The sequence below is a fragment of the Scyliorhinus torazame genome, chromosome 28, assembly GCF_047496885.1.
Source record: "Scyliorhinus torazame isolate Kashiwa2021f chromosome 28, sScyTor2.1, whole genome shotgun sequence".
Taxonomy (NCBI): Eukaryota; Metazoa; Chordata; class Chondrichthyes; order Carcharhiniformes; family Scyliorhinidae; genus Scyliorhinus; species Scyliorhinus torazame.
In genome coordinates this window covers 6,814,602-6,958,780 of record NC_092734.1, presented here as the reverse complement: position 1 = coordinate 6,958,780, position 144,179 = coordinate 6,814,602, and the positions used below count along the sequence as shown (strand labels likewise).

Sequence of the window (144,179 nt, the reverse complement as noted above, 5' to 3'; positions counted from 1 at the left end):
GAATCCCGCTGCCGGGAATGGACAGAAAATCCCGCTGCCGGGAACGGACAGAGAATCCCGCTGCGAGGAACGGACGGAGAATCCCGCTGCCGGGAACGGACAGAGAATCCCGCTGCCGGGAACGGACAGAGAATCCCGCTGCCGAGAACGGACGGAGAATCCCTCTGCCGGGAACGGACAGAGAATCCCGCTGCCGGGAACGGACAGAGAATCCCGCTGCCGGGAACGGGTGGCGAATCCCGCTGCCGGGAACGGACAGAGAATCCCTCTGCCGGGAACGGACGGAGAATCCCGATGCCGGGAATGGACAGAAAATCCCGCTGCCGGGAACGGACGGAGCATCCCGCTGCAGGAAATGGACGGAGAATCCCGCTTCCGGGAATGGACAGAGAATCCCGCTTCTGGGAACAGACAGAGAATCCCGCTGCCGTGAACGGACAGAGGTTCCCGCTGCCGGGAACGGACAGAGAATCCCGCTGCCGGGAACAGACGGAGAATCCCGCTGCCAGGAATGGACGGAGAATCCCGATGCTAGGAACAGACGGAGAATCCCGCTGCAGGGAACAGACGGAGAATCCCGCTGCCAGGAATGGACGGAGAATCCCGATGCTAGGAACAGACGGAGAATCCCGCTGCTCTGAACGGTCAGAGAATCCCGCTGCCGGGAACGGACAGAGAATCCCGCTGCCGAGAACGGACGGAGACTCCCGATGCCGGAAAGGGACAGGAAATCACGCTGCCGGGAACGGACGGAGCATCCCGCTGCCGGGAATGGACAGAGAATCCAGAGAATCCAGAGAATTATGGGCAACACGGTAGCATAGTGGTTAGCACAATTGCTTCACAGCTCCAGGGTCCCAGGTTCGATTCCAGCTTGGGTCACTGTCTGTGCGGAGTCTGCACATCCTCCCCGTGTGTGCGTGGGTTTCCTCCGGGTGCTCCGGTTTCCTCCCACAGTCCAAAGATGTGCAGGTTAGGTGGCTTGGCCATGATAAATTGCCCTTAGTGTCCAAAATTGCCCTTAGTGTTGGGTGGGGTTGCTGGGATAGGGTGGAGGTGTTGACCTTGGGTAGGGTTCTCTTTCCAAGAGCCGGTGCAGACTCGATGGGCCGAATGGCCTCCTTCTGCACTGTAAATTCTATGATAATCTATGAGAATCCCGCTGCTGGGAAAGGACGGAGAATCCCGATGCCGGGAATGGACAGAAAATCCCGCTGCGGGAAACGGACGGAGAATCCCTCTGCCGGGAACGGACAGAGAATCCCGCTGCCGAGAACGGACGGAGACTCCCGATGCCGGAAATGGACAGGAAATCACGCTGCCGGGAACGGACGGAGCATCCCGCTGCCGGGAATGGACAGAGAATCCCGCTGCTGGGAAAGGACGGAGAATCCCGATGCCGGGAATGGACAGAAAATCCCGCTGCGGGAAACGGACGGAGAATCCCGCTGCCGGGAATGGACAGAGCATCCCGCTGCTGGGAACAGACAGAGAATCCCGCTGCCTTGAACGGACAGAGAATCCCGCTGCCGGGAATGGACAGAGAATCCCACTGCCGGGAACGGATGGAGAATCCCGATGCCAGGAACGGACAGAGAATCCCACTGCCGGGAACGGATGGAGAATCCCGCTGCCGGGAACGGACAGAGAATCCCGCTGCCGGGAATGGATGTAGAATCCCGCTGCTGGGAACGGACAGAGAATCCCGCTGCCGGGAACGGACAGAAAATCCCGCTGCCGGGAATGGACGGAGAATTCCACTGCTGGGAATGACGCAGAATTCCGCTGCCGGGAACGGACTGAGAAATCGCTTCCGGGAATGGACAGAGAATCCCACTGCTGGGAATGATGGAGAATCCCGCTGCCAGAATGATGGAGAATCCCACTGCCGGGAATGGATGGAGAATCCCACTGCCGGAATGATGGAGAATCCCGCTTCCGGGAATGATGGAGAATCCCACTGCCGGGAATGATGGTAAATCCCACTGCCGGGAATGATAGAGAATCCCGCTGGTGTGAACAGATGGAGAATCCCGCTGCCGGGAATGATGGAGAATCCCACTGCCGGGAACGGATGGAGAATCCCACTGCCGGGAACGGATGGAGAACCCCACTGCCGGGAATGATTGAGAATCCCACTGCCGGGAATGATGGAGAATCCCGCTGCCGGGAATGGATGGAGAATCCCGCTGCCGGGAACGGATGGAGAATCCCACTGCCGGGAACGGATGGAGAACCCCACTGCCGGGAATGATTGAGAATCCCACTGCCGGGAATGATGGAGGATCCCGCTGCCGGGAACGGATGGAGAATCCCAATGCCGGGAATGATTGAGAATCCCACTGCCGGGAATGATGGAGAATCCCGCTGCCGGGAATGATGGAGAATCCCGCTGCCGGGAATGATGGAGAATCCCGCTGCCGGGAATGGACAGAGAATCCCGCTGCCGGGAACGGATGGAGAATCCCTCTGCCGGAATGGACAGTGAATCCCGCTGCCGGGAACGGACGGAGAATCCCTCTGCCGGGAACGGACAGAGAATCCCACTGCCGGGAACGGACAGAAAATCCCGCTGCCGGGAACGGACAGAGAATCCCGCTGCTGGGAATGGACAGAGAATCCCGCTGCTGGGAACACACGGAGAATCCCGCTGCCGGGAATGGACGGAGAATCCCACTGCTGGGAATGACGCAGAATTCCGCTGCCGGGAACGGACAGAGAAATCGCTTCCGGGAACGGACAGAGAATCCCACTGCCGGGAATGATGGAGAATCCCGCTGCCAGAATGATGGAGAATCCCACTGCCGGGAATGGATGGAGAATCCCACTGCTGGAATGATGGAGAATCCCACTGCCGGGAATGGATGGAGAATCCCACTGCCGGAATGATGGAGAATCCCGCTGCCGGGAATGATGGAGAACCCCACTGCCGGGAATGGATGGAGAATCCCACTGCCGGAATGATGGAGAATCTCGCTGCCAGAATGATGGAGAATCCCGCTGCCGGGAATGGATGGAGAATCCCACTGCCGGAATGATGGAGAATCCCACTGCCGGGAATGATGGTAAATCCCACTGCCGGGAATGATAGAGAATCCCGCTGGTGTGAACAGATGGAGAATCCCGCTGCCGGGAATGATGGAGAATCCCACTGCCGGGAATGATGGAGAATCCCGCTGCCGGGAACGGATGGAGAATCCCACTGCCGGGAATGGATGGAGAACCCCACTGCCGGGAATGATTGAGAATCCCACTGCCGGGAATGATGGAGAATCCCGCTGCCGGGAACGGATGGAGAATCCCACTGCCGGGAATGATTGAGAATCCCACTGCCGGGAATGAAGGAGAATCCCGCTGGTGTGAACAGATGGAGAATCCCGCTGCCGGGAATGATGGAGAATCCCGCTGCCGGGAATGGACGGAGAATCCCGCTGCCGGGAATGATGGAGAATCCCGCCCGTTGTGTTTTTGGCTGCAGCATTTCTTGGAATGTATCTCTCCTATTAATCCTGGTCTGGTCGGATGACACAGCGATTGGAATATAAAGTCACACAGGTGACTGTAAATCACATGAGCCTGGCTGTGAACAATATTACAATTGTGTTAAAGTGAGCCACCTGATCCTCCCCAGTGGCTGAGTGGGGAAGAAATTGAACCTCATTGTGCTCATTCTGGGGAGAAGAACAAGCAACCCCCCGGGGCTTTGTATGTCCCATGCCCCAAGGCAGCCTGAACGGCATCCACCCTGTATGGAGCAGGAGATTAAATCCGTCCTGCTGTTGGGCCTCTCCAATAAATTGCTGAGAGGGTTAAATCAGTTTCTAGGCCCCATCCCATGGCCTCAACACTTATTTGGGATTGCTGCTGGTGAAACTCAGACCCTGTCCAATCCATTCCACTCACAGCCCCCACTTCACACTGCCTTCCTGTGGCCATGGCTGACCTTTGCCCCCCCCATGCTTCCCCCTCCCCTCCACCTCCCCGGGTAGACAGTCCAAATTGGCTCAAGCAACAGGGATTGTTGGCAATAATGCCTCAATTATTCAGATCAGGCCTCAATCCAGCCTCTTTGTGTGCCAGGATTGATCCCGACACTCACTGATGCAGCAAAAAGAGGGCCATTCAAAAGAGTCAGAGGGACAGAGAATTCAGGGAGGAGAGCGGCGGCTGGATAGGAAGACAGGATAGGATGATATCCTGAAGAGCTTTCAACACAACAATGAGAATTTTGCATCTGAGGCACTGGGGAGTCAGGAGCCAATGTACAGCAGCAGAGACGGGTCACCTGGACATTGCGGAGGATAAGCGGGTGACCTGGACATGGCGGAGGATAGGCGGGTGACCTGGACATGGCGGAGGATAAGTGGGTAACCTGGACATGGCGGAGGATAAGCGGGTGACCTGGACATGGCGGAGGATAAGCGGGTAACCTGGACATGGCGGAGGATAAGCGGGTGACCTGGACATGGCAGAGGATAAGCGGGTGACCTGGACATGGCGGAGGATAAGCGGGTAACCTGGACATGGCGGAGGATAGGCGGGTAACCTGGACATGGCGGAGGATAGGCGGGTGACCTGGACATGGCAGAGGATAAGCGGGTGACCTGGACATGGCGGAGGATAAGCGGGTAACCTGGACATGGCGGAGGATAGGTGGGTAACCTGGACATGGCGGAGGATAGGCGGGTAACCTGGACATGGCGGAGGATAAGCGGGTGACCTGGACATGGCGGAGGATAAGCGGGTGACCTGGACATTGCGGAGGATAAGCGGGTGACCTGGACATTGCGGAGGATAGGCGGGTGACCTGGACATGGCGGAGGATAGGCGGGTAACCTGGACATGGTGGAGGATAAGCGGGTGACCTGGACATGGCGGAGGATATGCGGGTAACCTGGACATGGCGGAGGATAGGCGGGTGACCTGGACATGGCGGAGGATAGGCGGGTGACCTGGACATGGCGGAGGATAGGCGGGTGACCTGGACATGGCGGAGGATAGGCGGGTGACCTGGACATGGCGGAGGATAAGCGGGTGACCTGGACATGGCGGAGGATAAGCGGGTGACCTGGACATGGCGGAGGATAAGCGGGTGACCTGGACATGGTGGAGGATAAGCGGGTGACCTGGACAGGGCGGAGGATATGCGGGTAACCTGGACATTGCGGAGGATAGGCGGGTGACCTGGACATGGCGGAGGATAAGCGGGTGACCTGGACATGGCGGAGGATAAGCGGGTGACCTGGACATGGTGGAGGATAAGCGGGTCACCTGGACATGGCGGAGGATAAGCGGGTGACCTGGACATGGCGGAGGATAAGCGGGTGACCTGGACATGGCGGAGGATAAGCGGGTGACCTGGACATGGCGGAGGATAGGCGGGTGACCTGGACATGGTGGAGGATAAGCGGGTGACCTGGACATGGTGGAGGATAGGCGGGTGACCTGGACATGGCGGAGGATAGGCGGGTGACCTGGACATGGCGGAGGATAGGCGGGTGACCTGGACATGGCGGAGGATAGGCGGGTGACCTGGACATGGCGGAGGATAGGCGGGTGACCTGGACATGGCGGAGGATAAGCGGGTGACCTGGACATGGTGGAGGATAAGCGGGTCACCTGGACATGGCGGTGGATAAGCGGGTGACCTGGACATGGCGGAGGATAAGCGGGTGACCTGGACATGGCGGAGGATAAGCGGGTGACCTGGACATGGTGGAGGATAAGCGGGTGACCTGGACATGGTGGAGGATAAGCGGGTGACCTGGACATGGCGGAGGATAGGCGGGTGACCTGGACATGGCGGAGGATAGGCGGGTGACCTGGACATGGTGGAGGATAAGCGGGTCACCTGGACATGGCGGAGGATAAGCGGGTGACCTGGACATGGCGGAGGATAGGCGGGTGACCTGGACATGGCGGAGGATAGGCGGGTAACCTGGACATGGCGGAGGATAAGCGGGTGACCTGGACATGGTGGAGGATAAGCGGGTCACCTGGACATGGCGGAGGATAGGCGGGTGACCTGGACAGGGCGGAGGATATGCGGGTAACCTGGACATGGCGGCGGATAGGCGGGTGACCTGGACAGGGCGGAGGATATGCGGGTAACCTGGACATGGCGGAGGATATGCGGGTAACCTGGACATGGCGGAGGATAGGCGGGTGACCTGGACATGGCGGAGGATAGGCGGGTGACCTGGACAGGGCGGAGGATATGCGGGTGACCTGGACATGGCGGAGGATAGGCGGGTGACCTGGACATGGCGGAGGATAAGCGGGTGACCTGGACATGGCGGAGGATCGGCGGGTGACCTGGACAGGGCGGAGGATATGCGGGTGACCTGGACATGGCGGAGGATAGGCGGGTGACCTGGACAGGGCGGAGGATATGCGGGTGACCTGGACATGGTGGAGGATATGCGGGTAACCTGGACATGGCGGAGGATAAGCGGGTGACCTGGACATGGTGGAGGATAAGCGGGTGACCTGGACATGGCGGAGGATAAGCGGGTGACCTGGACATGGCGGAGGATAGGCGGGTGACCTGGACAGGGCGGAGGATATGCGGGTGACCTGGACATGGCGGAGGATAGGCGGGTGACCTGGACAGGGCGGAGGATAGGCGGGTGACCTGGACATGGCGGAGGATAGGCGGGTGACCTGGACATGGTGGAGGATAAGCGGGTGACCTGGACATGGTGGAGGATAAGCGGGTGACCTGGACATGGCGGAGGATAGGCGGGTGACCTGGACATGGCGGAGGATAGGCGGGTGACCTGGACATGGTGGAGGATAAGCGGGTCACCTGGACATGGCGGAGGATAAGCGGGTGACCTGGACATGGCGGAGGATAGGCGGGTGACCTGGACATGGCGGAGGATAGGCGGGTAACCTGGACATGGCGGAGGATAAGCGGGTGACCTGGACATGGTGGAGGATAAGCGGGTCACCTGGACATGGCGGAGGATAGGCGGGTGACCTGGACAGGGCGGAGGATATGCGGGTAACCTGGACATGGCGGCGGATAGGCGGGTGACCTGGACAGGGCGGAGGATATGCGGGTAACCTGGACATGGCGGAGGATATGCGGGTAACCTGGACATGGCGGAGGATAGGCGGGTGACCTGGACATGGCGGAGGATAGGCGGGTGACCTGGACAGGGCGGAGGATATGCGGGTGACCTGGACATGGCGGAGGATAGGCGGGTGACCTGGACATGGCGGAGGATAAGCGGGTGACCTGGACATGGCGGAGGATAGGCGGGTGACCTGGACAGGGCGGAGGATATGCGGGTGACCTGGACATGGCGGAGGATAGGCGGGTGACCTGGACAGGGCGGAGGATATGCGGGTGACCTGGACATGGTGGAGGATATGCGGGTAACCTGGACATGGCGGAGGATAAGCGGGTGACCTGGACATGGTGGAGGATAAGCGGGTGACCTGGACATGGCGGAGGATAAGCGGGTGACCTGGACATGGCGGAGGATAGGCGGGTGACCTGGACAGGGCGGAGGATATGCGGGTGACCTGGACATGGCGGAGGATAGGCGGGTGACCTGGACAGGGCGGAGGATAGGCGGGTGACCTGGACATGGCGGAGGATAGGCGGGTGACCTGGACATGGTGGAGGATAAGCGGGTGACCTGGACATGGCGGAGGATAAGCGGGTGACCTGGACATGGCGGAGGATATGCGGGTGACCTGGACAGGGCGGAGGATATGCGGGTAACCTGGACATGACGGAGGATAAGCGGGTGACCTGGACATGGCGGAGGATAGGCGGGTGACCTGGACATGGCGGAGGATAGGCGGGTGACCTGGACAGGGCGGAGGATAAGCGGGTGACCTGGACATGGCGGAGGATAGGCGGGTGACCTGGACAGGGCGGAGGATAAGCGGGTGATCTGGACATGGCGGAGGATATGCGGGTAACCTGGACATGGCGGAGGATAAGCGGGTGACCTGGACATGGCGGAGGATAGGCGGGTGACCTGGACAGGGCGGAGGATAAGCGGGTGACCTGGACATGGCAGAGGATATGCGGGTGACCTGGACATGGCGGAGGATATGCGGGTAACCTGGACATGGCGGAGGATAGGCGGGTGACCTGGACATGGCGGAGGATAGGCGGGTGACCTGGACATGGCGGGTGACCTGGACATGGTGGAGGATATGCGGGTAACCTGGACATGGCGGAGGATAGGCGGGTGACCTGGACATGGCGGAGGATAGGCGGGTGACCTGGACATGGCGGAGGATATGCGGGTAACCTGGACATGGCGGAGGATAGGCGGGTGACCTGGACATGGCGGAGGATATGCGGGTAACCTGGACATGGCGGAGGATATGCGGGTAACCTGGACATGGCGGAGGATAGGCGGGTGACCTGGACATGGCGGAGGATAGGCGGGTGACCTGGACATGGTGGAGGATAAGCGGGTGACCTGGACATGGCGGAGGATAGGCGGGTGACCTGGACATGGCGGAGGATAGGCGGGTGACCTGGACATGGCGGAGGATAGGCGGGTGACCTGGACATGGCGGAGGATAGGATTCAGGAAACAGAGTTTTAGATGACTTAAGTTTTACGTGGGTGGAGAATGGGAGGACAGCCAAGATTGAAGTTGATAAATGCAAGGATAAGGGTTTCAGCAGCACAGACAGCAGCTGAATGTTGGGGAGCTGTAAGTAAGTTGTGTTTCTAATGGAGAGTTTATCGGTGGGAAGGAAGCTCAGTGTTAGTTGAATGGCTGATACTAGACAACCCTACTTGATCACTCCCACTTTATCACGGTCAGATAAAAACTGGATGTTTTCATTATGAATCAATTAATTTAAATAATTGCTGAGGTGCCTTTGTCTATCAAATGGAAATGAAGGAAGGGCTGAAGGCTACTCCCACAGGACATAAAGCTGCTCAGTGTTATTTCAATCAGCAGTGAAGAATTCTTGCACAAACCAGCACTAAAGGCACATTTAGCAGAATAATGTACAAGCCAAAACAGAAGCATACAGGAAGGACCCACTAATATCTGTAGCAGATACTGGCAAGAAAAGCAGACCTGAACGTTACTGATGGAAAAGCGTGATGGGAAGCACTCGGAATATTCAGACTCTATTCACTCTCACCCACCCACAGCACTGCTCACACATCCTGCAAAATAACAAGAGCTGAGTCACTGCTGGATGGTTAGTAGTGGACTGTTGAAATTGTTACAGAACAACCAACCTGTGTGTTTTACCAAACTGTCACAATAGCTGCACAAAAACGACAAGGAAATGAATGACTGCGAATGATGTGGGATTCATTCAGAACTGTTCACAACCAACATGTCCTGGCTTCTTATCACAGGTCTCCATCTCCCCCTTTTGTGTAAAGACAGAGGTTGATTCAGAAATGTTTACAGAAACTAAATCCAAGAACCTATCTCTAGTAGCAATAAGGCACCCACCATTACTTTGTCAATGAGGGAGGCTCACTGTACATATCCTCAGTTCATCAGTTGCACCATGCCAGTACGATGTGGGCAAGTATTTAGGAAATTAATTTCACTGGCAGTGTTACATTTTGACTGGAAGCAGTCCTTAGCTTCCCCTTTCAAACCAGTTTCCCAGAAACAGGAGTATTCACGTGAGATCCATTAGTGACCGTTCGCAAAACATGTGCTTAAAATAATTCCGTTGGTTAGTGGAGGGTACATTCAGTAATCCTGCCGTCCCAGCAGCAAGGCTTCTCCTGGAGGAAGCATGGGTCAGGAGTACGGCAACAACATTGTTGGCCTGTGCTTTCTTCAGCAATCCCCTGTGCATCCCATTGGAATACCTGCAGGGAATGTGCCTGTAATGTGCTAGTCTCATCAAGGCCCCGGAAACAATGGCAATGTAGTCCTGAGTTATAACACAGCGAGTGTCTGAGCAATGGTCCAGCTGCTGCCAGCGAAGGGGCCTTAGAGACCATGTTGGTTCCTCTCTCTTAAAGTGGACTCCTATTTTTTGCTGCTGTTTCCTGTGTCTGCCCGATTTTCAGTGTTTCTGTTCTGTACTGCCAGATCTGAACTTCAGATCAGGGTGAATGTTTCCCGAGAATAGTCATTGTGTGCTGCATTGGAGCTTGAGGCTTGATTAACTCCCCACGGTGGGGGGGGGGGGGGGGTGGGGGGGGGGGGGGGGGGGGGGGATGTTAAGCTGGGATAGTGAGTGGGTTTGCAAGTGGGAAGCTGGACAAAAGGGTTGAAATTAACAGCATATTGGGAAGCTGACAGAAACTCGGCAACTTACATCTTTAACTTTGACGCATTGAGATGTGGGAGGGAGAACCTTGTGGGGGAGGTGAGCTGCCAATTATAATATAGAGTGCTCATTAACAGCTGTTGTGACCATGGATTTGCTTTAACTGGATGTATGGCTTTCCTGAGCACTGTAGTACCTGCCAGTAAAATTAGGTGAAACGATTGCAGGATTTGAGACTGCTGAACAAATGCCGGGCAAAACATATTCAGACATTACAATTACTCCCCTGTGTAAGTGGAAGTATTTTCCTCACTGTCATAAAATGCACCCATGCACATCATGAGGTAAAAGCAGGCAGTGACAGGCACCCAGGTGAGTCAATCAACATACAGAACAGAACACAACCAATCACCAGATAGAACACCAGAGGGGGCTTCCAACTATGAAACACACGAGGCATCAGCTCTCTGCCTCTTTCCACTGGTGACAACTGTAGTGACAGTCAGTGTGTACAAATCATTCAACACCTTCTACACGTGGATCACAGCTAGCCTGGTCTAGATAGTTAGAGTTAGTTTACTTAGAGTAGTAGAGAGTCAACCCACAGGCAGCTGTGTGCTTTGTTACTGAAGTTCAATAAATCTTATTGAACCAACGCCTACGTTTGGTGTATGATTTATCAGCTATCTGCATCGTGTCGCAGTCTGTGTTACCCCAGGGTGAATAATGCTACACTCACAGGTCCTGAGAGAATGCTTTCACTGCTTTGGAGGTGATTTCCAATACTTTCAAGATCATTTCAGTACATCAGATCTACACTTCCCACGTGTCACAGTCAGTGTAAATGGGTGCCACAAAGGCAGTTTTACCTTGAACCGCAGCTGGAGGTGCATCAGGGACAACAGGAGCAACAGCCCGCTTCTCATCCTCCTGCCACTCCTTGAGAGGGGGGTGGGGGGGGGAGATCCATGAGAGGGGGGGGGGAGATAATGCTCCAGCTCACAAGGGTTTATAAGCAGAAGTTCAGCCACATGAACATGTCCAAACATCAGTGCCTCAGGGGGTTGCTGACTTTGTAGCCTCTTGGAACAAGACCTCCTGCCAAGTGGATTAGCTGTTAATGCATTGGCAATGGTCATCAAAGTCACCATGGCCCTTATTTTCTTCACCTCTGCCTCTTCCCGGGGATATTTTTGCAGCGTTTTTATGATCCGCTGCCCACAAATGCATCTCTCAGGTAATTGGTGCCATGCTTGTCAGGGCTGGACTGATGTGCACATTCAACCTATTGAGACCAGTCAGAATGAGCAAGTGCTTGGACTTTGGGTTCTGGCTGACTTCCTACAGATCCAGGGAGGCATCGACTGCACACATGCGGCACTCAGGGCACCCCCAGATCACCCTGGAGTCTTCATCAATCACAAAGGTTTCCAATCCATCAATTTGCAGCTTGCGTGCAAACATAAAATGATTATGTTTGTGCAAGATTCCCAGCAGCTGCCATGATGCATTCTAATCATGCGCTAGTCCAACCTCCCTGAATTCCAAACAACTCAAAGCAGATTTAACGGATGGCTCCTTGGAAAAGTGATGACACCAACTCAGAGCTCCAACCATGAAGCCCGAGAGAGAGAGACATAATCAAGGTCACCTGAGCTGTCATAGAGCAAGCGTTTAGGATGCTGAAGATGCTCCTTAGGTTCCTGGACGGATCTGGGGACCATTCAGTGGACACCTGGAAAATCTTTCAAGTTTCATCCAGGCAGAAATCCTTTGGATATTTCTGCTGAAATTGTCTCAATGGCCCTCCCACTACTTTCAGCTCATTGATTGATTGAAAAACCAGGAAGACAAATGCAAATGCAGCAACTGCATTAATAAACCAATGACTGCTGTGACTCTGAAATTTACCGGTTACCCGTGTACACACCGCCTCCTCTGTCACTGCTCCTGCTGCTGCATCATTCGTCTTTTCTCTTCTTTAATTTTCTCTTGCTATCGTACTGTTTGTTTCTTTTTTCTCCCCATGAATGTGCAACTTCTCAATGATCAGATGCAGATTTGAGTGCGTGAGTACCCTCTGCACTGACCAGGTTAACTTTGGGCAGGGTGACCCTGGCACTGCTGGTGCTGCAGGGGCATCCTGGCACTGCCAGCTGGCATCCAGGTGCCCAGGTGCAACTTCTGTGGTGAAATCTCACAAACCTGAAAACCAGAGAAACTTTCAAGTTTTAATTTAGCTAATTTGTTTGCAGTGTGAGGGAGAAGGCAGCTCCCGCAGCTCTGCTAGAAGCAGCTGGTTCGGAAGATTAGAGAGGGAACGTGTGTCTTAGACTTGCTAGAAGAAAAGCCATACCACGGAGTAAAGGTTAAGAAAACAACTGTAGAGATCTGAAGAGCGGCTAGTTAAGGAAACTAGTGAAATGAAGAGAAGTTTCAAGACGTCTGCGGTCAAAGGAGCTAGAATAGAGAACTGCGCAGTAAAGATTTACCAAGTTGATAAGAAGGCTGAAAGACGAGAAATATGTGGTTTTCAGGTTTGTGAGATTTTACTGCAGCCTGTGGAACATCAGTTGAAATAACTATGGAAATTGGTGGTTGGATCTCGGAGTTGTATAAAAGCAGCTAAGGCAAAGCTAACCTGAAAGGGGGTGGTGCAACATCCTGGGCTGAATTGGCTGTTAAAAGTGGAGCAGCGGGTTAAAAGAGTTATTCGTAAAACTTGGACTGGATTTCAGAAGGCAAACTACTAATGGAAAGCAGTGTTACGAGAGGAGGTTTCAAAACGTGCTTTTGCGCGTGGAGTTTGGAAACTCTCACGTGACAATCATCTACGGGAATCCGAGGAAACATCCACAAACATTCACTTGGGGTTCAGATTGGAGAGTGTATATGCCCACAATCATCTTGTGTGCTTACGAGGGACTTTGTGTCGATGACACCATTGTAGATTAAGATGCTCTTTGAAATCCGTATTAATCCAAAAACCTGTGCTAAGGGGGGAGTAAAGACATATTATAATCCAATATTTTCATGTTTAATAAATGTTTTTTGTTATTTTAAAACTAATGAACAATCCTGGCTCTCTGGTTCTCAATGTTTAATACAAAGAAAGTAAACGTTACGCTGTGGAATTCTCCATCGGCGGGATCATTTGCTTCTCCGGCAGCCCACCTACGCCCATGGATTTCCTGATGGCGTGGGATGGCCACAATAGGAAACCCTGTTGGCCGGCTGCCAGAACGGAGGATCCTGTTGCCAGCAGGGGCGCACCACACCGGAAAACGGGGCTGGCGGGACGGAGAATGTCGCCCACGGTCTTTTGAACCAGGGTTCCATTCTGGGATCTTCCCGCCCAGTTGTAACACCAACTGGGATCATAGCATGTAAAAGAGCCAGAATAGGAGAAATATAGAAATCAAAAAAGAGTCGTAGAGATGGAGTTGGTTATAGACGTTGGGAAGGGGGAGGTTTTGCAGGGATTTGATAGGGAGTTTAAAATGGAGGCATTGTTGAACCAGGAACCAGTGGAGGTCAGTGTTTTAGGGGATTTGGTGTAAATTAAAATATGAGAACTACAGTTTTGTGTCATTCTTGGATAATGCTGCAACTCTGCAGGATGTGGAAGGCAGTCATACTCTACAAAGGAGAGGGGTAATGGTGGGTCTAAGCTATTTTTATGCACTGAATTGGTCACTTTGGCAAAAGGTCATTAAGGAAGTGTAATCTCGGCCTTTTGGCGAAGATCAAACATAGGATCAAACATGAGGTCAGATGTGAGGCCTGTTCTTGTCAACTTGGATCTAGTTTCTCTTATGTTGGGGGCATGAATCGGGTTTAATTTGGGCTGGAATTTGATTCTGGAGCAAGCAAGATGGATCAAGGGCCTGCCCTATCTACTCTGCACATTGGCTTTGTAACTCTGGAAAAGGAATAAGAACATTTTAATATTCTAAATAAGGAAAAAGGTGAAAAATATGCTGAGGTAAATAAATCGATCAGGTTTGAGTGGAAGCATTTTCTGCTGAGATCTGTTTCTAAAAACCTGTAACATCCATAAATCCAATCAGCTGAGTTATTCATTCATCAGCAAAGCCTTCACACTGTCAAATATAGTCATGGAAAATCCTCTTGTCATCACTATAATCTGCCATCTTTAGATACACCGGCGTGCGTGAGAAGTTGTCACACTCTGTATCGCAATGATAAAATTGTCTGTAGTCTGCGGAAGGATTTCCGCTGTTTCCTCAGATAGAGCAGCTATCAGACTTTCATTTACACACGTCAGCGCCCATTTAGTGCGATGATGTACAAACTCTCTCAAGACCTGCAGAATGTCGAACATTACCCCGTGTATCCCACTAATGAATTAACACTTTTGATGCTCTGAGATGACAGTTTTATGTTTGGAACCAATGTTCAATGTGAGTGAGCAACGTTCAACAGAAATTATTCTTTTCCCACGACTAATTAATTTTGCACGTTCTCAGAAGGTCTGGATACTGCGGTTCCCCAGCCGTGTTTTTCTTGGAGGCGCGCCGTTCGGCTGGTGGTGAGATTCTCTCTTCCCGCTGCTCGTCAATTGGATTTCCCATTGGAGAAACCGGAGAAACCGGGCAGGGGTGTGCTGCCAATGGGATAAGATAATCCCAACGGCCGGAGAACCCCGGCCAAAATATTTCAAATCCTCCCCAACTTATATCTCTAATACTTTTAACATAATCGTACAGCCCAGTCCTTACAGGAGGAAAGCAAGGTAGAGAGGTGCAAAGGTGTCAGGATGGAAATCCAGAGCTTGAGGTCTTGGTAACTGAAGGTGAGTCACCAATGGCAGAGTGATTAAACTTGGGGGGGGCAGGGCACTAGCAAGAGCACAACTAAATGAGCACAGATATCGCAGAGGATTGTGGGCTAAGAGATGACAGAGATAGGGAGGAGTGAGGTTAGGAGGTACTTGAAAAGAGGAATGAGTTTTCAAATCAAGACCTGGCTTTGACCAGGAGCCAATGTAAGTCAGTGAGCATAGGGGCGATAAGCGAACGGGGCGTGTTGCGAATTGGGTTACAAGCAAAAGGATTTTGGATGGCCTCAGAGTGTCGGCAAGGTAATATTCAGCGTACATCTGAAAACGAATTCAGTGCTTTTGGATGATGTTGGCAAAGGATGGAGTGAAAATGAAAATCGGAGGAAGATCCTTGGGTGACATCAGTGATAACGGTATGGGAGCAGGAATTTGATTTGATTTATTATTGTCACATGTATTAGTACACAGTGAAAAGTATTGTTTCTTGCATGCTATACAAACAATGCATACCGTACATAGGGAAGGAAGGAGAGTCTGCAGAATATAATGTTACAGTTATAACAAGGTGTAGAGAAAAGATCAACTTAATACGAGGTAGGTCCATTCAAAAGTCTGATGGCAGTAGGGAAGAAGCTGTTCTTGAGTCGGTTGGTACGTGACCTCAAACTTTGGTATCTTTTTCCTGACGGAAGAAGGTGAAAGAGAGTATGTCCGGGGTGCGTGGGGTCCTTAATTATGCTGGCTGCCTTCCCGAGGCAGCGGGAATTATCGATAGAGTCAATGGATGGGAGGCTGGTTTGTGTGATGGACTGGGCTACATTCACGACCTGTTGTAGTTTCCTGCGGTCTTGGGCAGAGCAGGCTCCATACCAGGCTGTGATACAACCCGAAAGAATGCTTTCTATGGTGCATCTGTAGAAGTTGGTGAGGGTCGTAGATGACCTGCCAAATTTCCTTAGTCTTCTGAGAAAGTAGAGTCGTTGGTGGACTTTCTTAACGATAGTGTCAGCATGGGGGGACCAGGACAGGCTGTTGGTGATCTGTACACCTAAAAACTTGAAGCTCTCGACCCTTTCTACTTTGTTCCCATTGACGTAGACAGGGGCATGTTCTCCACTACGCTTCCTGAAGTCGATGACAATCTACTTCGTTTTGTTGACATTGAGGGAGAGATTATTGTCGTCGCACCAGTTCACCAGATTCTCTATCTCATTCCTGTACTCTGTCTCGTCATTGTTTGAAATCCGACCCACTGCGGTGGTGTCATCAGCAAATTTGAAAATCGAGTTGGAGGGGAATTTGGCCACATAGTCATAGGTGTATAAGGAGTATAGTAGGGGGCTGAGGACACAGCCTTGTGGGGCACCGGTGTTGAGGATGATCGTGGAGGAGGTGTTGTTGTCTATCTTTATTGATTGTGGCCTGTGGGTTAGAAAGTTCAGAATCCAGTCGCAGAGGGAGGAGCCGAGGCCAAGGCCACGGAGTTTGGAGATGAGTTTCGTAGGAGCTGTAGTCGATAAATAGGAGTCTGACATAGGTGTCTTTGTTATCTCGGTGTTCCAGGGTAGAGTGCAGGGCCATGGAGATGGTGTCTGCTGTGGACCTGTTGCAGCGGTAGGCGAACTGTAGTGGATCAAGGCAATCCGGGAGGCTGGAGTTGATTCGTGCCATGACTAACCTTTCGAAGCACTTCATGATGATGGATGTCAGAGCCACTGGACGGTAGTCATTAAGGCACGCTGCTTGACTTTTATTTGGTACAGGGATGATGGTCGTCTTCTTGAAGCAGATAGGGTCCTCAGATTGTTGTAAAGAGAGGTTGAAGATGTCTGCGAATACCCCCGCCAGCTGATCCGCGCAAGACCTGAGTGCCCGTCCGGGTACCCTATCCGGGCCAGTGGCTTTCCGAGGGTTGACCTTCCAGAAGGCTGCTCTGACGTCTGCAGTGGTGATCTCAGGTACAAGTTCATCCGAGGCTTCTGGGGTGGAGGGCTCGCTCTCGCTGACCTCTAGCTCAAAGCGGGCATCGAATGTGTTGAGCTCATCAGGGAGTGGTGTATTGGAGCTGGCGATTTTACATGCTTTCATCTTGTAGCCCGTTATCTCTTGCAGACCTTGCCATAGACGGCGGGGATCGTGTGGCTAGCCTGGGACTCGAGCTTGGTCCGGTACTGACTTTTGGCAGCTTTGATGGATTTATTTAGATCATATCTGGCTTTCTTGTCACGGTCAGGGTCGCCCGACTTGAATGCCTCAGACCTAGACTTCAGCGAGCAGTGGATATCCCTGTTCATCCAGGGTTTCCGGTTGGGGAACACGCGGATTTGCTTATTTGGCACACAGTCTTCTGCACACTTACTAATGAAGTCAGTTACTGGAGTGGCGTACTCGTTCAGGCTGATCACAGAGTTTTTAAATACTGACCAGTCCACTGACTCTAAGCAGTCCCGTAGGAGATCGTCCGATTCCTCAGACCAACAATGCACGACTTTCTTTGACGGATTCTCCCGCTTCAGTTTTTGCTTCTAAGCCGGGAGCAGGAGAACGGCCTTGTGGTCAGATTTGCCAAAGTGTGGGCGGGCGATAGAGCGGTCGGCATGTTTGATATTTGTGTAGCAGTGCCCAGGATGTTTGGGCCTCTGGTGGAACAGGTGTCGTGTTGGTGGTAACTTGGTATTTCGCTCTTGAGCTTGGTCTGATTGAAGTCCCCAGCTACAATGAACAAGGCCTCGGGATGTTTCGTTTCAAGGCTATTTGTGATGGTGAATATTTCGTCCGGTGCGATTTTTATGTTCGCATGGGGTGGGATGTAAACTGCCGTCAGGATAAAGACGCTGAACTCCCGCGGAAGGTAGGAGGGGCGGCATTTTAGCGTCAGTATTCTAGGTCCGGGGAGCAGAAACTCACCAGTGTTGCTACATCTAGGCACCAGGAGGTGTTGATTAGGAGGCAGACCCCACCTCCCCTAGCCTTGCCTGAGGCCGCCGTACGGTCCAGTCGGTGGATTGAGAAGCCCTCTGGTTGTAGGGCACAGTCCGGTGAAGCAGGAATGAGCCATGTCTCCGTGAAACAGAGCACACAGCAGTCCCTTAGATCTCTTTGAAAAGTGAGTCTAGCAGTAAGTTTGTCCAGCTTGTTTTCTGGAGATTGGACATTAGCTGGGAGTAAGCTGGGCAGAGGGGCTTTGGGGCCGCGTTGTTTCACTCCCACCTGCAGACCTGCACGCTGTCCACGCTTCCTGGAGTGACGCTTCTTTTCGAGCCTGGGAGACGGTGAGATTATGCAGTGTTAAGGGAATAGTTGTGTCCACTGAGGTTATTCGCTCTGGTCGGTGTGTGGATGGAGGATTTGTTGCCTTGCTTACGGTTCCTGCGTCGGTAGCTGGGTCTGCGCGGTCGAGCGTCCGGGTCGCTGTCGGGCTGCGGCTTGTCTTCACAGGTTGGTGGATGTCCAGACCACGCTCCGGCGTGGATGGGGTGAATGCTGGTAAGTGGATGACGTCTCTGGGATCGTGGTTGCGGATGAGGCGATGGCCGGGTCCGTGTGTTGGGGTCCGCAGGGTCCTTTCCAGATCGCGATCTTCCTTCAGAGGACGAAGGATCTCTAGACCTGCAAGTAAATTTACAAGAGCAGTGTTAGTGATTGTTAGGCTGTGGGAGTTGATTTTTAGGAGTGTGGGGCGACTGAAGAGGGGGGGGAGTGGAAGGAGTGCTTGGGGCCTGCGGGGGGGTCGCAGCACTCCGGGTCAGTGGGGTTGGAAGCTGGGGGGTGGAGGAGTCCAACTGCTGCGATGCTGGTCTGGTCGTTGGAGAGCAGCAGAGTGGAGGTCCCGGCTTCTGAGGTGTTTTCCAAGTCTCTGGGAGCCTGTAGAGTGAAGGCCCTGGCTTCTAGGGCGTTTTCCTGAGGCCTTGAGGCCTTTGCCAGTGATATTCTGGCTATGGTTAGACAGTTAAGAATGGCACCACACCAGAGCAGTCCCACTCAGCTGGATGACTGGAGAGGTTAATTTATGATGCTTTTGTATATGTTACTGTTTTTTCATATCTCAATCACAAAATAGCTATCAGGAAATGGATACCTTACAATCATATTAAACTGTGTACTGATATCAATTGCAGGTGAATGTAAAGCACTTCAATCTTTATTACAATACCAAGTTTCAGAATATTGAGTGAAAACTCCTCCACATCTTCCTTTTGTTCCATTCTTCAAATGTGGATTCTTAGTTACGACTGTTCTATTGGTTTCCAGTTCACGTGTCCAAATGGTTATTCTTTATGTATCAGTTAAAACACTGGATGTTGATATTTTGGTCAATCATTAACGGCATCATAATTATTGAATTTAATTCCCTCACTCTCACATTGGGCGAAATGCTCAACCTCCTGACGCTACAAATGCGAACCGCGATCGGGCGGAGAATCGGGCGTCCGGCCAAAATCGAGCTCCGTGCCTGGCACCGATTCGAGCCCCATGCTGTGGTCCCTCGCTGGAGGTAATATCGAGTTTTGGGCCACACACCGGCGGCAGATTACTAAACCGGTATTTGCAAGCATTTAAATTTGATTAGCGAGTTGGACATAGTACGCTCCGCCCATCCTCGATTCTCCGCTCCTCTCAGGCGGAAGCCTCGCGGGCGTGAATTACGGCAAGTATTTACAAATGGGGACTGGGCGCCATGGCTGCGAAGGGGGAGCGGGAAGCTAAAAGAACACTGAAAAATCATGAAAAACTGCAGGGCTTGCTGGGAGCTGGCTGCCTGGGCCAGGGACAGCAGTGGGTAGTGACTTAGTGCCAGGTTCGTCGACTTGTGGTGTCCCTCTCAGGATCGGGGGTGGCCTGGCTCAGACCCCCATTGCTGCAGTCTGTCTATTAAACTCACCCCTTTGGTGCTACCTACAGGCTCCTGGCTGCTCACTCTGCTGAGTGCTGCCTGTGTCCTTTAAATGCTCAGAAGGCCTCTGGTCATCTGGGAGTCCACCCAGGCCACCCTGTCAGGATCCCACCATGTGTTGGCTCTCCTCAGAAGCTCTGGCCCATTGCAGAGGAAGCAGGGGGTCAGCAGAGCTCACCCCAACCAGAGGACACCTGCATTGTGGCCTTAGGAACGCCCCCTGGTTCTCTGCCCCTCTCAGGGTAGAGGACTCAACAGTGACCCCCACATCTCTGGGTCACCAGCTGCCTTCTCCTGGTGAGACTGGCAGTGCTGACTGCCTCTGCACCACCTCCCAGGCAGTGTTCAGGAGGGCAGGCTTGAGCCTACAGCCTACTCTAGGGAAGAGTATGTCCCTCCGCTCGTCACTGGCCTGGAGCTGTGGGTCCATCTCAGAGTCCCGACCTCAGGGGGGCAGTTCTTCTCTGAGCCATCAGGCTGCAGTGAGTGTACGGTAAGTGGAGCACTTAAAACAGCTCCAGCCGCCAGGCTCTTTGACACCAACTCCAGCCCCAGCAGTTAGAACGCCCGCTAGGCCGGGAATTGCTCTGAATTCGGGCCAGCAGAGTGTCCTGAATTGCTCCACAAAAAGTGCCCCCAACAGGAATGCGAACTGCACGCAATTCCGTCTCGACATCAACTTAGTCTCCCAAACGGTGAATCCCAGCCATTATCTTTATAAAGTCTCTCACAGCAAGAGCCTTGTTTCTCAATCAGCAACTGTCTGTTATTAGGAATACATAAGCAATTAGTATTATATTACAACTCAAGTGTGGAATGTCCTGTAAAGAACTAGTGTACCAAAATGAAGAGATATTACTATTAAAAATATTGTTTTACACTTCCAAATGACCCAACTATTCAAATACTTTGTAACCTCTAGAGATCCTTTGTTTCATTGTCTAAAGTTAATATTAGTCTATACTGATACTACTGGTGAAATAAATGACGTCAGCAATTTTATCTAAAATCTTTTCTGTTTCCTTCCTCGTAAAAGTATGTAATTCTATAAACTGTCAAATTCATGTTCTCTTTTCTGAATGTTAAGATATGGTAATACAGTCAAAAGCTTTACCCTTTGCTTCATTCATGTCTGCATTAGTACATATTTTAATTGTTAATCAGTGTTGTTTAGACTTGGAGATCCAATAAGCCCTTTTGTTCAATTGTAAATGTTGATATTTGCACCGATATTTGGAAGAATGAGAGGTGTTCTCATTGCAATGTATACAAGTTAGTAACAGTATGTTAATACTACACTCCTGTCTGCTTCACCTGATGCACCTTGTGTTGCCCCATTATGTATACAAGTAAGTAACAGTCTATGATCATCTGGCTGGAGTCAAAGTCTCATTTTAAGGGGTGGACCATTTAGGACTTGGATCAGAAGAAATTTCATTATTCAGTGGGTTTTGAATCCATGGAATTCTCTACCAGAGAAGGCTGCAGATGTTTCATCTTTGAGGATGTTGAGGACTGAGATAGATATTATTTTGGACACTAAGGAAATCAAAGGATACGGGTTATGAGAGAAAAGTGGGGTAGAAAATCCTATTGAAAGAACAGGTTTGAGTAGCTGCCTAGCCCACTGCTATTTTTAGGTTTTGTGTTCTTATGTAGCCCGCACAACTCCAAAAAACTTTGTGTATGTCTGAACAGATCCAGTAATAACTTGAACATTGCGATGCATTAATCTAAACTTTATAAAGGGGCCGCAAACTGAATCTTTACATTGAAAACCTTGAGCATATTTGTGATAACTTGACCACTAAAAGGCAGTTAAAAGGCATTATTAATAAAGTTAATAAATAAAGTTAATCTTCTTTAATATATAAAAATAATGACATTTAAAATACAGATTGGACTCAAAAACGGGAGCATCTAGCTAAACATCAGAATAAAAGTAACAATAGAGTTAGAACTAATGATAGTTAAGTACAAATATACACAGGGAACAACAACTAATGATGTCATAGCATTTACCGATGACATCAGCAATAGATTTAAATAAGAAGATGCATAATAATAACACTATGCCATGTGCAAAAATGTTGAACCCACATTTCCAGATAATGAGATATAAAAGCAGCCAAACAAAATATCAACAAGCAAACAACAAGATGCTGTGTATAACTGAAAGGGAGGAAGTCGAAACTTGTTAGAGATGAAGCGTGGATATATTGCAGGATAGTTGCTTTCTGTTGTATTTTCTTTCAAAGACAAGTCAGAGTTCTTGTCCAGCAGCAGGGCTGCACTGCAATTATCCCCAATAAATGTTCTCCTATCCTTCAACTTACCACGTTGAAGACATTCACGACTTCGCAAGGACTAGTGTGTTCTTCAACGGCCAAAGCAAAAGTAAATCAAAACATATAATCAGCCATTCTCACCACTGCCCAGCAGTTAAATAAATCTACTGACTGTTTCAGTAAAAACTCAAAGCAATCATTGCAATAAGCTTGGCTACAGGTTTACAGTTGTAAAGCAATACCATGTGTATATAGTGATCATAAGCAATGTCCATGAAGGCTAAACATAACACAGTTAATGATGAACACTACTTTTAGTGTCAACCTGTTAATTAAATTCTGTTTACAGCAGTCTACGTGTGCGATCATAAACTACACTATAATTGGAAACCTTCTGGGTTTTTTTTATTCGTCCTTCTGGGTTTTTTTTATTCGTTCATGGGAAGTGGGCGTTGATTGCCCATCCCTAATTGACCCTTGAGGGGGAGATTAAGAGTCCACCACATTGCTGTGGGTCTGGAGGCACATGTCGGCCAGACCAGGTAAGGACGGCAGATTTCCTTCCCGAAAGGACATTAGTGAACAAGGGTTTTTATGACAATCGGCAATGGTTTCATGGTCATCATAAGACTTTTAATTCCAGATTTTTGTTGTATGTTGTGGATGGAGGGATCATGGAAAATTATTTCTAACTCATTTTGATCCAAGGTTATATGATTTTCTGGTTAGCTGCACACACCGATTATGTGAATTAGTTTGATTGTGTTGTTTGACACTTGAATTGACCTTTGCTTAGAAGGTTTAATTTGTTTTAGATTTTCCACTCTTCTCCGCGCAGTAGGTTTCGTAGATGCCGCCTGCCATTGCCCAGCGGCGGGTCCCACCGCTGTCAAAGGGGTTTCCCGTTGTTCACACCCTCGCCTGCCAGGGAAGCTGCGATGGGGAGCCACCGTCAGCAGGACAGGAAAATCCCGCTGGCAGGAATGCTGGGAAATCCTGCTCACAATGTATTAACATATTAGCACAACCAACATTTCAGTAAAGAGGAGGGAATATACACAATACCTTAGGTATTGTTTCTTTATGAATTACAGTTTTTAGTATTTTCATTTGGCACCAGGATGTTTTATGGCACAGGTAATGATATAGAAATAACACTAGGCTGAAGAAAAATACATGGGTAACATTTTCCTCACAGACTTAAATGCAACTGCATAATAATTCTTACCACTTCGAGCATTCCGCTCAGACGTATCTCGCTGAAAGGCAAATAACAAAAAGAGGGAAAGGGAAACAAAATTCTCATTAAGGGCTTGTTAACAGCTGTTGAAGTCAAATGGAGGGAAACGTGTTCAACAACCCTCAGGGGAGAATTAGACCAAAAAGATTAATATATGTTTCTAGTTGGATCTGGCATTCATTTCCAAATGGAGACCAAACAGACTAAGTATCAGTACTGCAGCGATAGAAACACTGTTGTCCATGTGGATGTGGTGTGCGTACAAACTGAGATTCTGCTCTCACTGTAACACCTTTCGCACCCACATCAGGTTAGCCTTGAATTTATGTAAATAATTTGACATAGTTAATTTGGACTTGAATTTAAGTCGGAATACTTGACGCAGGTATCATTTGAGTGAGAATGTCATTGATTACATGAACAAATTGATCCATTTTAGCCCAGTGGGCTGGTTTAGCTCACTGGGCTAAATTGCTGGCTTTTAAAGCAGACCAAGGCAGACCAGCAGCACGGTTCAATTCCTGAACCAGCCGCCCCGAACAGGCGCCAGAATGTGGCGACTAGGGGCTTTTCACAGTGACTTCATTGAAGCCTACTCGTGACAATAAGCGATTTTCATTTCATTTTAATTGAGCTTATCCTCAATAAGGTGACATTATTACAGTATACAACTTTGTTCCATGAAACAGAGGGAACAACTCTTCCAGTGACAATATTACATTGCTTTTAAAATTGAAAACGTTAGGATGTCAGAAATCTCATGAACATGATTGAAGAGAATTTTCTGTACTTAATGCGTTAATAGCAATACACTGGCTCAGCTAGGAAAATGATTACTAAGAGGACAATATTCTCACCAGATATGTTCTTGTGAAAGGTCTTCAAACTGTTTATTGTTTAATCACAGCTCTGCTACATGTTACCCTTTCCATGCACAGGAATACCTACACCTCAAGGACTGCAACGGTTCAAAAATGCAACGCACCACCACCTTCGGAAGAGGTGGGCAATAAATGTTGGCCTAACCATTGATGTCCACATCCTGTACATGAATAAAAAAAAGAATAGAAATAATGAATGAGCAGTTCAATGCTACAGGGAGTTAGATATTTGTATCATCCTGGTTGTTATGCAAGTAGCTATCAACAGAATCAATATAAGATATAATCGTGAAGCAGAATATGAAAAATTAATTTCTGTGCATTTCAGTGAAATTAGTTACTTACAAATAGCTGTTGAATTGACCGTTTCTGTGTGAAGATAGTCTGGAAGACTATCTCAGGCCTTTTGCTAATTGAATGGTATAATGGAAGATGAAATGCACAGTGCTGGGAAAAGAAACAATTGTGGTCCAACTATCCAGTCCCATTACCATGAAATGATCTTATCCCATACCACCTTTCATATCCATCCACCAAACGTTCTTCAATAATGTATCCAACTCCTTGAATGTGTAAATACAATCAGCTCTCATTGTCTCCCTTGATAACTCATTCTGATTGAACTCTCTGCATAGATCTAAATCCAAGCTATCTGTTCACCCTCCCCTTGTTAAAATTGGAGGCTTCGCCCTCGTGTTTTGGAACCTGTAACTTTTGAAACATTGGCTTTACGATCTTGAATAATTACCAGTTAAGTTGTTTCTTTTGGGTCTGAAAATCAAATCTTTCTGCGGGGATTTGCATAACCTGTACAATCTTTCAAATTGCACCTTGTTGTCAAATGGAAGCAGAGTATTCATTCACAGTTTCTTTCACCATGCTCTTGTGAGGCCAATCACAAAGCACAGTTGTTGGTAAATCAACAGAACCTTGGATCCAGTGCCCACCCTTACTTCATGGCCAAGAGTTGCCCTTCAGGGGAAAATCAGAATGGAATAAACTTACGAATGTTGAAGATTTTAACATAATATATTCATGTGTATTGTAATCGAGTTTCAGGAGTTAAATTACAACCAGACATCATCATGCTTTGAATCACATGTGACAGTAAAACCTGATCATACAAGCTTGTTCCTCGCCATGGTGCTGAGAGCCTGTTCTCAATCTTCCACAATCCCTGTCGCCCAATGAAAAGCACCATAAATCCAAGAATTCCATCCTATTTGGAATCCACATCAGCTGCGTCTTGTTGCCATTGTGTCCTGAGACAAAGTCTACGATGCTGCGATGCTACTGCACGATTGTAAGTAAGGATCAAAAATGTGTTAACTGCTGCCGAGTATCAATTTTGTCTGTACTGGTATGGAGCAACATAATTCAGAAACTTTGCAGTGATGGAGTGAAACGTTCATGATCTATTTGTGAGACTCCAAATAGAATTAGGGCCATTGACTGTGGCATGAATGTTAATTGGGAAAGGGAGCACAAGTCTGAATGATGTTGTACTAATGTATTTTTATCAACAGTACTCTTTCCCATATCATATTAAGATAAGAATGGTTTGCTCCCAGTCACAGACTTTAATGGAAGCTGTGAACAAGATGAAAGATACCTCTGAAATGTTCAAGCATTGTTATATCACAGGTACTGACCTCACACAGGTATGTGTATAGATCAATGTGACCCAGGTTATCCAGTCAACTCCGATATTATTTTCCTTTCAGGATGGACAGAACTCTGCACATTTTCTTCTACACGTGCAGAGTCTTAATAATAATAATCTTTATTAGTGCCACAAGTAGGCTTCAATTAACACTACAATGAAGTTACTGTGAAAATCCTCAAGTCGCCACATTCCGACGTCTGTTCGGGAACACGGAGGGAGAATTCAGAATGTCCAATTCACCTAATAAGCACGTCTTTCGGGGCTTGTGGGAGGAAACTGGAGCACCCGGAGGAAACCCACGCAGACACGGGGAGAACGTGCAGACTCTGCACAGACAGTGACCTAAGCCAGGAATCGAACCTGGGACCCTTGTGCTGTGAAGCAACAGTGCTAACCATAGTGTTACTGTGTCTTCCACTTGCCAAGAAGAAAACGGTATCAGAAGACTACAAAGTGAGGAATGGGACACCCATTCTCAACAAGGGATAAATCAGAAAGTCTGCGGTCTTTTGGCGTTCCATTCTTGTTTTAACAACCCGGAGTCCAGGATAAAATTGGACTTGGACAAAGGTAAGTTGATCAGGGCCAATCAGCATGGACTTCTGAAAGTTGTGCTTCAACAAACTTTCAGAATTGTTTCAAGAACTAACATGGATAAAGTAACCTTGGTAAATATGATTTATGTCGATCTTCAAAAAATCATTTGATAAGGTACCACATAGAACCTTTGGACAAAGGTGGTGCCACATGAAACTAAAGTGAATGTGCCATTTTGACAGAGGAATTTAATTGAAGGAAAGGTTGGAATAAGACAAAGCTGTATAGGTTGAAAAGATGTCCCAAGAGGCATATCAGAGAGTTATGTGCTGAGGTCCATTATATTTATAATTTAACTCAAGGACCTGTGCTTAGAATTTCAGGGAAAAGGTTAATTGAACCATATTTGGGGAAAAGGGGTATGATGAATTTTGACTGCGGAAACTGTCGCAGAGCATAAAAGAAGACGACAGTTCAGAAATATGGGCAATAGATGGTCAACGCTCAATGCACAAAAAACTGGAAGTAAGAATATGAAAGAAAGTAAACCTGAAATGATGGGGTTTTAAATGGGATTGAACAGCAGAGGAACATTAGAGTATGAAATACAAACGTTCAACTGGTAGCACCAATATTTAAGGCCATCAAAGAATAAAACAGAGTCCTAAGTTTTGTAACTAGAGGTGTTGAATCCAAAAGCAGCAAATAGGGGCCAGAAATTTGAAATAAACACAAAAACTATTAAATGACAAGAGTACATAGAACATAGAACATACAGTACAGAAGGAGGCCATTCGGCCCATCGAGTCTGCACCGACCCACTTAAGGCCTCACTTCCACCCTATCCCCGTAACCCAATAACCCCTCCTAACCTTTTTTTTGGTCACTAAGGGCAATTTAACATGGCCAATCCACCTAACCTGCACGTCTTTGGACTGTGGGAGGAAACCGGAACACCCGGAGGAAACCAACGCAGACACGGGGAGAACGTGCAGACTCCGCACAGACAGTGACCCAACGGGGAATCGAACCTGGGACCCTGGCGCTGTGAAGCCACTTGTGCAAGAGGGGGAAATCCTCACAGTCCTGGTTTTCCACTAAAATCCATTGTTGAAACAGAGTCTGTAATTTTAACAGGGAATAAGGGAATTACTTAAAAGTGGAATATTAAAGTGCACATGGAGCAAGTAGGAAAGTGGGATTTAACAAGATGACTCAGGCAGAATAACAACGTGAACACTGGAACACTTGGGAGAAGGATGATGGGAGAGGTAAATGACAGAAACATTTGTAGTGTTCTGTGGACATGTACGTTCCCAGATGGTCCAATGGAGCAGCTGGGAGCTCGTTTGCTGATATCAGCCTCGCATTTCTTCCCTGAGGAGTTTGAGGTGACTTCCGTGCCCAAAACATTGCAGAATACACCATTGTGGTGTAACAAACTTGTTAAGGTTTATATTTCTATCGGCCAATAGAAAGCTCTCAGGAGCTGATACCTGCCAAATGTATACACAGGATACTGACAGAAAAAATGCAAATCAGGCCGGTGTTTGTTTCAGTGCTGATATCCAATCAATGCCAACTTGGCCCCCACCACTTTTATATTACCTCCCAATGTAATTACCTCCCAATGTCGAAGTGCTGTAGAAATGAGCAGCGAAAAAGGCAACTCATTCAGATAAAGTCAGAGCTGCTGATGAATTTAGAGGCAGCAGTTTATGCTTCCAATGGAACACTTTTACAGAGTGTTACAGCAACAGGCCGTTCGGCCCACATCTCCATACTAGCGTTTACACCCCACACAGATCTCCTCTCACCCAACGTCACCTCATTCTATCTGCGCTCTTCTCCCTCTTGTGCTTCTCTAGCTTATATACATCTGCACTGATTACCTCAAACGCTCCAAGTGGTGGGAGGTCTTGTGGTGCAGTGGGTTGCGTCCCTGCCTCTCAGTCAGAAGCTCCAAGTTCGAGCCCCATCCCAGGACTTGATGGTCAAGGAGGCTGCACTAATAAAACGGCCAATAGATTGTGTGTCAACCTGTAAAATCCTTCCAACACACCAATGGCTGGTGGTAGGAGCGGGAAAGACTCCTGGTCAGTCACGCCTGATGTGTCAGGCACCCTGAAACCTATGAGCCTCTGGTGACAGGCTCGCCACCTGTTTCAGGATAAACTTCACTCTGGGAACAGGTCTGCCTGGGGGAAGAGGAGTAACAGCAATGCCACGTGGTAGCGGGTTCCACATCCTAACCACTGTCTGGGTAAAAGAAGTCCCTATTGAGTTCACCGGCCACTCTCTTATCTCTGTATTCCCTAATTATGGACACCAGTCTAAGTGGGAACGTCTCTATGTCTGCCCTATCAAACCCCTTTGGGTCACCTCGCTTAGAGAAAGGCTGATAACTGAAAGCTTTGGGATTATCCATTAAGCAGGTCGGCTCCAATAAACCCTTCCGCTGATGATAGCAAGGCCAGAGAGACCGGGTTAAAAAACAAAACACTGCAAATAAATCTTGAGCTGAATAAAAGCACCAACCCAGCTGAGTGAATGTGAGCCACTTCCAGCTGAAACAATGTGGAGTATTGCAGCATTTGGAGGGCATTGGGATGGAGTGAGCAGGAGGTTTGGGTCAGTGTGTTAATTCCTCTGCCAAATGGTGCAAATTGCAGGTTTGTGTGACAGTGGGGGGGGGGGGGGGCTGCTTGCTGCTCCCTCAGTCGGGCTGTGTTTGCTGGATTGTGTGTTTGGGGTTGGGATTGTAACGGTCCGGCAGAGCACACCGCTCCACTTGAAGTTTCTTTAAAAATAAATCCTTCACAGCAGTTTAAAAATAATCGGATATGTTCAGGGGGGAGGGAGGTGGGGGGTGGTGGCGTCACCCATGATCAAAGTGGAGATTCCGACCTGAAAGCCTCCCCTTTGGCGTTGAGAAATAAATAAATTATGTTAAACAGGCGTGTGGCTGGGAATAGCATTGATAAAGCAGAGCAGTGCGGGACTGGCTGCCTTTCCCCTTCACACTGGGGATGGTGTGAGTGCTGACCTGGCTGTGTGGAGCAGGCTGCTCGCTCTCTGCATTGGGAGACCCCACACTTCAAGTTGTGTGTTTCATTTCCAGTGTGTCTCCAAGTGAACAGCCGGGGGATCTATAAAGTTAGCCACTGGTCTGGTTTGGGCTGTGTTTTGGGAGACGGAAGGGCGGCCAGTTGCCCTGGATCAGCTCTCCTGTTGCGGATTTGGGCTCTGGGCTGTATAAGGCGGTGTGCGAGGGAGAGAGAGCTGAAGGATTATGGAAGATTCTCAGGAGTGCACCCGGGAGGCGAGTGGCGCAGCTTTGCGAAGGACCTGCACTGCCCCTCTGTCCCAGCGCTGGCGACACTGTGCACACCCCCCCGGGCTGGTGTGCTCCGTCCTGCTCGCCCTGTCCCTCGGCTTCTGTCTCCTGGTGCATTACAGGACTTCAGACCTGCAAACCCGCGTCTCCCATTTGGAAGCAGAAAGGCAGCTTTTCTCAAACTGGTTACCCATGGACCAAATGGAACCGGCTGTTCTGAACCGAGTAAATCAACTCCTGGACGAGGTAGGTTCAAATCACCCCCCAAAAAAACTGCGAGTATGTCTTGCAAACTATCGTTTTATCGCATCGTTAGTGTGATTGCAATATTTAATTCCAGCTGGTAATAAAGTATCTTCACGAAGTTTAAAAAAAATAACAATCGGTTTCCACCAACTTTTTCCAAAGCACATGCCTATTTGCTGCAAATAAGCATTTAAACAATTGTCTGGGCTTTTCTTGTATTGCAATTGGCACAGCTTTAAAGAATATGGCACTTGAGTATTTCCATATTGTCTGAAACATTTTCACCCCCCGCCCCAAACAAAAACGATTTCTTAAATCTGCTGAACACTGTCGCTGGGATTTTTCAGATCTGCTTATTTCCAAATAAAATGCCAGCAGAATAATTCTAGTTTAATAACCGCTGTCTGAAATTGTTATTTGGGTTATGATGTGATGGGGTGTGGGGGTTGGGTTGTTATTTGTTGCAAAGCCCCCACTAGTATCGATCTCTGTGATTCCACATCTCCTCAGAAACTGAAGACACGATTGCCCAAGGTTCGAATGGTCCGCAGTATTCCCGGCGAATGTGTCTGCCCCCCAGGTAAGTGCTGGCCTGACACTTCTAATCTCCCCCACCCTGAATCTCCCCCCATATCAAATCTCTTTCCCCCCCCCACTTCTAATCTCTTTCCCCCCACTTCTAATCTCTTTCCCCCCCACTTCTAATCTCTTTCCCCCCACTTCTAATCTCTTTCCCCCCACTTCTAATCTCTTTCCCCCCACTTCTACTCTCTTTCCCCCACTTCTAATCTCTTTCCCCCCACTTCTAATCTCTTTCCCCCCCACTTCTAATCTCTTTCCCCCCACTTCTAATCTCTTTCCCCCCACTTCTAATCTCTTTCCCCCCACTTCTACTCTCTTTCCCCCACTTCTAATCTCTTTCCCCCCACTTCTGATGTCTTTCCCCCCCACTTCTAACCTCTTTCCCCCCCCACTTCTAACCTCTTTCCCCCACTTCTAAACTCTTCCCCCCACTTCTAATCTCTTTCCTCCCCACTTCTAATCTCTTTCCCCCACTTCTAATATCTTTCCCCCCACTTCTACTCTCTTTCCCCCCACTTCTAATCTCTTTCCCCCCACTTCTGATGTCTTTCCCCCCACTTCTAATCTCTTTCCCCCACTTCTAATCTCTTTCCCCCACTTCTAATGTCTTTCCCCCTACTTCTAACCTCTTTCCCCCCCACTTCTAATCTCTTTCCCCCCACTTCTAATCTCTTTCCCCCACTTCTAATCTCTTTCCCCCCACTTCTAATCTCCTTCCCCCCACGCCTAACCTCTTTCCCCCCACTTCTTATCTCTTTCCCCACTTCTAATCTCTTCCCCCCACTTCCAATCTCTTTTCCCCCACTTCTAATCTCTTTCCCCCCACTTCTAATCTCTTTCTCCCACTTCTAATCTCTTCCCCCACTTCTAATCTCTTCCCCCCACTTCTAATCTCTTCCCCCCACTTCTAATCTCTTCCCCCACTTCTAATCTCTTTCCCCCACTTCTAATCTCTTTCCCCCCACTTCTAATCTCTTCCCCCACTTCTAATCTCTTTCCCCCACTTCTAATCTCTTTCCCCCCACTTCCAATCTCTTTCCCCCCACTTCCAATCTCCCACACCCTGAATCTCTCTCTTACCCCCTCCACTTACTTCCAAACTCAACCCCCCCCCGCCTCCAAAACCCCTGGAGAGAGAAGCAGTGTGGCATCTCCCCAGTAGCAGGTAATCTCCTGTAAGGAGCTGGCTGGAATTGTTGAAGCAGTGTTGTATCAGTGACACATACGTTACAGTGAGTGCAGCCAGCCTCGAAGTCCCTGTTTCAAGGTTTGGTGATGAACTTTCAGGAAGGGGTGGAAACCAAGGTTTTGTCGACCTCAATAAAATATTTGCACAACTTCCCAGTTGCGTTCTCACCGTCGACATTCTGATAGGCTAGGATAGGTTAAGATAACCATTTCACCCAGCTGTAGTTGTAATACATTGGCAGAGAAGGTTAGCGTAGATCCTCAGTTGAATAATAAGCTCCACAGATATCCCCAAATACAGATACTTGCAAACTCGGGACTGAAAAAATATTTCAAACAACCGGATCAGAAAGGGTTAACATTTGATGTAGTGTCGGGTGTCTCGAGTTGGATTTAAGATTATAGTTGCGGAAAAGATTAAAGATCTGGTTGCTGGCACTGTTAAAAATGCTATTCTAGTCCTCTTGCGATAGCTATCTGTGAAATCTACCGCTGAAGCTATCTGTTACCTTACAGTAATTATCATAATTACATCAACATGATTGCCGCACACTGAAATACTGCCATTTCAGCTGCTTTTACATCATCTCTTCATCAACCCTTTTATAATATGGAACGTTTTCGAATGGTCCACATCATTGGAGCTCGAGAATAAATTGGAATAAAATGCCCCTGCATAATTGGTAAAGGAAAGTTCTTGTATTCGTTTCTCAGAGAAGATTTTGCATTATTTGCTGGGAATCCTGTATTTTTTTAAAACAAAGCATTGTCCGGGATTGCCATCGGTGGTGTGTGCTTAGAGTGTTAAGGACAGTAAGTGTTGCCTTCCTCAATCAGTTCCCCACATGTCAGGTCCTAAAGCCTGGCCCTGCTCTTACCTGGATTGGGGGGGGGGGGGGTCCCAGGTGGTCCTCCTGGTAGGCTAGCTTTTCAGAGTGCACTTGGGGCCTGTTGTGAGAGTGAGTGAGAAAGTACAGCAGGTCTGGGCCAGGGCAAGCCTTCTTCTCACTCCCCAAATAACTTTGCAACTTGTTTTGAGGTGTAGCACGTTCTAAGTAGGCAAACGTGTGGTAATAATAATAATAATCTTTATTAGTGTCACGAGTAGCCTTACATTGGATTTGGATTTTGTTTTTTTTCAACAGATCATTACGTACATGAAAAGAAAAGGAAATAAAATAAAATACATAATAGGGCAACACAAGGTATACAATGTAACTACATAACACATCGGGCACCGGGTGAAGCATACAGGGGTGTAGTGTTAATGAGGTCAGTCCATAAGAGGTCAATGACGTTACTGTGAAAATCCCCTAGTCGCCACACTCCAGCGCCTGTTCGGGTACACTGAGGGAGAATTCAGAATGTCCAATTCACCTAACAAGCACGTCTTTCGGGACTTGTGGGAGGAAACCGGCGCACCCGGAGGAAACCCACGCAGACACGGGGAGAACGTGCAGACTCAACACAGACAGTGACCCAAGCCGGGAATCAAACCCGGGTCCCTAGTGCTGTGAGGCAACAGTGCTAACCACTGTGCTACTGTGCTGCCCATGAAAGGTTTTATAGAAATGCATTCCTTTTTTTCAATACTTGTTTGAACTTTTCTATTTGAAGATATCAGATTTAGGATCCGTGAGTGTAAGCTGGTCACTAATAAATCCAGAAAATGTTTCTTTATCCGGAGAGTGGCGATAATGTGGTTGGGGTGAATGGTATGGATACATTTAAGGAAAGCTGGATAAGTACATGAGGGAGAGAGGAATTGAAGGCTATGCAGATGGGATTATATGAGGCAAAGTGGGAGGAGGACCCAGTGACCTGCACTTGCACTGTAAAAATCATTGTAATTTAAGATAAAGATGACGGATTGCGGACAGTTCGAAAAGGAAACCTCCCCTGAGGCTGTGGAGAAGTGTTTGTTTGATGATGCATTATTGAATCATTAATTCTTTCCTAGAATAGTTCCCAATCTGGTAGGGATTTAGAACATTAAAGAGTGTTCTTAAGTGGGGAAATAAAACGGCGTATTATAGGCCAGATCCATGTCAGATATAACAGGCCATGGAACCCGCTTCTCAGAGATGGACAGAGAAAGTTGCTGAGACTGTTAACTTAAGAAACAGGAGCAGCAGAAAACCACATGACTCATTGAGTCTGCTCCACCATTCAATAGCTAATATTGGCTTCAATTCCATTTTCCTATCTGTTCCCCAGATTGCTTAATTTCCCCGAGAATCCCCCGATTCTAAATGATTGTCCCCTTATCCTGAGACTGTGTCCCGGGGGGGGGGGGCGGCACGGTAGCATAGTGGTTAGCACTATTGCTTCACAGCGCCAGGGACCCGGGTTCGATTCCCGGCTTGGGTCACTGTCTGCGCGGATTTAGCATGCTCTCCCCGTGTCTGCGTGGGTTTCCTTCGGGCACTCCCGTTTCCTCCCACCAACAGCGAATGTCGAGTATCCTGGTCCAAAGCTGCTCACTGTATCGGATGTGGTCTCACCTATACAACTGCAGCAAGATGTCTTTATTCTTGGACTCCAATCCCCTTGCAATAAAGGCCTTCCTGCATCTCCATGCTAGTTTTCTGCATTCCTTGTACAAACACACCCAGGTCTCTTTGAACATCAAGACTCAGGTTTTTCACCATTTGAAAGATATTCTACTTTTTGATTCCTGTGATCAAAATGAATAACTTCACATTTTTCTATATTATACTTAATCTGCCATCTTGTTACCCACTCACTTAACCTTGTATCTCTGTGCCGCCTCTCTGTATCCTCCCCACAGCTTTTCACCTAGTTTGGTATCATCAGCAAACTTAGATGCCTTGCTCTCATCTGAGTCATTAATATTAATTGTAACGAGGCTGTAGCACTGATCCTTGTGGCTCTCCACGATTCACTACCTGCCCGCTTGAAAAAGCCCCGTTGATGCCCACTCTCCGTTTCCTAGCTGTTAGCCCAGGGTTTCCTAAACTCTTACAGCATTGGAATCCGTTTGACTTTCCAGAAGTACTGACTGGACCTCTAAGAAACATTCTTCTTAAGTTGAAGAGTTAAGCCACAAAAAATTGATTGCTTTTGCGCTATAGGCACAAACATACAAAACCAAATTTATAAAAAGTATTTTCTATTTCTTATGCGTCATCCATTTATTATAATTTAAAAGTTCTCTTATTCAACACATAGTTAAATCTTACCTTTTTGCTGTTTCTAATGGGAGGAGTGAAGTTGTTTCTTTGTTCACATATTTTGTTTAATATTAGGATTGATGTTGGAGAGCTGGATTCTCATGTTACACACACATACTCACACTCAAAAGCAGCTCGCACACACTCTCCGCTCTCACACATGCTCGCCTCCAAATGGGAAAATGCTTCGGAAATCAGAAGCGCAAAGGGACTTGGGAGTCCTTGTTCACGATTCTCTTAAGGTTAATGTGCAGGTTCAGTCAGCAGTTAAGAAGGCAATTGCAATATTAGCATTCATGTCAAGAGGGCTAGAATAAAAGACCAGGGATGTATGTCTGAGGCTTATAAGGCTCTGGTCAGACCCCATTTGGAGTATTGTGAGCAGTTTTGGGCCCCGTATCTAAGGAAGGATGTGCCGGCCTTGCAAAGGGTCCAGAGGAGGTTCACAAGGATGATCCCTGGAATGAAGAACTTGTCGTATGAGGAACGTTTGAGGACTCTGGGCCTGTACTCGTTAAGTTTAGAAGGACGAGATGGGATCTTATTGAAAGGGGATCTTTTTGAAACTTACAAGATACTGCGAGGCCTGGATAGAGTGGACGTGGAGAGGATGTTTCCACTTGTAGGAAAAACTAGAACCAGAGGTCACCATCTCAGACTAAAGGAACGATCCTTTAAAACCGAGATGAGGAGGAATTTCTTCAGACAGAGGGTGGTGAATCTGTGGAACTCTTTGCCGCAGAAGGCTGTGGAGGCCAATTCACTGGCGGAGCAGACTCGATGGGCCGAGTGGCCTAATTCTGCTCCTATGTCTTATGGTCTCACATCTCGCTCGCACACGCACTCGCCTCTCTCCTCGCACACACGCGCTCGTCTCTCTTCTCGCTCGCACGCACACTCGCTACTCTCCTCGCTCACACACGTACTCGCCTCTCTCCTCGCACACACACGCGCTCGTCTCTCTTCTCGCTCGCATGCACACTCGCTACTCTCCTCGCTCACACACGCACTCGCCTCTCCTCGCTCACACACGCACTCGCCTCTCCTCGCTCACACACGCACTTGCCTCTCTTCTCGCTCGCACGCACACTCGCTACTCTCCTCGCTCACACACGCACTCGCCTCTCCTCGCTCACACACGCACTCGCCTCTCTTCTCGCTCGCACGCACACTCGCTACTCTCCTCGCTCACACACGCGCTCGCCTCTCCGCGCGCTCACTCATGCGCTCGCCCCTCTTGCTTGCACACGCGCTTGCCCCTCTTCCCGCTCGCACACGCGCTCGTCTCTCTGCGCGCTCGCCCCTCTTGCTTGCACACGCGCTTGCCCCTCTTCGCGCTCGCACACGCGCTCGCCTCTCTGCGCGCTCGCACATGCGCTTGCCTCGCTTCTCGCTCGCACACGCGCTTGCGTCTCTTGCTTGCACACGCGCTCGCCTCTCTGCGCGCTCGCACACACGCTCGCCCCTTTTGCTTGCACACGCGCTCGCCTCTCTTCGCGCTCGCCTCTCTGCACGCTTGCACATGCGCTCGCCTCTTTGCGCGCTCGCTCACACGCTCGCCTTTCCTCGCTCGCCTCTTCTCGCTCAAACACGCGCTCACCTCTCTTCTCCTCGCCCACACGCTCGCCGCTCTGCGTGCTTGCCTTTCTGCGCGCTCGCCTCTCTGCATGCTCGCCTCTCTACTCGCCTCTCGCGCTTGCACTCACCTGTCTTTCTGTGGCCCCGACGCAGCCTCAACCATGATCCTGCCCTCGGGCTGGCCTTCCCCTCTTACCAAGTTGACCTTTTACCCCTGGTCCCTGAACCGACCTTTGCACCGGTCCCCAGTCGAGCCTCCCCCTGCCCCCATGATGCTTTCCCCTCCCTCGTGGTGACTTTGCTTCCCCCAAGTTGGCTTCCCCATGGCTGCAGCGTATCTTACTTTGCCATCCGTCTGTCTTGGCTCTTGGCCTTGCCTGTGACTTTGTTGCTATTTGGGGTGGCACAATAGCACAGTGGTTAACACTGCTGCCTTACAGTGCCAAGGCCACAGGTTCTATTCCAGCCTCAGATGACTGTGTGCAGTTTTCGCGTTCTCCCCGTGTCTGCGTGGGTTTTCTCCGGGTGCTCCACAGTTCAAAGACGTGCAGGTTAGGTGGATTGGCCAAACTAAATTTCCAGGTTAGGGTGGGGGATTAGGCCCAGGTAGGGTGCTCTTTCAGTGGGTCGGTGCAGACTCGATGGGCCTCTTTCTGCACTAGAAATTTTATAACCATATGATTTCCAGCTTGTCCAATCAGAGGCTGGTTTCTCATTGCATTTGCAGCTGACTATTAAGATTGGACAGTCTTTTTCAAATTTAAAATGTCTGAAACTCCCTCAGAGCCCCTAATGAGTCCCGTGGAACACCAGCGTTCCACGGAACCCAGTTTGGGAATCAATGTGGTAACTAATCCTCTGTCGATGTCACCTTCAACTTTATGAGCCCCTATTTTGCCTATTGGCCTTTTGTGCATCACCTTATCAAATACCTTTTGGAAATCCAGGCAAACCACAGCGACGAGATCCTCTTTATCTACCCTATTAGTCACACCCTCAAGAAGCTCTAATCAATTTGTCAACAGGATTTTCCTTTAGTAATACGATGTTCACTTGCTATAATCGTACTCTGCTTTTCTAAATGCATTTTTAAGACTTCCTTAATAATGGATTCCAGCAGTTTTCCAACAAGTGATGGCAGGTTAATTGGCCTGTAGTTCACTTCTTTCCTGAAACATTGTGTAACATTTGCCAACTTGTGAGACCTTTCCTGAATCTGAGGAATTTTGGAAAATCACAACTAACTCATCAACCATCTCTGAAGCTTTTTTGAACCTTAGGGTGTAGGCGATCAAATCTCAGGGTTGGATTTTAATCCCTTATGTTGCTACAATATTTTTATCACTGCTGATATTAATTTCCCTAATTCACTCACTGCTTTTAGCCCTTGGGTTATTGTCTATTTCTGGTATGGAATGTCTGTCTCGTACTGTGAAGACAGACAAAATATTTGTTCAATGACTCTACCATTTCCTCATTCCCCATGATAATGACCCCTGCCTCTGCTTCTAAGGGCCCAACGTTTACTTTAGCTACTCTCTTCCTTTTTATATACTTATCAACGCTCTTACAATCTGTTTTCAGATCTTTGGCTAGTTTATTCTCATTTTACTTTTCCCCTCTTATCAACTTTTTGGTGGTCCTTTGCTGGTTTTTAAAACACCTCTGTGTTCATGAACCTGAGTTCATGCAAAGGAGAACAATAAATAAAGGTTAAAAATACTCCTGTCCTCACCTCTCTCCTTTTGCGCAGCTCAGTCCCGGCTCTTTCCAGTGTTGGTGAAGAGTTTTTACCCAGTGTTTAAATCTCCTTTCCCCCTGGTGTTACCTGATGTGTTATATATTTACAGCTCTTTTGCATTTATATTCTGGCCTTATATATTTTATCTCTTCAATGGTACTTTTTTAAAAAAGACAAATAATTTGAGCAGCATAGAAACAAAGTTGATATATTGGCTGTGCATCATTCAAGAGTCGTGATTTTCTTCACTGAAAGAGTAAATTATAAATTTACCAACATTTTGCCTGAAAAACACATGTTAACTGTGCTGATAAGGACCTCAACAATAATTCTGTTTTGATGCAGTTTATACAGTCCATTAGTGGCACATCTGGATTTTATTTTGGTTTTTCCACTCACATTTGGATCTTGTGCATGTAGGTATCATTGATGTCAGAAAAAATTACTTTAAACCCAGACCACATGACCACAGCCATTGATGAATGAATGCATCTGTGACCCAAGCAGTGGTCGCCGTGTTCAACCACAAGAAGTGAACTGGGAAGCAATAACTGCATTCTAAATCTACAGTCGCAGATAGAGTAGGCTTCGTGGACAAGATAAATTGTGACGCTGGTAAAATTTGTCTTGTATTGAGATTCGCCAGCTGAAATCTGATGTGTATCTGGATTATGGTGGTTTAGCTTGTAGCTGATAGGAACTGATTTAAATATTTATACCATTTTAGAAATCTGGTCAGCCTTAAGAGGAAGAAGTTATTTTATTCCCCACCAATCTTGTCTGCAAATGATCAACTTTATAAAATTAAAATCAGTTACAAATATACCCTGTAACAATAGGATACAAGAATTTTATTATTATTATTTAAAGTCTCTTTCTAAATATTACACATTCTGACATTTAATTTTTCTAAAGTTTCACCCACTGTAAAAATCAGATTTCCTGTGATGGATTGGCCAGGCTATAAACCATTCTCCTTTCAACAGGCAACCCACTTATTTTATAGGTGTTTCGTTTATGAGATGAAGGCTGTCCTGTAACGTGGTTCTGTCAGGCAGCGAAGGCCGCTTGTTTAACATCTTGGAGGTCACAGATCTCAGCAGTGTTTTCATCAAACCAGTCCTGGTGACATTGATACTCAAACCCAATTGCCCAAATGCAGGAGTCCAGTACAGCTGACTTTGTTTGATCCCAGTGTTACGGAATTGAGCTGGATATGTGATGATTTTCAAGGTTGGATTCCTATACCTAACTGTACATAGCTTTGCTGGATTTATGGTGCTTCACACTGCAAGAACCAAGCTGGGCAGGAGCAAAGTGCTGTGCACTCTGGAATTCTGAAACAAAATAGAAACCGCAGGAAAAGTTCAGTAAGAGGAAAAGTTCTCTGCGCGGAGAAAACCAGAGTTCATTTTTTACCTTTTTATTGTCACAAGTAGGCTTACATTAGCACTGCAATGAAGTTACTGTGAAAAGCCCCTGGTCGCCACAATCCGGTGCCTGTTTGGGTACACCGAGAGGGAGAATTCAGAATTCCCAGCCGGTACGGGAATTGAACCCGCGCTGCTGGCCTTGTTCTGCATCACAAACCAGCTGTCTGCCCCACTGAGCTAAACCAGCCATCTACGGCTGCGATTCAGCGACCGCGTTGCGCCAAGCATGGATCTGGGCGCAACAGATAAATTGCGCGATGGTCCCAAATTGGGCTCCGTGCCAGGCGCTGGGCCAATCGCGGGTCTTCTGATTCGCTCCACCCAGCGCAATCTGGATCTCGCCCTCAGTGGGCAAGATCTAAATCAGCATATTTAAATGAGCCTCAGGTGGGGGGTGGGGGTGGCAGGAGCCTTGACAAGATTGAGAGGAGGGGCGGGAACGAGCAGAGCTGCCGTTGAAAATGCCGCCCGATCTGCGAGCACTGTTCCTGTTGGCGAGATCGGCAGGTAACCTCTCTGAGTGTGACCTCGGCGGGGAGGAACTCCCCCAGGCCAAAATAAAACGGCAAAGTACCGTTAAATGGCGGGGTGATTTTCAACACTGCCGCCGCCAAGATACACCCTGCCAAACAAGCCTAAAAACCCAATGTTTCAGGTCACTGGACCCAGTGTTGAGACTGTGGTAAACCACTGTTGCACCTGTATTAGGTGATGTAAGGTAGGGCCTGTACTACAGGTTCGCCGGGAGTCCCTGCCTGCTGGCTCCGCCCAGTAAGCGGAGTATAAATATGCATGTCCTCCATTCAGCAGCCATTTCGCCAGCTGCTGCGGGAGGCCACACATCTTAGAGCAATAAAGCCTCAGTTGTACCCAACTCTAGTCTTTGTTCACTTGATCGTGCCTCAAAGACAAAGGGGATCAGAAGTGTTAACTGTGGGGGTGATCAAACGGCCTCATCGCGTCTGACTCGGTGACACGACAAGGCTGTTAATCCCCCGAGATTTGGACGCTTGGAACGCCTTGTGTAATCTAACGAGATCTTGCGAGACGTCGCGATCTGGATTTCGCCCTCGCTGGACGGGATCCAGATTTACATATATGTTTGCACCGGATTCCCCCAGGATCCGGGAACCAATGCTCACGGGTAAATTGTGTCATTGGTGGGGGGGAACCGGAGGCTCCGGTGGGGGGGGGAGGGGGAGGGGGGGGGACCGGAGGCCCCGGTGGGGGGGTTGAGAGATTGGGGTGGCATATAAAAATTCTCGTCGTTACAGTGAATTGCGCTCTGATTCTCTCCCCATGATGCTGCCCGACCTGAGTGTTTCCAGCATTTCCTTTTTTAACCATGAGGTTAAAGTATTAACATCACAATCGTGTCTAAAAACTCTGCAACAAGATCATCTTTGAGAACAGCCAAGATATCATTGCCAGTCATACGTATTTGTCAGACTGTTCAGCAGGCAATGCCTTGCACAATCCTTGCCCAGCTTGAAGTTTATTTAGTTTATACTTCAACTAATGTTGGCATTATTTTATTCAAAGCCCATGGTATTGCCGCACCATATGTGTGAAACCAGAATGTGATGGCATGTGACTATTTCCAGTCCTCCTTATACTGGACAATGAGGGCACCACCCAATGAGATCTACTGTTCGTAGATCCATTGCACACTTGTCTCTACTGAGAACAACACTGTTCAGGAAGCTGCTCTCAATGTTAATTATTTGAACACTAAAGACAACCTCCTCCTTAATTTCAAATAAAACCTGCCGTAAAGCTACTTGATTCTTGGCTCATAAACAAGAATACAGGAACATGAAGAGGCCATTCAGCCCATCGAGCCACCTCCACCATTCAATACTATCATGCCTGATCAGACACGCCAGTGCCTTTCGCACAGACTGGGTGGAATTCCCCCACAAAATGGCAAAGTTCTGACTGAAAACCATCATGGCCAGGTTTTCTGACCAGATCATCTGACACTCTGTCAAAAAGAAATCAGGGGGAATGGGTTGCGCCATCGCTCTGGCAGTGTGAGGCAAGCCCGGCTACACTGAGATCGGGGCACCCATTAAAGATACAAGGAAAATGAACTCCCTCCTATCTCCTCCCACCGCCACGGAGAATCACCCCACAAACTTTGGGGGACCCCCCAACCACGGGGGCGGGGGGGGGGACCATTACTCCTCCTATCCATTCCCCACATGTTCGCCAGCATGGTTAATGGGCAGCACGGTAGCATAGTGGTTAGCACAGTTACTTCACAGCTCCAGGGTCCCAGGTTCGATTCCCGGCTTGGGTCACTGTCTGTGCGGAGTCTGCACGTTCTCCCCGTGTCTGTGTGTGTTTCCTCCGGGTGCTCCGGGTTTCCTCCCACAGTCCAAAGATGTGCAAGTTAGGTGGATTGGCCGTGATAAATTGCCCCTTAGTGACCAAAAGGTGGGCTGGGGTTACTGGGTTATGGGGATAGGGTGGAGGTGTGGGCTTGGGTAGGGTGCTCTTTCCAAGAGCCGGTGCAGACTCAGTGGGCCGAATGGCCTCCTTCTGCACTGTAAATTTTATGAAGTTCTGGCACCCACCTGCCAGGGAGCACTGCCAGTGTATACTGGGCAATGCCCACTCTCAATCCTCAATCCTGCGGCTTCCAGGCACCACTGTAGCCCGGCGTGATAATCATCACTTGTTTTCATTTTTGAAAACCAGTCATGATTTGTGCCGGTGTGGCACCATGCCATCGGGGGTGGGGGCGGGGGTGGGGGGGGGGGGGGGGGGGGTGGACATTCCGTAGGACCAGATGCTGTGGCTTTCCCTTTCCCGAGATTTAACGGCCACAACGGGATTTGCGCCAATGGCAAACGGACCTGAAAAATGGCGCCCGCTATCTCCATTTACATTATTGTTAATCAGAAATCTATCAATCTCCAGCCTAAAGATACTGATAGATTGAGCTTCACCAGCCCTCTGGGTAGAGAACCTATGGACAAACTTTACTTGCTTAATATTGAGAAGTGATAATCTACTTAATTTCTGATTGGATAATGAATGTTTTAAGGATTACGTTGTTCTGGTGGAAATTTATTCGAAACCGTGGGTTATATTTGGTTGAAAACACAGAACGAATACTCTTCTGCCTTGTTTTGTTTTCAAATTAAAATTGTGAATGTTAAATATTTCTAATTGATTATGTTGTGATTAACTTGAGGATATTTTGGAATCTGGTATTGCATAAAAATCCTGGCCTTCCAGAATCCCAGAACTCTTTTTTTTTAACATGTTTATGTATATATCGAGAAATCAATCTGGGCAGTTCTGCATCAAAATATAATCACTTCAGAAAAATCTGTATGCACAATTTCAACAGTTCAGGGATTAGGAATTTCTGGGGGCACCCCTGAGAATTACAATCATGAGTCTCTTGTAAGTTCTTGAGTTACCAGAAGCTGTTATCCAATTTTATCAGATTGTACACATGAAGCAAAGTCTTCTGCATCGGTTTCAAATACATAGAGAATTCCATAATGACTGGAGAAATGGCTAGTATGAATGGATATCACTATTAGCCCGCACAAAAAAAACCTTATGGAGGTTTGTGTTCCCTGAGCGGTGGTACTGTGTCTGTTGGATCTACAGTGACTTTAGTTGCAACTGTTTTTCTCAAGCTTTCACTATTTGTACAAAATGTCTCTTGTTATTATGTGAGTGGCATATATCTAAGAAAGCAGTGAATTATTTTGCATTTCTTGAATGATTGGTTGAGCTAACCAGCTTAGAGAAATTAACTGCAGAAGTTGTACTGTGAGTCAGATGGTATGGATTTAAAACCCACTCCAAGATCCTGAGCATAATGTCTAGTCGGGAATTTCAGTGCAATAATGAGGAAGGATGTGGGGCTAAAGCAAAGCCCCGTCTGTATTTTCGGGTAGCTGTAAAAGATTCCCCAGCACTATTCGAAGAGGAGCAAGGGAGTCCTCCTGTTCTCTGATCAACATTTATTCCTCAAGCACCATAATAACTCATTGGCTGCAAAGCACTGTGAGATGTTCAGAGACAACTATATATAAATGTGAATTTGTTATTATTAAATGCACAATGAACAAGACCTTTTAATAACTTGCCTTTCAAGGGTTTCTGACCGTAAGAATCTGGAACTGATTAACTTTGGATTGAAATGGACACAATCCAATTATGTTCTATTATTAAAATATAATAAATAACTTATTTAATTTCAATGTTCCTCTTTGACCTGGAACTGCTTTCCTCTTCGCTTCTTTTTCCAGAGTTCTTCCACATTTCTTGGGTCTGCCCAAATGTTTCTTGTCCCTCCGATGTCATTCCTTTCTGCACTCATCCCCTAACTCACTGCTTGCTGCGTCTTTCAATTTTAGCTGCAGCATCTGCATGCACCAGCTTGCCAAAGAAGAGTTTTACTTGGATGCTTGCAACTTACGGGAGGAAATAAGTTGGATGCAAAGTACAGGGAGGAGTGTTTAGCAGCTGAATAAATGATCAGATCCAGACTGGGAGAGATTAGGTACTGGTGCCCACTCAGAAACAATTGCATTGCAAGTGTTCTTGATTGTACCCTTGGACATCTGTTAGTAGTATGTTTTACCAAAACAAAAAGATGCCCAGAATTTTCCAGCCCCTCCCATCAGTGGGGTCTTCCAATCCTGCCGAAGTCACTGGACATGTGATTGGCTCGCCGTATTTGTCGCGGGGGAACCCGTCACGGTGGGTCAGAAAATCGCAGCCAACCTCATGTCCATCATCCATCTTTTGTTACTTCTTTTATTTCCTTGTCGAGTCACAGGAAGCCGAAACAACATTTGAGATACACGTCAATAGTGTGCCATATGCAGTGCTTGTCCAGCACTCCTTCAGATGCAGGAGAGGTCGTGTTTACAAAAAGATGACATTTTGGGTTTTTTCTTTGCAAAGAGCTGTCATTATTTCTTGTGCAAATCTCGCAAATTTCCTGTGCTTTAAAATGATACAATTTCACTCAATTTTTGTTCTCATGCGGCCTCCCTCCATTTGCAGTTTTGGCTGTAAATGAAATCAATACTGAACATAGAAAGTTCAGGTAACTTGAGTCTACTAGATTATAAAACTCTTGGCGCAGGCAAGTTGCACTAATGAACAATGGGGAAATACTCCCCAAAGTGTCCCTGATTGTGCTGAATTAACCTGACCAGCAATGCCGTGTGGACACAGCAGTTTGTCTCTTGTTGACTAGGAGTAATAAAATAATTAGTGAAAGTAGGGATAAATCCTCCCCCAACCACCTCTTTTTAGCCTGTATATTTTGTTGTCCACTTCACTCTGGTCTTTTCATGATTGATGGAGCAGTGGTGAGCTGTGCATGTGGCAATGTTACACAGGATCTAGCTGACTTTATCAGGAAAGTTGCTGATGGAAGTTCATCTTGAAAGTTCTAATTCCATCCTGCAACCCCCTCACTCACCCAGTTCCCGAGCTCCTCCTTCCTGGTTCTATGCTAAGACAAAGCTGTGATCTGATGGGTCTTCAGCAAAGACCCCTTGCAGCGTACATTTGATACGTCCACTTTGCACTAGGTTAAGTGTCAAAATCATTTGGGTCTGTGCCTGTCTTTTTGGTAGGTTCAAGGGATTGCTGTGCATCTGTCCCAGCTAAAGTGACAGTATGTAGGAAAACGGCAAGATATTTCCATGATTATTGATGAAGAACAATTAGAACAAACCTATTGATAAACTGACTGCAGTGAAAATGTCCAATAAAATTTTCTTTAAAAATGAGGCTACTTCAGAGATATGCACCCTTTAACCTTGTATACTTATTTCTGAATTAATGATTTTAAGATTTCGAAAATTAAAAGATTTTAGTTTTGAAATTTGTTTCAATATTACATTTGTAATTTTATTGCTGCTAGATTTAGTAATACTAAAGCTTATAACTTAAAATTTACTTGGGCAAAAAACCCAATCAAGATTTTAGTGTAGAAATTAGTTGGCATATTAACACATGGACATTCAGCTTATTAGTAAGTTCGCTGTTTTTAATGGAAGTGAACACCTCTGTTAAAATAGGAAATACAAGTCTTCCATGAACATGTTGTGCATTCATATGCTATTTATGGCAAATAGTAATTTCTAAGCTTTTAAAACACGATTGAATCAAATTTGCAAAAAGCTTGTTCTTAAAAATAATTGTATTTCTTTGCAGTAACAGTATTTTCTCAAACTGACATTTATCTCCCAACTTGGCTCGATTCTGGATACAGAAGAAAACTCAAAACATATGACCTGCAGTTTGCCTTTAAAATCCGCGGATCTAAATCCCCATGTAGTGGTGCCACGATAAATATATTCAAATCTAAATACTGAGAAAGTCGATGAACTGCCTCTAAACCTTGACTCTTATTTATCTTTCACTGTAATATTCCGGTTATTGTAGAATGATTTGTTTGCTACATAATTTAAACAGATTGCTACATGTTGGTGAAGACATTAGAATATTACATTTTCCTCTGAAAGTAGTGCTTTAGGGCTCAGTTTCAGGAACTCAATGACCCCTGCTGTTCATAGCCAGTTTTCTTGATGTGATTGACAGGGTTTCAGTGTAGGGAGCAGAGGTTACTGGTATTTGTAAATAAGCTCTCCACTTTCTAAGGTACTGGGAAGGAGGTTTTTCTTAAAACTGTGCAATCCTCTTTTCCTGCATTCTATAGAGTCGAGGAATATTTTTGAATGCAATGCCCTCTTGCGGAACATGGACAGGAGGGGAGGAATCCCGTGGGGATGGGTGAAAAGGGATTCTTTCAAATGGAAAAAGCAAAGACATCTCGACTTATTTGAGTGACTAGGGGGTGAGGAAGCAAGGAGAGTAAGTCTGATCTTATTTGTGCAACGTGGAAAAGAGATGAGATAGCACCATTAGGGAATACCCTGTTATAATAGAAGAGGTAGTGAGCTATGGGGAGTGACAAAGGAGCAGCAACAGCCTAGATATTCCTTATTGGACTGTAACAGGCTCCTAATTTTAAACAGTGTATCGTCTGGGCCACTGCAACAGAATTCCTCCTGTGCTGCAAGTTGCAAAATTATAATAAAAGCAAAATACTGCTGATGCTGCAAATCTGAAATTAAAAACGGAAAATTCTGGAAAAACTCGACAGGTCTGGCAGTGTCTGGCGAGAGAAACCGAGGGCGGAATTTTCGGGGAGAAAATCAGTGCGATTCCCAACGCCACAATTGGGACAATTTTCAGACACTTCGAAAAAACATTTTTTCGCCATGTGACAAACGCCACACCTGAGGTGCGAAGCGTTTGATTCACCCGCCCTGGGTGTCTGAGCACTTCAATGAAGGTGACGCTATGTTTAAACGGCTCCACAGCACTTGCTCTCATTCGGGCCAGGAGGTTGGCAGCGAGGAAACCAGCTCCGAGATCTACGGAAGGGGGTCACCAACCATTTGCTGGATGCCGTGGAGGAGAGGTGGGCAACAGTATCCCCTCGGGCTTGGTGTGGCCTCGGGCCCCTGAGTCTGCCCGGTGACCCCGTGGTCTCCCGTCACGCGGTCTTCCTGGGTGCTGCTGCATGGTGCTCCTCCAGTGCTGTAATGAGAAGAATAGTCACTAGCTCCATACTAATATCACTCGGTTACCTGTGAGGGATGAGAGAATCAGGTTGGTGTCGCAGCTGGATAACATCAGTGCCTCTCCTGTCTAATTGACCTCTCGGAATTGGAAGCAGCCAGCCCTACACCTTATCCAGCGACTATTGCTCACTCACAGCTCAGGTCCTCTCCCATCTCCAATGCATGACTGGCCCCGCCCTATTCCCTCGCCCAGTCAGAGTCGCCCTTGGCCTCCCGTCTGGTTCTCCCCTCCCTTATTCTCTATGTCGCCGGGGGCTCCAACGGAGGTTATTAATGGCAGGGTCAACTGGATGGTGATGTCCGCCTTGGTGCTAATGGATCCTCACTGGCAGGCGTTGGGGTCTGAGACATAAGCGAGCCCAGTGCCCACGTGTTTAGACTTGAAGCCTGAATATTCATCCTATTCCTTGACTTTGAGTCTGTGGGCAACTTACATTATTAAGTGTAAACTGTTGATGGCCAATTAGTTTGATTCATCAAATCCCATTATGGCTGCTAAATCTTGTGAAAGGGCCATAATGGGATTTGAAACCGTGATCTCGGTTTGTGATCTTTACCCCCGTCCCCACCCCTACTCCCCGACCGGTGACATGACCATGTTCACGCCCAGAAGGATTTTGTACTTGATTTCCATTAATTTGCATTGATTTAAATCTCATTAAACAGCTTTGCGCCATACCTCCATGTGATGTCCCCTCCCCTACTCGGTGGCATGATGTCACACTAATGCGAAGCACGACTGGTTTTTGAAAATGAAAATCAATTGTGATGACCACAAGGCCCCAGGCGGTGCCAGTGGACAGTGCCAAGGGGCTTATCCTTCTCCATTGGGGAGGTGGGGGGGGCTTTCCCTTCTGTGTGGTGGGGAGAAGAGGAGTGTGGACGGACACGTGTGTGGGGAGAGTACTCCCCGATACCTCCGTGCCGAGGGACCGGGTTGGCCTGAAGCCTGTGAGGGACATCTTACTAAAGCTGTGTGGTGCTGAGAAGGTTATGACTTAGCATCAATAACAGTTCCCGCAGGTTGTGGTTAAGCTGCTGCAGGACCTCCCACCATGACATATATTGCCCTTGGCAGCCACACCTCTAAAGCTGAAGGTACAGAGGGGACAGCAACATTTGTTACAGATACTCTTGGACACAATGTAAATTCTGTAATGCAAAGGGACAATAGCTTGATGATGATGATGGTTCTATTGCATTTTTGGCTTTTAATTGGAATGTGCTTTCAGCCTCACATGTATTGGTCCCCTTCCTACATTTGAGAATTTGGGGCGATACTGAACTAATTTTGTCCCACAGGGTCACTCCTGAAGCTGTTGCAGGGCGTATTTCAGATCAGAGGCATAATAAATAACCATATGGACTGACCCACCTGTTTGTAGTAATCTATCAAGTGTGCAGTGGACTCCAATCCTTTAACAAGGACCTGTCAGTGACATACCCTCAATACCATCTCGTATCAGTCATATGTATTGATGGTGATTGAATGATGATGCTATCAATATTCAGGGCACCTGTTAGTCATCACTCACCTAACAGATGCCATTAGAATTATTGTCATTCTCTTTGGTATTTTCAGAGCTTCATGGAATGCAATGGCACAGCATTAATTAAAATAGTGTGTTCGTCTTCACTAGACAAAGTAGTTCGGTTTGCCATAAAGTCTGTAAATAGATCTCCAACTTAAGGTAATAATCAACAATAACAAAAAGTGTTGCTTTGTCACTAATTTCCATTTCTTTTCTTGCATATTGGTTTGATCATTTAGTTTTGCGTTAGAAGCACTGCGATATCTTTGTCTTGACATTGCATGGAGTATGAGTCCCAGTGTAGTGTCAGGCTAAGTGGTTTAGCATTCAGTCCAGTCTCGCACTTCTTCATAAATTGAAGGATACCTTACTTTGGGGAAAGTGGTGCTCAAAGACCCCCATTTTGAGTTTCATGGGGACTGAGGTATGTGTCTGTGTAAGGACAGAGGTACACATCTCCTCCTATCTGCCCGTCAGAGTCAGATTTTCAGTCAGATATATAAATAAGATTGAGGGTTAACGTGGTAACTTCATTGCAATGTTAATGTAAGCCTACTTGTAAGCCTGGCTGGACCAGCCATGATCATCTAGATGGGCCTGGTTGCCTATCCCTGTTTCTGTTTCTTGTGTTCCTGTGTATGGGTGCGCGCCCCAATTTGCAGGGGTGGGGGGTGGGGTGAGTGTATCACTATTTACAGTGGATCCTGGGAGTGTGCCAGTCTTCATGTAGAAAAGATTCAAAAACCATTGCCTGAAGCCAAACTCTCTGTTGAGATAATGCATCCTTTTCCAAGAAAGATATATTGCTCCTTGATTTTTCTTCCAACTATCAAATGTACCTGTAGGAGGTCTGAAAGAAACAGAATTTAAATATCTTTTGTAGTTTAGTATCTGTTGTATTTTGTTTGAGAAGCAGAACATTGGGGCATCTTTGAACTTCCTGGGGATTATTGTTTTCCATTCTGGTTAATAAAGGCAGGGTGGAGTGCAATGAATGTTGTATTGCCAGAGGGCACAAGTATAAATGCAAAATAATAATCTTTATTATTGTCACAAATAGGCTTACGTTAACATTGCAATGAAGTTACTGTGAAAATCCCCTAGTCGCCACACTCCGGCGCCTGTTCGGGTACACGGAGGGAGAATTCAGAATGTCCAATTCACCTAACAAGCACGTCTTTCGGGAGTTGTGGGAGGAAACCGGAGCACCCGGAGGAAACCCACGCAGACACGGGGAGAACGTGCAGACTCGGCACAGACAGTGACCCAAGCCGGGAATCAAACCCGGGACCCTGGCGCTGTGAGGCAACAGTGCTAACCACTGTGCTTATGAGCACCCGTTCAAATATTTTGCCTAAAAAGTCTGATCAGCAAGAGGCAGCGTGACCTCTGAGGTCAAGAGGTTGGCAAACAAGGACCATTGCAAAGACGAGCATTGGCCCGACCATGATTGTATCACCGGCAGTGTTCTTATCTAGAGATGAGTGAAAGGCAATGTCAGAGGTGTCCTCCTATGTCCCAGGATTTGGCAGCTCACATCTGCTAGCTTCTCCAGTATGAGATCTGACCACAAGGACTCTGGGGGAGTAGTGCAGAGTACCTAGCCTGCAATGTGTGTCTGTCAGCAGTAGCTTTAAATGTGGCATCAGGACCTTTGACACCATAGGTAGGAGGGAAGCACCCGTCCCATCACCAGTTTAGTCAGATTCCTCACTGATGCTTAATTAATGAGCTGCAAAGGGGAAGATGGTGGGTGGTCGCCTACCCCACCACCCAGCAGGGATCACACTGACTTCCCAGTCCACTGCCGGATTTACTCTCCAGAATGGAAAGTTCCACTCCATACCCGAAATTCTGGCCATTCTCGTCGGTGTAGACAATCCCACTGCCTCTCAGTAGATTCTTCTGTTTGATTGGTTCAAGAAATGCACCATTCTTTACCTTGTCCTCTTCGTGTCCCATACCTCCCACAGAGGACACTGGGCAGTGTTGGCTCTTTAGTCACAGCTGGTTACAGTGTAAATCCCACCGTCTGCAAAGCAAGTGTAGTTGGAATCAACGGCAATTTTTGTTCCTTCATCACTGATCACAAAATCCAGGCCATTGTGTTACTGTAGCCTGAATCAGAGTGGCTGGCCTGACCCAACAGCACAGCGGTGTGGAGGAGAGAATTACGCTCCATTTTTGCTTTGGGATTAATTTGGGTTTAACATCTAATTTACACTATGTAGGTTCAGCACAGTCCTGATGTAAAAACAAAAACTGACCCTTGTCAGCATTAGATTAGTGGTGTAAATGTGCCCGTACCTCTGCTTGTGTGTCTTGCGGACATGTGTATGCACTTGTACAAAATGAATTGCTTTAATCTATCCAGAGATTTAAAATGGCATTAATATGTGTCATTGTACTTGTGTGTTGTGCCATCTAGTTGGCGATGCCACTTGAATACGTTAGCGCAAAACTTACTCGCAAAACTGATTTGAATGAAAATTCAAGTATTTCCATACTTGACAAAAAGTGGAATTCACAGCAGGGAGTTTTCAGAGAATCAGGAAAAGATTAGTGTCTCGTTCATATTACAAAATCTTGAGATTGTGGAAACTGGCGGACATGGTAAATTTCTCAGTGGACTTGTTTGTCCCGCTGTAATCTAAAGCTTTATTATCTAAAGGTCTGAGGAAGTTATGAAAACCTGTAAAATATATCATCAAACTTTTTATTTCTGTTTGTAAAAATTAATTATACAGTCAGGTTACATCGATCTTGAAATGAACAACAGGAAGGTCAGACAAAGTTCTGGAGACTTTTAGCAATTTTTAAATAACTTGCGGGTACAAACTGTACGCTGCTTAAATTCAGCTTGTTTTGAGTGTGCCTGTGGTTAGAAGCAGGAAGTCCTAATGCTTTAATGGAAGTTGGTGTCTGTACTTTTTATGAGAATTTTCCTTCTGTATAATTTTCTCAAATCTCTATTTCAGCTTTGTGCCTTAATTCTGGGTGTCTTAACTCTTTAACATTCCATTAAACTGTTCCTCAAGCATATCTGTCCATTCGGTTCCATATCCCTTACTTGTATCAACAAAATTATATGTTGAAAGAAAAAATTATAGAGTTATAGAGTACCCAATTCTTTTTTTCCAATTAAGGGGCAATTTAACATGGCTAATTCACCTACCCTTTTTGGGTTGTTGGGGGAGTGAGACCCACGCAGACACAGGGAGAATGTGCAAACTCCACACGGACAGTGACCCCAGGCCGGGATCGAACCTGGGTCCTCGGTGCCCCCTGCTTCAGCAGTGTTTTGGGGAGCGAATTCTGAATTTCCAATACCCTTTGTGTGAAAAAGTGAACCCTGGCTTTACTATTAAATGTCTGAGCTCTCATTTCCAGATTAAGCCTCCTTGTTCCCCAACCAAAAGAAATTATTTCTCTGCATCTACCCCTTTATCAAATTAAGCACTTTGATCAGATCACCCTGTCAATCATATAATCTCAAAAGAATACAAGGCAATATGCAACCAGCCTCCGGTATCTTTCTGACGTATCCACTTGAATGCTAATAAATCTTTCTGGAGGTTTGGTTCCCAGCAATGACTGCAGTGCTGCGGATGGGGTCTGACGTCGATCTGTACAGCTGAAGTATCTCTCCTTCACTTGTGAATTCCAGCCCTGTTTGAGATAACGGCTGACATTCCATCAGTCCTTTTAATGACTTATTTTCACCTGTCAACCTGCTTTTAGTGATTTCTGTACTTGAACACCATAATCCCTTTGTTCTTGGACAGTGCCTGGTTACTCGCCAGTAAGAAAATATCCTGAATTTTTCCTTCTCGGATCAACCATCTCACAATTCTCCTCCTTGAATTGCATCTGCCGTTGTTTTTCCCATTTGCTCAATTTGTTGCTGTCCCTTTGTAACTTCCTGCTCCAATAAACTGTGGGGCACCAAAAGTAAAACTATGAGGGCGATTCTCCCATTAAATTACTAAGTGTCATTCTGGGCGGGAAAATCGATGAGAATTCCATCGGCTTTTCCAGCATGACAATTCACCCACACTTTCTCATTTTGCTTAGAGCTTGGGGAGATTTTCAATGCATTCTCTGGAATTTGATCTGGAGTGGGGAACTAATGACACCAGCAAGACCGGCTCATCCGAGATCAGTACGCCATTTTTAAAGGGTGCCCCAATCTCAAAAGTTAAGTTGAAGGTCTCCCACACGCACCACCCATGGACTTTGGGACCCCCTGCGGACATGGGCAACATTCCCAACCCATGACCCCAGAGGGGCAAGCTCCCCCCAACATGAAATGTCAGTGTCGCCCCCCCCCCCCCCCCCCCCGGGCCGGGTTCAGGGCATCGCTTCTACGCCCTCGCCCAAGTGAGCGATACACCGCAATGGTGTCGCCGAGGGCCTACCCCCCTATAGGCCCCACCACTCCAGGCCCCCTCCTCAGTTCCTCCCCCTCCCCCATTTCATGGCCTCCCCCTCAACTCCCTCCCAATGGCCTCCGAGCCCCCTGGACAACAGTCTGGTTTCAGCTTTTATAAACGAGTACTCATTTACGTCGACCACACGCTGCGCCGATGGAGGTGGTGAATCCCGGGAGCTGGGAGATTTCGGCTTTCAACCAGCAGAGCATATATTTTTTTTATAGATTTAAGGTGCCCAATGCTTTTTTTCCAATTAAGGGGCAATTTAGCCTGGCCAATCCAACTACCCTGCACATCTTTGGGTTGTGGGGGTGAAACCCACGCAGACACAGGAAAAATGTGCAAACCCCACACAGACTTGATTTGATTTATTATTGTCACATGAATTGGTATACAGTGAAAAGTATTGTTCCCTGCATGCTGTACAAACAATGCACACCGAACGTAGGGAAGGAAGGAGAGGCCTGTTACAGTCATGGCTAGTGTGTAGAGAAAAGATCAACTTTATACGAGGCAGGTCCATTCAAAAGTCTGGTGGCAGTAGGGAAGAAGCTGTTCTTGAGTCGGTTGGTACGTGACCTCAAACTTTTGTATCTTTTTCCTGATGGAAGAAGGTGGAAGAGAGTATGTCCGGGGTGCGTGGGGACCTTAATTATGCTGGCTGCCTTTCTGAGGCAGCGGGAATTATAGACAGAGTCAATGGATGGGAGGCTGGTTTGCGTGATGGACTGGGCTACATTCACCACCTTTTGTAGTTTCCTGCGGTCTTGGGCAGAGCAGACTCCATACCAAGCTGTGATACAACCAGAAAGAATGCTTTCTTTTTAAAAAGTTTTTAACACAATTTTTCTCCCTTACAAACAATAACCCCCCCCCTGAGATATTGCTCCCGCCACTCCTCTCCAGAACCCCTCCAGTGCCGGGCATGACCAAAACATATGGACATGGTTCGCCGGACTTCCTGAGCACCTTCTACATCTGTCCTCTACCCCAAAGAACCTGCTCAACCTCGCCCCCGTCAAGTGAGCTCTGTGAACCACCTTAAATTGTATCAGGCTGAGCCTGGCACACAAGGAGGAGGAATTAACCCTACCCAGGGCATCAGCCCACAGACCTTCCTCGATCTCCTCCCCCAGTTCCTCCTCCCATTGACCCTTCAACTCTTCTACCAGCGCTTCCCCCTCTTTCATCTCCTGGTGTATTGCCGAAACCTTGCCCTCCCCGACCCATGCGCCCGAGATCACCCTGCCTTGAATTTCTTGTGCCGGGAGCAACGGGAATTCCCTGACCTGTCGCCTCACAAAAGCCCTCACCTGCATATATCTAAAGGCATTTCCTGGGGGTAACTCAAACTTCTCCTCCAGTGCCCCTAGGCTCGCAAACGTTCCGTCAATAAACAGGTCCCCCATTCTTCTGATCCCCGCCCGATGCCAGCTCTGGAACCCCCCGTCCATCTTCCCCGGGGCAAACCGATGGTTACCCCTGATCGGGGACCACACCGATGCTCCCATTGCACCCCTGTGCCGTCTCCACTGGCCCCAGATCCTTAGCGTTGTCACCACCACCGGGCTTGTGGTATACTCCTGCCTACTCTCTTAAAAAAGGCCTCAGTGATCACGATGGGGAGGCACTGAAACACAAACAAAAACCTCTGAAGGACCACCATTTTGTCCGACTGCACCCTACCCGCCAGCGAAAGCGGTAGCATGTCCCACCTTTTAAAATCCTCCTCCATTTGCTCCACCAACCTCGTCAGATTCAGTTTATGTAGGGACCCCCAACTCCTGGCTATCTGGATCCCCAGATACCGAAAGCTCCCCTCCGCCCTCCTCAGCGGTAGGTCCCCTATCCCTCTTTCTTGGTCCCCCGCCTGTAATACAAAGAGCTCACACTTCCCTACATTAAGCTTATAGCCCGAAAACTCCCCAAACTCCCTTAGAGTCTGCATGACCTCCACCATCCCCTCCATTGGATCCGCCACGTACAGCAATAGGTCATCCGCACATAGTGACACCCGATGCTCTTCTCCCCCTCGGACCACCCCCCTCCATTTATTAGACTCCCTCAATGACATGGCCAATGGTTCGATCGCCAATGCGAACAACAGGGGGGACAGGGGGCACCCCTGCCTCGTCCCTCGGTACAGCCGAAAGTACTCCGACCTCCGCCGGTTCGTCACTACACTCGCCACTGGAGCTCTGTAAAGGAGCTTAACCCAACTGATAAGCCCTCCCCCGAACCCAAACCTACGCAGCACCTCCCAAAGGTACTCCCACTCTACTCGGTCAAAGGCCTTCTCCGCGTCCATAGCTGCCACTATCTCCGCTTCTCCCTCCACCGATGGCATCATTATCACGTTTAAGAGCCGCCGCACATTGGTGTTTAGCTACCTACCCTTTACAAATCCTGTCTGGTCCTCGTGAATCACCCCCGGGACACAATCCTCGATCGTCGTGGCCAGCACTTTTGCCAGCAACTTTGCATCCACATTAAGGTACGAGATCGGCCTGTACGATCCACATTGCAGTGGGTCCTTGTCCCGCTTTAGGATCAAAGAAATTGTCACTTCCGACATTGTCGGGGGCAGGGTCCCCTCCTCTCTTGCCTCGTTAAAGGTCCTCACTAATAGAGGGGCCAACAGGTCTACGTACTTCCTGTAGAACTCCACCGGGAACCCGTCCGGTCCCGGGGACTTCCCCGCCTGCATGCTCCCCAAACCCTTGCTCAGCTCCTCCAACCCAATTGGTGCCCCCAGACCAGCCACTTCTTGCTCTTCCACCCTCGGGAATCTCAGCTGGTCCAGGAATCGTCTCATACCCTCTTCCCCCGTTGGGGGCTGGGATCTGTACAGCTCTTCATAGAAGGCCTTAAATACCTCGTTTATTTTCGTCGCATTCCGAACCGTGGCTCCCCTTCCATCTTGGACTCCCCCTATTTCCCTCGCTGCCATCCTCTTACGGAGCTGGTGTGCCAGCATCCGACTAGCCTTTTCCCCATACTCATTGGGCGCCCTCTGCGCTTTCCTCCACTGTGTCTCCGCCTTCCCTGTGGTCAACAGGTCAAACTCCGCCTGGAGCCGTCGTCTTTCCCCAAGTAATCTTTCCTCCGGGGCCTCTGCGTAGCTCCTGTCCACTCTCAAAATCTCCCCCACTAACCTCTCCCTTTCCATGCCCTCTGTCTTCTCCCTGTGAGCCCTAATGGAGATTAGCTCTCCCCTGATCACCGCCATCAGCGCCTCCCATACCATCCCTACCCGCACCTCCCCGTTGTCGTTGGCCTCCAAGTGAAAGAATGCTTTCTATCATGCATCTGTAAAAGTTGGTGAGAGTCGTAGTTGACATGCCAAATTATTTAGTCTTCTGAGAAAGTAGAGTCGTTGGTGGGCTTTCTTATCTATATTGTCGGCATGGGGGGACCAGGACAGGTTGTTGGTAATCTGGACACCTAAAAACTTGAAGCTCTCGACCCTTTCTTCTTCATTCCCATTAATGTAGACAGGGGCATGTTCTCCACTATGCTTCCTGACGTACAATCTCCTTTGTTTTTGTTGACATTGAGGGAGAGATGATTGTTGTCGCACCAGTTCACCAGATTCTCTATCTCATTCCTGTACTCTGTCTCATCATTGGTTGAAATCCGACCCACTAAGGGTCAGAGACAGTGAGCCGAGACTGGGTTCAAACCCGAGTCCTTGGCGCTGTGAGGCAGCAGTGCTAACCACTGCGTCACCGTGTTTCCCTAGGGCTGAGCATATTTACATGAGTTTAAATACACGAGTCTGGTTTCGCGCCCAGCGAGGGTGTCTGGCGCCGTGGGCCGGGAGCATTGTGCTCTGTTCGACATTGGGCACAAACCCATTTAGGGGCTCTCCGGGTATAGCGGGAGGGCTGGGCGCAATGGGGTATTGGAACCGTAGCAACATATTTGGAAAGCACTGTCATTGAAAATACATCAGCATTAAAAAGTTTCATAGCTTCCTTGTTTTTAAAACATTCCATCAGGACAACACTCTATTGAAACATGTAATTATATTACATATGCATACCGTTAGTGTGACAGACAATGATGACTGTCTTAGTCAGAAAGCACAAAAAAAATCTCTTTTTTAATTAGATACCAGATTTAAATTCAAAACAACAACCACATTTCTACTCTTAAGATTTAATGCAAACACTGCCTTGTCCAACAATAGCACACCATCTGACTGTGATCCTATATCAATTGAAATGCAAAAGATACAGCGAGTATCAGAGCTGAAATGTCAATTTATCTTCCACAGATGTGCATACGAAATGCAGCAACCTGAGGTTAATTGGATTTTCAGTTGTCACTCTTGTGCTGAATAACTGGGCTTATTCTTAGGCAAATGTAAAAAAACACACACGGCAGCTAGAATGGATTTCCAAATATGGTCACGGATGGGAGCGAGCTGGAGTTTCGTCATCTCCCATCCCTCAAGTTAGTTTGTGATTTTCACAAAATCAGAAATTGATAAAAAGTAAACAGGTATTTTTTGTAATTCATTTTCTAAAAATCCTTTGCCGCCATGGATTGGAATTTCTTATATATTAACAAACGTTTAATGGGAGCAAAAGCACTGATGATTTCCAAAAACAAAACTATACACCATGGGAGAAAAACTATTGCTGTATCCGGATTTAATCTTTTCTTTATTTTCCTTTATAAAACCCACAACACGGCAAAAAGCTGTCCACAATAAAAAAATACTTTCATTTCTGCAGCACCTACCACAGCCGTAGTTCTTCAGAGCCAATTAAGTACTCTTTTAGTTAGTGTGCATGTTCTTATCTATCTGGCATGAAGATGGCCCCTCTGACAGGATAGTATTCCTCCTGTACTGCGCTAAACGGTCAGCAAGATTGTGCTTATACCAGCAGAGTAGACCTTGAATCAACAACCTTCTGATTTATGAGCAAGAAGGTTACCCACTGAACATTGGAGTCAGCTGAGCTACAAACTCAAACATACGTGACCTCAAAAATGACCAATTATTGTGCTATTTGGGGAGTTGGAGCTGGATTCTCCATTCGGGAGACAATGGGCTGCATTTTCCGATTTTCTGGCTAAGTGCCGACCCGGTGTGGGAACCGTGGCGTTTTATGACGCCAAAATTGGCAGCGAACCCTCACCGATTCCGGGATCGGTGAGGAGCTAGGAGCGGCGCTGGGTAAAACTTCCAGCTCCTGAGCCACAAATGGCCAGAGAATGGTGGGGTCCGTGGCCACGCATGTGCACGGCGGCTACCTGCAGCGGTTGTACCTTACAACATGGCGCCAGCCGCAGGCAGACCCGACCTGCCAGGTAGTGCCTACCTGTAACCCCCCCCCCCCGCCCGCCCCCCGGCCAGCAGAACGGCTCCCCACCCCCCTCCCCGACTGATACGGCGCTGGACACAGTCCGCAGCCGCCACGCAAGGTTGAAGAAAACTCAAGAGCACACGTGTTCTGCGCCGTCGGGAAATCGGCCCATTGGCATCGAGGGAGGGCCTTCAGGTGACGTCCTGAGGCGGTCCCAACGGCGTGCGGCATACTCCCTGATGATGCTGTTTTGGAGGGGGTGGAGCATCCGGAAACAGGCGCCGTCCCTGATTTTAAGCGTCAAACGGGATTCTCCGCCCAATCGATATCGGAGTCAGGCAACAGCGAATCCCACACATTCTTCTCCTGCTAGGGCTGAATTGCTTCTGGTTCGCATGAAAATGCTGGGACCCACAAGCGATTTCATTCTCCCCAGCTATGCAAATGAAATGTATGTATGGCACGTACGCAAGGGATTCCATTGTGAATCACACTATCAGCCCTCCATCTAGCTATGATTGACAGGTCATCACCACATCAAAAGCAGCTAAGTGCGTTCTGCTGAGAAAAAGAGGAAGTGAAAGCACTTAACTTCTAGATGTTATGAAAATAAATAATCCAGACATCTGGCTGTCTGAAAGCTCACAAGCTGCTAAAAGCTATTTCTCTTTGAAGTGAGTAGAAGCCTTGCAGATCAAAGGACCTGAAGGGGTTTAAAGCACTTTAATGTGGATTTGGCTTCCTGTTAAGTTACAGCTACTGCTTTCTAGAAATCTGTCTGAGGCAGCAGGTGTAAGACACAGGTGAATGAAAATGAAGTGGTTCTTCCACTGTTTCTGCCTTCACTGTCACTGGGTCAAAATCCTAGAACTCGCTCCCTGTCTACCTACACCAGATGGACTGCAGCGGTTCAAGAAGGCACCGTACCACCACCGTCTCGAGGGTGGGGTGACTGATTGGGATGGGGGGGGCTCCCTGTTCTGGGCGAGAAGGGTCTCTGTTACTCTGTTATGGAGGGTTCTCTGATTTTTTTGGGGGGGGTCTCTGGTGGGGGAATCTCTGGTTGGGGCTGTGTCGGGTGGGCAGGATTTGCATTGTGGGGGGAGGGAGAGGGGGAATTACGATGGGGGCACCAACATGAAATACCTACCCGTGGCTCACCGTAAGGACTACCGCGTCAGGACCATGCTGGCTAATACTTGCACCAATCCACGCCCGCCTGAGTTACAGCCCAGAGGGCCAGCACATCACAGAGGCATTGAGAATCCGGTGCCTATCCCGTTAATAGCTGGCAAATAGGTCATTTTGATCTTCGATACCCCCGCCAGCGGGGACGGGAGTATTGCAAACGGATCGTGGATCAGCTCCTGGCGCTGATCCCATTTTGACCCCCACACTGGATGCTCTGCTGCATCGGGAACCCCACTACTAGCGTTGAACCCAGACCATGGCTGTTTTTCTCCGTTTCAGTGACTCCTGGTTTATTCACCTGTTCTTGGCTGACTGTGTTAATTGGTTATTCCAATATTGTGCTCGCATTGTTTTTAAAATTCATTCATAGGATTTGGGTATCACTGGCATCTATTACCCACCCCTAATAGCCCTCGAGACGGTGGTGGTGAGCTGCCTTCTTGAACCGCTGCAGTCCATGTGGTGTAGGTGCACCCACAGTGTTGTTAGGGAGGGAGTTCTAGGATTTTGACCCAACGACAGTGAAGGACGGCGGGCGATATATATCTGAGTCAGGATTGTGAGTGACTTGCAGGTAATTTCCAGGTGGCGGTGTTCCCAGGTATCTGCTGCCCTTCTCCTCGGTGGTAGTGTTCGTGAGTTTGGAAGGTGCTGCCGAAGGAGCCTTAGTGAGTTCCTGCAGTGCCTCTTGTAGATGGTGCACACGGCAGCTATGTGTTGGTGGTAGAAGGAGTGAATATTTGTGGAAGGGATGCCAATCAATGGGCTGATTTGTTCCAGAAGGTGTCAAGCTTCTTGAGTGTTGTTGAAGGTGCACTCATCCAGGCAAGTGGAGAGTATTCCATCACACTCCTAACTTGTGCCTTGTGGATGGTGGACGGGCTTTGGGGAGTCAGGAGGTGAGTTACTTGCCGTAGGATTGCGAGCTTCTGACCTGCTCTGGTAGCCACAGTATTAATGGGGCGAGTCTAGTTCAGTTTTTGGTCCATGGTAACCCCCAGAATGGTGCTTGTGGGGGATTCAGTGATGGTAATGCCATTGAATGTCGAGGAGCGATGGTTAGATTACCCCTTACTGGAGATGGTCATTGCCTGGCACATATGTGGTGTGAGTGCTACTTGCCACTTGTCAGCCCAAGCCTGAATATTGTCCAGGTCTTGCGGCAATTGGACATGGGCACAGGTAAACATCCGCACACACATTGATGCTTCCTGCTCTGACTTGCGAAAGTTTGATTTTATTATGCTGGTGACATGAATGAGACATGACGAGTAATCGAATGGCCACACTGCGCCCAAAAAGCAGCGCACAATGCAGCCAGGAGACCCCGCTAATGCGGTCTCGCGAGATGTTGTGATGTAAATCCCACCCACTTTGGGGTAAATCTGCATATTCGAGTCAGACTGCCAGTCTCACTGTAATATGCAGGTTCCCGAGGTTTCTGAGGTGTTGGGAACTATCTCCTTCATCTCGGAGACCTCGGGTGAGTGCCGTTCGGTTCTGGTCTCCACAAACAGGGACCAGATGGAATGGCACTCATGGGGGTCGCCCAGGGGATCAGAGGTCCTCAGCTGCATGCCCTTGGGGCAGGGTGGTATCCTGGCACTGCTGGTGCCACCTGGGCACCCTGGCACTTCCAGCCTGGCACTGTCTTGGTGCCCAGGTGGCACTGCAAGCTGGCAGGGCACTGCCAAGGTGCCAAGCTGGCATTTTTCACATGGTGGTGATTGAACCGTCGGTCCCCTGCAGGGGTGTTGGAGGGGACGCGGGGATTCCTGGGGACCCCTCATGGTGAGTTGGGTCTTTGAGGAGGGTCGGGGGCTCGAGGGCTCGAGATCAGGATGCCATTTAAGAATGGCCAGCTGATCTCTCGGTACACTGAGTTCCGGTGAGTGGAGTTCCTCAGTGCAGAAAATGGGGCTTTATGCGGCCTCAGCTGCATGCTCGCCGCTAGGGCCCCCTGGCTAACCCGAGTGCTCTTCGATGGCTTTGTGTTTCTCAGCACTGTGAGCATCGGAAACACATGGCTAAACGCACGTGGCTAAACGCACGTGGCTAAACGCACGTGGCTAAACGCACGTGGCTAAACGCACGTGGCTAAACGCACATGGCTAAACGCACATGGCTAAACGCACATGGCTAAACGCACATGGCTAAAACACATTTAGTTAAATCGCGCCCTCAATCTCATTCAAACATATACAATCCTTACAAAGCTTGAAAGGGTAGATGCAGGGAGATTAGTTCCCTTTGCTATGGGGGTTTAGAACCAAGGGACACCGTGTCAGATTAAAGGGAAGGCCATTTAGGACTGGAAATGAGGAGGAATCTCTTCACCCAAAAGTGGTGAATCTCTGGAATGCTTTAGCCGTGGGGAGGGGGGAGGGAGGAACCTGTGGACGCCCAGTCATTGAGTATATTCAAGGCTGAGATCGATAGATTTCTACATATTAAATACATCAAGGGATATGGGGATAGTGCAGGAAAATGGTGTTGAAATAGAAGATTATAACTTCATTGAAGCCTACTTGTGACAATAAGTTATTATTATTATAGCCGTGGTCTCATTAAATTGCAGAGCAGGATCGAAGAGCTGAATGACCTCCTGCTACTCTTATTTCTGATGACACATTGTGCTAAAACGGAGTGCTCCACATTTCAGCTCGCACAGTTGTTTTGCTCATTATGTTTCTTCGTCCTTGGTTTCTGTGCCGTGCCCATGTAGTAAGTAGTAGTTGAGCAACTCTGAATGGCAGCTGGGTTCTTGACACTGTAATCAATGGTGTCTGAGGAGAGGAAATACAACTTGTCAGTTTACCTGGATTCGGGCCGATGGGAACTGGCACCCATTCTCTGTAACAGGAGCCTGCCAGCCTTTCTGTGTTGCATATCTGTCATAGCAATTGCCTGGCTAGTTTATGACATCTGCATGTGGGAGACTGGGTGGAAGGGAGGGGGAAGAGAGTGTGGAATGCCTTTTAGGCAACCAATGTTAACCTTGACATCTCTGATGACAGGAAAAGAGTTGGCTTCTGTCCTTCCTTCGCGATTAGTTTTCATGGCAGGTGCCAGACGCTTGCCTTACTGAGGATGTGCTGTGCATGGTGGGGAAGCAGCCTGGAATGAAGGTGGGGATTTGCAGACCACAGCATATGCTAAAGACATCACCCTTTCATAACTAAAGGCCTTGCTCATTCCACTTGATAAGGATCACTTTTTCTGATGCATATCCAAAACTGCGTTAGCAGCCCACACTTGTTAATGTTTAGTTTACAGCCTGTTGGTAGCCAAGTTTATTCAATGCCATTGCAGCTTACAAGTTTTCAAAATCACTATGAGTTAATAAATATGTAATCGGGTCTTTAAATGGCAATGCCTGGCAAGAGATTATACACCATTTTCACTTTATATGTAAGATTCTGTGCATTGTGACAAGTGATGGGCGCATCTTAAGTTTATTTTCACTATGTAAGTTTATCATGTTTGGGAGGATAAAGTACTGGGATGAAATGAGCTGGGGTAGAGAGAGAGAGAGAACTTTTGGCACACCATCGGGTGGTGTTAGTGAAATAAACAACAGCTCAGTTACACAGCATCCTCACGCCAAAGCTTGTCCTGCGTGTAACTCTACAGTCATTGCTTTCTCAAGTGGATCAATTGAAAAATGACTTATTAAATGCACGACAAACCAAATTTATGCAACAAAGAACTGAAGGTGTAAGTTCAAGTTCGTAAATAAATGGCATTGTCATTACAAATTGTGATTTTTGTTCAGAGCTGTAGGTGATTATAAACGTGAACAAGTATCAATGCTCATTGTTCAGGGAGTGTCTCACCCTGATCTCCAGGGGAATTTGGTTGCCATCTTAAAGATTCCCCCCCCTCCTTAGAAAGGACTGAAGTGCTGCAATGGGAGGTGCTGATAATAACTTGTCAAATGGCCTTGTGAATATAAGTACCCACCTTGTAAAAATGTTTCCACTTTAGTTTGCCAATTGTTGGCATTTGCTCTAGCTGGGCAACTGAAGGAGGGATTGAGTCGCTGTTAAAAGCAAGGCCTTAATATAATTTTATATTTGACCCCAATGAGTCCAGCAGTGAAATGTGTTGAAAACCGTTGTTCGTTTGGCATTTTTCGAGACTGAGATTATTGTTATTGCAAAATGATTATAATTCCCAACATTGGACAACAAATAATAGAACTTGAAGTAATTTACATGTACTGTGGGCTTTAGGCACTTTGACTAAAGATACAACTAGGGTAATCTCGCAGTCATTTAAGAAGCAGCAATAACTTCCCGACTGTGTGGAGATATGGGGCGTCATTCTCCGACCCCCCCGCCGGTCGGAGAATGGCCGTTGGCCGCCGTGAATCCCGCCCCCGCCCCCGCCGAAGTCTCCGAAGGGAGAAAAGTCGGCGGGGCGTTAATGGCGCCGCTGCCGCGGAGAATGTCACGGGTCTGCGCAAGGCAGCCGATTTTCGGCCTGCCGATATTCTCCCTTCCGGATGGGCCGAAGTCCCGTCGACGTGATGACCGTTCACGTCGACGTCAATCAAACCTCCTTTTCATCGGCGTGACCGGTGCTCCAGGCTCACGCTGACCCAGCGAGAGAGGTGAGTGACGGCCTGGGGGGTTGGCTCTGGGCAGGAAATGGCGTGGCCGCAGACTGATTGCCTGAGGAGAGGTGTGTCTCGGCTTGTGTGTGTGTGCGGCGGGGGGGGGGGGGGGTGGTTAGAGTAGGCTGGGCTCCGGGGGAGTGCCGGGAGGGGGTCCGTGCCGGGGTGGAGTTGGGGGTTGGGGAGGGGGTCCGTGCCGGGGTGGAGGTTGGGGGTTGGGGAGGGGGTCCGTGCCGGGGTGGAGGTTGGGGGGGGGTCCGTGCCGGGGTGGAGGTTGGGGAGGGGGTCCGTGCCGGGGTGGAGGTTGGGGAGGGGGTCCGTGCCGGGGTGGAGGTTGGGGGTTGTGGAGGGGGTCCGTGCCGGGGTGGAGGTTGGGAGGGGGTCCGTGCCGGGGTGGAGGTTGGGGAGGGGGTCCGTGCCGGGGTGGAGGTGGGGGTTGTGGAGGGGGTCCGTGCCGGGGTGGAGGTTGGGGGGGGGGTCCGTGCCGGGGTGGAGGTTGGGGAGGGGGGTGCGTGCCGGGGTGGAGGTTGGGGAGGGGGTCCGTGCCGGGGTGGAGGTTGGGGGTTGTGGAGGGGGTCCGTGCGGGGTGGAGGTTGGGGAGGGGGTCCGTGCCGGGGTGGAGGTTGGGGAGGGGGTCCGTGCCGGGGTGGAGGTTGGGGGTTGTGGAGGGGGTCCGTGCCGGGGTGGAGGTTGGGGGGGGGGTCCGTGCCGGGGTGGAGGTTGGGGAGGGGTCCGTGCCGGGGTGGAGGTTGGGGGGGGGGGGGGTCCTTGCTGGGGTGGAGGTTGGGGGTTGGGGAGGGGTTCCGTGCCGGGGTGGAGGTTGGGGGGGGGTCCGCGCTGGGGTGGAGGTTGGGGGTTGGGGAGGGGGTCCGTGCCGGGGTGGAGGTTGGGGGGGGGGGTCCGTGCCGGGGTGGAGGTTGGGGAGGGGGTCCGTGCCGGGGTGGAGGTTGGGGAGGGGGTCCGTGCTGGGGTGGAGGTTGGGGGTTGGGGAGGGGTTCCGTGCCGGGGTGGAGGTTGGGGGGGGGTCCGTGCTGGGGTGGAGGTTGGGGTTGGGGAGGGGGTCCGTGCCGGGGTGGAGGTTGGTGGGGGGGGGGTCCGTGCCGGGGTGGAGGTTGGGGAGGGGGTCCGTGCGGGGTGGAGGTGGGGAGGGGGTCCGTGCCGGGGTGGAGGTTGGGGGTTGTGGAGGGGGTCCGTGCCGGGGTGGAGGTTGGGGGGGGTCCGTGCTGGGGTGGAGGTTGGGGGTTGGGGAGGGGGTCCGTGCCGGGGTGGAGGTTGGGGGTTGGGGAGGGGTCCGTGCCGGGGTGGAGGTTGGGGGGGGGGGGTCCGTGCCGGGGTGGAGGTTGGGGAGGGGGTCCGTGCCGGGGTGGAGGTTGGGGAAGGGGTCCGTGCCGGGGTGGAGGTTGGGGGTTGTGGAGGGGGTCCGTGCCGGGTGGAGGTTGGGGGGGGGGGTCCGTGCTGGGGTGGAGGTTGGGGGTTGGGGAGGGGTTCCGTGCCGGGGTGGAGGTTGGGGGGGGGTCCGTGCTGGGGTGGAGGTTGGGGGTTGGGGAGGGGGTCCGTGCCGGGGTGGAGGTTGGGGGGGGGTCCGTGCCGGGGTGGAGGTTGGGGAGGGGGTCCGTGCCGGGGTGGAGGTTGGGAGGGGCTCCGTGCCGGGGTGGAGGTTGGGGGTTGCGGAGGGGGTCCGTGCCGGGGTGGAGGTTGGGGGGGGGGGGGGGTCCATGCCGGGGTGGAGGTTGGGGGTTGGGGAGGGGTTCCGTGCCGGGGTGGAGGTTGGGGGGGGGGTCCGTGCTGGGGTGGAGGTTGGGGGTTGGGGAGGGGGTCCGTGCCGGGGTGGAGGTTGGGGGTTGGGGAGGGGGTCCGTGCCGGGGTGGGTGATGGGAGGGCAAATGAGTTGGTCCACCTGGCCAGGTGCCAGCCTCCAACAGTTGGACCCATGCGGTCCATGCCACCTGGCTGGGGGGAGGAGGGGATATGGGCAATGATGACATGTCGTCGTTCCCCTCCCCCCCACCAGGTCGTCATGTTTTCAGATCATCCAGCGATGTTGGCCGCCGTGGCGGCAGTCCGCTCATGTCTATGTTGCCCTGGATGAGGAGGAGGAGGAGGAGGAGCGTGCCAGAGAGGCGGCGCAGGCTGCCGCAGAGGGGCAGGCGGCAGCCGCCCAGGCTGGAGGGACACCTGACCGACAGGACGAGGAGGGGGAGGAGGACGTCGCGGCCCCACGGCAACGGAGGCACCCGAGGGCGCCCCGTGTGTACCGGCCCCGGCAGTCATACCAGGACCTCACGGACCGGGAATGCAGGAGGAGACTCCGGATGAGCCGGGAAACCGTGGCACACATCTGCCACCTGCTAGCACACCTGTCACCGCGTGGCACTGGCGGGGGACACCCTCTCCCCGTGTCCGTCAAGGTTACGGTGCCCTGAACTTTTATGCAACGGGGTCATTCCAGGCACCGAGTGGGGACCTGTCCGGCATATCGCAGACATCGGTGCATCGGTGCATCCGGGCAGTGACAGATGCCCTTTATGCCATGAGCGCACCGCTACAATCCGCTTCCCCGTGGACCGGGCCAGCCAAGATGCCCGGGCCGTGGGCTTCTCTGCCATTGCCGGGTTCCCATGGTCCAGGGCGCGATCGATGGGATGCACGTCGCCGTGCGGCCACCTGCAGATAACAGGGCCGTGTTCACTAATAGGAAGGGGACCTATTCGATGAACGTACAGGTGGTCTGCGACCACCGCATGATGATCCTGCACGTCTGCGCCCGTTACCCAGGCAGTGTACACGACTCATTCGTGTTGTCGCGGTCATCCATCCCCGGCATGTACGAGGGGCGCCATCCCCGGCTGAGGGGCTGGTTGCTGGGCGACAGGGGCTACCCATTGCGATCGTGGCTGATGACGCCTATACGGAGGCCACGCAATGAGGCGGAGAACCGCTACAATGATGCCCATGTAGCGACAAGGGGAGTGATCGAGAGGTGCTTTGGCGTGCTGAAGATGCGTTTCAGGTGCCTGGACCTCTCTGGGGGCGCCCTCCAGTATCGGTCAGATAGGGTCGGCCGCATCATTGTGGTGTGCTGCGTCCTGCACAACATAGCCCAGCAGAGGGGCGATGTGCCGCAGGCAGAGGAGGGCGGAGTGGAGGAGCAGCAGGAAGAGGCCCAGTCCTCCCCAGATGAGGGGGATGGGGGCAATGGTCAGGGCAGACGGGGTAGACACAGACGGGTGGCTGTCCACCGTTACCGGCTGGCCCAGCGGGCACGGGACAGACTGATAGACGCCCGCTTCACTGACTAGATGGGCGTGGGAATCGGGTAGTATGGCCACAGACCGCACACCATGACAACAGCCGACCACCCACACCCCCCACCCATCCATCCACCCAGCACCATCACCCCCCTCCCCAACCCCACACACCCCACCCGCATGCACACCACCCCCCCACTCCCAATTGCCGATCCACCGGCGGCACAACGGGCCGGGCTCACCCAGTTGCGGGTGGACGCGTGTCTATCGCAGGCCATGGAGGATGATGACAACCCGCCTCCGATGAGCTCCTGGCTCTACATCGTTGGACTATGTCTGACCCATGGCCACAGTACCACCATCCACCCGGACCATCCCTGCATGCGGCTGTGACACTGCAGCGCACGGTCCCGTCCTCTGCCCGGGGGATGTTGATGGCGGCCCAGGGGGAAGGGGGCAGACTCACCTGGGGCTGAGGTAAGACCACCCCTCACACACACACTTGCGCTCAACGTACATGACACCCCCGCACACTTTGGACAGAGCACAAAGGCAGCTTCGGTAGGTGTAACATTGACTTTAATAACCAAAGGAGTTCATGCACGTGCCCTAGCGCCTAAAACTCATCTGTGCCCTGCACCCGTGCCAACTTACTCAGTGTCTAATTGTTTGGCCTTACGGGCCCTTTGACTACGTCTACGTGGTTCCCCAGACGGTACAGCAGAACTGGAGGTGGACTCCTGTGATTCCTGCCCTCTGACACTGGATCCCTTTGGCGGCCGTTTCCTGGGGCGTCCTGGCCTAGATGGGCCAGGCTGCGGCCCGGGCGACTGGGATGGCGAGCTGCCAGCCTGTCCTGCCCGTTGCCCACCCGATGCACCTGGGACGGAAGGGGGGGAGTCCGAGGTGTCGCGGTGTACCGGGACCTCCCCTACAGAGGGAGCCGGGACGGACCACACCACCTCCTCCTCCCTCGGGGTGCCCGATGGCCCCCAGGCCTCTACATGGGTGGGGGATGCGAACGGACTGGCCATCCGACGCGCCCCCGACATCTGGCGCTGCCAGTCCTGGAGGCTCGTGCTGGTATCGACAGGGGTCTGCAGGTTTGCAGCCATGGAGCCCAGGGGGTTGTCGAACCCTGTCTGCGACAGTGCGACGCCAGCTCGCACATGGCCACTGGCGCCGATGCCCTCAGCGATGGCCTGCTGAGACTGGGCCATGGCCTGCAGAGACTGGGCCATGGCCTGCAGAGACTGGGCTATGGCCTGCTGAGACTGGGCCATGGCCTGCTGAGACTGGGCTATGGCGTTGAGCGCCTCTGCCATCTGGCGCTGGCACTGGCTCATGGCCTCCTGTGAGAGGGCAGCCATTTCCTGGGCCACAGACGCCGCCTGCACGGAAGGCCCCAGGCCTCGCAAACCGTTCCCCATGTCTGACACCGTCGCACCCATTGCCTCCACCGCGGACGCCACCCGTGCGGTGTCAGCCTGGGTGGCACGCATGACCGGGACCACTCCCAGCTCCTGGACGCGGGTGGACTCCTCCACCTGCGACCGCAGCCGCCGCAAGCCACCCGTCACCCTATTCGCTCGTCTCCGTGTCGGTGGTTGCATCGGATCTATGTGTGGGTGTGGTAACTGCAGGAACCCGGGATCCATCTGGGCGGCAGATGTTCGCTTGGCCTGGGCTGCCCTCCGACCGCCCGGTCCCTCTGCTGCTCCTACCTCCACCTGCTGTACCGGGACGGCTGTGTTGTGCGCACCAGTGAGTGTACCAGACGCCTCATCACTAAAGTGCCCAACCGTGGTGAGTGTTTCTGCGATGGTGGAGGGTGTTGGTGACAGCAGTGGCGTTGTGTCGTGCTCTTCGTCCCACTCTGAGTCCATGGCACTTTGGGGTGGGGGTTCGTCTCCACCCATCCACTCTGAGTCACTGTCCGGTATTTCGTCTTCCCGGGTAGGGGTGTCCTGGGTAGTGCTGTCCCGGGTAGTGCTGTCCCGGGTAGGGGTGTCCTGGGTAGTGGTGTCCCGGGTAGGGGTGTCCTGGATAGTGGTGTCCTGGGTAGTGGTGTCCTGGCTCGGATGTGACGGGGGCCTGTGGCTGCCCCCCTCATCGCTGGGTGGTCGCTCCCGCACGTGACGGGGGTGTCGTCTCCCTGTTGCTCCAGGTCTCTCCGTCTCCCGTGGTCTCCGAGGGGCATCCTGCGGGCGTCGCATGCTGGAGGGTTCGGGTCTCTCCGTCTCCCGTGGTCTCCGAGGGGCATCCTGCGGGCGTCGCATGCTGGAGGGTGCGGGTCTCTCCGTCTCCCGTGGTCTCCGAGGGGCATCCTGCGGGCGTCGCATGCTGGAGGGTGCGGGTCTCTCCGTCTCCCGTGGTCTCGGAGGGGCATCCTGCGGGCGTCGCATGCTGGAGGGTGCGGGTCTCTCCGTCTCCCGTGGTCTCCGAGGGGCATCCTGCGGGCGGTCTGCATCTGCGGGGATGGGTGCCTGGACGTTTGGTCCTGCGATACACAATGAAGCATGCATGGTTAGACATCAGGCAGTGATCAGGTGATACGGGAGAGGGGGATATAGGGGAGGGGGGATATGGGGACGGGCTGTTGGTGGCTCACTTGCTCGTGGGGCCCCGACCTCTGCATCAGCAACCTCCCGGTCCTCAGGTCCGCCAGCCAGTTCCAGGGCCCTTTCCTCGTGTACGGTCAGTGGCCTCTCATCAGCGGGCCCTCCTCCAGTCCTCACATGCTCCCTATTGTTGTGTGCGCGCTTCTCCTGGGGGGGGGGGGGTGGTGGCAGGGGTAAAAGGCAACAGTGTTAGGCAGGTATATGAATGCACGCCATCGGTTGCGCGTGCATTGCAGAGGTTAAGGTTAGGGCTGGATTCACTTGGGGATATGGGGGATATGGGGGAGGGGGGATATGGGGGAGGGGGAATATGGGGGATATGGGGGAGGGGGGATATGGGGGATATGGGGGAGGGGGGATATGGGGGATATGGGGGAGGGGGGGTTTGGGGGATATGGGGGAGGGGGGAATATGGGGGATATGGTGGAGGGGGGATATGGGGGAGGGGGGGATATGGGGAATATGGGGAGGGGGATATGGGGGATATGGGGGAGGGGGGATATGGGGGAGGGGGGATATGGGGGATATGGGGGAGGGGGGGATATGGGGGAGGGGGGATATGGGGGAGGGGGGATATGGGGGAGGGGGGAATATGGGGGAGGGGGGATATGGGGGATATGGGGGAGGGGGGATATGGGGGAGGGGGGAATATGGGGGAGGGGGGATATGGGGGATATGGGGGAGGGGGGATATGGGGGAGGGGGGGATATGGGGGAGGGGGGATATGGGGGATATGGGGGAGGGGGGATATGGGGGAGGGGGGATATGGGGGATATGGGGGAGGGGGGATATGGGGGAGGGGGGATATGGGGGAGGGGGGATATGGGGGATATGGGGGAGGGGGGAATATGGGGGATATGGGGGAGGGGGGTATGGGGGATATGGGGGAGGGGGGATATGGGGAGGGGGGATATGGGGAGGGGGGATATGGGGGAGGGGGGAATATGGGGGAGGGGGGATATGGGGGATATGGGGGAGGGGGGATATGGGGGATATGGGGGAGGGGGGATATGGGGGAGGGGGGATATGGGGGAGGGGGGATATGGGGGAGGGGGGGATATGGGGGAGGGGGGATATGGGGGACGCTCACCCTGCCTGCTCTGACGAGGTCGTTCACCTTCTTGTGGCACTGGGTGCCTGTCCGTGGTGTTAGGGCCACAGCGGTGACGGCCTCTGCCACCTCCCTCCACAGACGCCGGCTGTGGCGTTGGGCAACTCTGCGGCCGTGCCCGGGATACAGGGCGTCCCTCCTCTGCTCCACCGCATCCAGGAGCGCCTCCACATCGCGTGACTCGAACCTCGGGGCTGAGCGACGGCCAGCCATCAAGTCGGGTGTTGCGGTCGGCTGTTCCGGTCGGGTGGGGGGGAGCTGCGCGGCCTTATGAGCCGTCACGCCGTGCAGCGCGTCATACGCGCTGCACGGCGTGAACCACTGCGCAAGCGCGGATCCCGTTACGTCGCTGCTAGCCCATTTCGGGCCGCAGACTATCGGCCCATTTTTATGACGTGACGCAAGTGGGATTTGCGCCGTTTTTTGCGCCGATCGGCGGAGTTTCCGCCGATAACGGAGAATTTCGCCCATGAAATCCGTGAGTTAAACACCAGTCAATCCAGAGTCACTTCACCCCATTTTGACTGTGATATGTTCTTGAAGTGGTCTTACAAATGTAGCTAAAACAGTCTGACAGACAATCGACCTTCAATGACCATCGAAATGGGGCTCACTATCCAGCATCTCTCCTCATTTATACATGAGTTTGTGCTAGTGAATGCAGTTTTTAACTCCACTCTGGAGTGGCACTCGTGACGTTCTTACACCTCTCCCCTTTGCCTTCCAAATGTAGTATTTATCTACTGATCCAAAAATGTGTTCCCTATTATTGTGTCTATTATTGTATGACACAGGACTGATGGCTGCGTAGACACTGTTGTGGTCTATTTGATCTGTGCACAAGTCTTGAAGCATCCAGGGATACAATGAGTGGGATTCTCCGACGCCAAAATCACGTTACCTGAGGCCCTACCCCCGATGCTCCGCCCCTGGCGGGCCGAGATCCCGACTGCATGGGCCTCTCTTGCTATTTGTTTGTCGGGAACTCGGCATGGCCGCTGCGGTTTGAGTTCAGCGCCGCCACAGTTGGGGGGAGCCTATCCGCAGTCAGGGAGGGCTTGGCAGGGGCTGGGGGCACTGGTGTGGCGGGGGGGGTCCGGGGCTGGCGACCCTGGCCAAAGGGGGGCACTATTTGATTTGGCAGGCTGCGTCTGCGCGCAGCGAGCACCATGCCGCCGTGTGCATGCACGGCCACAGACCCGGCAATTCTCCGGCCGTATCTGCAGCTAAAGCCGGGAGGTTCGGTGGCCGTTTTTCCGGTTGGAAAAGGCCACCGTTCCCACGCCGGATCCGCACTTAGTCTCGGAATCGGAGAATCCAGCACCATATTTTAGTTTATTCCTCTTCGAGTGTGTAGACAGAGAGACTAAGATTAGGGATAAATACAACTGGCCATGTGTCGGCATGTGCAGATGTGTGTGTCTGTAACTGACACTGATCCACATTAAACCTACAAACGCAGGCACATGTTCAGCGAGTCGGTGAGATAGAGGAAATGCATTATGGGCTGGCTTTATGGCTAATTGTTGTTTTGTCAATCACTTTTCCATGAAAGGATTTTTCAAAAAGTTATATATAATCTGGAATTTCTTGCAAAGCCATAAAATCTAATACTCTTAGCCACGGAACTTGCTTGATTGTTTTGGCCCCTTTCGAACACCAGTGGCCCCTTTCGAACACCAGTGGCTATTTTAGTCCAGTTTTAATGATATGAAATTGTTGACCAGTTTTTGAGTGAATGAAGTGTCCTCAATCCCACTCGGGGCCCTTTTTGTCCTGGAGATCCCGCCAAGGTTTTCTGTGTCTCTGCTTCTAACCCCCCCCCCCCCCCCCCCCGCCCCCCTCACCTCCTGCTGTGAATAAAGAACATAAATTAAGCACACAAATAGTGAGAATTGATTGGCTGCTGTGGGGAAAGATTTCATCTGTTCACTATTTATAGCAAAAAGGCAACTGTGAAAAGAATGTGTTTATGATTTTGCTACAAATATCTATGAGGGAACCTTTCCTATTCTGTATTTTGTTGTGTTCTGATTTAATCTCTGATGTGGAGATGCCGGCGTTGGACTGGGGTGGGCACAATAAGAAGTCTTACAACACCAGGTTAAAGTGTAACGGGTTTATTTGGAATCACTAGCTTTCGGTGTACAGGTGCTTCTCATTACTGCTGATTTGACAGTGTTTGGACTTCATGTGTCAACTCTGTAATTTTATACGGCTCACTGCCTTTGAGGTGGGTAAAACCGAACCTTGCCTCCGTATTTATTCTTGCTCTTTAAACAGAGGATTGTTTGGCAGGTTTCGTCTTTCCAGCAGGTTGTCAAAGTTTGTTCCCGAAATGGAATAGATTTATCTTCGGGTGTAATGGAAGTAAATTCATATTTCAGTTCACTGCTAGTTTCATGAACTACTAACGTCTGCAGGGCAGAGTGTGCAGTCGAGACAATACATTGGGCGGGATCCTCCGGTTCGCCCCCCCGCCGTGTGTTTCTTGGTGGAGCGCCAATCGCTGGGAGCGGGATTCTATCTTCCTGCCGGCTGTTAGTGGATTCCCCGTTCAAGCCACCCCACCCCGCCGGAAAACCTGTGGGCAGGGTTATGCTGCCAGTGGTAAAAGTGAGAATTCCGGCCAATACCTCTCTTAAAGAAAAGCTGTAACAGTTGTTCCGAGCTAAACCGGCGAGGACCCTGATTGCAGCCCCCACACGGTTAGTTTTCCATGGTCGCACAGCAAAGCATCAGTTGCATTTGATTTGTGACAAATTGTGAACAAATTAAATTGTCAAGAGAAAATACTTTTGGTAACAGTCCTGAATCGTGTAGCACAGATGGATGGGTTACTGACTGATCGGCACTGAATCCCCCTGCCTCCTGCTCAATCTTAAATCGAAATAGATATTTGGTGATTTTCGGCACTGCTGTCAGCACCTTTGATCGGTAAACCTGTGAATAGGACTCATTATCTCTTGAAGCATTTGCTAATACTTGTAGAAATACTAATTCCTTCATTTGGCCAGTAATACTAATCCTGATGTGAGTGGAAATGCCTCTTCTGTTTTACTCCTGAGCAAAATGAGTTGCTGACACTGAGGTGGGACTCTCTCCTCGTTGGAAAGTTGTTGCCTTTTGACTCTGCCTGGTTTCACGTTTTGTTTGCGTTAATTAATTATTGTCTGCTCCACATGAATTTAAGGTAAACACGCCCTGCTTTCTAATCGTTCGCCTCCTTCCCAGGTTTGCTGTTGTTTAATCGCAGTCATCCTGGGAGTGCAAGTTCTAAACCGCTTTCAGTTCAAAGAGGTGTGAACAACGGGTTCTGGACAACATTCTGCTAACTTCAACCACCCACCTGCTCTTTTATTCTACTTTTATTCAAATTCAGCTAATTATTTACTCTGAGGTTTGATCAGCAAATTCCCAGAGTATCAGTGTTGTTTAGTTTGCATGAGAAGTGTTTTTTATGTGTGTTCTATTTGTTTGTGTGTGTCTTTCTAGGCATATGTGTGTATGTGTGTGTCTCTATGTACATGTTTGTGTGTGTCTTGATGTGTCTCTGTGGATGTTAGTGTGTCTCTGTAGATGTCTGTGTGTGTCTCTATGTTGATGCGCGTATGTCCGTGGCTGTGTGTCTCAGTATGTCTGTGTAGCTGTTGCTTTTAGCAGTGAAGTTGTTCAGCGTGCTGTGCAGCAAGATCCCAGTTTCAATGCTGACTTAGCTGACCTGAGGTGTTGCATTCTCCCCTCTGGGACGAAATCCCCCGGTGGGACGGGGCCATATCTTGGGGCCCAGCCTCATTATTTGTGCCTCCAGGCGCTTTAATGCTGCAGTCCGTGGCCAGGACTTGATGGCGCACATCACAGCATGGTAGCATTGTGGATAGCACAATTGCTTCACAGCTCCAGGGTCCCAGGTTCGATTCCGGCTTGGGTCACTGTCTGTGCGGAGTCTGCACATCCTCCCCGTGTGTGCGTGGGTTTCCTCCGGGTGCTCCGGTTTCCTCCCACAGTCCAAAAATGTGCAGGTTAGGTGGATTGGCCATGATAAATTGCCCATAGTGTCCAAAATTGCCCTGAGTGTTGGGTGGGGTTACTGGGTTATGGGGATAGGGTGGAGGTGTTGACCTTGGGTAGGGTGCTCTTTCCAAGAGCCGGTGCAGACTCGATGGGCCGAATGGCCTCCTTCTGCACTGTAAATTCTATGATATATCTGTGTGCCCAATATCACTGACCCACCATTGAAGAAAGAAGATGGATCTCCAGGAAGACTGAGGCTGTAGGGTGGACCTCCTCAGTGACACCGAACCTGGACGATCCAGCTGAAAGATGCTACGCGAACTCACTGCTGTGGTGCTGCAGGGTCCAGGGTTGCTTCTGCCTTCCCATATCCCTTTAACCCTCTGGAGTTCAGGATGGAACAGATGGGGGGGGGTGAATATGAGACCAGGAAGAGATCGGCCAAGATCTGATTGAATGACGGAGCAGGCTCGAAGGGCTGAATTGCCGACTTCTGCTGCTCATTCCGAAGTCCTGATTTCGGCATGCCACATTTTCCCAGAAGTATTCCGGACCTGTGCGGTCTCCTCACCATGGAACCCTCCAGAGGGGGCATTGGGAAATTCTGCCCAGTGTCTTTGCGTTGGGGATAGAAAAGTCACTCTGTTGGCCAACCATGGTCCTGGAAGAATAGATATTGGGAAAGGATTGGCATTGGGTTCCCCAATCAGCAGGAAATCATGCATTGCCCAAGATCATACTGGAAGGGTTAGCTGCTTAAGATGTGATGATTTATCCATGGAGCTTTACATATAGATAGAACATACAGTGCAGGAGGCCATTCAGCCCATCGAGTCTGCACCTACCCACTTTAAGCCCTCACTTCCACCCTAGCTCCATAACCCAATAAACCCTCCTAACCCTTTTTGGACACTAAGGGCAATTTAGTATGGCCAATCCACCTACCCTGCACATCTCTGGACTGTGGGAGGAAACCGGAACAAAAAAAAACGGAGCCCAAAAGTTTATTTCTGTGTAAGTTTATTACAATCATTAACAAACTCAGCTCCAGTCATATTGCATTGGATCCACACTTTCCACATGTTGTTTTAAGAGTAATCAGGTCAAAGGCCTACATTTCCTCCGCTATTTACCGGTGTTGAATGTAATTGCCACTTTCTATCCAAAATTGTGTGAACTTATTCATGGGTTTCTCTAACATGTGTCCCTTTTCTAATCATCTCATTCAGCCTGCCTAAACACTGGATATTGTTTGGGTTGGTATGGGATTTGGGTAAAATACACAAGGATTCTACTATTTTCAAAGTAACGCTGTGCTCTCTGAAGGCTCTGCCCTGAAAGGAGCACCCAATCATGCACCAGCGGAAATTTCAATTGCAGACCCGGCCGTCTGCAGCCCGATTTGCTGTGTTCCTTTCCTATGATCAACGTAAGAAGGTCACTGAGACATATGTTTTGTATTTGGTTGGGCAGCGGTAGCAATGTGTTCTATATGGCCTTCTTTCTGACACAGACGAGTATGAATTGCATGCCTGGTAATTGTGTTATTGAACCATCTCTGAGTTAGGTAGCTGCAGATGTTACATAGAATTATATAGAATGTACAGCGCAGGAACGAACCATTAAAACCAACTGGTCCAATACTGACGTTTATGCTCCACACATGTTTCTTCTCACTCCTTTAGGACGGCACGGTAGCACAGGGTTAGCACTATTACTTCACAGCACCAGGGACCCGGGTTCGATTCCCAGCTTGTGTCACTGTCTGTGCGGAGTCTGCACGTTCTCCCCGTGTCTGCGTGGGTTTCCTCCGGGCGCTCAGGTTTCCTCCCACAAGTCCCGAAAGACGTGCTCGTTAGGTGAATTGGACATTCTGAATTCTCCCTCAATGTACCCGAACAAGCGCCAGAATGTGGCAACAGTAATTTCATTGCAGTATTTATGTAAGCCTACTTGAGACGATAATAATCAATAATAATCTTTATTAGTGTCACAAGTAGGCTTGCACAAGTAGTATTAATGTAAGCCTACTTGAGACGATAATAATCAATAATAATCTTTATTAGTGTCACAAGTAGGCTTGCATTAACACTGCAATGAAGTTACTGTGAAAAGCCCCCAGTCGCCACATTTCGGTGCCTGTTCGGGTACACAGAGGGAGAATTCGTAATGTCCAATTCATCTAACAAGCACACCTTTCGGGACTTGTGGGAGGAAACCGGAGCACCCGGAGGAAACCCACGCAGACACGGGGAGAACGTGCAGACTCTGCACAGACAGTGACCCAATCGGGAATCGAACCTGGGACCTTGGCACTGTGGAGCAACAGTGCTAACCACTGTGCTACCGTGCCACCCAATTATAAAGATTATTATTATCTTGTATATCAGCCTATCCTTTCTCCCTCATTTTATATATCTAGCTTACCCTTAAAATAACAGCGATGCTGTTGACCTCAGCTCCTCCTTGTAGCAGTGAGGTCTATATCCTAACCACTGTCTGGATAGGCAAGTCTCTCCTGAGCTCCCTCTTGGATTTGTTACTGAGCCGGACGGGAAGGGGTGGCTGTCACATGCAGCAAGTACAGTCAATGTGATAGAAAAAGGCTTTCTTTCAGCAGAGTTAACAACAGTGATCTTCCAGGAGGAGGCCAGATTTAGATACGATGTTTGAAACAATTATTGAAATAAAAACCTGGGAACTTAGAATTTCAGTGCACCTGAAAGGATGTTCCGAGATAGGGCTGGGATTCTCCAGTCTGTTCAATCCGGTGGGATTCTCCGTCTGGGTTCCTTCGGGAGGCTCAGCACAGCATCGGTGGCACTGGGAGGGGAGAATTCTGGAATACTTATTTTAGTTTACTTTTTTGCACTCAGCTTATTTATTTATATAACATCTAATTTAATATCCAGTGGAGGCCATTTCTTTGGTCTGCATAATAAAATGGAAGTTTATTTCCTGATTGCAACACGTTGCCCAGTTTACTGCTGAATGTGCACTTTTATTTTTCAATCTATTTCAAAAATCATCCATGCAGCATTTTGGCATTGTGATCCAGGGCCAGTTCAGTATAACTTTCTCAGACCATGTGAGCTATCTGGGGTCTCGTTTTCCTGTAGCATGTTGAGCTTTGTACCTTGGGTTCCACGTCACGGCTCCTTCTCCAAATTAACATACTTTTTTTCTGATTCCAGATATGTGGGCTGCACAAATCCTGCTCCATTCATGATATAATCCATTAATTTTTGAGGAAGAACATTTGAACACACCAGCATTTGCAGACAAAGTTATATCTCACTTTGAGATGTCTACTGCAGGCAGGATCTCCTATTCCCAAAGCAAGATAGCCATAGAGTCCCTACAGTGCAGAAGGAGGCCATTCGGCCACTCGAGCCTGCACTGACCTAGGCCCACTCTTCCACCCTACCCCTGCAACTCCACCTAACCTGCACACCCTTGGACTGTGGGAGGATCCCGGAGCACCGGAGGAAACCCATGCAGACACTGGGAGAACGTGCAGACTCCGCACAGTCACCCAAAACCTGAATTGAACTAGCAGTGCTAACCACTGTGCCACCGAGCCGGCCTTTATGAGAATCTTTATCTTCTTGAAGATGTGAATAGCTCACTGACCACACAGTTGAATATTTCTTCAGAGGCAGCCCAATCATAATACGTCCTGCTTTCAGTGGTACTCCAAGCATACTTTGATAGGTTGCACTCGTATCATATCGCTATCTGACAGTGACCATTGTAAATTACCTTCAGAGGAGTGGCAGCGCTGTGCCATCTACTACTGGGTTATTCGTGAAGCCTTCTCCACCTCGCTCCTCGCCTGAGGTGTGATGACCCCTCAAAGGGGAAAGCAGCCTATGGTCACTTGGGACTACGGCGACTTTACTTACCCTTACTACTAGGTGACTGGCATTTGCCAGTCTTATCCAGCCCACGCTGTGGTGCCCAGCTGCGGCATCCCACCCACATTCACCTCTATGCTGCAATGTCAATGCACAAGGATTAAAAAAGGCTCCTCTCCCCATGACCATCACATACAGAACCACCTCCAAACCATTCATGATTCGAGCCAGTTGCCATGTGCTAGGCTGTGCTGACACCCACCAGCAGATTCATGCTCATTTATGCCATGCTCCTTCTTGTTCCTTTCCTCTTACAACCTGTGTTACTTTTTGTCAATCTAGTCTTTGGTGACAAACTCACTTCCACATAATTTTTCACCTTCCCCATTGTTGTGCTCCCTACACCTGTTCATGTCTCTACCTGATGAATTGACCGTGAAAACCTGTGTTCAGGCAACACACCTGAATCTGTGCAAAGCCCACTTTAACCATTTGGGTTTACACTGCACTCACACTGAAATCGCTGGACTACAGGCAGCCCGTTCTGACCACCTGAGTGGCTAACAACCTCAGGGTTACCAATGGAGGTCCTGACATCAATATCCGCGGAAACCAGTTGTGACATTGTGGGTTTAAAGTAATGTTTGGTACTTCAATATTGCTGTACCAATTTATATTCAACCCTTTCGCTTTATTTGCACGCCAATTTTCTTCGAGATTTTATGTCCCTCAGAGGCTTTTTTCAATTAAAACTAAATCTGTTTCAAATTCCGCTGCCCTTAAATTTAGGAGCATTTCACATCTGATGTCCAGATTTTTTGTGGGAATAAATATGCTGAGTTGTCTTTTTTCTAGTGCCAAATGCCTCCCTATTGAAAGCAAATTCACTTTTTTGTCTGTGAACTTGGGCTTAGTAAGGCGCTGGGGCCTTTATTACTTTGTTATACCACAGTGAACTAAGCGCATGTCGCCAAAGAGAGAGCAGTAGGATTCCCAACTCTGCTGGATATTTTACTGACTTCCTGCCTCCAGCTGCTTCTCCCGGTCAAACAGCTTTTTTTCCCCCCTCGCCTCCAATATTTTATAATTAATGAACAAAAGTGTTCAAAGAAAGTGAGAAAAAAAAACACCCATTTTTTAAATGAATGTCCCTGTGATGTTTCTCATGAGTTGATCGCAGCCACGGCCAGGAGATTAATCTTTAATTTTTGGAGGCTCCAGATGGATTGGCAACTCAATATTTTGGGGCTGCTCCGGGAATTCTGTACTTTCATGCGCAACATCATTTTGCTACGAAAATGCTGGATTTTGGATGGACACTGACCGGCCAGCTTGGCTAGGCTTTGTCTTTTGCAACGAGGCCAATTGCAATGTGGGAGACAGTGGCGTAGTGGTATTGCCACTGGACTAGCAATCCAGAGACCCAGGGTAACGGGGACCTGGGTTTGAATCCCACCAGGGTAGATGGTGAAATTTGAATTCGATAAAAGATCTGGAATTAAAAGCCTAATGACGACCACTGTCGATTGTTGTTAAAAACCCACCTGGTTCACTTCCTTTTTCGGGAAGGAAGTCTGTCGTCCTTACCCGGTCTGACCTCCACCTGACTCCAGACCCACTGCAATGTGGTTGACTCTTAAATGCCTCCAGGGATGGGCAACAAATGCTGGCCCAGCCAGCGAAGCCCACGTTCCATGAACGAATAAAGGATAAAAGTCACAGATGACTAATCAAGAGTGCAGCAGAATAAACATCGGCACTTGAGCTCATTCAACATTCTGCACAAACTCTTATTCACCCTCCACCCTGTTCTCATTGATGTACATTAGTCCCTGGTCTAGCTATGCCTCAATTTTACCGCAGCTGGGCACCACAGCATGGGCTGGATAAGACTGGCAAATGCCAGTCACCTAGTAGTAAGGGTAAGTAAAGTCGCCGTAGTCCCAGGTGACCATAGGCTGCTTTCCCCTTTGAGGGGTCATCACACCTCAGGCGAGGAGCGAGGTGGAGAAGGCTTCACGAATAACCCAGTAGTAGATGGCACAGCGCTGCCACTCCTCTGAAGGTAATTTACATTTTCATTCTCATTTTAACAGCCTTGCCCCAACAGATGTGCCGGCTGTGGATCAGCTGGGCGCAGTCTTGCCAGCGCAAGTCCCAGTCCAGGGCCTGAGCACGAAAATCAAAGCTGTCATTCCAGTGCGATACTGAGGGTCTGCTGCACTGTCTGAGGTGCTGCCTTTCAAATGAGACGTCAATTTAAAGTTTCAATCTGCTTGGAGTTATCCCCAGAGTCCTGGCCAATATCTATCCCTCAGCCAACATCACTGGGGGGGAAAAAAAGCAGATTATCCAGCCGTTATCACATTGCTGTCTGTGGGAGCCTGCTGTGTGCAAAATGGCGGCCAGGTTTCCTACATTACAATAGTGACTACACTTGAAAAATACTTCATTGGCTGGAAAGCACTTTGAGACGTCCAGTGATGGTGAAAAGCACCATTCTTGGGCAGCACGGTAGCATTGTGGATAGCACAATTGCTTCACAGCTCCAGGGTCCCAGGTTCGATTCCGGCTTGGGTCACTGTCTGTGCGGAGTCTGCACGTCCTCCCCGTGTCTGCGTGGGTTTCCTCCGGGTGCTCCGGTTTCCTCCCACAGTCCAAAGATGTGCAGGTTAGGTGGATTGGCCATGATAAATTGCCCTTAGTGTCCAAAATTGCCCTTAGTGTTGGGTGGGGTTACTGGGTTATGGGGATAGGGTGGAGGTGTCGACCTTGGGTAGGGTGCTCTTTCCAAGAGCCGGTGCAGACTCGATGGGCCGAATAGCCTAATTCTGCACTGTAAATTCTATGATAATTCAACTGCGTCTGATTTTTAAATGTTTCCAGCCCCAGAACTCTCTCAGAACTCTGCGTTCTTCTAGTGCTGGCATCCAGCACTTCCTCCATTTGAACCACTACACCATTGGTCTTCAGTTGCCTCTGTCCTAAACTCTTAGACATTCCTTAAAACCAACTCCTTTGACAAACCTTTGGTTTTCCAGTAATGATAATAATAATCTTTATTAGTGTCACAAGTAGGCTTACATTAACACTGCGATGAAGTTACTGTGAAAAGCCCCGATTCGCCACATTCCGGCGCCTGTTCGGGTTCACAGAGGGAGAATTCAGAATGTCCAATTCACCTAACAAGCATGTCTTTCGGAACTTGTGGATCTTCTATAACTCTGCTATGGGGCACCTTGATGTGGTTCACCATGTGAAAGGTGCTATTGTTGTTCAGAACAAAAAAAATGAGGGGGAAAAAACACCCTTTTCCCTGGAAATCCAACCAATTTGGGGTGAAATTCATGAGGGAGGAAATAGGGAGCGAATAAAAGATTCACAACATACATCATTTTACGTTATCTCACCAAGTACTTACTAGAAATAAATTTGCTAAATTTATTTCATGTGACTCTGTACAAATGCAGGACCTCCCAATGTGCTTTGGACCAATGAAGCATTTTGAAGTGAAAGTTATTGTTATAATGTAGTTTAATAGCTCCTTACGAGGCAGTTGTGATAAAAGCAAAATATGTTGTCCTGTTAGATCTGAGCTTGTTTTAAACTTGAATGTGGATTCCGTTCTCTGTGTTTTAAACTTACAATCAAACCAGTCTCCAGCAGACCGCTCACTGATAAGTGGAACATCCTTTGATATAAGTGTGAATTACACTGTGTACTTTAAATTGCTTTGGCCAGCTAATTCGATACATCCTGTCATTTGCAATTGGGTAGGTGGCATAACAGCAGGTGTTGGCATCCCTGGGTAGCAGTGACAAAGACTTTTATTCAGGTAAGAATCCTGATCGTGTGTATTCATTGACTCATAAGCACTTAATGGGGCATTTCCCCTAACAACTGGATCAAAAATGCCGGCTTTTCAAATCTATGAATAAATACATTTCTTTATGTGAAAGCAGTTTCACAGAAATATGATGTCAATTTAAGAGGTTTACGGTCACTACTGTGGGACACAGAGGTGATAATGTGGAATTGGCTCCCACTGGGAGTGATTAAATTGAATGGCATAGATGCCATTCCACATCATACTCCACATCATAGATGCATTGAAGACAGGAGTGGGAGGATATGACGATGAGGAGCTGGATTCTCCGAATTCTGCGGCTATTCGGCCGGGAAATGTGATTCTCCGACCGTTCGCCAAACGTGGTTTCGGAGGTTCGAGTGGAGCGTGAGCAGTTGGATCAAGTGGCCTATTTTTGTAAACTTTAAGCCAATTCATCAGCTGGAAATCCCATGGGATCAGGGAGAAACACTGGCTCTGTATCCCCTCCCCCGCACTATCCCTTCCCGCTGACTTCAACGGAGAGTTAACGACAGGCAGGGTATAAAAACAGCATTGCTCGTGGGGCTTAACTAAAGTTGCCTGTGTTTGGAGATGTGCCTCATAGCAGAGCAGAAATATTGCTTTGATTGCAATTGATCAACAGTTTCTCCTTCAAAGAGAATTTTGGCTTCGTAAAGTGCAACTTTATGTTGCTAGTAAAAGCCTCAGAGAGAGAGAATATGAAGAGGTCTGAAATGTTCCAAGCTTAAATGTAAGATTCCCAGGAGCTTTACGGTGTGAGTAAGTGCATTTAAGAGAAACCTATTTTGTAAGTGGCATGGGGCTGAAGACGTCCCAGGACAATCACTGGGACAGGTTCACGCTTTCGGAAGAGTGCAACAACAACTCACTCCTCAACTGGACATTGTCTGCATTTTGAAACATTGACTGGCTTTGTTGCTTTCAGAAGTTGTAAGTCTGACCTGTAACACTCCCGCATTCAAACTTATAGAAAGCATGGCCGGAGAGATGAGCAAAGTGCCGCATAACGATAGAACATAGCTGTGTTCATATATCAGATGGATAGCAGCTTCACCCAGTCCTCAGAACTGAGCACAGATAGCAATGCGGTGAAGTAACGTGGCCAGGCTGGCATCCCATATAGTTTAAATACTTGCTTTCGGAGCGCTGCTCCTTCCTCAGGTGAAGGAGCAGCGCTCCGAAAGCTAGTGACATCGAAACAAACCTGTTGGACTTTAACCTGGTGTTGTAAGACTTCGTACTGTGCTTACCCCAGTCCAACGCCGGCATCTCCACATCAGGATTAAATACTTGACCACTTTTTAAAAGTGGGATTCTGGAGAGACTCCAAGCCCTGTTTCTACAGACTACCAAGTTTGACGGTCTCTCCAGTCCCTTTACTGAGTAAGTGAGGCAGTAATAAATTTCAAATCAAATCTGGGCCAGAATTGTAAACATTTAGGACTGTGCTCCTGTAGAATTTCTTTGTCCAGTTGCCACTAATAAATCAGCAGCAAGCCAAGAGATTTGTGTGGTGTGTTCTATTAATCTCTTCAATATCATGTGCAAATATGTGATGCGACCATCAATTCACTCAAGGACACGTGTCGGAGTAAAACAGTGGTTTTAATTAACTATCACTTTGCCTGCCTGCGACTGGTACATACTGAGGGCAGTCCCATAGGCCAGCTACTCTTATACTCCTTCAATGAGGCGGAGCCATGGGCTGAGCCCGTACATGCTCCAACATCCTCCAACATCTCCCCCTGTGGGTGAAGCCATACAATGGCCCACAGATAAAACCCACAGGGTTAATAACATAGAACATAACTGGTGAATTAACTGTATTTACATTCACCACAATATGGAAGGTCAGAAACTTTCTCACTCAAACTATTCGGTGTTTACAAAATGTAGATTTGTGTATCGTGTTGAACTTGAATCAAAATCTATTCAATGTCTAGTGACCAGGTTTCATTGTGCAGTTATGCCCCGCAATTGCATCTTTGAAAAGTAGCAATATGACTCGGGGGCAATAGCTTAGGTGCTGCGCAGCCTCGAAGTCCCAATAATGGAGGGCAGGAAGCAATATCAATGGCATTTCAGTGTTTGCAAAAATAAGCCTCGTGCATAATGCAGACCTGGGGCGGGATTCTCCGCAATCGGCGCGATGTCCGCCAACCGACGCCAAAAATGGCGCGAATCAGTCCGGCATCGCGCCGCCCCAAAGGTGCGGAATCCTCCGCATCTTGAGGGGCCGAGCCCTCACCTTGAGGGGCTAGGCCCGTGCCGGACTGATTTCCGCCCCGCCAGCTGGCGGGAAAGGCCTTTGGTGCCCCGCCAGCTGGTGCAGAAATGACTTTGCCGGGCGGCGCATGCGCGGGAGCGTCAGCTCACGGCATCCCCGCGCATGCGCAGTGGGGAGGGTCTCTTCCGCCTCCGCCATAGTGGAGACCATGGCGAAGGCGGAAGGAAAAGAGTGCCCCCCACGGCACAGGCCCGCCCGCGGATCGGTGGGCCTCGATCGCGGGCCAGGCCACCATGGGGGCACCCCCCCGGGGCCAGATCGCCCCGTGCCCCCCCCAGGACCCCGGAGCCCGCCCATGCCGCCTTGTCCCGCCTGTAAGAGAGGTGGTTTGATTGTCGCCGGCGGGACAGACTTCGGCCCATCGCGGGCCGGAGAATCGCCGGGGGGGGGCCCGCCAAACGGCGCGGCGCGCTTCCCACCCCAGCCGAATATCCGGTGCCGGAGAATTCGGCAACCGGCGGGGGCGGGATTCTCGCCAGCCCCCGGCCATTCTCCGACCCGGCGGGGGTCGGAGAATCCCGCCCCTGATGTCTGATGAATCATCAGGGGCGAAATTCTCCTACCCGCCCCGCCACATTTCTGCCCCGACCGGCCGGCGGGAGTCTCCGTAACACCGGCCGGTCAATGAGGTTTCCCATTGTGGGGCAGCCCCACGCCGTCGGGAAACCCCCGGGCGCCGGCATAACGGAGACTCCCGCCGGCGGAGAATGACGCCCCTGTTTTCTAACATTTGGAATGAGCTGTTTGGTCCAATATCCAGAGCTCCCATGGACTTCCCACGGACCTGTGTATTGTGGAAAAGACAAGGCAGCATCAAAAGATGGTGTTCCTGAATTTCTGGGGGCTGTTTAGCACAGGGCTAAATCGCTGGCTTTGCAAGCAGACCAAGGCAGGCCAGCAGCACGGTTCAATTCCGGTACCATCCTCCCCGAACAGGCGACGGAATGTGGCGACTAGGGGCTTTTCACAGTAACTTCATTGAAGTCTACTTGTGACAATAAGCGATTTTTAATTTCATTTCAATTTCTGTGCTCTGTGGAATGTTTATCAGCCAGGATTGAATGGCGGAGCAGACCTAATGGGCCGAGTGGCCTAATTCTGCTCCATGTTCTAGTATTATACTCTTATACGTTCATTCTGTAAATACAGGAAGTACAATCTCTCTCAACTCCAGGTACAAATCTTCTGTGTCTTAATGATTCTGCATAAACTCCCACAGTATTTGGAAATGGTCTGATCTGATTTATTTGCAATCTCTGACTTTGTTCCACTTATTATTTAAGCAATAGTGGATCTTCAATATTGTAGGTTGCTGTGACCTAGAAAATATAATAGCAATTCATGAGTGGAAAATCTGAGTTGGATACAATTTGCATCGCTCATCCCATCCCATCCCATGTTACACTGGGACCTACTTCCCCTTACAGAAAAGGCATTGAGCATTAAAGAAGAAGGGAAGATATAAGGGAGCACTTGGAGTATGGATCCATCTTTAAGCATGGCTTTGTGCACTTGAGCAGTGCTCTGATCTTCACGCACTCCAGACCATGTGTGTAGGGATGATGCTACACCCAGCCCAAGTCATTGCTGTAGCTCAGGCATTAGTCAAAGTAACATGTGCACGACCTGGAGTTGGGATGCTTTACAGAGCTGGGTAGATAAGGTAGTTATTGATTAATTCTGTTTGGATCCTGTGCTTTTCCTTTGATGAAACCATCTTCTCAATGTGTCAGAATTCAAAAGAACCTTATTCCTTGGTGAAAAGGTGTAGTTTGATTTATATGCTGTGTACAGAATGCTTCTGTTCAACGCAGCAATGAGAAATGATCATTGCACACAGTGTGCCGGATTTCTGCTTATTTTACATTCTGCTGGTTTAATTTGGTGGCAGGAGAAGCAGAGGCTGCCAGATGAAAAGGAGAGATGGCAATGTTTACTTTTTCCTTTTCGACAATGAATAGGCTTTCTATTTTGTTGTATACACATCTGAATACTATAATTTTTCTTTTGTGTTGCTGTCACCGCCGGTGGAAGTGCATGGTCGTGTGCAGCCCCGGGGAGTGACAGCAGAACAATCAGAGGTCAGTTCAGTCAAAGCTCAGGTCATTGGGGCACGAGCTAATTTTGTAGTCACTACTGGAAACACATCCTCCAACAGTTAAATATTCTTATTTTCCAGTGTCTTTTGGTAAGCTGGTAAACATTTTGTGCAGAAGATTGAGTCAGCTGCATATTTCAGAAATGTAACAAATTAGAAAAGTTTAAAACACTTGAGTTTGCGGTGAATACGTGTGAGATTGCAGGATTGCGCAGAATAACCCAATAGGAACATTCATACATTGTATGTCTTTGGTAGTCAACAAACTAATCATTGAAACTTGTGAGTTAAAACTACTTACACCTAAGCCAATCATTTTTTTTGAAACTGTAAACTGATTTTTCTTTTTCATTTTTCCAATTAAGGGGCAATTTCATAGAATTTACAGTGCAGAAGGAGGCCATTCGGCCCGTCGAGTCTGCACCGGCTCTTGGAAAGAGCACCCCACCCAAGGTCGACACCTCCACCCTATCCCCATAACCCAGTAACCCCACCCAACACTAAGGGCAATTTTGGACACTAAGGGCAATTTATCATGGCCAATCCACCTAACCTGCACATCTTTGGCCTGTGGGAGGAAACCGGAGCACCCGGAGGAAACCCATGCACACACGGGGAGGATGTGCAGACTCCGCACAGACAGTGACCCAAGCCGGAATCGAACCTGGGACCCTGGAGCTGTGAAGCAATTGCGCTATCCACAGTGCTACCGTGCTGCCCATTAACTGCCCATTAGTGTGGCCAATCCACCTATCCTGCACATCTTTCGGGTTGTGGGAGCGAGACCCACGCAGACACGGGGAGAATGTGCAAACTCGGACAGTGACCCGGGGCTGGGATCGAACCCGGGTCCTCAGTGCCGTGAGGCAGCAGTGCTAACCACTGTGCCGGTCAGCCTTTTTCCTTTTTGAGAATCTGGCCAGCAGCGACATTTTTCTGTGTAGGTAAATCATTGCACATTTGAACAGTGGTACAAACTAGTATAAAGTTATATTATGCAGATATGATGGCTATTACTATGTACAAATCAGATTACAACTTGCATTTACAAAGCACCTTTGACATAGGTTGACGCCGTGCCAAAGAAAGAACTGGCATTTATCTGGAACTTTACGCGACCTCAGGCCAGAACAAAGAGTTGACAACCAGTGGAGTACATTTTAAAGTAATTACTGCTGTAATGTAGGACAGAATGAAACATTAGGACATGTGATCAAAAGTTTGATCAAAGAGATAGGTTTTGAGCAACATCTAAAAGAAGAAAAGAGAGGTAGAGATTTGTGAAATGAATTACAGAGGTTAGGCTCTATAACTCTCATAATTTGCCATGTGCGCTACAATACAATGTGTATAGTACAAAATGTCCTTGCTATACAATACACACTGTTACTGAATAACACATTACTGTACAAAACAACAACAAGTACTAAACCTTAGCAGACTACATATTTCTTACAAGTCAGCTGTTACTTTTGGTCAGTAAGACTTGGAAACTGGACTTAGCACTGGCTGCTTTGCAAGCATCTGGCTCCCATTTAGCTAATCCGAGACCTTTGAACCTCTGGCTCTGTGTACTGCAGTGGGAAGTGGGATTGGGGGTAGGGGTGGGGGGAATCTAACCTATTGCGCCAATGTCACTGTGACCCTTGAACTCCAGTAAACTGGCCATCCAACACGTGGTTGTTGAGCACAATGGCTGGTTTAGCACAGGGCTAAATAGCTGGCTTTGAAAGCAGACCAAGGCAGGCCAGCAGCACGGTTCAATTCCCGTACCAGCCTCCCCGAACAGGCGCCAGAATGTTGCGACTCAGGGCTTTTCACAGTAACTTCATTTGAAGCCTACAAAAAGCGATTTTCATTTTCACCTGGGAAACCCAGTCCTGTTCACATGGATGTTCCTGATTCAGTATTGTGGAAAGGGCTTACTTTCATTCTGTTGTTGGTTCTCTTCACCCTGGCTTCATGTAATGTGTAATCCAAAGACCTGATTGTACTTTAGACACCTGCAATGTGAAATCCACGCACCTCAGGAAGACATAATTAGACACCTTGCTGTACTTCAATGGTTTGGCGTTTATTAAAACATATTGGAAACTAAACTAGGACGCATCGAAATAGGAGCAAGAAGTGGCCGTTCGAGCCTGCTCCGCCATTCATTGCGATCGTGGTTGATCATGCAACTGAGTAACCTGTTCCCCCTTACGCCCCATGTCCTTTGACCCCTTCAGCCCAAGGAGTTTTATTCAACTCTTTGAAAATGTACAGGCTGGAATTCTCTGGCTGTTCGCTGGCTCCGGGATTCCCTGTATCCCTGTGACCCCTAGTTCTGGATTTCCCCACCATCGGGAACATCCTCCCTGCATCTATCCTATTTGGGTGGTTTCTATGAAATCACCTCATTCTTCTAAACTCCAGCGAATACATTCCTAACCGACTCAATCTCTCCTGCCATCCCAGGAATCAGTCAGGTAAACCTTCGCTGCACTCCCTCTATAGCAAGAACATCCTTCCTCAGAGAAGGAGACCAAACCTGCACACAACCTTCCAGGTGTGGCCTCACCAAGGCCCTGTATAATTGCAGCAAGACATCCCTGCTCCTGTACTCGAATCCTCTCGCAAAGGCCAGCACACCATTTACCTCCTTCACTGCCTGCGGAATCTGCACGCTTACTTTCAGTGATCGGTGTTCAAGGACACCCAGGTCTCATTGCACATTCCCCTCTCAATCTATAGCCATCCCGGTAATAATCTGTCTTTCTGTTTTTGCTACCAAAGTGGATAACCTCACATTTATCCATATTATACTCCATCTGCTGTGCATTTGCCCACTCCCTCAACTTGTGCAAATCACACAATTCAGAAATTCTCTGTACAATAATCTTTAGCAGATTGCGAAATGCAATATTTACCTCGAAGCTAACTGCAGACAATAGTTACTGGCGGCTGTAGAATAAATAGTCTGCTCAGAATCAGTTCATTTTTGACCAGCTGAAGGGAATCGGTTGTCTTCTGAGAAAGGGACGCAATGAGAAAGTTGTAGATGGGGAAACCCAACAGGCACAATTAGAGTATTAGGGGTGGGGAAGGAAACATTGGCTTCGAGGGTTCTCCTAAGCTCCAAAATGAAGCCGAGAAACGAATATTGGATGGCAGCCAAGCGCTTTCCTTTCAGACTGAGGAGGAAGAATGCTTTCTGAGTTGGCAGCATGAGATTGCGAGAGACAGAATCCAATACTGGAGACAATGCTCCATGATGTCTTGGCCTAGGCACACTTTCCTATAACATCAGTTTGCTTAAATAAAGTAAAAAAGGGAGGGAGTGCTTTTGGGGGAAAAAATGAATTTTGTGGCCTTTGGTTTTTCACTTCTGTTCCTGACGGCGAGCTGTGGAAACGTTCCGTTGTTGCTGTTCCAGAATTGGTTCTTTGAAAGTAGGAGAATAGAAGAGGCCAGCAGCTGTGTCGTCGCCCAGCTGCTGCCAGATGCTGTTTCCAGGGGGTGTATTTACCGCGATAGCTGTCCCAGGAGCCAGTTACGATTGGGTCTGGGATGGTTATCTTAATGCTTTTAATTCGAACTGTTCTGGTTTTAAGGTACCGTGTTTAAGAGCAATTGGAATCATTTGGCAGAAGTGTATTTGTTTCAAACTCAACAGAATATGTGGGGTTTCTGCTGCTTGGAAACAATGACTGAGAAATTTGAATTGTCCTCGTGAGTTACAAAGATGACAGGAGTGACAGTTCTGGTTTTGTGCCAATTTGTGCCAGGCTGAGGCCTAAGCTATATTCAGCTTCCGTAAAATACCACTACCAAACAGTGAGGTCCATTGGTATTGAGGATGGCCTGGGGGAAGGACTGGGGTCAGGTGACTCTCAGACCAGCTGACTGATCTGTTCTGGGGCTTGGGTGGGGTGGGGGGGATGGTGCCCCCCGCAGTGGAGGGAGTGTTTTGATTGCACCAGCGGTGCTCCATTTAAATTCTCTGGATTCAGGAAGAGTAAAGACAGCACAATGGTTAGCACTGCTGCGTGTATTGGCCAAGCCCGAGGAAGAAAAACAGGAGTCAGAATTTAGCAGAAACTGAGGAGAGCTGTCCTCGCAGTGAGTGATCATCACTCTCCTGCCTTGTTTAGTGACCTGCTGACAGTGCCGACACAGGCCCATCACCCTGAAGTGATGTTACACAGACCCTTGGAGTGGAACACAGTTAGTCTGGAGGGTCAGGGAATGGGGGTAAGGAGGGGAATGGGGGACATTATTGCCGCCTGTCCTCCATTCTCCGTCTCCTCCTGCAGGTCCTTCCTGGCCCATCCACCATTCCTCCTTGGTCCACCTCCTCAGACGAGGCTGAATGTCCCTCCTTCTCCTCCAGCATGTCCCACCGCTGCTGCGCCAGGTTGTGGAGGGTACAGCAGACTACCACAAAGCAGGAGACCCTCTGTGGGGGGTAGTGCAGGGCACCACCATAGTGTCCAGTTATCCGAACCACATGTTGAGCAGTACGATGCACCACTCAATGACTGCACGGGTGGCAGCATGGGCCTCATTACATCGGTTCTCCGGCCTTCGCACGCTCACTATCATCCAGGACCTCACCGGGTACCGCTTATCTCCCAAGAGCCAACCCATCATCCTGGGGTGGTCCTCCAAGACGCCGTCTCCCAAGTGTCCCAGGATGTAGCTGTCATGCACGCTCCCTGGTGTGCACACGCATGCTTGATCTGGAGGTGGTGGCCACACATGAGTTAAACATTCAGGGAGTGAAACCGCTTCCTGTTAATGAAGGGCAGTCCCTGGTGCCCGGTGCGCTCAAGGCGACACGTGGGCTATCTCTTACCCCTTAGACCGGGGTATCCCAGCGATGGAGGAGAATCCTACAGCCCGGGAGCGGTGTCCTCCTCCTCCACTGGTTTAGCACACAGGGCTAAATAGCTGGCTTTGAAAGCAGACCAAGGCAGGCCAGCAGCACGGTTCAATTCCCGTACCAGCCTCCCTGAACAGGCGCTGGAATGTGGCGACTAGGGGCTTTTCACAGTAACTTCATTTGAAGACTACTTGTGAAAATAAGCAATTTTCATTTCACGGGGTGCCAAGTCCATGAGGACGTGGCACAGGGGCTGCGCTGTCTCTTTGTTAAGACCGAGTCTCCTGTGGCACATGCTGTCGGCCATGTCCTCAAAAGACCAACGACGCCTGTATACCTTGGGCCATCGATGGCGTCGCCTCTGCCTGATGGGTGGTCGGATCTTCAGGGTGTGTGGTGGCCCCCTGCACTTGGGGTGCCGCCTTTGGCCTGCGTCAGTGTTGCTGCCTCCTACGGCATCTGGCCACCTGGGCTGTCACCGCACTGCGAGCGCATCCACTGTGGGACCCACAGCACCATCCATTTTGGTAACTGTAAGGAACTGGGCAAGGAGACAGACCGACAGTCAGTTCTGACTTCCTCGGGACCCTCAAAGCCCCCAAGCCTTGTGTATCCTACCTTCTCTCAGAGTGCCATCCGCGAGCCGATTGTACTGGAGAACCTCACTCTGCACACTCGCCCCGGCCACAGCAGGAGCCCCTAGATCCCAGACCCCAGGACTCTGCCGGGAACATTAGGGAGACTGTGCTCAGGTACCCTCCCCTGATCCACACACTCAGCCTCTGGTGGTGAGGATATCCCCAGTGCTGAAGCCCAGCTCTCGAGTGTTTGATTGTTGGCTGCTGCCTCTATGGTGCTGACGCCTCTAGAGGTCAGGCTTCAAAGTTTGATTGAAGTGCGATGCGGTAATCATCGTCTGAGACATGGCACCTTTACCCATGAGAATCCACTTGAGAATATTTTGTTTATTAAATGATCAACAGTTACAAAGATTTGAAAATCAATTACGTAACATCCCACATATCACACTAACCATTAAACAACAAGGAAACGTTCCACATTGCTACCTATACAAAGCTATATCAGCTCATTTTCCACCCCAAAAATATCACCCCAAGCAGGTTCCTTAACAGAAATGGAGGATAAGCCTGGGAACGTGTTATTATTCCAGAACCTTGCCGTAGAAATGATCTGTCCATCAATGTGTGACTTGTTCCCCGTATCAGAGCCATTCTCTGTCCAGGAGCCACAGCTGTGCAGGCCCCTCCCACTCGGCCCAATCTCACCGGAACCAAATCCTGGCATCCACATGTTCCACCGGCACTCAAGGTGCAGTTGAACATCTTTGACTTCTAGCGTGTTTAACCCATGGTGATGTGCCAGTTACACACCGCACTCCCCACACCAGCAACAAAAGCATCAGCAATCTGCAAAAGCATTTCTTCAACGCCATCATCAGGTGGCCCATTTGGCCAGTGTCTCGCCCCAGGTCCTGTAGCGTCTTCTTGTTCAAACCGGATTGCTTTCTGGACTCGTACGTCACTCCGGTGTCCTTTAGCTGCATGCTGGAAAATTCCCGGGAGACCGTTCGATTGGACTTCAATCTCGCTAATGAGGTGGGAATTGATGCAAATTGGGGTCAATGATATGCTCACCATATTTGGGTGAGATCCAGAACTCGCCATTGGGAACAGACCGGTTAGATAACAAGCTGATTCACACCCAGTGGCAATCTCGATTTCAGTCCTTCCCGTTATTTAACCACAGTGCGCCGATCCATGCCAGGCGCAAATGCAGTGGTTAAATCGCACCCCCGGGATTCTCCGACCCCCCGCCGGGTTGGAGAATCGCTGGGAGCTGCCGTGAATCCCGCCCCCGCCGGTTGCCGAATTCTCCGGCACCAGATATTCGGCGGGGGTGGGAATCGCGCCGCGCCGGTTGGCGGGCCCCCCCAGCGATTCTCCGGCCCGCGATGGGCCGAAGTCCCGCTGCTGGAAAGCCTGTCCTGCCGGCGAGAATCAAACCACCTCTCTTACCGGTGGGACAAGGCGGCGCGGGCGGGCTCCGGGGTCCTGGGGGGGGGCGCGGGCCGCTCTGGCCCCGGGGGGTGCCCACACGGTGGCCTGGCGTGGGCCTGTGCCGTGGGGGCACACTTTTCCTTCTGCCTTCGCCACGGTCTCCACTATGGCGGAGGCGGAAGAGACTCCCTCCACAGCGCATGCGCGGGGATACAGTGAGCGGCCGCTGACGCTCCCGCGCATGTGCCGCCCGGCAAAGACAGTTTCGCGCCAGCTGGCGGGGCACCAATGGCCTTTCCCGCCAGCTGGCGGGGCGGAAATCAGTCCGGCGCGGGCCTAGCCCCTCAAGGTTAGGGCTCGGCCCCTCAAGATGTGGAGAATTTCGTACCTTTGGGGCGGTGCGATGCTGGACTGATTCGCACCGTTTTTGGCGCCGGTCGGCGGACATCGCGCCGATTGCGGAGAATCCCGCCCCTGATCTTTGTAAATGTGCAACCTGTTCAGTGACTGATTTAAAGCTGGCTAGCTTAAATCTTTAAAACAAATACTTTACCAAAACTTCTTCAGGCACCAGCGAGTTTCAACCTACTTAAAATTGAATGTATTCCAGATTATTCAAAACCTAAAGTTTTGCCCCAGTTCAGTTTGAGTTATTTGGTCTGTTGTGTTTGAGAGCCGGCAAGTGGTTAATGGTGCTTCAAATCTCTCTGAGGAAGCCTTGGTGAAATGTTATTTGAGTGAGAATGGAAGATGTGCAGCTTTTTGAGATACTGTAGGTGGCTTTGTGCTGCTCTATAGTCATGTGTAGCGAGCTGACAGAATGGGATCTTAATTCTTCAGTGAGCACTTGGACGGAAACATGGATCACGAGGGACGTCTAACACTGAATGATAAAGCATTGATAAAATTGTGATTTATCCTCCCTTGTATCATCTTTCTGGTCACAAACGAATGAAAAGTATTTGCGAAAGGTTCCTTTATAAATTGCTCTCTCGTTCTGCAGCACCAGTAGCTTGCTACAAGTAGCAGAAATTTTCAAAGTCTTATGTAACGGAATGAAATAGAACATTTCTAAGTTATCAAGTTTAATTGGGGAGGAGTAGGTAGTCCACAGGGAAACACATTCACAGCTTCCTTAGCTATCCCCTTCATTATGGTTGGGAAAGTTTACACAAGTCCGCCCCCGCCACCACCAAAGACAGGACCTCTTAATTTGCAGAGAGGTTCCACAAGATGCATATGGGTGTTAGCTGTAGGATGTCTCATTAAGCCTTGCATTGACAAACTGATTTTGCCATTCACCATCCTCCCGACTGTCATGTTCCGATTTTGTCAACTATTTTCTAACGAAGTAGAGCTGTTTAAGAATAAACGGCAACCAATATGGTCATAGCTCTGCAAGTGGAGATAACTGAGCCCACAGCCGGCACTGTGATATTGAGCCATTTCCTCCAACTCCCAGACAGATTTCAGGCTCCTTGAGGGTGCAGAGATGCACGATTCTTGGTGCATCTCTTCTGAAATGTGGAGGTCCTTTGCTGCAGGTTTGATAGTGCGATGCTTGAGATAATAATAATAACCTTTTATTGTCACAAGTAACTGAACCCACACTGCTGGCCTTGTTCTGTATCACAAACCAGCTGTCTAGCCCACTGAGCTAAACCAGCCCCATGGCAACGTTCCAGGGTATTGTTCATGGTTGGTTAGCTATCCAGGTTCATTGATGGTTGTTGCAGAGGCTACAGGCTAGGATCGTTCCGCTTTGAAATCTCTGTAAGCCAGTGTTGTAACTGGTAAGCAGGCAGCTTACCAGCGCCCTTTGCTGGACAGATTCCTATGGTATCTACATTTTGGAGAAATTGAGGGTGTGGGGTCTTCCTGAGATGTCACGATGTCTCTTCTAGCTGGCGTCTTCCTTCCCCCTCTGTAAACTTGAGCTTATCCAAAACACTGCCCATTCACCCATCAATCCCGTTCTTCCTGACCTACATCCACTCATGTTCCAGCAACATATTGATGTTAAAATTGCCATCCTCGTTTTCAAATTCCTCCATGGTCTCAGCCTTCCTAATCACTGTAATCTCTTCTAGTCCTACAACCTTCTGAGATCCCTGCACTCCTCCAATTCTGACCTGTTGGACATCTCCCAAGTATTAACTGCTCCACCATGGCCCCCTCTGCCTTCAGCTGCCTGGACCCTCCGCTCAGGAATTCCTTCCCTCAGCCTCTGTGCCTCTCCTTGTTTAAGATACTCCTTAAACCGCATGTATTTGACCAAGCTTTTTGGCCATCTCATCATGTGTCTCAGGATTCAATTTTGTTTGAGAGGTACTCCTTCAAAGCACCAAGGTGCATTTTGCTATATTGAGGGTGCAACATAAATTAATTTGTTGTTGAATCTAATTTATTTAGGTTTAGCTCATCTCATTATTTGCACAATCTATCTGATCCCCTGAAAATATACCCCCGGTGACACAGTGCCTGCTACCCAGGGGAAAACACTTGTTGTCTTAGCCCACTGCATGTTATGTTGTGTATAATTAAGTCAACAAATACCGGAAAGTGCAGATAGGCAGAAACCCGATGGCCTTGCAAACCTCCTTGGAATCTGTTAGCAGAGTCCACAGGATTGAGGCCCCCCAGTTAGATTAGTTGAGCCCCGTGCACTGTCCACAGCAGAGAAACTGGAACTCTGATCTTTATATTGAATTCTTAATCGCTTTATCTTGGATTCTTAATCAGTGATGGGTTTCGGAATGTCAGATAACTGATTGAAAATATTCCTGAGTAGCAAGTCACCTCTATTTGTTATTATTAAAATGATACAGCTATATTTCTAACCCCCATTCTCCTGTCTTTTCCCTATAACCCTTAGTCCCCTTCTTAATCAAGCACCTATATGAAATGAAATGAAATGAAAATCGCTTATTGTCACAAGTAGGCTTCAAATGAAGTTACTGTGAAAAGCCCCTCTGTCCTTAAGACACTCCCTGACTTGGCCTGCACAGCCTTCTGTGGCAAAGAGTTCCAGAAACAACGTTGGCATGCAGTCCAACCTGATTGGTTGGCAGCCTCCATCAGTCTCCGCAGTGGCAAGAGAGCTTCAGGGCAGCTGCTGGGATTGCAGGAGAAAGGCCAGTGGGCCCCGAAGCAAGTAAGTCTGCAGTCTTGGGCACAGAAGGTTTTGGTCGGGAGGAAGAGTTGGTGGGGGAGGATGTGAGTCCAAGGCTGTTTGCAGATACATAGATACATAGCAGATAGGAGCAGGAGGAGGCCTTTTGGTCCTTCAAGCCTGCTCTGCCATTCATCACCATCATGGCTGATCATCCAACTCAATAGCCTAATCCTGCTTTCTCCCCATAGTCTTTCATCCCATTCTCCCCAAGTGCTATATCCAGCCGCCTCTTGAATATATTCAAAGTTTTAGCATCAACTACTTCCTGTGGTAATGAATTCCACAGGCTCTCCACTCTTTGTGTGAAGAATTGTCTCCTTATCTCTGTCCGAAGTGGTTTACCCTGAATCCTCAGCTGTGACCCTGGTTCTGGACACACCCATCATTGGTAACATCTTCCCTGCATCTACCCTGTCTAGTCCTGTTAGAATTTTATAAGTCTCTATGAGATCCCCCCCTCATTCTTCTGAACTCCCCAACCTCGTCAATCTCTCCTCATATGAGAGTCCCGCCATCCCTGGAATCGGTCTGGTAAACCTTCGCTGCACTCCCTCGAGAGCAAGAACATCCTTCCTCAGAGAAGGAGACCAAAACTGCACACAATACTCCAGGTCTGGCCTCACCAAGATTCCGTACAACTGGATAGGAAGGAAGAGGGGGCAGTGGTTCAATATTAGCTTTGATCTTAAATCACTCGCCAGCAAGGATTCCCAGGGTTAAAATCCAGTCCATAGTTTCAGGAAGGACATGCCAGAGAGAGAGAGAAAATCTGAGTTCTTGGATAATGTGCAGTTTTTCGGAATATCTTTTCCTCTTATCCAGTTCTTTTACCCAAATCCTACATGAAATCTGCTGAGGTTCACACACACCAAAGTTAATTTGTTGTTGGTTCTTGCTGCTGTGCTTGGGAGCGGATCTTGTGTGCTAAATGTTTCACTCAGTTTTGACCGGCTGAAATGTGTTAACCATCAGACTGGACAAAAGAGGGTCTGTAAATTTGCAAATGTCATTCTGGCCTGTACGTTCGATACCTGCAACACGTCTCTTAGCATCAACACTAAAACAGGGATTTGATTTCCAGTGATCAGGTCTCAGATTGATCTTTCCAAAAGAGTCTTGGCATCGTCAGTTGAAGTGGCCAGCAATCAACTATCAATAGACTTAATTGTGCAAATGATTGTTATGATCACTGGTTTCTCTGAGTGTAAAACCTTTGGTGCAGATTACTAGTTTGTGCTTTATTGTTAAGTACTTATGCAGACTCTCCTATAAGTCTACTGCTGATAATTGAATGTTTTTTATGCACTAAAAAACCCAAAAAGTTTCATAATTTCTATTGAATAATGTAACAGGCACTGTTTGATTGTTTGAATTAAAGCATTTTGAATTGAATGAAGAGGGCTGGATTGTAGAGTGAGGAGTATTCATAGTCTATAACCTCACTAATGCTTTTACACATTAATCGTTTAAGCAAGTAGTCAAAAAAATGGCCATTGAAATACTTTGCTCCTATCTCAGAATCACACAGCTTTGTGAATTACAATACAACTGTTACATTGCTGTGAATTGGGTATCACTTGGGAAGGTGGTAACAGTGTTAGTATAATTCAAAGTTTATAATATACAGAAGGAGAAATTGTAGTGAAGCAAGTGGATTACAGGCTGCAGTTTTCCATTGATTTACATAAGGATAATCCAGGATCTCTAAAGTAGAATCCAGCAGAGACGTAGTATAACTCCAGTCTGGTTGCCATGGAGAATTGAAGATGTTCCACTCTGTCAATGCAGCACAACCACACCCTGACTTTAAGCAAATTATAGAGATGGTCAATTTTGTAAGTTCAAAAAGCAGTCAAAGTCTTAATGAAAAACACTTATTTTGCACATCAAAAGATCAAATATTCGACTTCTCAAATCCTGGGGCGGGATTCTCCGACCCCCCCGCCGGATTCTCCGGCGCCGGTTTTCAGCGGCGGCGGGAAACACGTTGCGCCGGTCGGGGGCCGTTGGCAGTGGCCCCCCCGGCAAATCTCCGCTCCGCGATGGGCTGACTGGCCGCCCATTTTCGGTCCCGCCGGCGTAAATCAAACAAGATCCTTACCGGCGGGTCCTGGCTCTGCGGGTGGCCTGCGGAGTCCTTGGGGGAGGGGGGGGCCACGGCGGCCTGGCCCCCACAGTGGCCTGGCCCGCGATCAGGGCTCACCGATCTGCGGGTGGGTCTGTGCTGTGGGGGCACTCTTTCCCTCTGCGCCGGCCGCTGTGACGGTCCGCCATAGCCGGCGCGGAGAAGAAACCCCCTGCGCATGCGCTGGGATCACGCCAGAACACACTGGCGCATGCGCCAACTCGCACTGACTGTCGGAGGCCCTTTGGCACCGATTGGCACGGCGCCAAACCCGCTGGTGCCGGCCTAGCCCCTGAAGGTGCGGAGGATTCGGCACCTTCCGGGCGGCCCAACGGCAGAGTGGTTCACGCCACTCCTCGGCGCCGGTACTGCCTGCCCCGTCTGATAGCGGAGAATCCCGGCCCAGGTGTCTAATTAGATATCGCATTGTTTGGCTAATACTTATTCCTTAATTTGGAACAGGTGGGGTGGGGGGGGCTTACTGCAGGTAGAAGACCCACTGTCTCGGGTCAAAAGTCGATTGCGGTCAAACGGGAAGGGTAGAGTGACATTGTTTGAAATTGTCTGGGGCAGAACTTGGGACATGAGTGGCAGCAGATAAAGTGAGTGATTGTGAATCGACAGCCCGGTAATAAAGGTCCATCTCGCATCGGGCTACACACCTCTCTTAGTCTCTTAATTTAAAAGTGATAACAGCATTGTAAACTCTTGGTGTTTTGAGGAAAATGGAGCAGAATTTTCCAGGTGTTTCCCAGCAGTTCGACCTCCCACAACGCTGCTCCCTAGGTCAGCGGAGCTGTTTGAGATCATTTCATCTTCTGGCTATTTTTATTTCCCCATTATTGCCAGTTTTTTCTGGCAAAGAACGACCAATTTATTCCAGACTGTAGGTATTGACATAAAAAGGCTTCTGTCGAGGCTATGGGCGACACGGTAGCAAAGTGGTTAGCACTGTTGCTTCACAGCTCCAGGGTCGCAGGTTTGATTCCCAGCTTGGGTCACGGTCTGTGTGGAGTCTGCACGTTCTCCCCGTGCCTGCGTGGGATTCCTCCGGGTGCTCCGGTTTCCTCCCACAGTCCAAAGATGTGCAGGTTAGGTGGTTTGGCCGTGATAAATTGCCCTAGTGTCCAATAAGGTTGGGTGGGGTTACTGGGTTACGGGGATAGGGTGGAGGTGTGGGCTTAAGTAGGGTGCTCTTTCCAAGTGCTGGTTCAGATTTGATGGGCCGAATGGCACTGTGATTCAATGATAATATCAGTTAATAATGTATTTTGGTTCAATGGGAATTGCGTTAGATCAGTGATAAATTAAACAAAGTAAATTTTCTGTGTATTTAAAGTGGGCATTTTCTAAGAGTTTTATGATGGATATATAGTCTTGGATAAATATTTGCGGTCCAGATGTTTGTTTAGCTTGTCAAGCTGTAGAAGCTTTTGCAGTAAAATGCTTATCAGAATTGCATTTACAGGTTAAATATAAGGGTTGTTAACCGAGCTACCGTTTGTATTTTGAAGATTCGCTCCTCGTGATTTCAATTTACAACATTGATATATCATTTACTTAACTCTTTTTTTAAGTCACTGTGTGCATTTTTCCCATAATATTGGTTGGGAAATGGATTGAAAAAGTCCTGACAAGGGAGCCATATTTCACCCTATTGTAGCTAAAGTTAAGACCGTTTATGAGTTGCATTGAAGTTGAAATAAATGTCTGGGGATAATTAATCGGCTTGTAATAGAATGCTGGAACATACGAACATGAGAAATAGGAGCACATGTTGGCCATACAGCCGCTTAGGCAGACTCCACCATTCAATAAGATCATGGCTAATCTATGACCTCAATTCCAGCTTTACGATTTATCTCCATATCCCCTCATTCCCTTAGAACTCAAAGATTTATCAATATCAGTCTTGAATAAACTCAGCAACTGAACACCCACACTCCTCTGGGCTTCATAAACCTCCGAGTGACAAAATCCCTCCTCACCACACGTCTACCCGGTGGCTGATCCGATATTCTGATACTGTGTCCTCGAGATCTAAACTCTCCCACCAGTGAAAACAGTTTCTGTGCATCTTCAGAGAATTACAGAAAACTACAGTGCAGAAGAGGCCCATCGACCCCTCTAATCCCATTTGCCAGCACTTGGCCCCGTACCCGTTCCAAACGGTTCGACCAGTCGATGCCCAGAACAAAAGTTGTGATTGCAACAGTGAGAAACCTGTGGTTGTCGGTGTGCCTGCTGTTCATACTGAGGAGCTCGCATCACAACGTAAGCCAGCCGGTCCCAGAACACCAGCACACAAACCAGACTGCAATAACCTGCTCCTCGAGGAGTACGAGCCCTCCCGCTAGGGGCAGGGTAGCTTAACTGTACTTGTATAAAAGGCCGGCCAGTCTGGGACTGACTGACGAGAGAGAGAGGGAGAGAGTGTACTTGGTGAGATTCTACCAATGCTCATGTACATAACTGTTGTAAAATAAATGTTGTTTACTTTTTGCTTACTTTGGACTCCCCAAGCCTTATTAAACAAACCAGGCAGATCTGTACAATGTAAATATGGTGTAAACTGTCGAGCTCAGCTGGCTGAATTCAGACGCTGGCAAGCAGTCCAGGCTATTGGTAACACTGTGTACTTGTCAAAGAGGGGTATTATTTGGCGCTTTTTTTGTGTCTGCTAACAGTCAGATTTTGTCACAGCTGCAGACCCAAGGTGATTGCTATTTGTTTCCCTCACTTTACCCTCCATTTTTTAAAATAATTTTTTGCAGTGCAGAAGGAGGCCATTCGGCCCATCGAGTCTGCGCAGACCCTCTGAAAACACTCCCTACCAAGGCCCATTCCCCCCGCCTTATCCCAGTAACCGCACCTAACCGACACTCGGGGCAATTTAGCGAGGCCAATCCACCTAACCTGCACATCTTTGGACAGTGGGAGGAAACCGGAGCACCCGGAGGAAACCCACGCACACACGGGGAGGACGTGCAGACTCTGCACAGACAGTGACCCAAGCCGGAATCGAATCTGGGACCCTGGAGCTGTGAAGAAATTGTGCTATCCACAATGCTACCGTGCTGCCCCAAAACTACTTTTCAAATTCCTATGTGCCCCTCTCCTACGACAATCAACAATGGTTTCATGGCTGACATTTGTTAATTACAGATTTTTATTGAATTCAAATTGCACCAATTGCTCTGGCAGGATTCGAACTTGGGCCCCCAGGACATTATTCTGGGCCTCTGGATTTACTAGTCCAGTGACAATACCACGATGCCACTGCCTTCCCTTTCTCACTAGGCCCCTGCCCTCTTGGGTGCTACATATGCAACTTCTCCATCCAGCACACGTGTGAGAGTTAGCCTCATTAAAATCTCCCCCATCTGTCTCACTCCACCCACCATTTCTCCCTTTGACTCTGCCAGCTGAGTAATTGCTCACCTTCTGCATTTCCCTTCAGAATGCCCGTTCACTCATGAAGAAAGCCCGAGCCAACTGTGACCTTGTTGTGGACGATTGCATTGATATCATGATATTGTCTGAAAGTTGACCACACATTGCCCATTAACAAAACCAACCCCTCGGACTTCTGGTGGCGGCTATGAGGGAGTAGGTCGCACATTTGATGGCTCCTGTTTCGGTCGGACTTTTGGACCTTTTCCGCTGACTTTTTTGCACTTTTGAGCGCGGAACTGGAAAGCAATAGTACTCAGGCACAGGACCCATACAGAATTGTATGGACCTAAGAAGCCGGAGGGACCATAAACAGCAGAAGAAGTGGTCGAGTAAGGGCACAGTGGAGGCTGTGAGATAGACCAGCATGGCTGGTGTTCAGAGCAAGGTGGGCCGAAAGCCCAGCCCACAATGGAGCAGCTGCTGCAGGCTATGCAGGAGGGCTTTTTGTCTCTGAAGCGTGACAACTTGGAGCCGCTTCAGAAGTCGATTGATCGGATGGGAAAATAGCTGGATGATCAGGCTGAGAAGCTCCAGCAGTTGGAGAAGTCAGTGGAGGAGCAGGCTGACTTTCAAACGGTGGTGGATGTGGCAATTTGGAGGCTGAGGGACCAGCAAAAAGTGCTCTGGAAAGGCTGGAGGACCTGGACAACAGATCTCGCCGGCAGAACGTGAGCATCGTGGGCCTCCCGGAGGGGCTAGACGGTGCCGCATATGTGGAGGGTATGTTTCAGAATTTGCTGGGGAACGAGGTGTTCCCGCGCCCGCCGGTGGTGGACGGGGCACACAGAGTGCAGGTGAGGCAGCCGCGACAAGGGGGTCCCCCATGAGTGATGGTGGTACGCTTTCACAGGTACCTGGACAAGGGACGGGTGCTGCAATGGGCAAAGAGCACACGAAGCTGTATTTGGGACAATACCACCCTGCGTGTGTACCAGGATTTGAGCGGGAAGGTGGCCAGGAGGAGGGGAGGCTACAGGCAGGTGAAGGAGATACTGTATAAAAACAAGGTGAAATTCGGACGGCTTTTTCCGGCGCAAGGACTGAAGAGGGCCTGTTATTTCTTATCTCTTTTTTTCTTGTTTAACTTGAATTGTGCTATTGTGGGGATTGTTTATGACTTATCATAGATTATACCGTGCAGAAGGAGGCCATTCAGCCCATTGAGTCTGCACCGGCTCTTGGAAAGAGCACCCTACCCAAGGTCAACACCTCCACCCTATCCCCATAACCCAGTAACCCCATCCAACACTAAGGGCAATTTTGGACACTAAGGGCAATTTATCATGGCCAATCCACCTAACCTGCACATCTTTGGACTGTGGGAGGAAACCGGAGCACCCGGAGGAAACCCACGCAGACACGGGGAGGACGTGCAGACTCCACACAGACAGTGACCCAAGCCGGAATCGAACCTGGGACCCTGGAGCTGTGAAGCAATTGTGCTATCCACAATGCTACCGTGCTACCGTGACTTGTATAGAGTGTTTGCTTAAGTAGGGCTGATCTGGGGAAGTGGTGTGGAGGGGTCGGGGGAGGGGTGACTGGGAACAATGGGTGGCAGCCCCAGGCTGGCTGAGTGCAGCCAGTCAACGGAAGCCGAGGTGGGGGGTGTCCATATAGTTAGATTAGGGCAGGGGTTAGGTGATAGGATGGTGTTGCTGGGGGGGGGGGGGGAGTTGTTCTGCTGACGGGGATGGAAACGGGGCATGGCAACAGTGAGGAGGTCATGGGTGGAGCTAGCCAGGAGGCGGGCCAGAGGAAGCGCGACACATGGCTGGGGGGCTGGCCAAGGAAAGGGGTGGCTGATCGGCAAAGGGGGGGGGGGGGGACCAGGCTAATCACCTGGAACGTTAGAGGGTTAAACGGGCCAGTGAAGAGGGCACGTGTGTTTGCGCATCTGTGGGTTCTGAAGGCGGACATAGTCTTGTTGCAGAAGACGCACCTGAAAGTGGCAGACCAGGTTAGGTTAAGGAAGGGCTGGGTCTGTCAGGTCTTTCATTCGGGGCTTGATTCTAAGACGAGGGGGGGTTGTGATCCTGATTAATAAAAGGATACAATGTGAGGCGGAGGGCACAGTCGTGGATGGGGGTGGCAGGTTCGTTATGGTGAGGGGTAAGCTCGAAGGGGTGAGAGTAGTCCTGGTCAGTGTGTACGCCCCTAATTGGGACGATGTGGATTTTATTAGGAGGATGCTAGGGAAGATCCCCGACTTGGACCCGTGTAAGCTGATCATGGGCGGGGACTTTAATACGGTCCTGGACCCGAGCCGGGCAGGTTGCCGGCGATGGCAAAGGAACTGAGAGGGTTCATGGAGCAAACGGGGGGAGCAGATCCGTGGAGATTTAGCCAGCCGACGGCGAGGGAGTTCTCGTACTACTCCCACATCCACAAGGTGTATTCCTGAATTGACTACTTTGTTGTGAGTAGGGACCTGCTGGCCGGAATGGTGGGGGCAGAATATTCGGCAATTGCCATGTCGGACCATGCTCCGCACTGGGTAGACCTGCAGTTTTGTAAGGACAGCTTTCAGCGCCCAACATGGAGGCTGGAAGTTGGACGACTTGCGGACGAGGCGGTGTGCGAGAGGCTGCACCTGCAGGTGAACAATACTGGAGAAGTCTCGGCAGCGGTGCTCTGGGAGGCACTGAAGGCAGTGGTGAGAGGGGAGCTGATTTCAATCCGGGCGTACAGGGACAGGACAGACAGGGCAGAGACGGACCGACTGATTAAGGAAATTCTACGGACGGACAGGAGTTACGCGGAATCCCCGAGGCCAGAATTACTCAGGAAACGACAGAGGCTGCAGGCCGAATTTGGGGTGCTGACTACAGGCAAGACAGTAGAGCAGCTTAGAAAGGTAAAAGGTGCGATTTATGAGCATGGGGAGAAGGCCAGTAGAATGCTTGCGCAACAGCTAAGGAAGAGGGAAGCGGCTATGGAAATAGGGAGGGTAGTGGACGGGGAGGGTAATCTAGTGGGTGACCCGGCAGGGCTGAACAAGGTCTTTAGGGACTTTTATAGGAAGCTGTACACTTCAGAACCACCCGGGGGACCGGGGGGGGGTGAGGCGATTCCTGGACGGACTGACCTTCCCAAGAGTGGGGAGGGGGTTGGTGGACGGACTGGGGGCCCGGGTCAGGATCGAAGAGGTATTGGGGGGGGCCTGAAGGTCATGCAGCCGGGTAAAGCCCGGGGCCGGACGGGTATCTGGTGGAGTTTTACAAAATATTTGCCGGGATAGTGGGGCCGGTGCTGGTCAGGGTCTTTAACGAGGCAAGAGACAGAGGGAGTTTACCCCGACGAGGTCGCAGGCCACCATCTCGCTTATTCTGAAACGGGATAAGGACCCGGAGGCCTGTGGGTCACACAGGCCGATTTCTTTGACCAACGTAGACGCCAAGTTACTGGCCAAGGTTTCGGTGACTAGAATTGAGGACCGTGTACCGGATGTAATTGCGGAGGACCAAACCGGGTTTGTAAAGGGGAGGCAGCTGGTGGCCAACCTAAGAAGGCTGCTCAACGTGACTATGATGCCCCCGGAGAGTAGGGAGGTAGAGATAGTGGTTGCCATGGATGCTGAAAAGGCTTTTGACCGTGTCGAGTGGGAGTATCTGTGGGAGGTACTAGGACGGTTCGGGGGGTGGGGGGAGGGGGGGGGGTCATCGACTGGGTTAGGCTATTCTATCAGGCCCCGGAGGCGAGTGTAAGGACGAACAGGATGACATCGGACTACTTTACACTGCACCGTGGGACATGACAGGGCTGCCCTCTCTCCCCACTGCTGTTTGCGCTGGCCACAGAGCCGCTGGCAATTGCACTGAGAGCCTCTAGGGGCTGGGAAGGGCTGGTCCGAGGGGGGAGTGGAACATAGAGTCTCGTTATACGCAGACGATCTGCTGTTATATGTATCGGATGGTGGGGATGGACGGTATCATGGAAACCCTGAGGGAATTTGGCCGGTTCTCCGGATACAAACTGAACATGGCTAAGAGCGAGTTGTTTGTAATTCAGGCGAGGGGGCAGGAGAATAGGCTGAAAAAGTTGCCGTTCAGGCTAGTGGGGGAGTGTTTCCGATATTTGGGGATTCAGGCGGCACGGGACTGGGGCACATTGCATAAGCTCAACCTGTCCCGACTGGTGGAACGAGTGAGGGAGGAGGTCCAGAGGTGGGATGTGCTCCCGCTGTCATTGGCGGGGAGGGTGCAAACTGTTAAGATGACGATTCTCCAGGGCAGCACGGTGGCCTAGTGGTTAGCACAGCTGCCTCACGCCGCTGAGGTCCCAGGTTCGATCCTAGCTCTGGGTCACTGTCCGTGTGGAGTTTGCACATTCTCCCCGTGTTTGTGTGAGTTTCGCTCCCACAAATCAAAAATGTGCAGGGTAGGTGGATTGGCCACGCTAAATTGCCCCTTAATTGGAAAAAATAATTGGGCACTCTAAATTTATAAAATAAAATAAAAAATGACGATTCTCCCGCAGTTCTTGTTTGTTTTTCAGGGTCTCCCCATCTTTATCCCGCGGTCCTTCTTTAAGAGGCTGAATAAAATTATTCTGGGATTTGTATGGATGGGGAAGTCCCCGCGGGTGAAGAGGGTGATGCTTGAAAGGAACAGAGGAGAAGGGGGGCTGGCATTGCCGAACTTCAGCCACTATTACTGGGCGGTCAACATAGCGATGATAAGGAAATGGATGGTGGGTGCGGGGTCGGTTTGGGAGCGGATGGAGGCTGCTTCGTGCAGGGGCACTAGCTTAGCAGCCCTGGTCACGCCGCCTCTGCCACTTTGGCCGGCACGGTACTCCACCAGCCCGATAGTGATGGTGGCTCTTCGGATCTGGGGCCAGTGGAGGAGGCATGTAGGGGAGGTAAGAGCATTGGTATGGACCCCAATATGCGGCAACCACCAATTTGCCCCGGGGAACATGGACGGGGGGTATCGACTGTGGAGGAGGGCGGGGATTGTGAGGATGGGGGATCTGTTCCTGGAAGGGAGATTTCCGAGCATGAGGGCGCTGGAGGAGAGGTTTGGGCTGACGAGAGGGAACGACTTTAGATACTTGCAGGTGCGGGATTTTGTACGCAGACTGGTGCCATCCTTCCCACTTCTCCTGCCGAAGGGGAGGCAGGACAGGGCAGTTTCTAGGGGAGAGGTGGGAGAGGGTACAGTCTCAGACGTCTACAAGGAGCTAATGAGAGCTGAGGATACACAGACCGAGGACCTGAAGCTTAAGTGGGAAGAGGAGCTCGGGTGGGAGATGGAGGACGTTATCTGGACAGAAGCCCTGAGCATAATAAACACGACCGCAACATGCACCAGGCTCAGCCTGATCCAGTTTAAGGTTGTGCACCGTGTCCACATGACGGCGGCCCGGATGAGCAAATTCTTCGGGCTGGAGGGCAAGTGTGCTGGATGCGCCGGGGGGCCGGCTAACCATGTACACATGTTCTGGTCGTGCCCTGAACTCGGGGGGTATTGGCAGGGATTCGCAGATGTCATGTCCTGGGTATTGAAAACTGGGGTGGTGGCAATCTTTGGGGTTTCGGAGGACCCGGGAGTCCAGGAAGAGAGGGAGGCCGATGTTCTGGCCTTTGCGTCCCTGGTAGCCCGGCGACGAATACTGTTGGCATGGAGGGACTCAAAGCCCCCGAGAGCTGAAGTATGGCTATCGGACATGGCGAGCTTTCTTGGCCTAGAGAAAGTCAAGTTCGCCTTGAGATGTTCGCTATTAGGGTTCACCCGAAGGTGGCAGCCATTTATTGACTTCTTCGCAGAGGAGTAAGCGTCAGCAGGGGGGGGGGGGCGGGCTAGGGTAGTGTAGAGTAGGGGGATATTGAGGCAGGTCCGTGCGTGAACAGAGCCGTGGTTTGCACTATGTGTAATTTGTGTCTTGACTTTTTTTGTTTGTACTGTACAATGTCACTTTTTGTATATGCCTAAAATACCTCAATAAAATTGTTTGTTTAAAAAAACAAAAAACAAAACCAGCCCCTCCACCCCCCCACTCACCCGAGTTGTCCATCGCTCTATCTGCCCACCCAAATTGCGAGATCACGGTATGGTCCTCCGGGTCGGAGAATCGCCGGGGGTTGGCGTGAATCCCGCCCCCGCTGGTTGCCGAATTCTCCGGCACCGGATATTCGGCGGGGGCGGGAATCGCACCGCGCCGGTTGGCGGGCCCCCCCGCTCGATTCTCCGGCCCGGATGGGCCGAAATCCCGCCGCTAAAATGCCTGTCCCGCCGGCGTAAATTAAACCACCTACCTTACCGGCGGAACAAGGCGGCACGGGCGGGCTCCGGGGTCCTGGGGGGGGCGCGGGGCGATCTGCCCCCGGGGGTGCCCCCACTGTGGCCTGGCCCGCGATCGGGGCCCACCGATCCGCGGGCAGGCCTGTGCTGTGGGGGCACTCTTTCCCTTCCGCCTTCACCACAGTCTCCACCATGGCGGAGGCAGAAGAGACTCCCTCCACTGTGCATGCGTGGGAATGCCATCAGCGGCCGCTGACGCTCCCGCGCATGCGCCGCCCGGAGATGTCATTTCCGCGCCAGCTGGCGGGGCACCAAAGGCCTTTTCCGCCAGCTGGCGGGGCGGAAATTCGTCCGGCGCCGACCTAGCCCCTCAATGTTGGGGCTCGGCCCCCAAAGATGCGGAGGATTCCGCACCTTTGGGGCGGCGCGATGCCCGTCTGATTTGCGCCGTTCTGGGCGCCAGTCGGCGGACATTGCGCCGTTTCCGGAGAATTTCGCCCCTTGACTGGAATTCTCCGACCATTGGGATTCCCTGGTCCCGCCCTGCCCACCCCGGCCCGTGGGTTTCCCAGTGACGTGGGGTGGCTTCAATGGGACATCCCATTGACAGGCGGCGGGAGTATAGAATCCTGCTACCGGAGAATGGCCCCTTGTCTTGTTTCAACTTTTCAATCTATCTTTTAAAATCCTCATTGTCCACTGTCCCATCAAACTCTATCTCAATTGAGAAATCTTCTCTCCTTTGCTGCCTCTACCTTTGTACTGACTGACCTCATTTTCCTCTTTTTTGTTTTATTTTCACTCTTGCCCCTTTAGCTGTTCAGCCTGTGCTTTCTACAAATGACCGCTGTCTTCAGTAACTGGATGATCAGATGCAAAAGGGGGGCCATGCGTAATTTGATTTTAATTTTCTTTTCCTGAGCGATGCGAGTGACTTTTGCTCGGTACTGTTCCACCAGAAGTCTGGAGCTTGCCTTCAGCGGAATTCAAATGGAAATTGGGCGGGATTTTCCGGTACCCCAGTCTTGTGTTTCTCAGCATCGCGCCGTTCGCCGGCGGTAGAATTCTCTACGCCCCCCGCTTCACCATGGGATTTCCCATTGAAACCGCTCCATACCACCGGGAAACCCACGGGCGAGTGCTGCTGGCGGGATAAGTTGTGCCCAAAAATGTAATTGACTTTTTTGTTGTGTTAAACAAGCTTTCAAGGTCGGCACAGTGGTTACCACGGTTGCCTCACAGCTCCACGGACCTGGGTTCAATTCCGCCTCGGGTCTTTGTCTGTGTGGAGTTTGCGCTTTCTCCCCGTATCTAGATTTCCTCCGGGTGCTCCGGTTTCCTTCCAGTCCAAAGATGGTAGCACAATGGTTAGCACTGTTACTTCAACAGCACTGGAGACCCCGGTTCGATTCCTGTCTAGGGTCACTGCGGAATCTGCACGTTCTCCCCATTTCGGCATGTGTTTCCTCCCACAAGTTCCGAAAGACGTGCTTGTTAGGTGAATTGGACATTCTGAATTCCCCCTCCGTGACCCGAACAGGCGCCGGAATGTGGCGACGAGGGAATTGTCCCAGTAACTTCAGTGTTAATGTAAGCCTACTTGTGACAATAAAGATTATTATTAAAAAGATGGGCAGGCTAGATGGGTTGGCAATGCTAAATTGCCCCTTAGTGTCCAATAGGTTGGGTTACAGGGATAGGGTTGGGGCTCTTTCGGAGCGTCGGTAAGGACTTGATAGTCCGAATGGCCTAATTCTGCACTGTAGGGATTCTATGTGAAGGTCCAATTCTTTCTTCACATGTGGCACAAGAGGCACTGTGTAAATTGACGGGCCTGCTGAATTATTATTATCTCACATAGGTCAAATGTGGACAAAATATACTGAATAGCACTCTCATCAAGCACAGAGAGTGCCTGGCACTCGTCCACGAATGTAGTCCTGACTGCGTGAAACCAGATGAACTGTCCATTTACACCATTTTAATTTATGACCATTATTACTGGCTCAAGAATACTTTAGATCACTTACCAATAATCTATTTATAGAAATGAACAATCTACCTGTTCATTTACCAATTAAAACCTAATTGAATTCATTTTTCACTTTAACTATTAAACTTATTGATGATCTCTTTGCCGTAGATGCTGCATAGATTGTTATTGGTGATTTTTGGTCATTAAAGACTTGAATTTTGAATTTTGAGAGTTTTGATTTGTAAATTTAAATAAATATTTAACACTGAAACATGATGAGAAAAACAAACTGTACAATTGAATTAGAAGAATTACGTTTCACATCAGGGTCATTGAGTTCCTTCTGTCCGAGAAACACAGTAGGTGGAATTTTGCCAGCCTCAGGCCAGAGAGCACCTCGGATGAGGTGGCTGAGGAAGATGTCACTGCGTTTACCTGCATCCTCCGGCAGCACCGCCCAGGTGGGTCCTGGTTCCACCGTAAGTTCAGGGTCACAATCTGGTGATCACCTCACAGACACAACCACAGCAGGCAGAGATTGAGGCAGCTGAGGTCTCTGACTCACTGAAGAGTGTTTGAGGGGTAAGATTCCCCGACCCCCCGCCGGGTCGGAGAATCGCCGGGGGCTGGCGTGAATCCCGCCCCTGCCGGTTGCCGAATTCTCCGGCACCGGATATTCGGCGGGGGCGGGAATCGCGCCGCGCCGGTCGGCGCCCCCCCCCCCCCCGCGATTCTCCGGCCCGGATGGGCCGAAGGCCCGCTGCTAGAATGCCTGTCCCGCCGGCGTAGATTAAACCACCTACCTTACCAGCGGGGCAAGGCGGCGTGGGCAGGCTCCGGGGTCCTGGGGGGGCGCAGGGTGATATGGCCCCGTGTGGTGCCCCCACGGTGGCCTGGCCCGCGATCAGGGCCCACCGATCCGCGGGCGGGCCTGTGCCGTGGGGGCACTCTTTTCCTTCCGCCTTCGCCACAGTCTCCACCATGGCGGAGGCGGAAGAGACTCCCTCCACAACGCAAGCACGGGGATGCCATCAGCGGCCGCTAACGCTCCCGCGCATGCGCCGCCCGGCAATGTCATTTCCGCGCCAGCTGGCGGAAAATCAGTCCGGCGCGGGCCTAGCCCCTTAAGGTTGGGGCTCGGCCCCCCAAATTTCGGAGCATTCCGCACCTTTGGGGCGGCGCGATGCCCGACTGATTTGCGCCGTTTTGGGCGCCGGTCGGCGGACATCCCGCCGATACCGGAGAATTTTGCCCCACAACCCCGCTGAGTCCGTGTCTGATGTGAGCCTCTGCAATCAGCTGAGAGAAAAGTTGGAGATGCAAAGACGGGCAGCGGAACAGAAGGCGTAGGCCATCAGCACGCTGGACTGAAGGGTGGAGGAATCTGTCCACAATCTGTCTGATGCCGTGGCACATCAAAGTCTCCGTGGGAAGGTGGCGGCCACCTTGAGACTCGGGTCGAACGGTTTCTGCCTGATTTACAATTGGACCCGCACACCATTGCTCTCGCCATGCGTGCATTCCAGAAGTGGAGGGGCGAGATGGGGAGGGGACAATTCGACATCCCTCCAGGTACCCCTACTCCTCAAGGAGTCGGGGTGGGTCCCTCAGGCACCGAAAAGGAGGAGGATTGTGAGCCAGGCACCCAGCGGAATCCACCTAGGATATCTCGAGGGTCTCCAGCTGCACCAAACCCCCTCTATCTGTGATCCCATCAACTCCATATCAGACCAAAGACGGTGCACCTGGTCCAGAGCAGGATATCCTCAGCAGGCCAGGATCATCCAGGGCTTGGACCCCCAGAGGATACCCACCAAAGTCAGCTCAGACAGGCAGGCACTGTAGTCAGTGTGGTGCCTCTACCTCTGCTACGGATATTGGGGCTGCACCTAGACATAAATAATAATAATAATTAATAATCACTTATTGTCGCAAGTAGGCTTCAATGAAGTTACTGTGAAAAGCCCCTAGTCGCCACATTCCAGCACCTGTTCGGGGAGGCTGGTATGGGAATTGAACCCGCGCTTCTGGCCTTGTTCTGCATTACAAGCTAGCTATTTAGCCCACTGTGCTAAACCAGCCTCTACATAGCGGTAGAGTTACGAAAATTAAGACGTTTTGAACATAGAACAGTACAGCACACTACAGGCCGTTCGGCCCACGATATTGTGCCGACCATTTATCCTAATCTAAGATCAACCTAACCTACACCCCTTCAATTTACTGCTGTCCATGTGCCTGTCTCAGAGTCGCTTAAATGTCCCTAATGACTCTGACTCCACCACCTCTGCTGGCAGTGCATTCCACACACCCACCACTCTCTGTGTAAAGAACCGACCTCTGACATCTCCCCTATACTTTCCTCCAATCACCTTATGTCCCCTCATGATGGCCATTTCCGCCCTGGGGAAAAGTCTCTGGCTATCCACTCTATTCATGCCTCTCATCACCTTGTACACCTCTATCAAGTCACCTCTCTTCCTTCTTCGCTCCGGTGAGAAAATCCCTAGCTCCCACAACCTTTCTTCGTAAGACACCCGCCCCCCCCCCGGTCCAGGCAGCATCCTGGTAAATCTCCTCTGTACCCTCTCCGAAGCATCCACATCCTTCCTATAACGAGGCGACCAGAACTGGACACAATATTCCAAGTGTGGTCTAACTAGAGTTTTATACACCATGGTTGCACAGGTGTTCTTCACGATATATAATCTGTGACATGAACAGAGGCACTTCCTCCATGAAAATGATGGCTAGTCAAGACACATGTGACCCTTGCATCTCATCAGAATGTGACCTCCTGAGATTTGTTCACCACGGTTAGTAATCCCCCTGATGCTGTTGTAACAACGTCTGTAGTTCATGGATGTTATAAATATTTGTCGCAACCAACGTTGGGAGTCTTTTCACCCAAGTGCTCTCTGTAATGGCATTCATTTGAGTTTTGGGGAAAAGTGGTATTCTTCATCCAGCCTTTTGTTGCTCTCTGCAGCGTTTTTTCGGCTCCCTATTTAAGGCTGAATGTTATTCCCACTCTCCCTGTATGATGCTGCGTGATGAAAGTTGGTTCCACTTGGTGGCATTTGAAACATCTGGGAGAGGGGAATGAGTGTGTGATGTCAGAGGTGTGTGTGATGCCAGAGGTGTGTGTGATGTCAGAGGTGTGTGTGATGTCAGAGGTGTGTGTGATGTCAGAGATGCGTGTGATGTCAGAGGTGCGTGTGATGTCAGAGGTGCGTGTGATGTCAGAGGTGCGTGTGATGTCAGAGGTGCGTGTGATGTCAGAGGTGTGTGTGATGTCAGAGGTGTGTGTGATGTCAGAGGTGTTTGCTCTTCCTGATGAACCAGTCTAGGGAATCCCTCAAGTGAAGTCACAGAATGCAAATCAACATGAAAATCATTGCATGACTGTGCACTTGGGAGTTCATGGAAACGGTTGGCCTTTGTGAGGTGGACAATGTTGAGGCTGTAATGGTATGGAAGTGATGGTCCAGCACATCTCCTGAGTGCTCAGCAGGATCTATGAAGGGAAGGCAGTGGCATAGTGGTGTTGTCACTGGACTAGTAAATCCAGAGGCCCAGAATAATGCCCTGGGGGCCCAAGTTCAAATCCTGCCAGAGCAATTGGTGCAATTTGAATTCAATAAAAATCTGTAATTAAAAAATGACAGCCATGAAACCATTGTTGATTGTCGTAGGAGAGGGGCACATAGGAATTTGAAAAGTAGTTTTTGTTCTTCAGGTTCAAACATGATACATTTCATGACAAACTGATGTCCACAATTTATTTAAATTCTGCTTATTTGTTGGAATTGGTGTAGTATTATCCAATGGACATAAAAATTACATGAGTACATCATACTTGTAGCATTTCTTTGTTCCTTCTGGTGTTTAGATATATGTGTATATATAAACTGTCTACATGAATTGCAAAGGCACCTGTTTCTTGTTCAGTTATTTTTGCATAGACAGAAACCACATTGTTTTTTGATTGGTTGGAAACGTCTTTGAATTAAACATTTTCAGTCAATTGAGTGATTAGTTTTGGAGGTTTCACTGGCAGAGTGACAGATTAAACTTCAAATGTACCTTTTTTTTGTTCTGCGCAGTGCAAACCACAATACATGGAGGAGGTAGGAAGATCTACTGAAGTGGGTTATTTTAATCATGTTTGGGGGAAGGGTGTATTTGAAAGGGATTAACATTTGGAGACAGAGTCATAAACCCAGGGCTGAGTCAGCAGATGTTAACTCTGCTCCCGTGCACTGTCAGCCTCAGTAACACTTGCTATCAGCACTTACTGATTGAACAGAAATGTTTTGGAAGTTGGAAGGGGACAAATCAGAAGGAGACAAATGTTGACTATACTTATTTCTAACTTTGGCTTTGGCGTGGCTCGAAGATCTCTTCTAAGTGGCTAATTCTGTCTGTTATTCCCAGTCCCTGGAATATAAGCTAGAAAGCCTAACATGTCCACCGAGCATTCTTTTGTCAGCTAGTTGAACTCGGGCGCTTGTTTAAATTGGGCAAGTGCTTCTGCTCAAAGATGCACTGTCCTCCTAACTCTACCCTCTCATATCACCAACAGTAATTTCAAGCTTTATAACTCTTCCTTATATGTGACAAAAGGCTGAAACTCTGGTCCTCAAGTAAAATAACTTTATTTGCAAACTGCTGGAAGCTCTGTATTTCTGCTGACGAGACAGTCAAGGAGGCTTTGGCGTTGTTTCTGAAATGTGGCCTATTTATCATTTTACATACAAATAGAACTTATTTAAAAGAATGCTTGGAAATATAGCAGAAATAAACACATGTGTAAATAAATACCACTAAAGCGTCTGTAAGCTTTAAAGGGCTCTTTTGTGGAATTTAAAATAAGAAATAGCAATTTAATTTCGATGTTTTCCCCCCCCAAAAAAATATCCAATATGATATCGCTGCTTTCATTGTTTATGAGTTGCTGTGGATTATCTGGCAAACAATGATTGACATATTAGTGGAATTCATTGGGAATTCATTCCCACAATCCAGATCGATACTTCAGTGCAGTACTGAAGATGCTCTGCATTGTCCGAGGCGCCATGATTTAGAAGAAACAAGAAACCATGGCCCTGTCTGCCTGTTCAAATAATAGTTGTGGGATATTTTTGAAGTGCAAGGATTGGCCTGGTCAACATTCATTCTTCAATCTACATCACCAAGAACAATAATGAGTTGGTTATTCATCATGTCTTGCTGGGTGTCATTGGTCTACACGGCTATCCTTTGTGGCAATCACTCATCAACCTTCAAAATTAATTTGGGGTTTCTGCTGTCTTGTTTAAGGCGAGAACGTCTGGGAACGGCAAAGCGATAGTTCTGTGATCATTTCAATTGTGTGTTTTGAAACAGAACTTCAACCTTGCCTGGTGTTGGCATGGTTGTATGCCCCCCTCCGAGGCTGTTTCTGTTGGGGAGGGGAGGGGGGTGATGGGGCTGGGCGGCAAATTGAACTGTAACTCCTTTCCCTGTTGCGATGTGTTTTGACGAGGGTGAGCATTGGGGCCAAGGCAAAACTCACTTTAGATTCCTATGAGGTGTTTTTATTGATGCATGTCGAGTAGAGCCAAAGTGGCTTTCAAAGATGTTGAAAGTTGGCGGAAATAAAACAAAAACGATATTCCATCGGACCCCAGTGGGTTTTAGTCTGACTTTATTTGGAAATTTAACTCTGCACTTTGAGCATAATTTAGCATTAATCTTGGAGAGAGACTTTAGAGTCTTTTCAGCATTCATTGGTCAGCCGCCTGGATATTTTGATGTCTGTCGACCATTTCCTTTTTTTGCGATGTGAGAACACTTTGGGGACACTTAGTTTCATGTGTTGCACAAAGCTGCATCGTGAGGGTCAGAGGAATGTTTAAAAGTTATTTTTGTTAGGCTGGTCATGCCAGATACATTTTTCATTGGAGGCAGTGTGTACTCGAAGCAGACTGAACTACAAGCTTAAATACCTCTGGTGGCAGGGGGTACTTTTCAGAGAAAAATGTGAACTTCCCCATCTGAATGTACAGGTGAGAGAGGAAAGTTGGGTGAAAAAGTGTGATGGTTTTACTAGGTTACGAACAAACGTTCACCATTCAGAAAGTTTCAGTAATGTTGCCAACTTCCAGCCATTGCCCGAGCTAAATTAGGTGAAAGTTCACAAACTGCAGAACCTTCAGTGTAGAAAGAAGCAAGTGGTTTGGAGGTGGTTCTAATAGTGAAAATGTTGACGAACACAAGGTCATTTGCTGGTGTGACACAGAAAAAGACCCAAAATATCAGGGGATGGATTCTCTCAAAATGGGGCTATGCCCCCACGCCAGCGTAAAAACGCAAGCGTTGCATTCCTAAGTTTCCTGAAAGAAATACCAGCAGATTCACTCACTCACCTGCAGGGGGCACTCACTCACCTGCAGGGGGCTAGCAGGGACACGGAGTGCTTCACGCAGCTTTAGTTGTGGATACGGGCTCCCGCACTTCCGGTTCTGAGTCCACGCATGCGCAGGGCGGTGGCCTCCAGCGGCCATGCCGAGTGCCATGACGGACTAGGACCGCGGAGGCATCTGGAAGATGTAGGACCCGCCCCCCCCCAATCAGCCGCGCGCCCAATCTCTCTCCCGCCCCCCCTCACCAGGGCGGCCGCGGACTGAGTCAGCAGCCGCCACGCGAGACTCCCGACCGGCCATAGCATGTTCGTTCCACGCCGTCGGGAACTCGGCCGGTCGGGAGCGGAGGTTCGTTGGGCGGGCCTCTGCCAATGGGCCCCCAGCCGCGCGGCGTAATTCGCGGACGTGCGGATATTCGGGGACCGGAGAATTCCGAGTGGGGCCGGGCCCATTTCCGTCGTGAAATTTGATTGTCCACCCTGCGCCAAACGCGGTTTTGGCATGGGGCTGCGGAGAATCAGCTCCAGAACTATAAAAGCAACCTTCGAAAGGAGTTGCAATAAATTGCTTTACAGAATCCTGCCAACAGAACCTCTTTCAACACTTCAGTTGTTATAAAGGATTGAATGTTATATTTATTGGTGCAGATTTGGAAGGATTGCTAAATCTTGAAGGTGTGATTAGTCTGAATGAAGAGTTGCTGCTGAACTATTGCAGGTTTCCACTCGACGACGGTGAAACTCTCTGACGTCTGGGCTCAATAATAGTTGAAAACCAGTGCTCCACGATGCCGCCAAATACTGACTACTGACACTACAAGGAAACTGACCACTGGTTGAACCAGTTTAACTAACTTTACTGCTAATTGTGATCCTTTGCAGTGGTCCAGACTGTAAAAGGAGTTTAGATGATGAGATTTTCTTTAAATTCATAACTTTATGGTTTAAAAAATTCATCCATGGACATGTAAACAGGAATCTGTTTTGCAGTTCTTGTGAGAATTTATACCTCTCCATTTGAATTGAAGCTGTGTTACTTTAAATTCAGCAGTAGCCCGATAGTATCCACGCCCTTTTACCCGGCCTGCCTTTTCAGTGAAGTCGTGAGGGAGTGCCGCATTGTCAGAGGGTCAGTACTGAGGGAGTGCCGCATTGTCAGAGGGTCAGTACTGAGGGAGTGCTGCACTGTCAGAGCGACAGTACTAAGGGAGTGCTGCACTGTCAGAGGGTCAGTACTGAGGGAGTGCCGCACTGTCAGAGGGTCAGTACTGAGGGAGTGCCGCCCTGTCAGAGGGTCAGTACTGAGGGAGGTCTGCACTGTTAGAGGGTCAGTACTGAGGGAGTGCCGCACTGTCAGAGGGTCAGTACTGAGGGAGTGCTGCACTGTCAGAGGGCCAGTACTGAGGGAGTGCCGCACTGTCAGCGGGTCAGTACTGAGGGAGTGCCGCACTGTCAGTGGGTCAGTACTGAGGGAGTGCAGCACTGTCAGAGGGTTAGTACTGAGGGAGTGCTGCACTGTCAGAGGGTCAGTACCGAGGGAGTGCCGCACTGTCAGAGGGTCAATACTGAGGGAGTGCTGCACTGTCAGAGGGTCGGTACTGAGGGAGTGCCGCACTGTCAGAGGGTCAGTACTGAGGGGGTGCAGCACTGTCAGAGGGTCAGTACTGAGGGACTGCAGCACTGTCAGAGGGTCAGTACTGAGGGAGTGCTGCACTGTCAGAGGGTCAGTACTGAGGGGGTGCAGCGCTGCCAGAGGTTCAGTACTGAGGGAGTGATGCACTGTCAGAGGGTCAGTACTGAGGGAGTGCTGCACTGTCAGAGGGTCAGTACTGAGGGAGTGCTGCACTGTCAGAGGGTCGGTACTGAGGGAGTGCCGCACTGTCAGAGGGTCAGTACTGAGGGGGTGCAGCACTGTCAGAGGGTCAGTACTGAGGGACTGCTGCACTGTCAGAGGGTCAGTACTGAGGGAGTGCTGCACTGTCAGAGGGTCAGTACTGAGGGGGTGCAGCGCTGCCAGAGGTTCAGTACTGAGGGAGTGATGCACTGTCAGAGGGTCAGTACTGAGGGAGTGCTGCACTGTCAGAGGGTCAGTACTGAGGGAGTGATGCACTGTCAAAGGGTCAGTACTGAGGGAGTGCTGCACTGTCAGAGGGCCAGTACTGAGGGGGTGCAGCGCTGTCAGAGGGTCAGTACTGAGGGAGTGATGCACTGTCAGAGGGTCAGTACTGAGGGGGTGCAGCACTGTCAGAGGGTCAGTACTGAGGAAGTGATGCACTGTCAGAGGGTCAGTACTGAGGGAGTGCCGCACTGTCAGAGGGTCAGTACAGAGGGAGTGCCGCACTGTCAGAGGGTCAGTACTGAGGGAGTGCTGCACTGTCAGAGGGTCAGTACTGTGGGAGTGCCGCACTGTCCAAGGGTCAGTACTGAGGGGTTGTAGCACTGTCAGAGGGTCAGTACTGAGGGAGTGCTGCACTGTCAGAGGGTCGGTACTGAGGGAGTGCTGCACTGTCAGAGGGTCAGTACTGAGGGAGTGCTGTACTGTCAGAGGGTCAGTACTGAGGGAGTGCCGCACTGTCAGAGGGTCAGTACTGAGGGAGTGCTGCACTGTCAGAGGGTCAGTACTGAGGGAGTGCCGCACTGTCAGAGGGTCAGTACTGAGGGAGTGCCGCACTGTCAGAGGGTCAGTACTGAGGGAGTGATGCACTGTCAGAGGGTCAGTACTGAGGGAGTGCTGCACTGTCAGAGGGTCAGTACTGAGGGGGTGCAGCGCTGTCAGAGGGTCAGTACTGAGGGAGTGATGCACTGTCAGAGGGTCAGTACTGAGGGGGTGCAGCACTGTCAGAGGGTCAGTACTGAGGGAGTGATGCACTGTCAGAGGGTCAGTACTGAGGGAGTGCCGCACTGTCAGAGGGTCAGTACAGAGGGAGTGCCGCACTGTCAGAGGGTCAGTACTGAGGGAGTGCTGCACTGTCAGAGGGTCAGTACTGAGGGAGTGCTGCACTGTCAGAGGGTCAGTACTGAGGGAGTGCTGCACTGTCAGAGGGTCAGTACTGAGGGAGTGCCGCACTGTCAGAGGGTCAGTACTGAGGGAGTGCTGCACTGTCAGAGGTCAGTATTGAGGGAGTGCTGCACTGTCAGAGGGTCACTACTGAGGGAGTGCTGCACTGTCAGAGGGTCAGTAGTGCGGGAATGCCGCACTGTCAGAGGGTCAGTACTGAGGGAGTGCTGCACTGTCAGAGGGTCGGTACTGAGGGAGTGCTGCACTGTCAGAGGGTCAGTACTGAGGGAGTGCTGCACTGTCAGAGGGTCGGTACTGAGGGAGTGCTGCACTGTCAGAGGGTCAGTACTGAGGGGGTGCCGCACTGTCAGAGGGTCAGTACTGAGGGGTTGTAGCACTGTCAGAGGGTCACTACTGAGGGAGTGCTGCACTGTCAGAGGGTCAGTACTGAGGGAGTGCTGCAATGTCAGAGGGTCAGTACTGAGGGAGTGCCGCACTGTCAGAGGGTCAGTACTGAGGGGGTGCTGCACTGTCAGAGGGTCAGTACTGAGGGACTGCCGCACTGTCAGAGGGTCAGTACTGAGGGGTTGTAGCACTGTCAGAGGGTCGGTACTGAGGGAGTGCTGCACTGTCAGAGGGTCAGTACTGTCGGGGTGCAGCACTGTCAGAGGGTCAGTACTGAGAGAGTGCTGCACTGTCAGAGGGTCAGTACTGCGGGAGTGACGCACTGTCAGAGGGTCAGTACTGAGGGAGAGCTGCACTGTCAGAGGGTCAGTACTGAGGGAGTGCTGCACTGTCAGAGGGTCAGTACTGAGGGAGTGATGCACTGTCAGAGGGTCAGTACTGAGGGAGTGCTGCACTGTCAGAGGGTCAGTACAGAGGGAGTGCCGCACTGTCAGAGGGACAGTAGTGAGGGAATGCCGCACTGTCAGAGGGTCAGTACTGAGGGAGTGCTGCACTGTCAGAGGGTCGGTACTGAGGGAGTGCTGCACTGTCAGAGGGTCAGTACTGAGGGAGAGCCGCTCTGTCAGAGGGTCAGTACTGAGGGAGTGCTGCACTGTCAGAGGGTCAGTACTGAAGGAGTGCTGCACTGTCAGAGGGTCACTACTGAGGGAGTGCTGCACTGTCAGAGGGTCAGTACTGAGGGAGTGCCGCACTGTCAGAGGGTCAGTACTGAGGGGTTGTAGCACTGTCAGAGGGTCACTACTGAGGGAGTGCTGCACTGTCAGAGGGTCAGTACTGAGGGAGTGCTGCAATGTCAGAGGGTCAGTACTGAGGGAGTGCCGCACTGTCAGAGGGTCAGTACTGAGGGAGTGCTGCACTGTCAGAGGGTCAGTATTGAGGGAGTGCTGCACTGTCAGAGCGTCAGTACTGAGGGAGTGCCGCACTGTCAGAGGGTCAGTACTGAGGGGTTGTAGCACTGTCAGAGGGTCGGTACTGAGGGAGTGCTGCACTGTCAGAGGGTCAGTACTGTCGGGGTGCAGCACTGTCAGAGGGTCAGTACTGAGAGAGTGCTGCACTGTCAGAGGGTCAGTACTGAGGGAGTGACGCACTGTCAGAGGGTCAGTACTGAGGGAGAGCTGCACTGTCAGAGGGTCAGTACTGAGGGAGTGCTGCACTGTCAGAGGGTCAGTACTGAGGGAGTGATGCACTGTCAGAGGGTCAGTACTGAGGGAGTGCCGCACTGTCAGAGGGTCAGTACAGAGGGAGTGCCGCACTGTCAGAGGGTCAGTACTGAGGGAGTGCCGCACTGTCAGAGGGTCAGTACTGAGGGAGTGCTGCACTGTCAGAGGGTCAGTATTGAGGGAGTGCTGCACTGTCAGAGTGTCACTACTGAGGGAGTGCTGCACTGTCAGAGGGTCAGTACTGAGGGAGTGCCGCACTGTCAGAGAGTCAGTACTGAGGGGTTGTATCACTGTCAGAGGGTCGGTCCTGAGGGAGTGCTGCACTGTCAGAGGGTCAGTACTGTCAGGGTGCAGCACTGTCAGAGGGTCAGTACTGAGAGAGTGCTCAGTTTGGATGGGTCATGAAATCAAGGCCCTGTCTGCCTTCTCAAATTGATATAAAAGATCCAATCCGTCAAAGAGCAGGGGATTTCCCCAGTGTTCCGGCCACAATTCCTCAACCAACATCGATTAAAACAGATTATTTGGTGACTTGTCTTATTCCTGTTTGTGGGACTGTCTTGTGAGAATACCTTTAAGAAATGGGTGTTTATAAAAATAGCTGTAGTGAATGTACCTTTAAGAAATGGGTGTTTATCAGTGATGTCAGGGTGTGGGTGGAGCTGGGCTGTCTGTCTGCGTTTACTCGCTTTGGGCTGTCTGCTACATGGTGTGTTTGGTTTCGTTTTAGTTTTGGAGAAGCTGCAATCACAGCAGGGTGCGTGTGAATCTCTGCAGGCTGGGGAATGTTCATTTGGTGATTTCAAAGTGGTAACTGCTCTCAGTAGAGAAGTTAAACCTGATGTCTTTCTGTAAAATGGGTTCTTTTCTGTCTTGTGGATGTTGCAAGGAAAGATTAAGAGTTACTTCTAGAGGGCAGCACTGCTGCCTCACGGCGCCGAGGTCCCAGGTTCGATCCCGGCTCCGGGTCACTGTCTGTGTGGAGTTTGCACATTCTCCCCGTGTTTGTGTGGGTCTCACCCCCACAACCCAAAGATGTGCAGGGTAGGTGGATTGGCCACGCTAAATTGCCCCTTAATTGGAAAAAATGAATTGGGTGCTCTGAATTTATTTTTTAAAAAGAGAGTTACTTGTAGAGTACTGCATTCTTTGGGGGATGATTGGTGTTGATTGTTGTTCAGATGTTTACTGTGGGTTTGTAAAGTGTTAACCGGTTTCATAAATAAACATTGTTTTAATTTAAAAGTACTTTAACTCTCTGTTGCACTACACCTGTAAGATCGGCCCGTGTGCTCCCCATAACCACAATCTATTAAAAGTTGTGGGTCAGGTGAACTCCATGATACACTTTGGGGTTTTCCAACCCTGGCCCATAACAGTACCTTGCTGGGCAGAGATTTGCTGTTATCCTTAGCCTAAATTACAGTCATGGCTAAATTTTCAAAATACTTAATTGGCAGTAAAGCAGTTTCTGCTTCCTTGAAGCTATGAAAGGCACGATATACAAAGCAGCTTCTTTATTTCTACTTGCTCCGCTCTATCTTGTTTTATATACAACCTTCACAGTCTTCGCTAAAGCATACCGATTACCCGTGTCTAAATTGGAGACCTCCCAGAAACGGCATCATTGTCGTGCTAATCTTTGTACTGTGATTGGCAAGTATCAGCTGACTCCCCAATTGAGTGAAAATAACAGATGTCGGGAGGTTAAAAATGGACAAATTTTATTGTCATTCAATTGTGAGATATAAGTCCGCAACCGGGGGTAGCACCGGCAGAGTGATCAATGGGCCAGCGACTCTGAACCCATCTCGGCTAGCGTTCCCCGATATTGGCAGTAAAGTCCATCTCGGCTAAGAGCAGCAAGGGCCCAGAAAGACACAAGAGGACCGAGTGACAGAGTCTACATTAGGAACTTCGCAGATTGCGCCCCGTGGATCGCAGGAACGATTCTTCGGCAGTATCGTAACCATGTTCAGGCACAGGGTTACATGAAGAAACATGTCAATCATATCAGGAACAGGAGGCCAGCGATGCACAGGACACACCTGGGCAATTTTCCACATTGCCGGGTAGATGTCAGTGTTGTAGCTGTACTGGAACAACTTGGCTAAGAATGTGACAAGTTCTGGAGCACGGGTCTTCAGTACTATTGCCGGGATATTGTCAGGGCCCAGAGCCTCTGCAGTGTCCAGCGGCCTTCAGCCGTTTCTTGAGTTCACGTGGAGTGAATCGTATTGGCTGAAGACTGACATGTGATGCTGGGGCCCGCTGGAGGAGACCGAGATGGACCGTCCACTCGGCACCTCTGGCTGAAGATTGTCTTTTGCACAATGTGCTGGTCTCCTCCATCACTGAGGATGGGGATATTTGTGGAGCCTCCTACTCCAGTGAGTTGTTTAATTGTCCACCACCATTCACGGCTGGATGTGCAACCCGGGGTCAGAGGTGGGTCAATCACGGGCCTTCATGTCTGTGAGCCTTTAGGTTTAAAGGGAGAAGGCGGCTGATTTGCAGGAAACACTTTCTGTGTCCTCCTTGCGGAGGTTGTGGCGATATAACCGGTGAAGATGGCCCTTCCAGAGTGGCAAGTGGGTGGGACGAGGCGAGTCCACAGGCTCCGCACAGGGGCCGACTGAGGACAAGTGTTGGAATCTGATGAGGTGGCTGGGAGACAGGTCATTGTCAATATGTGATGGGTGTGGTAAGGGGTGCAATGTGAGACATGTGGAGATGGACTTGCTCCGGCTGCACAAAGAAGGCCATTCACCTTCGTCCAGCACATAGTCCTGTCTTTTTATGGAACGAGCTGGCACTGACTACCGCGGTAGTGAACTTGTTTACTGGATGTCTGGTCGATCGCTGGTACAGGATGTCACACCTCTGCTTGACACCATCCAGAGGTTTGGTGAGGGTTGCCTCCGTGAATCATGAACTGTATCCCTGGCAGCCATTCACCCGACCGTACTTAGAACAAGTGCTGGGGAGGCGTTTAAAAGGAGTGCTCTGCTGTTTACAGAGAAGTTATCACAGGCCTTGCTGGGCAGAGATTTGCTGTTATCCTTGGCCTAAATTACGGTCAAGTGATACCGAGGTATGTGATACCGAGGCAAGCCTCCATGAGCGCGTCGTGAAAGACGTGGGAAACATTTTTTTTGTTAAAGAGGCTGAATATATGGTGAGTTTTCCTGCCGTTGGCAGCAGCGGCAGTCTCATAGTGACCGGAAAATTCTCCCATTTATTTTTTTTGTGGAGTAAGATCGAAAGCTCCCTCTGGCTCAGTCGACAAGACTAGCCCACCCTTGACACCCACCCCGACCCCACCAAGCCCAATGACCTCCCTGCCCCACAACGATCTCCTCCCCATCCCCGACACCCTCTCTCCCCAACTCGCCACCCCCGATCCCCATCATATCCCTGTTTCCCTACTCCGTCACCTCCCACTCTCCATCACCCCTCCTCCGTCCCGGACCTCCTCCCGGCCCTCGGGCCCCTCCCCCAACCCCTTACAATTTCCTTCCCCTCCCCAATCCCCTTCCCACGCTCTGCCTCCTCTTAACCCTCTCCATTCGCTCCCCATCTCCCCCCCTCTGTCCACGCCCTCTCTCAATTTCTTCTAGATTATATAATTCTTACCCAAAGCTGATCATCTGAATTAAACAGATAACTCATCTCTTTTCTAATTCTTGGTTTTTGATACTTTGAAGGAGATGGCGAAACCCATGCATTGCGCCACTCCAGCTGTAAGACCTGCACATCCAAACTTGTTCTAATATCTTTAAAGCTGTGAAACAGGCTGAGTTGGTTTGATGTTCTGAAATTTTATCTGATATCTATAGCTGGCTGTGTTTGTGTTTTAAAAAAATTTCTTGTGCAATCCCTTCAAGTCCTAAATAAACCTAAACATGTCATTTACTTTGCAGCTTTGCACCTGTGCATTTGAAGGGCTCACACTGGCGTGTTTCTCTTTTACAAGTGTCCAACCCCTGGGTTCAGCTAAACATTGCATTAACCTGTAAAAGTTAATTAGATTTTTAATATTTAAATATTCGCTCCACAATTCTCGGAAATGGAGGGCATTACATAACTAATTTTAAAAAACCTTTGGGAAGTAATGTGTTCTTGAGATGTGGGCAATGAGATACTGGCAACGATACAGTTATTGTCCGTCTCCACTGTTGGGGCACTGCGGAGAGGGAATTGGCAAGTCAACCATGCAGTGTGGGCTCGGGCCCGTGTTCCGAGACAGAAGAGGTTATGGTGACAAGTTTCCTTTGCACAGGATATGTGTGCAGCAGTTGTCTGTCTCAGTAAGCCGATTTTCACGGTGATTTCTTTGTTCCTCGTCCCAGACTATTAATGACCAGATTTGTCAAATCCAATTTCACAGCAGTAACATTTGAACTCTCAACCTCTGAATAGTGAGCCCCGTTGTATAATCACTATGCTACTGTATTGCACTTGAAGAGCAATATACTTAAGGATTTGTACTTGGCTTAAAAATAAAGCTCAAAGTGTGCTGGACTTGACAATTGGTGTTTATTTTGGAAATCGGTTACATTCAGAGACAGTGTTCCGCTGCTGAAATAACTTGAATTTTATTTTTTTAAGTTTGGAACATGTGAATGTTTAGATTTGACTTTTAAAGGCAGCTATCTCAATGGAGAAAGGACAGGTTAATATCATGCCAACAAACTAGGTCTGTGTGGTAAGCCACTGTTAGTATATTATATGTATTGTGGTAAACTGTTACTGTACTACATGTATTGTGGTAAACCACTGCCTGATGGCTCTGCCTCCCCTCGGGCTCGGTATAAAGGTGGGTGACCTCCGGCCCTGCCTCAGTTCAGGATCAGAGGCCAGGAGGCTTTCTGTTTAGCTTATTAAAGCCTCAGTTTCATTCACTACTCGTCTCGTGTTTAATTGATGGCACATTAATTTAATACGCTAAACAGAAAGCCTCCTGGCCTCTGATCCTGAACTGAGGCAGGGCCGGAGGTCACCCACCTTTATACCGAGCCCGAGGGGCGGCGGAGCCATCGGGCAGTGGTTTACCACAATACATGTAGTACAGTAACAGTTTACCACAATACATATAATATACTAACAGTAGTTTACCACAGTCTGGGGTAACATATGTTCCCAAAGTACCAACCTGTCCTTTCTCTCTTAGAAATCATAAGATCATAAATTTGTAGGGGCAGAATAGGCCATTCAGCCCATCGCGTTTGCTCCACCATTCAATGAGATCATGACTGATATGATAATCCTCAACTCCACTGTCCCGCTCATCCTCAATTCCTTTACTGGTTAAAAACCTGTCTCTCTCAGCCGTGAACACACTTAAAAAAAAATGTAGAGTACCCAATTCATTTTTACCAATTAAGGGGCAATTTAGCGTGGCCAATCCACCTACCTGCATCTTTGGGTTGTGGGGGCAAAACCCACGCAAACACAGGGAGAATGTGCAAACTCCACATGGACAGTGACCCAGAGCCGGGATCGAACCTGGGACCTCGGCGCCGTGAGGCTGCAGGGCTAACCCACTGCGCCAAGGTGCTGCCCTTGCCTGGAACATACTTAGCGACCCAGCCTCTACAGCTCTCTGCGGTAAAGACGTTCACCGAGAAGAAATTCCTCCTCAGCTCTGTCTGAAATGGGTGAACCCTCACTCTAAGATTAACCCCTCTGATCGTAGACTCACCCACAAGAGGTAACAAGCTCTCAGCATCGACCCTGTCAAGTCCCCTGAGAATCTGAGATGTCTCAATAAGGCCACCTTATTGGCATCCAGCACAAACCAGCATTGTTTCCAGCATCTTGTGTTCTGAGATTTCAGCAGTGTTTCCTGTGTAATCTCTAGATTTCCTTTCTAACCAACAATCGTACAGTTCCACAGTACGATTCATAGGTTGTGCTGAAGAAGGAATTTTAGAAGCGGGAGTTCTTCTGCAATCCATTCAAATTCTTTTGCCAATCATTCTCCTGCAATCCAGGAAGGCAGCCTCCATGTTTTCCACGTCCAGCGTCATTCCTTTCAATGGTGGACTGGTCAGGCCATTGTGTGCATGTCCAACTGGAATTTTGATTCCCTTGCACAGCCTGGGAGAGAATGTTTAAAATCTCTGCTGCCAGCAGTTATATTTACAGTGTTTAGATGAGATACATTCTCAACATTGACATGTATTTTTTTAAAAATAAATTTAGAGTGCCCAATTAATTGATCCCACCCACACTTTCAGCAAATGATTGTTTTGAACCCAACTTGTACAAAACCCTCTTTTGTCTCCAGGTTAAGTTGAGCATCTCTGGCAAGGTCGGCATTTGTGATCCATCCCTAATTGCGCTTGGCATGAGCAATAATGGTGGACCGCATTCTTGAACTGCTGCAGTCCATGTGGTGGGGGTACAGTGCCATTATGGAGGGAGTTCCAGGGCAAGGATGAAGAGTATCGTGATCCATTCACACAATCTAATGAAAACTCTCATTTTGGTGATTCACTACAAAAAAAGGGAATGGTGTTATGTCTAAAGTCTATTTGCCAATTCTGATGAACCAAAGAACCCTTATAATTTTATCACTAAATGTTTGCTTGTTCCTTACATGATTTTACTAAGATTTTTATAAATTGAAAAAGGAGTTACAGAAGTTGTGGATATGATGGAGGTGTTAGTCATGCAGTGTGAGTCTGCAGGATGTCTGCAGTGTCACAGAGGGCTTGCTGTACTTAGGGAAACTTCCACCCATTACTCAAGGTTGGAAAAACCACAGGACATGTTACTGACACGAAAACCAGAAACTTACCTTCCATAAGATAAATAATGTGGATGCTGGAAGTCTGAAATGAAAAGAGAAAATAATTGAAATACTCAACAGTTTATGCAGTATTTGTGAAGAAAGAAACCGGAGTAAATTTTATAGGGGTGGGTGGGGGGTGGGGGTGTAGGTAGCGGCTGTTTCTGAGAGTACAAGGAATCCCGTAAAGGAAGAATGGATAACAAACTTACAATTGTGGGGTGGATGGTTTGGAGCGAGATTGGGGTCCACCTGGAGGGAGGTGGGGCACCGGGTTGTGGAGGCCATGAGGGAGGCACAAAGGGGGGGAGCCATCTCTGGGCACAAAGCGTCTCTCAAACATGGTGCCACCTTCTTCCCCATCTTTTACCCCTAAGTCCTGAGAGAGTGGACTGGCTTCCTTCGTTACGCTTTCCCTGACCACCATGTATTGGAGGTGGAGGAAGAATTAAGCCTTTATGGTAGTGGATGAAGAATTAAGCCTTAACTACCTATTAATTGGTCAGTTGGGGGCCTCAATAAGCCTAAGGGGAGGTGGACTGATTGACGCCGTACCCACCCACTGTATTGTGGGGGAGAGCCCTGGGATGGGCAAGAGACGGTGGGTTAGTCGCCTACAGAAATGCCAAGGGGGGCTGTGAAAATCCCTCCAAGCTAATATTTCAATTGAGTGTTCTGATCAAAGATGATCAACCCAAAATGTTAATTTTGTCTCTGTTTTCACAGGTGCTGCCTTACCTCCTGGGTTTTTGCAATATTTTCTGTTTTTATTTTCCAATCTTTGAACTCTGATATTTTGCAATTGCTTAATGTGATACCCAGAGCTGGCCTTTAATCAGCGGCACCCCCTTCTCATCTGAATTGCTGCAGTCTCCCTCTGATATCAGTAATTCCTGTCCTCTCTGAGCTGCTGGGGAAATGATCTCCACGTTGGATGCAAAGTGGTTTGCATTTGTTGTTCTGTGATATTAAATCCATACGTATTTATATTCATAGGATTTTACTTCCCTGGGTAATGCATGACCATGATGACTTGGGGCCTGAGGGTGGTTGGGTGGAGTTGTTGTCGGATGTGAGATTGCTCCAGGCAGCGAGGAGAATCCCATTCGCTGACTCTAATGTGACATGTCCAGCATTCTAGTTGTGTATTCGCCAGTGGCTGATGGGATCCCTTAATTTAACACACCAACCCTCGTCTAATTTAATCCAGAGGATCTCCACGTCAAAGCTGGTCTGATTATGCTGCTGGAATGCACCTAACAGGTGCCATAACCAGATTTACAAGATATGTCTCATTTGAAAGAAGAAAATTCCATTTTCACGCCGTCCTGGTTTGATGTGTCCAATAACGTAAAGAAGGAGGTGTCCCCAGTTGGCTTATGAAAAGTTCAAAGCGAGGTAATAAATTAAAACTGTATAGCTCTGTAACTATTGCTGCAATGATCTGCTTATAATAGTCCCCTGTCACACCACTCATTTCTTTGCACTTTTTATTGGCACAGAAAGTCGTTCTCACTTTGTTTAGTGCTAACTGTGCATGTTCCGCATACCATGGTGTCTCACACGTCTCTGGTCTGCTTTATCTGGTGTGGTCTGTCATGACCTTGTTCTAAATTTAAAGTGCCTGGTTCAAGGTAACTAGGTTGACCTGCGTGTTTCTGCTCCCAGCCGGAGACTGGGGAGGTATGAACAGTCCCATGTTTGACAGTCCTACTAATGACCGATTCCAAAAAAAGCGGATCATTTTTTGCACTGCTTTTAATCAAAGCTCAGCACAAATTCGCCCATTATAAACAGTTAGTGAACCTTTTACTCACATTTGTAATTCCATCAAATGACCATCATTATGAACAATTTCACTCTTCATGTTTCTTAGATTATGTCTGGCGTCACATGCAGATATATTATCTACACAAACACATGAGCTGTTGACAATGGTCATTAACTATCAGATGAAATATCCTCGTCAGTACTAAAATCGGGAGAAACTGTAATTTTCAGAAAGTGTAGGGTACTTAAGGAACTGGAATACGTAATTCAACATTAAACCATCATTTTGGATAATTTAGTTTGCCTAAATACTCGTGTTTGTCCATGTGGAGTTTGCACATTCTCCCCGTGTCTGCGTGGGTCACACCCCCACAACCCAAAGATGTGCAGAGTAGGTGGATTGGCCACGCTAAATTGCCCCTTAATTGGAAAAATAAGAAATAATTTTAAAGAGGTTGACACCATCCAGGCAAAAGCAGCCCACTTGCTCCCAACCATCAACTTAACATTCACTTCCTCCACCAAAGATGCACAGTGGCAGCCGTGTGTACCATTTATAAGATAAACAGCAGAAATTCACCAAGACTGACAGCTGGCCGAACCACATGATCTCTACCACCTAGAAGGACAAGAGCAACAGATGCATGGAAACACCAGCAGCAAGTTCCTCTCCAGGTTACACAGCATCCTGACTTGGAGCTACATCATCATTGCTTCCCTGTTGCTGGATCAAAATCCGGGAACTCCCTTCCTAACGTCACTGTGGGCGTAGCTCATACCCCAGCGATGTCCTGGAGGATGTGCTGAGGGACCCCCTGGAAGTCCACGAATTGCCTGGGAAGTTTAAACTCTGATGGGCACCTGGACCAGTATATTGATTAAAATCAAAACCTTAGCAAATCGTTACACAGGAAAGGATGGAAGGATTAAAACCACTTCTAACTCTTGGGTAACTATGGATGGGACCTCCCCCACCCCTCCCCCCATTGTGTTGCGGTGGTAGAGGCAGCCAGCCATTGGCCGTGTCTTCGGGTTCTGCAGTCAACTGGTTTTCCCGTTGTTTGCACCCTCCGCCACTTGGAAACCCATGGGGGTGGGTGGGTGGGCGTGTCACCATTGGCAGGACCCCGAGATCCCGCCAGCAGGAATGGCCGGCAAGTATCAGCCGAGATTACTGACCCCTCTTACTTTTAGGAATATTGAGTACCTTCTCCTCCCTAAGAAAATAAATTAAGCAATACCTCTAAAATCCTCAATCCCCTTCTCAGCACCAGTGCCCAATTTAGATATCAGTTGACCTCGAGTCAACTTCATTTCCTGTCAGTCTTATCCCACATGTCTACTATCCCATAGAGAGTTCTTGACCTATCCTCAAGGCTTTACAATTTTATACTGATGTTCTTTATTCAACACTCATTATCCAAATTAAATTGTTTGTTTTGGTGTTATCTACACCTTTTTGGATGCTGTAGATTTTTCCCAAATTTATATTCGAATTTCAATGCATGTAATCAACGTAAGGACAGATTCTGATTTTCAAGTGGCTTCAAACCATACCAATTTAGTCCTTCTCTACCAAGTCCATTCCCACCCAATAACATTTTCAAATTTAGAGTTGTGGTTGTAAGGAATTTCCTTTTCATGTTGCAGTAGATTAAGTACAGTTTTGGTTTTTCATAATTAAAGGTGTCGTTGCCGATGTTCCAAGCTGCACAAAACATTGTGCCCTCGAGGGATTACTAAGTTCTTGAGTACATAATATGGCAGGGATCAAAATTAATTTTGGAGATATTTTATTGAAAGTTTAGAGTAACCTTGTGTGAAATCTCCGACCCCCTGCCGGGTCGGAGAATCGGCAGGGGCTGGCGTGAATCCCGCCCCCGTCGTGTCCCGAAGTCTTTGCCACCAGAGATTTGGCGAGGGCGGGAATTGCGCCTTGCCGGTCGGCGGGGGCGGGAATCGCGCCGGTCGGCGGGCCCACCCCCGCCGATTCTCCGGCCTGCGATGGGCCGAAGTCCCACTGCTGGAATGCCTGTCCCGCCAGCGTGGATTAAACCACCTTTTGAACGGCGAGACAAGGCGGCGTGGGCGGGCTCCGGGGTCCTGGGAGGGGGGGGGCGATCTGGCCCCAGGGGGTGCCCCCACGGTGGCCTGGCTCGTGATCGGGGCCTCGATCCGCGGGCGGGCCTGTGCCGTGGAGGCACTCTTTTTCTTCCACCTTCGCCATGGTCTTCACTATGGCGGAGGCGGAAGAGACCCCCTCCCCTGCGCATGCGTGGGGATGACGTCAGCAGCCGCTAACGCTCCCGTGCATGCGTGGACCCGCGTCGCCCGACGAAGACCTTTCGGCCCCGGCTGGCGTGGCGCCAAAGGCCTTTCCCGCCAACCGGTGGAGCAGAAACCGCTCCGGCGCGGGCCTAGCCCATGGTGAGGGTTTGGCCCTTAAAGGTGCGGAGACTTCTGCACCTTTGGGGCGGCCCGACGCCGGAGTGGTTCCCGCCACTCCATCACGCCGGGACCCCCCACCCCGCCGGGTAGGGGAGAATCCTGCCCATGGGTTGGCAGTGAAATAGTTCCAGCATTACATTAATTCGATCAACGTGTCCGCACAAAGCACTTGTTCATTCCAAATACTTTGATTATCAACGTTATATTCTTGGGATCCCTGCTGGTCCAGTTTGAGGATCTGAGTGCACTAATGGATGGATTGGGCAGGGGCTGGTTTAGCACAGTGGGTTAAACAGCTGGCTTGCAGTGCAGAACAAGGCCAGCAGCGCGGGTTCAATTCCCTTACCGGCCTCCCCGAACAGGCGCAAGAATGTGGCGACTAGGGGCTTTTCACAGTAACTTCATTGAAGCCTACTTGTGACAATAAGTGATTATTATTAATTATTATTCTAATATGATGAAGCAACTGTTCTTTACAGAGTCTGAAGCCATGGTGTAGGAGCCAATAGAAATTGACAACAGCCATGCAGATTTTAAGGTTAAAAGAGGAGAGTGAAAATGTCACCTGATGCTTCTCATCCGCTTGCTTTTGGGTTACTTGAGCAGTGTGTATTAATGGATTGTGACACTTGACTTGATATTGACTCACTTACTAGAATCTCTGGTGTGTTCACCAATATCATAAATTTCGGATTCTTCCAAGAATCAAGAACATTTTGTACCGCTCGGCCTCAGCAGGTACCAGTGTTCTCAAGGTGGGTGTTCCCCCCTGCAATAGCTGAACAAGCAGAGTATCTGAATGCAGCCTTTTCCTTTGGCCTTTTTGATGTCACTGAACCATTTTCTGACATCCTGTTGGGCTCCCTTATTATGAGCGATCTCGTGTGACCTCACAGAAACCTCCATTGTATGCTTTTCTCTAGGGCTTGGGGATCATGGTGGTCCTGGAGATGCAGAGCTACCTTTTCAGATCAGCTCTGTGATCAAATTGACTTTGACTTCAGGAAATATTCCCTTTCTGTTAATGTGCAGTAAATTATGAGTATTCTCAGGTCACTGCTGGTTTAGTTTGATTAAACCAATCAACAAAGAAATATACATTTGATTCAGTATTGTATTGCACATGTAACTTGCCTTAAATGTGTGCACACTTAACGTTTCCCCCTTTCGTTCCTCCCAGCACCAGATTTTATATTTTGCTTGTTTTCGTAAAACTTCTATCCACTTAGGAAAGTTAATTTTGGAATCTATTTCGGAAGCATTTTTCAGTAGGTGATACGAAACCTAATTGATTTGTTGTTTGTAAATTAATTTCTGTTAATGATAACCCCCAGCTGACCCTTTCAGACTGTTAGAAACATTTTGCTATGTTTAAATCAGAGTCTTTACATTACAAATTACGGCCAGAATTCTCCGGCCGTTGGGATTGACTTTTCCTGCTCACCCACGGGTTTCCCGCTGGCTTGGGGTGGCTTCACTGGGAAATCCCATTGACAAGCGGCGGGAGTATAGAATAACGCAGCCAGCGATCCTTCGGAGAAACACGCGGCTGGGGAATCCCGCCCTACATTTCTGGCAGTTCTGCGGATCAGCCCAAACGAGAATGGAGATTTTATTACTCAGCTGATGAAAATCATGGGATTGTTCTGAAGTAACTATGCACCGGGTTCCAAATCCAGGTCCTCATCCCGTTCAAACATGTTTTTTCCCCTTTTGATTCACAGGAACGTCCTCTTCTGCTCCGATTGTCTGCGCACGGAGGTGTAAGTGTTGCACTGTCGGAGTATCCAGCAATTCTAGAACTCCATTCTGCACTTACTGTGGTGCAGTGCTGAGGATGTGCTGCGCTGTTGGGGGTTCCCCATAACGGAAGGCCAGTCTATCCTCAGGTGGATGATAAAGATGTCTTCTGATGTTTCCATTATGCAGTGCCTGCAACCTACAACTGGCCACTCTAATTTGCTTCAAAGTAATGCCAATGCTTTTCTCCATAACAGGAACATTTATGTAAAGGTGACCTTACGTTATATCAGAGATGAGTGCTTCAGCCTACTTGCTGGTAACTGCTCTGTTAATATTCGTGGTTTTGTGATAGCTATGTTCAAGTTAATGTTCTTGGGCTCGCGATCATCAGGGTCATTCATTCTGTTATTGCCAAAATAACAGCAGTAGTTGAACTGGCAGCTTTTTATTAATAGGCACTGTTTGACCTGGTGGGTGCCATCACTGTTACACTTTTTCCATTAATAGATCCTGAAATTGAAACATACTCAAGCAGACAGACAAGAGACCCTATTTTGATGTTTATGTTCTAAATGAGATTTGTCCTACTCCACTTCATCTCATACTAACAGCAAAGCTTTCTTTTGTGAGGGCCACGAAGAATCCAGCACGAGTTTTAAGGATACAAAGTAATAACATTTATTTACAATAACATATATATATATATATAACAGCAGCAGCAACTTCCCTTGCTGCACACTCCTTCCTGCTGGTTCCTAAACTGGCCAGCTTTATTTATACTAGGAGTTTACTAATGGTTTCTCCGCCCCCCTCATTGGGGAAGCTCATACTCCCACAGGATTGTGGGATTGTCATTAGTCCCCAGCCAATGGTAAGTAGGCAGGTTATAACATCCCTCCCCCCCCAAAGTCCAAGGAATCCACCGAAGACCCTGGCGAAGGAGGGCGTCGGACTCGTTTTGCCGCAGGCCGGACACCATTTGCACGCGGCGCTGGATCAGGCGGCGTGTAACGAGACGGAGACCAGCGCTTCCGTGATGAACGGCGCAACGGTTGTACATCCACGGCCCATGGACCCGAGGATTCCCCCTCTGATGCATCCTGTGTCTCCATCTCGGAGTCAGAGTCTGCTGCCTCCGTCATGTCAGCGTCTCTATCTCCATTCGGTTCTGTAACGACCTGCGCAGGCTTCGAGTGAGGCACCAGTGGAAGATTGTGAGGACTACCTTCCCTTGTCTCTGGTCTCTGCGGCTGTAGAAATGAGCTCCGGGGGCGGGGAATCTTTTGAGGGGATAGTCTTCTGGACCGAACGTGGTCTACATGTTTGCGCTGGAGACGACCCTGGGCTTGCAGCTGGTAAGATATAGGGCCCGTTTGGTGAAAGATTACACCAGGAACCCACTGGGCACCACCAGCAAAATTCCAAATGAACACTGGGTCACCGGGTGCAAACTGCCGAATCGGCCGCTGCCGAGAAAATCCCTGTCCCTGCCGTTCTTGTGTGCGGCGTACTTTTGCGCCAATGTCCGGGAAAACCATACTAAGGAGGGTGCGAAGTCTCCGGCCCATTAGGAGTTCTGCGGGAGCTACCCCAGTCACCGCATGGGGGGTGGTCCTATACGTAAACAAAAAGCGAGCCAGTCTCGTGTCCATTGATCCGGAAGACTGCTTTTTTAGGCCTCTTTTGAATGTCTGCACATTTTCCCCAAACCAGGCTGGAATACATATGGGTATCGTCCTAGCACCTCAGTCAACCCTTCAGAAACTGATTGGAGGATGTGCTGCCATTGCAACCGCAAATGGCGCAACCAGTCCCGACCCAACAGGCTGGGCCCATGGCCGCGCACCACGATAAGTGGGAAACGCCCCTCCTGGCGTCCATAGACAACAGGGGTCATTGTAGTTCCTGCAATGTCCAGTGGTTCCCCCGTGTAGGTGGCCAATCTGGCCTGTGAGTCGGTTAATGTAAGGGTCTGTATACCCTGCTTGATGCGGTCGAATGTCCTCTGGGCGATCACGGAGACCGCTGCGCCAGTGTCCAACTCCATCTCAAGCGGGTGGCCATTGACCTGTACTGTCACCTTAATGGGGGCCACACGGGGAGCTGCCACACAATGCAGCTGCAGGCAGTCGTCCTCCGTCTCCACGTCCTCAGGAGTAGTCGTCGCAAGTTCATCCACATGGAAGGTATGGCCCCTGGGCTGGTCCCAGTTACGGCCCCTGGGCTGGTCCCAGTTTTGGTCAGAACGACGGCGCCTCTGGCGCCCCCAGGACCGCCGTCCGCGACGGGGTCGGCGCCTACAAGTCTGACACGGACATGGCTCCTCATCCGTTGGTTCTGGAGAAGGCGCCCTTCGGGGAGGAATGTCCGACGGCCACTGGCGTCGGTCCGGACGTTGCCTCGCCCAAGGTACCGCAGGCGTGCGGGGGGACATTTTCGGACGGAAGGGGTTGCGTCCCAAGGCATGCACTTCCATTCCCTGTAGCTCCTGCACTCCTCGTTCTGCGCTCTCTCGGGACAATACTATTTGAATGGCCTGTTGAAAAGTCAATGTTGGCTCAGCTAACAACTTTCTCTGGGTGCATTGTTAATACCGCAAACCAAATGGTCGCGTAACATTTCTGACAAGGTCTCACCATAGTCACAGTACTCCGCAATCCTGCGTAGCCTGGATAGAAAATCGGCAAGGGATTCTCCAGGGGTCCTCTCAGCGGTATTAAACCGGTAACGCTGGACTATCGTGGACGGGGTTGGGTTAAAATGTTGCCCCACTATATTCACAAGTTCATCAAACGTTTTTGTGTCCGGTGCAGCTGGGTACGTAAGGCTCCTAATCACCCCAAACGTATGCGGGCCGCAGGCGGTGAGCAATATGACCACCTGCCGCTCGTTTTCGGTGATATTGTTTGCCCGGAAATAGTAACGCATTCGTTGTGTGTACTGGTTCCAGCTTTCCAGCGCAGCATCAAAAACATCCAAACGTCCGTACAGAGGCATGGTATAATAGAAAACAACTTCCAACCTGTATCCAACAAAAATCCAGGGAGGTGGCTTCAGCAGCGTAGATAGCTATTCACTTTAACCTTCGTTGCCAGTTTTGTGAGGGCCACGAAGAATCCAGCACGAGTTTTAAGGATACAAAGTAATAACATTTATTTACAATAACATATATATATAGCAGCAGCAACTTCCCTTGCTGCACACTCCTTCCTGCCGGTTCCTAAACTGGCCAGCTTTATTTATACTAGGAGTTTACTAATGGTTTCTCCGCTCCTCTCATTGGGGAAGCTCATACTTCCACAGGATTGTGGGATTGTCATTAGTCCCCAGCCAATGGTAAGTAGGCAGGTTATAACACTTTCTATTCATTTTTCTCCATCTTGTGTTTGTGTAGTTTCCCCTTTAACGTATCTATGCTGTTTGTCTTGATCACTCCGCCTGGTAGAGAGTTACACATTCTTGCCACTCTCTGGTCCCTTGGCTCTGGTCTCCCCCACAAGTGGAAACACCTTCTGCACATCTACCCTTTCCAACTCCTTTATAATTTTAAAGACCCTTGTTCAGTTACTCCTCACACTTGTCTTTTCCAGAGATAAGGAGCTTTACTCTGTTTAGCCTATCCTGATAATTATAGCTTCTCAGTCCCTTATAAATCTTTTTGCATCTTCGCCATCCGCTATTGTGGAGTTGTCTTGGGATTCTTGGTTTCTTACTCTAGAAGAGATCATGTTGGAGGCAATGGTCTTTATCCAAAATACCTTTATTTATACCCTTAACTATTCCCAAGACTATAGAGCATTAGGGCATAACTAAAGCCCCTCTCTCAAATGTTTTGCATGCTTCTTGTCTCAGTGAGTGACATCACTGAGACATAGCGCCTTACACACATGCTCGGTAACTATTATTCAAGTTTACCCTTTACTCCACATTCCAGTTTGTCAGTATCCCTTTAATGGGAGACATAATGCAGCGCGAGTGTTCTTTGACCTGTTGCTGTTACTGTCCTGGTTTGGTGGTTGAGTATCATTTCAAGTGCTTCTGCTACATGTTCAATTGTTTGTGGAGATTAGATTCAACAGCCATGCAACTTGCCAGTTCCAATTCTTACTCACTCACCACCTGACCAAAGCCTCCTGCACAGCCATGGCCAGTTTGTACATTTCCACCTCTTTGTGCTGCAGTTGTTATTATTTTAGTGGCTTATTTTCCACAAAGAGAGTTAAAGGGTTAAGTCCCTTATTTCCTGTTTGTTCAAGTGCTAACCTGTGATTACTGTGGTGAGGCTGAAGTGAATCTACTTTAAGTTGCCGAGATGCTTAAAGCATCTTAATCTTTGCGAATTTGAAAATAGCTTTGTATATTACTGAACAAATTTTATATTGTAAACTTTTGTTGCTGAAATGCTGGGGCGGGCACATCAGATTCATTTATTCATAGAAAATCCTTTTTGGCCATAACCAGATTCATTTTCAGTGAGGGATGTAAAATCTTTCTGATGAAGGTGGAGGATATTCTGTGTGTGTGTGTGTGTGTGTGTGAATGCATTAAAAAGCTGTTAATTTCATTATGAAGAATGTATTTCCAATTTTGCCACACGTAGTATGCAGGGGAAATCCTCTCCATTGTAAAACCAGAATGAAGTTACACATCTGCTATTAGTTTCAACAAACTTTTTCATGCAATTTTGTATCCTGGGTATTCAGGAATTTTCTGTGACTGATGATTGCAAAGACAGCTCCTCGTACGTATCAGAGTCATTTTAACCTTCAAAGGGTTTGACCACCTTGACTTCTAGAACGAGTCTACGAAGGGCGATGATTCCCAAGCCACGCCCCCCCGGCGACTGGAAATCCCCACCCAAGGTCATTGGATCTTTACATGGTCTATGGCCCGCCCATGGCGATCTTGCAGCAGGCGGGGGGGGGGGGAATCTCCGGCCTCCCCACCACATGTTTCCCGACTGCACGCCTTCCGCTGACACTTATCAACGGGATTTCCCATTGAAACCATCCCGTTCCGCTGGGAAAGCCGTGGGCTGGGGGTGCGCCACCAAAAAGTGCGATATAAACGCAAGTCTTTTATTTCCTTTTCTACATGTTTGGGGCGCTTGTGTACAAAGCTGATTTGGACTTTAGCACAACTTGAGTTCCTCAAAGGCCCTGGGTCTGGAGGACTGGGGTAAGCTTCTCCTGTGGATTTAGACTAATTAGTGAGCAGTCATTTTTCCACCAATCAGGATTCCATTCCCCCCCCCCCCTCCAGTTTTCCAGATCCAAGATGTTCAAAGAGTTAAGCCTGAAATGTTCCCGTTTTTAGAGGGGAAGGAAGGAAGGCACAAATATTTGTTACATAGATTAGGGATTTGAATGTGCATGGGCCTCAGATATTTTGTCTGGAGTGTTTGATATTGTCTGTGGAAGGGTTTTGTGTTTTTTTTATGTAGCAGGCTGGGATCGTTTTTGCATATGGTGTCTCTGACATGTACATAGCGGAGTAAATGTTTGCGTACAGTGTTTGGATGGTTCATGGACAAGGTTTGTTTTTTTGGTGGGGGCTGTATTTTTTTGTATAAGGTGGGTGTTTCAATTTTGGGCACTTTTTAATGTATCATGTTTCTCTGTAAACACTACAGACCACTTTCAAGTTGCGACTTGTTTATGGGGCCAAAAGTTCCAATTATGTTGGAACAATCATACTTTAAAGGGACAGTGGGGGTAAAATTGAAAGCCATTGGGCAGAGGAACTGATCCACTCCCACTCATTATGCATCCCTGCCAATATTGAATTTTCCCCTTGGCCTGAGTAAAAATCTTTGGCAACTTTCTTCTTTGCGGGGGGAGTAGACTGATGCATTCTTTATATGACACTGATATCATGGGGTAGATTTTCATCTTTACTGCCTGAGCATTAAGCATCGACTGACTAGAGGACAGAGAGGAAAATTTGATGGGGGAAGGATCGCATATCATAAGGGAAGAAGAATGAAGAATGTCATTGTCTTTCCTGAAATCAAGGCACATGGATTTCCAGGCCTTTAACACTTTCCTTCCTAATTATTGAGTGGAAAATTAATCAATTTTACTGGAAAGAATATGCTGTTTAGAGTACAAGATTAAACCTAAATTGTTAGTTAGAATTAGCAGCATTAAAAGTTATTAGTCCACTATTTATTGTTCCAAATATTTATCCAGAATAGTTTGTGATAAACTTTGGTGAAATGGTATTAATTCGATTCCTGACAATTCCGATAGATTCAATTTGGCACGTGCTGTGCAATGATGATGGAATTCCTGGAAATACCTTGTGAAAATATTTGCATCCAACCCTTGAGCTTGTGAAAACACCTCTGCTGTATTTCAAAATGGGACAGATCAGTGTACCAATTGTTACATTCCAGCAGTAACTCCAGACTGATTGAACTATTACATGCTCTGAAAACCATGAATGAGCTGCTCATTATGTAGCCAAGTCATGGTTCATTGAACATGCAATTCATACTTGGGTCATGTCAAGATGTGACCGCATTAAAATTGCTCGCGTTTAGCCGAAACTTAAAGGAATGTTTTATTGCCGACCACTGTGAATGGTGATTTATTTCATAGTAATAATAGAAATGGTTAATATAAATAGCACTTACACTTTTCTAAAAAGCAACACTTGCTTCACACCTCAAATTTAGTCATGCTGACAATGTTCTATGAATGATAAGCAGCTACACAATCTGGGTAATGGTGATCTTTGTTTCTGAAAGGTTCACGATCCAAGAGGACATTCAATCTTATCACAGGTTTTTGTAATGATCAATGCAAATGATTTATTTTATAGGAGTGTTTTATGTATTTAAGTTAAGTACTTCCATTTTTTGTTTCAAGTTTTAAATGCTGGGTTCATTTTGAGAGGCTGGAAGGTATTTTGTTAATTACTGTTTGATGTGCTTGTTTTGTATGCAAGCTCGGAAAATGTGGGTTGTAAAGATCCAAGATCATTTGGAAATATGGATTACTTGTCTCTATTTCAAAAGTGTAATTATTTTTAAAGCTTATAATTTTAAACTCTATTTATCTGAGAATAGACCATACCCCCAAGGAAACATTAGGCACTCAAAATGGAAAGGTGCAAGATAGATACATTCTTGATGGTATTAAGAGCTCTAGAGAAGAACTGTATGCATCTGCAGTTAAACTGAGTTAGATCAGCCTTAAAGCCTAGTGTTCCATAACAGGTTACAAAGAAGGAGATCTTTAAATGCGGTGGATTCTTAATTAAGCTTTGATTGTTTACATTTGGACTCTGATTTGTTTTAATAATCATATTAATAAATAGGGTATAGTACATGCATGCACAGAAACCTATTCGCATTCTCCATTTGCTAACAGTTGCACTAATTCTGCTTACTATTTTCACACTAGGACCACCAGGAGAAAAAGGAAGACATGGTCGCAGAGGTGTTCCAGGTAGGTGGCACAGAAAATCGGAGGTATATCCTTAAAATGGCGAGCAAGCTGGTCTTATTTTACCTGTTATAGACAGGGAACCAAGAAAACAGGTGAATTTTAGGAAAGCTAGCTCATTTATTTGGTTACCAGGCTTTGTATCTCTGCAGGGAAAATGCTTGTTTGAGATACAGTGGGCGGGATGCTCTCATCCCGCGGCAGAGTGTGCACACTGTCATAAACGCCGTCGCGTTTTACGATGGAGTGAACAGGCCGCTGCCAGGACTAATTTTGGCCCCTACAGGGGGCCAGCATGGCGCTGGGGCAGTTTGCGCCACTCTAGCTGCCGATCCCGGTGCGAACTGAGCGCCGCGGGATCCGCGCATGCTCAGTGGCGCCGGCGCCAACGTGCGCATGCGTAGTGGCCTCCTTCAACGCGCCAGCCCCGACGCAACATCCCCCAACCCCCCCCCCCTCCCCCAACAGGCCGCCACCTGACCCTTCCACACTGTGGTCCCGCCGGCTGAGAGCAGGTTAGAACGGCGCCGGTGGGACTCAGCGCTTCCACCACGGCCGCTCGGCCCATCCCAGCCCAAGAAGCGGCGGGCCGGCCGCATAGCGCGACTGGCGCTGCCCCAAACACGGGTGCCGATTCTCCGCTTTGCGGAGAATCGTGTGCCGGCTTTGGGGCGGCGTGGCCCGGTCGCGGGGATATTCTGGCCCGGCCCCGGGCTGAGAGAACCCCGCCCAGTATTCAGGTGGCCTACTTATTAAGGAATTATTATGAAGCAGTTGTATCTATTTTCTGTAACAGTTCATTGGATTAAAGACATATCAGTAGCAGGGATAAATATTACTGTGTTGCTATCTGAACTCCCAAGCTTTCATTATGGATGAAGTCAAAAACTTACTTCCCGAACATAAAATAGGATTTCAAAAGATGCTAATTGTGTTTTTTAGTGTCAGTTCAGCTGTTGCTTCTGGTCGGAGCTTGGAGAAATCAGCACACGAGTCGCTTGTGTGAATGTGTTATCAATTACATTCGATTAAGTTACCAAAGTGTGATTTATTTCCTTTGCAAGGCGTGAGCTAGTTGCTGAAAGTGCACAAACTGTGCATAATTTAGAAGTCTATTTCCAGACTGGTTCCATGAAATCAGAGGTAATCGATTCGAATCTCACCAACCCAGCCCCGAACCCAATCCACCTCATCTGCACATCTTTGGACTGTGGGAGGAAACCAGAGCTCCCAGGCGAAACCTATGCAGCTACGGGGAGGATGTGTAAACTCCACACAGACAGTGACCCGAGGCCGGAATTGAACCCAGGTCCCTGGAGTTGTGAGGCAGCATGGTTTGAGTATTGGACTAGCCTCCTGGCAGAATATTAAACGGAAGATAGAAACTGGATCTGAACTCA

The 144,179-nt window shown here is 49.3% G+C and overlaps 1 long non-coding RNA gene across 1 annotated transcript; it reads left to right on the top strand.

The window, feature by feature from the left end:
• The first annotated feature begins 29,470 nt into the window (after positions 1 to 29,470).
• Positions 29,471 to 142,783, top strand: LOC140403444 (uncharacterized). The gene is made up of 3 exons (XR_011938315.1): positions 29,471 to 30,129; positions 30,640 to 30,709; positions 142,738 to 142,783. It is a non-coding gene; the product is annotated as an uncharacterized lncRNA (long non-coding RNA).
• The last annotated feature ends 1,396 nt before the right edge of the window (positions 142,784 to 144,179 follow it).